The following is a 144,179-nucleotide window of genomic DNA, read 5'->3' on the forward strand; positions in this document are numbered from 1 at the left end:
TGAATTTAAAAGTCCAAATTTAAACCTCGTGCGCCCACTCAGGCCCCCGGCTCGAGGGTATTAGCCCGGATTAACGGGTCCTGAGACAAACACGCCGCAAGGCCGCTTTGGGTCTTTGAAGGGATTAAGTTTTAACGTTTAAACTCTCGAGTGAAGGTCGCTGTTCTTTTGCGCCGCAATGGAAAACAAGCGACGGACATTTAACTTTGGAAACAGTTTTAACTTTAACAGCAAACTCACCTTTGAACCCGAGAGACTGGACCACCACACAAAAGACGGCCCACAGGACCCTGACTACTGTTGCGAGGAGCAGTTCAGCAATGTCACCAATAATGGAACTTTTTAGGGAGTTTAAAAGCAGACATCAGCTGTAGCCTAATCTATATATACTGTATAGTTTAATGGCTTAGGTCTATGCAGGACCTATGGACGTTTTGTCCATTTTGCCATCTGTCAATTTGGAGTCATCAATTTACTGACAGAAATGTCCTTTCATAGGCTATATACACAATAAGGAGATTGGATTCATTCAAATTCAGTAATGAAAACTTTGGTCTTTATTAAAATTTAGGCTAAAGGCTCATAATCATTAATGTCACTAGATATGGGGTTGAAGCACGAGCGCACCCACTTGGCAGCTAACATGCCTTTAATTTTTTTTTTAAATGTAACCTTTACTTAACTAGGCAAGTCAGTTAATTAAGAACAAATAATTATTTACAATGAAGGCCTACCTGGGCCAAACCCGGACGACGCTGGGCCAATTGTGCACCTCCCTATGGGACTCCCAATCACGACCTGGATGTGATACAGCCTTTACTCAGAGGGACAAATGATGTAAAGCAATGCATCACACTGTAAAACCAAGTGTTTAGGATCTGAACACATGGAATTTAAATTAAAACTAGTCTTAGTGTTTAGATTGTCAAAACCAGAACATGTCTATTCACTGGAACACTTTTTAAACACATGAACATGTTTATTCAGCATAAGGTGTTTAGGTTTTAAACACAACACTGAGGGAGTTGTTTTAACACTGTAGGTTGAAAAAAACATTTCCATATTTCCCAGCATGGCTTTCGAGTGAATGAGAGAGATACCCACCCATGACTGTGTTTGTTAGTGACAGAGACATGTTTGTTGCATTCAATAATTAATTTTCTTGAAGCGTTCTGAAAGTGACTGCCAAAGGGAATGTATTTAAATTAAAAGTCAACCCGTTATAACCACATATTAGACATGTCACAAGGCCTTTAGTTATGGCCTAGTTATCCTCAACGTTGTCATCTGAAAATCCTGGCTCATGGGCCACATCAGACCTGCATGTCACAATATGCTGGTTTGTGAAGTGATTAGTAATTCCCATCGGAATCCAATCAGATTGATGATATCCAAGAATTCAAATAAAAACTACAATCTGTGTCCTGAATTAGCCTGGTGTGCATATGCACCCAGCTATATCTGGTCCCAAGCTTGTTTTCCCTGGTTTTCCATGAACTAGCTGGCTAACTGAACTATGTTAGTTTTGAAGTTGAGGGTGCAGTATTTATGAAGTTTGGCAATGGGGAAGAAAACTCCTTTGCTACTTATACAATCTAAGGAAACTAAGGAATTCACTGGAAAGAAACTTGAAAATGATTTATTGTTTTGTTCAAAAGTCATGACTGGTTTGAGCTATCTGTCGCGTCGTAAGACAACAGTGGCAAAAGATATCATAGCGGATCCAAGTTCAGTTTTGAGATCCACCGGCGTCATTGGCATAGGGTTAGCTGGACGTTTCTGACTGGTCTTAGAACTGTGATAACGGGCAGCCTCTCCCCGTTAGGCTCAATGGGATATGCAGTGGTTTTGCCAAAACAGCCAGAAATGTACTCAGTCTTGTACCCTTAACCTTTTTTAAACTGACTATACTATTTGTTGATTAAATCTGACTTTATTGGAATAATGAGTAATCCAGGAATGTCATAAGTTAATTGACACGAGAAAACTTGTGAACATAGCAACTACAGAGCACCAATGGCTACAATGAATGGCTAAATGACTTCCGGACACAAAGGGTTCACTGAGCTCCTATCCTCCTCACCACTCTGAGGTGAAGGACTTAAGAAACAACAACTAAAACAACAGTTGCCATAAGACCAAACCCATACAGATTGGATTAGTTGAGAAAAATTTACGTTATTTATCTTTGTATAGTATAAGATCAATTCATCAATCAATGTGCATGGGGCAACATATATATTAAAACAAACTATTCTAAAAAATCAATCTGCAACAAAGCATGCTGGGAAATATGATAATGAGGCCCCTCCCACAGAAAGGAACTCAACACTGTTCAGTTGTGCTGAAATGTAGGTCAGGTAGCAGACATTCCTAGTACTGATCTGAAGAAAAGGCATAGAAAGTCACACATTTCTAATGTCTAAATGCACTCTAAACAGGACAATGGGTAAATTAACACTAGTGTTTAGAATCGGAACACTTAGGAGATATAGGTGTTCTCCTGGTTGGAAACTGACTGACTATCATGTTGAATATTGTATTCTAAATGCCTGAGTTTAATAAGATGAGAACACTTATTGGTAAAAATCACTGTGGAAGTCAAGCCCCCCCCAAAAAGCCATATTACATCAAATGTGTTGTAATAATTGCGTTGTTTTCTCTATAACCTGTTAATTCATATGCCTTGCGACCGTGATATATAGGCCTAAAGGCCGAGACAATAAGAGGAGACAATTCAACCACACCCAGTGAAGTCCACAAAGCATATTGCATGTACAGTAACAGACAGTTAGTGACCTACAACATGGTCAAGTAAGTTAATGTTTCCAATATTTTCAGACCACTAAATAACTATTGATTTAGAAGCACAGAGAGTAACAGCAAGTCTCAAAGAAAACAGGTGCTGCCTCCACTATTCCAGCATCATTTCAACTTCAACATTTCATTATCATCAACATAACCTCTGTCTAGACTAATACAGTGACAACTAAAATATACCAGAAACTATTTAGTCCCATCAATATAAACTAAATATGACATGGCTGTCCATGGTTCTGATTTGTGTGTGTGTTCGTGCAAGTAGAAAAACATGTTGACTCACCCTACTTGTAGAGAAACGCCATCCTCCTTTCTTTCACGTTGACAAAATGGTCACACTGTCATAGAGAACATGTGTTCATTTTTTGTTGTCCTAGGCTACCCGGCTAAAATGCTTGCTCGATAGCCAAACTCCCATTCATGGGCAACGTTAGCTAGTTAACATGAGCCTTCTACATCTAGCTACATATTGTACTTCCATCCTCACTGGCCAGGGGCACAACAATGTATGAATTAATAGTTGGATCAGAATTGCCCTTATTATCATTGGCTAGTAAAGAGAATGAAGTAAAACCACAAGTCCAAATACCTATTTCCATCCATGGCTAATTTAGGAAAGGGGCAAGATGCAACAATTCAAGTTTTTCTGTCAATAATGTATGCTCTCAATGGGGTTTGATTGGAGTGACGCCAAAATCCAAGCTGGGTTGAGCTCGCTCAGTTTACCTCAACGTTGATTGGCTAATTTTATATACTTTTTTTTATCAAGGGAGGCCAAATGCTCCCTGGCTTCCCTTGCATTCAATGCTACGGGCGGCAACAATGCTCATTTGCTCGGATGCTTTCTCCCGTGAGATACTTTTGGTCACGTAGTGTATGTGGACACCTACTCGTCGAACATCTCATTCCAAAATAATGGGCATTAATATGGAGTTGGTCCCCACTTTGCTGCTATAACAGCATTCACTCTTCTGGGAATGCTTTCCACCAGATTTTAGAACATTGCTGGGGGAACTTGCTTCCATTCAGCCACAAGAGCATTGGTGAGTGTACTGGCACTGATGTTGGGATCATAGGCCTGGCTTGCACTCGGCATTCCAATTCATCCCAAAGGTGTTCGACGGGGTTGAGGTCAGGGCTCTGTGCAGGCCAGTCAAGTTTTCCACACTGATCTCAACAAACCATTTCTGTATGGACCTTGCTTTTTGCACAGGGGAATTGTTATGCTGAAACAGGAAAGGGCCTCCCCCAAATTGTCTAGAATGTAATTGTATGCTGTAGTGTTAAGATTTCTCTTCACTGGAACTAAGGGTCCAAGCCCGAACCATGAAAAACAGCACCAGACTGGGGGCAGCATTTTCCTGGCATCCGCCAAACCCAGAATCGTCCAGCCGACGCTTGACATTGAGCATGGAGATCTGAGACTTGTGTGCGGCTGCTCGGCCATGTAAACCCATAACATGAAGCTCCAGGAGGAACAGGTAGTGAGTGTTGCGACCGAGAACAGATTACTTTTACGCGTTTCAGGAACCCGGCTGTCCCATTCTGTGGGCTTGTGTGGTCTACCACTTCAAAGCTGAGACATTGCTGCTCTTAGATGTTTCCACTTCACAATAACAGCACTTACAGTTGACCGGCAGCTCAAGCAGGGCAGAAGCTTTATGAACTGAAGTGTTTGAAAGGAGGCGTCCTATGAAGGTGCCATGTTGAAGGTCACTGAGCTCTTCAGTAAGGCCATTATACTGCCAATGTCTATGGAGATTGCATGGCGGTGTGCTCGATTTTATACACCTGTCAGCAAGGGGTGTGGCTGACATAGCCAAATTTACTGATTTGAAGGTGTGTCCACATACATTGTAACTTTTTTGGGGAAGCCTGGCTTTCCTTGGCATCCGTGAATACATACCACTGGACAGTGCATGTGCTCCATGAAATAGTAGGCCTAGGCTTACATTATTTTCATTTAATTATTTATGCTATTCACGTCTAGCCTATCCAACTACCGCAATGGACTAAATTAGCCCAATGGACCCATCTGAAAAATGCTTTTTAGGATAAAAACCAGACCAGCGGTCCCAAGAGAAAACACACACACACACACACACACACACACACACACACACACACACACACACACACACACACACACACACACACACACACACACACACACACACACACACACACACACACACACACACACACACACACACACACACACACAGCTGGAGGAGCTGCGATGGCCGCGCGCAGGAGAGCTTCTCAAAACACGCTAATTAGATCTCGAGCTCTGGCCCCGCGCTCTGAAAGCAGGCCGGCGGCGGGGCGCGCGGAGCTGTGGAAAGTTAATTGAATTAAATCCCCTCTAAACTAATTAGACTGCAATCTGCCACGCGAGCTGTCCCTGAGCAAGGTTCGAATTAGGGAGAATGGATTTGTTCCTTTCTTTAGGAGAAGGGGGCAGACTGGCTGTGTTTTGGGGTTATTTTATTCCTTTTTATGATAATTCTCCCGTTGGGACCGGGGAGAGCGTGCTTAACCGTATGGGGTTTGCCAGCTTGCATCTGGAGATGCTCTGGTCCGCGTCTCGAGCCAACCCTCGCGCCCTGCTTACTGTCACCAAGTCAGGAAGAAGACTGTACCCCCGAGTGTACACCTGATGAGGAGAGGGTAGCCTCTCTATTGTCAATATCAGAATATCAACCATTTCTCTCCCATAGGTTCGTTATGTGAAGTAATTGCCCTAAATGAACGTCTTCCACACCTGCTGCGTTGACTTCCATGCCCCTGAGGTTATATTCATTTAGGCAGATCTCGATGTCTCTCGTATTGAGCCTCTTTCTCCCTCGGTCTGCATGGGATGGAATGAGGATGAGCTAAACGCGGAGTAATGGCGGATCGATCCATGCCTGCTTTCTGAGAGACCTCGGGGGAGAAAAAAAGAGAAAGGAGAGAGATGAGAGGAGAGGAGAGGAGAGGGGGAGACGGGCAGGGGAGGAGAACATGGATGAAAATGCCCCGTTAAGAGCGTGGCCAGATATGATAATGGTGCGCGAGGCTATCAGAGCTCTGAGTGATGCGCGCGGGCCGCGCTGAGTGCTCACGAGACAGTCATCATCACCCACCTCCTTGCGCTGTTGCATCGCGAGGCAGGACCCAAAGACATAAGTATAAAATGGATATTAAATCAAATAAATTATAGTTATACACTTAGAAAAAAATGTGCTATCTAGAACCTACATGGGTTCTTCGGCTGCCCCCATAGATAACCCTTTGAAGAACCCGTTTTTGGTTCCAGGTACACTTTTTGGTTTTATGAAGACCCCTTTCCACAGAGGGTTCTTGTTAGAACCCAAACGTGTTCTACCTGTAACCAAAAAGGGTTCTCCTATGGGAACAGCTGAGGAAACCTTTTGGAACCCTTTTCTACTAAGAGTGTAATGGAAAGATAAAACATCAAGTAGAGTTTGCATAATGCAATAATGGGGTTAGCAACAGGTGACATAGGCTACATGTGTGTGGTTGTGTTTATGTGTGGTTGTTTTTATGTGTGGTTGTGTTTGTGTGTGTTGTGTGTGAGTGGAGATGGTAAAGTATAATTAAATAGGAATGTGTATGTATGAAGAAAGCAGTGCGTGTGTGCGTGTGTGCGTGCGTGCGTGGGCACGTTCTGTGAGGCACGTGTTGAGAGTTGTAGTGGGAAGGTGAATCCTCAGTAGCCTAAACATTCAGTCTCTCTACTCCAACCCATAAGATGTCCTCTCCTTCGCTCTCTCACCCACTCTCGATTTTCCACTTTCTCCCCAAAGTTCATATATGTTCCCCTCCATCTTTATCCTCTTTCTCTCCTTCCTGTCCTCCACATCCACTTCTCTTTAATTCTCTCTTCGGTAGCTGCTCTGTCTCCTAGGGCGTAGGAGGAGGGTGGAGGGGAATGAGATAGGGAAACAGAGAGGTTGGGTTTCCGTTTCCCTATAATCTAATCAGAGAAATGGCAGCAGGCAGAAATAGCCTGATGGACAGACTAAGAGACTCTCTTCTTCATCATCCTCTTCTTCCTCAGGACAGGGAAACACACAAGCACACACACAACTCTTTGGAAGTGATTGTGTGCATATTTGTGAGTGTATGTATGTATCTACAGATGTAGGATTTTAATTTGACCAGTATTGTCGTAGGAAAATGAACCTGCAGAAACAGGATTTGGACATTTAGTCCATAATGTTGCTTAATCGGTGGTTAGGCTATTAGCTGTACAAAATAACGCTACATGAAAAGTGCAATACTGTTAATATAGGATATGGGTTTTCAGTGAATTTATGTAAATCCCGAAGCTCATCTGCATTTCCTATATATATATATATATATATATATATATATATATATATATATATATAGTTGAAGTCGGAAGTTTACATACACCTTAGCCAAATACATATAAACTCAGTTTTTCACAATTCCTGACATTTAATCCGAGTAAATATTCCCTGTTTTAGGTCAGTTAGGATCACCACTTTATTTTATGAATGTGAAATGTCAAAATAATAGTAGAGATAATTATTTATTTCAGCTTTTATTTCTTTCATCACATTCCCAGTGGGTCAGAAGTTTACATACACTCAATTTGTATTCTGTAGCATTGCATAACTTGGGTCAAACGTTTTAGGTAGCCTTCCACAAGCATCCCACAATAAGTTTGGGGTCAGGGCTGTGTGATGGCCACTCCAATACCTTGACTTTGTTGTCCTTAAGCCATTTTGAAGCAACTTTGGAAGTATGCTTGGGGTCATCGTCCATTTGGAAGACTCATTTGCGACCAAGCATTAACGTCTTGACTGATGTCTTGAGATGTTGCATCAATATATCCACATAATTTTCCTTCCTCATGATGCCATCTATTTTGTGAAGTGCACCAGACCCTCCTGCAGCAAAGCACCCCCACAACATGATGCTGCCACCCCTGTGCTTCACGGTCGGGATGGTGTTCTTCGGCTTGCAAGCCTCCCCCTTTTTCCTCCAAACATAACGATGGTCATTATGGCCAAACAGTTCTATTTTTGTTTCATCAGACTAGAGGACATTTCTCCAAAAAGTACCATCTTTGTCCCCATGTGCAGTTGCAAACCGTAGTCTGGCTTTTTTATGGCGGTTTTGGAGCAGTGGCTTCTTCCTTGCTGAGTGGCCTTTCAGGTTATGGCGATATAGGACTCGTTTTACTGTGGATATAGATACTTTTGTACTTGTTTCCTCCAGCATCTTCACAAGGGCCTTTGCTGTTGTTCTGGGATTGATTTGCACTTCTCACATCAAAGTACGTTCATCTCTAGGAGACAGAATGCGTCTCCTTCTTGAGCAGTATGACGGCTGCGTGGTCCCATATTGTTTATACTTATGGAGGTCTACAATTGTTTTTCTGAGGTCTTGGCTGATTTCTTTTGATTTTCCCATGATGTCAAGCAAAGAGGCACTTTGAAGGTAGGCCTTGAAATACATCCACAGGTTCACCTCCAATTGACTCAAATGGTGTAAATTAGCCCATCAGAAGCTTCTAAAGCCGTAACATCATTTTCTGTAATTTTCCAAGCTGTTTAAAGGCACAGTCAACTTAGTGTATGTAAACTTCTGACACACTGGAATTGTGATACAGTGAAATAATCTGTCTGTAAACAATTGTTGGAAAAAATTACTTGTCATGCACAAAGTAGATGTCCTAACCGACTTGCCAAAACTATAGTTTGTTAACAAGAAATGTGTAGAGTGGTTGAAAAACAAGTTTTAATGACTCCAACCTAAGTGTATGTAAACTTCTGACTTCAACTGTACATACACTACCGTTGAAAAGATTGGGTTCACTTTGAAATGTTTTTGTTTTTGAAAGAAAACACATTTTTTTGTCCATTAAAATAACATCAAATTTATTATAAATACAGTGTAGACATTGTTAATGTTGTAAATGACTATTGAAACGGCAGATTTTTTATGGAATATCTACATAGGTGTACAGAGGCCCATTATCAGCAACCATCACTCATGTGTTCCAATGGCACGTCGTGTTAGCTAATCCAAGTTAATCCATTTAAAAGGCTAATTGATCATTAGAAAACCTTTTTGCAATTATGTTAGCACACCTGGAAACTGTGTTGATTAAAGAAGCTGTCAGGTGTGCTCTCTCTCCAGCCTCTCGGTCACCAGGCAGCTCGTTATGACGCACACTTGTCACCAGCGTTATGCGCATAATGACACTCGCCTGGACTCCATCACTCTCCTTATTGACCAAATAGCCCTTACACAGCCTGCAGGTGTGTTTTTGGTCATTGTCTTGTTGAAAAACAAATAGTCCCACTCAGCGCAAACCTGATGGGATGGCGTATCAAGTGTGCCTTGAATTCTAAATAAATCACTGACTGTGTCACCATCACACCTCCTCCATGCTTCACGGTGGGAACCACACATGCAGAGATCATCCGTACACCCACTCCGTGTCTCATGAAGACATGGCGGTTGGAACCAAAAATCTCAAATTTGGACTCATCAGACCAAAGGACAGATTTTCCCCATTCTAATGTCCATTGCTGGTGTTTCTTGGCCCAAGCAAATCCCTTCTTATTGGTGTCCTTTTGTAGTGGATTGTTTGCAGCAATTCGACCATGAAGGCCTGATTCATGCAGTCTCCTCTGAATAGTTGATGTTGAGATGTGTCTGTTACTTGAACTCTGCGAGGTATAATCTGAGGCGCAGTTAATTGCCGATTTCTGAGGCTGGGTACTCTAATGAACTTATCCTCTGCAGCAGAAGTAACTCTGGGTCTTCCTTTCCTGTGGTGGTCCTCATGAGTGACAGGTAACTCTGGGTCTTCCTTTCCTGTGGTGGTCCTCATGAGAGACAGGTAACTCTGGGTCTTCCTTTCCTGTGGTGGTCCTCATGAGTGACAGGTAACTCTGGGTCTTCCTTTCCTGTGGTGGTCCTCATGAGTGACAGGTAACTCTGGGTCTTCCTTTCCTGTGGTGGTCCTCATGAGAGACAGGTAACTCTGGGTCTTCCTTTCCTGTGGTGGTCCTCATGAGAGACAGTTAACTCTAATGAACGTATCCTCTGCAGCAGAAGTAACTCTGAGTCTTCCTTTCCTGTGGTGGTCCTCATGAGAGACAGTTTCATCACAGTTTCATCAAAGTTCTTGATATTTTCCTGATTAACAGACCTTATTGTCTTAAAGTAATGATGGACTGTTGTTTCTCTATCCTTATTTGAGCTGTTCTTGCCGTAATATGGACTTTGTCTTTTACCAAATAGGGCTATCTTCTGTATATCACCCCTACCTTGACACAACACAACTGATTGGGTTAAATGTATTGAGAAGGAATGAAATTCCACAAAGGAACTTTTAACAAGGCACCTCATGAAGCTGGTTGAGAGAATGCCAAGCATGAGCAAAGCTGTCATCAAGGCCACTACATGATTCCATGTGTTATTTCATAGTTTTGATATCTTCACTATTATTTTACAATGTAGAAAATGGTTTTAAAAATAAAGAAAAACCCTTGAATGAGTAGGTATGTCCAGACATTTGACTGGTACTGTATATCTACAGTATGCTACAGTATCTACAGTATCTACAGTATGCTACAGTATCTACAGTATGCTACAGTATCTACAGTATGCACGCACCACTTTTCGCTTTTTATTTTTTCACATTTTTTGAAACAAGTTTTGTTTTGTTCAATACACCTGACCAATTTGGACTCTTTTATTTATGTCCATTACATCAAATCCCCCAAAAAATCCATTTAGATTACAGGTTGTAATTCAAGAAAAAAGGAAAAACACCAAGTGGATTAATACTTTTGCAAGGCACTGTTTGTGGGGTACAGAGATGAGGTAGTCAGAATGTTAAACACTATTATTGCACAGAGTGAGTCCATGCACTCAAGGGCGCAGACAGATTTTTGCACCTAGTCGGCTCTGGGATTCAAACGAGCAACCTTTCGGTTACTGGCCCAGCGGTCTTAACCACTAGGCTACCTGAGAAGTAACTTAGCATATTGAACTTATTTAGGCTTGCCATAACAAAGGGGTTGAATACCTATTGACTCAAGACATTCCAGCTTTTCATTTTTTATTAATTTGTAAACATTTCTAAAAACATTATTCCACGTTGACATTATGGGGTGTAGGCTAGTGACACCAAAGGTTATCCATTTCAAATTCAGGCTGTAACCCAACGAAATGTAGACAAGTCAAGGGGTGTGAATACTTTCTGATGGCACTGTAAACACACAGAGTACAAAACATTAAGAACACCTGCTCTTGACAGACTGACCAGGTGAATCCAGGTGAAAGCTATAATTATATATATATTTTTAAAATGTATTTAACCTTTATTTAACTAGGCAAGTCAGTTAGAAACAAAATGTTATTTACAATGACGGCCGATATTTGATGTCACTTGTTCAATCAGTGTAGATGAAGGAGAGGAGACGGGTTAAAGAAGGATCTTTATGCCTTGAGACAATTGAGACATGGATTGTGTATGTGTACCATTCAGAGGGTGAATGGACCAGACATACGATTTAAGTGCCTTTGAACAGGGTATGATAGTAGGTGCCAGGAGCACCGGTTGTGTCAAGAACTGCAAAGCTGCTGGGTTTTTCACACTCAACAGTTTCCCGTGTGTATTAAGAATGGTCCACCACCCACAGGACATCTAGCCAACTTGACACAACTATGGGAATCAATTGGAGTCAACATGGGCCAGCATCCCTGTGGAACGCTTTCAACACATTGCCTGTGTGCATCTGGGAATGGCAGGCAGCAAGGCACTGTGTGTGTGAGTGGGGGGTCCAGCCTCTTCCCAATCAGGGCGAATGTGACTTTTCTCCATGCTAATTCCCTCCCTGCAGGGAAGAAGAGGCTCTACATCTCTATGGAACCCTGGCAGAGAGGGACACAGAGGAATGGCCCTCCCACATTCTCTCCTCACCTTCTGCAACACCAGCTCCACCATCACACACACACGCACGCACACACACACACACACACACACACACACACACACACACACACACACACACACACACACACACACACACACACACACACACACGCACACACGCACACACGCACACACGCACACACACACAATGCAAAATGCTCTCCTACTTTCTCACACATACACAATTCTCACAGTATGCACACACACGCATGCATGCCCACTGCATTCCCAATAAATTCCTGAATCATGTTGTCACCAGAACGACAACTGTTGTTGTTCTAGAATTCCCACCCTCACTCCGTGACACAACAGACATGTTAGAGTGACAGCGGAACACCAACACCAAGACAAAGACAGGAATCTCCATTGATCACAGCAGCTTTATTTATAACATGATGGGTGTTCATATAAAACAATGAAAAAATGTGTCGCTTCTTTAGCTCGACTCCTTGTAAACGTGAAGGATATATTAAAGTGTCTAAATAATATTCATATCTTTACAACGTCAGATTGATTCCCACCGAACACCACTAAACATTTTTGTGACAAAGGCCGCAATGCATCCAACTACTGAAACATTTCACAGGGCAGTTTATTGATATCCATTATTTATAATCCATAAACTTGAGTTACTTTCTAATGTCACAGTTTACATGACTCAGATGACTCAGATATCTTGGTCTATAAAGCTAACTATATCTGTTTTCACACCTTGGCTTAACGTTTCAATGTCTTTAAACAAGCAAAAACAACACTAAGCTGTAGCTTTGGCTTAACGTTTCAATGTCTTTAAACAAGCAAAAACAACACAAAGCTGTAGCTTTGGCTTAACGTTTCAATGTCTTTAAACAAGCAAAAACAACACTAAGCTGTAGCTTTGGCTTAACGTTTCAATGTCTTTAAACAAGCAAAAACAACACTAAGCTGTAGCTTTGGCTTAACGTTTCAATGTCTTTAAACAAGCAAAAACAACACTAAGCTGTAGCTTTGGCTTAACATTTCAATGTCTTTAAACAAGCAAAAACAACACTAAGCTGTAGCTTTGGCTTAACGTTTCAATGTCTTTAAACAAGCAAAAACAACACAAAGCTGTAGCTTTGGCTTAACGTTTCAATGTCTTTAAACAAGCAAAAACAACACTAAGCTGTAGCTTTGGCTTAACGTTTCAATGTCTTTAAACAAGCAAAAACAACACTAAGCTGTAGCTTTGGCTTAACGTTTCAATGTCTTTAAACAAGCAAAAACAACACTAAGCTGTAGCTTTGGCTTAACGTTTCAATGTCTTTAAACAAGCAAAAACAACACTAAGCTGTAGCTTTGGCTTAACGTTTCAATGTCTTTAAACAAGCAAAAACAACACTAAGCTGTAGCTTTGGCTTAACGTTTCAATGTCTTTAAACAAGCAAAAACAAGACTATACTTATATATTTCTCTTCATATACTTGTTTATCCATATACATCTATAAACATTCCTCCAGCTTCCTCATCGATGGCTGCTCTCCAATGGTGAGGTGGAATGACCCAGTTAATACCTCTATGCTTAAGGATGCTAGATAAATAGTGTGATATATCCAATGGGTGATTTAACCCCTCAGGCTACACTGAGGAGGATGCGGGCTGTAGTCTCTGAAGCTGACTGGTGTGTGTGAACTGTGGGATACAGTATGAAGAGTAACAGACAGCCAGTGCGAGACACAGGGAGAGAGACCATGATGTGTTTCTTCTGAGAGGTTTTATTTAAACAATAAGGCCCAAGGGGGTGTGGTATATAGCTAATATACCACGGCTAAAGGCTGTTCTTATGCACGACTGGATACAGCCCTTAGCCGTGGTATATTGGTCATATTCCACAAACCCCCGACATCACACAAATCACAGCTGTCAGCCAATCAACATTCATGGCTTGCACCACCCAGTTTATAATTCCTATTATAAACCAGATAGATTGGGTCCTGTCCTCAAACAATATACCACGGGTATAACACAAAATGGCTTGTTTACTGTTCTAATTACATTGGTAACCAACCAGTTTATAATAGCAATAACGCTCCTCTGGGGTTTGTGGTATATGGTCAATATACCACAGCTAAGGGCTGTATCCAGCCACTCCATGTTGCGTCGTGCATAAGAACAGCCCTTAGCCGTGGTATATTGGCCATATACCACACCCCCTTGGCCTTATTGACAAATTAGTTCCATGAAAACCAACTCATGGCTACGAGGTGATACGTTACTACGAGGTGATACGTTACTATGAGGTGATAAGTTACTACGAGGTGATACGTTACTATGAGGTGATACGTTACTACGAGGTGATACGTTACTACGAGGTGATACGTTACTACGAGGTGATACGTTACTACGAGGTGATACGTTACTATGAGGTGATATGTTACTACGAGGTGATACGTTACTACGAGGTGATACGTTACTATGAGGTGATACGTTACTACGAGGTGATACTACGAGGTGATACGTTACTATGAGGTGATACGTTACTACGAGGTGATACGTTACTACGAGGTGATACGTTACTATGAGGTGATACGTTACTATGAGGTGATACGTTACTATGAGGTGATACGTTACTACGAGGTGATACGTTACTATGAGGTGATACGTTACTACGAGGTGATACGTTACTATGAGGTGATACGTTACTATGAGGTGATACGTTACTACGAGGTGATACGTTACTATGAGGTGATACGTTACTATGAGGTGATACGTTACTACGAGGTGATACGTTACTATGAGGTGATACGTTACTACGAGGTGATACGTTACTACGAGGTGATACGTTACTATGAGGTGATATGTTACTACGAGGTGATACTATGAGGTGATACGTTACTACGAGGTGATACGTTACTACGAGGTGATACGTTACTATGAGGTGATACGTTACTACGAGGTGATACGTTACTACGAGGTGATACGTTACTATGAGGTGATACGTTACTACGAGGTGATACGTTACTACGAGGTGATACGTTACTACGAGGTGATACGTTACTATGAGGTGATACGTTACTATGAGGTGATACGTTACTATGAGGTGATACGTTACTATGAGGTGATACGTTACTACGAGGTGATACGTTACTACGAGGTGATACGTTACTATGAGGTGATACGTTACTATGAGGTGATACGTTACTATGAGGTGATACGTTACTACCAGGTGATACGTTACTATGAGGTGATAGGTTACTACGAGGTGATACGTTACTATGAGGTGATACGTTACTACGAGGTGATACGTTACTACGAGGTGATACGTTACTACGAGGTGATACGTTACTACGAGGTGATACGTTACTACGAGGTGATACGTTACTATGAGGTGATACGTTACTACGAGGTGATACGTTACTATGAGGTGATACGTTACTATGAGGTGATACGTTACTATGAGGTGATACGTTACTATGAGGTGATACATTACTACGAGGTGAAACGTTACTATGAGGTGATACGTTACTACGAGGTGATACGTTACTACGAGGTGATACGTTACTATGAGGTGATACGTTACCACGAGGTGATACGTTACTACGAGGTGATATGTTACTATGAGGTGATACGTTACTACGAGGTGATACGTTACTACGAGGTGATACGTTACTACGAGGTGATACGTTACTATGAGGTGATACGTTACTACGAGGTGATACGTTACTATGAGGTGATACGTTACTATGAGGTGATACGTTACTACGAGGTGATACGTTACTACGAGGTGATACGTTACTACGAGGTGATACGTTACTATGAGGTGATACGTTACTATGAGGTGATACGTTACTATGAGGTGATACGTTACTATGAGGTGATACGTTACTATGAGGTGATACGTTACTATGAGGTGATACGTTACTATGAGGTGATACGTTACTACGAGGTGATACGTTACTATGAGGTGATACGTTACTACGAGGTGATACGTTACTATGAGGTGATACGTTACTATGAGGTGATACGTTACTATGAGGTGATACGTTACTATGAGGTGATACGTTACTATGAGGTGATACGTTACTATGAGGTGATACGTTACTATGAGGTGATACGTTACTATGAGGTGATACGTTACTATGAGGTGATACGTTACTGCGAGGTGATACTACGAGGTGATACGTTACTATGAGGTGATACGTTACTATGAGGTGATACGTTACTATGAGGTGATACGTTACGACGAGGTAATACTACGAGGTGATACGTTACTACGAGGTGATACGTTACTATGAGGTGATACGTTACTATGAGGTGACACGTTACTATGAGGTGATACGTTACTACGAGGTGATACGTTACTATGAGGTGATACGTTACAATGAGGTGATACGTTACTATGAGGTGATACGTTACTATGAGGTGATACGTTACTACGAGGTGATACGTTACTACGAGGTGATACTACGAGGTGATACGTTACTATGAGGTGATACGTTACAATGAGGTGATACGTTACTACGAGGTGATACTACGAGGTGATACGTTACTACGAGGTGATACGTTACTACGAGGTGATACGTTACTACGAGGTGATATGTTACTATGAGGTGATACGTTACTATGAGGTGATACGTTACTATGAGGTGATACGTTACTATGAGGTGATACGTTACTATGAGGTGATACGTTACTATGAGGTGATACGTTACTATGAGGTGATAAGTTACTATGAGGTGATACGTTACTACGAGGTGATACATTACTACGAGGTGAAACGTTACTATGAGGTGATACGTTACTACGAGGTGATACGTTACTATGAGGTGATACGTTACTATGAGGTGATACGTTACTACGAGGTGATACGTTACTATGAGGTGATACGTTACTACGAGGTGATATGTTACTATGAGGTGATACGTTACTACGAGGTGATATGTTACTATGAGGTGATACGTTACTACGAGGTGATACGTTACTATGAGGTGATACGTTACTATGAGGTGATACGTTACTATGAGGTGATACGTTACTACGAGGTGATATGTTACTATGAGGTGATACGTTACTACGAGGTGATACTATGAGGTGATACGTTACTATGAGGTGATACGTTACTATGAGGTGATGTGTTACTATGAGGTGATACGTTACTATGAGGTGATACGTTACTATGAGGTGATACGTTACTATGAGGTGATATGTTACTATGAGGTGATACGTTACTATGAGGTGATACGTTACTACGAGGTGATACGTTACTATGAGGTGATATGTTACTATGAGGTGATACGTTACTATGAGGTGATACGTTACTATGAGGTGATACGTTACTATAAGGTGATACGTTACTATGAGGTGATACGTTACTACGAGGTGATACGTTACTATGAGGTGATACGTTACTACGAGGTGATACGTTACTACGAGGTGATGTGTTAGTGATCGGGGCTGAGAGGAGGGCGTATATCCAGTATCCGTGCTGTGTGTTTGTGATCGGGGCTGAGAGGAGGGCATATATATCCAGTATCCGTGCAGTGTGTTAGTGATCGGGGCTGAGAGGAGGGCGTATATCCAGTATCCGTGCTGTGTGTTAGTGATCGGGGCTGAGAGGAGGGCGTATATCCGGTATCCGTGCTGTGTGTTTGTGATCGGGGCTGAGAGGAGGGCATATATATCCAGTATCCGTGCAGTGTGTTAGTGATCGGGGCTGAGAGGAGGCGTATATCCAGTATCCGTGCAGTGTGTTAGTGATCGGGGCTGAGAGGAGGGCATATATATCCAGTATCCGTGCTGTGTGTTAGTGATCGGGGCTGAGAGGAGGGCGTATATCCAGTATCCGTGCTGTGTGTTAGTGATCGGGCTGAGAGGAGGGCATATATCCAGTATCCGTGCTGTGTGTTAGTGATGGGGGCTGAGAGGAGGGCGTATATCCGGTATCCGTGCTGTGTGTTTGTGATCGGGGCTGAGAGGAGGGCATATATATCCAGTATCCGTGCAGTGTGTTAGTGATCGGGGCTGAGAGGAGAGCATATATATCCAGTATCCGTGCTGTGTGTTAGTGATCGGGGCTGAGAGGAGGGCGTATATCCGGTATCCGTGCTGTGTGTTTGTGATCGGGGCTGAGAGGAGGGCATATATATCCAGTATCCGTGCTGTGTGTTAGTGATCGGGGCTGAGAGGAGGGCATATATCCAGTATCCGTGCAGTGTGTTAGTGATCGGGGCTGAGAGGAGGACGTATATCCAGTATCCGTGCTGTGTGTTAGTGATCGGGGCTGAGAGGAGTGCGTATATCCGGTATCCGTGCAGTGTGTTAGTGATCGGGGCTGAGAGGAGGGCATATATATCCGGTATCCGTGCTGTGTGTTAGTGATCGGGCTGAGAGGAGGGCATATATATCCGGTATCCGTGCTGTGTGTTAGTGATCGGGCTGAGAGGAGGACGTATATCCGGTATCCGTGCTGTGTGTTAGTGATCGGGGCTGAGAGGAGGGCGTATATTCAGTATCCGTGCTGTGTGTTAGTGATCGGGGCTGAGAGGAGGGCGTATATCCAGTATCCGTGCTGTGTGTTAGTGATCGGGGCTGAGAGGAGGGCGTATATCCGGTATCCGTGCTGTGTGTTAGTGATCGGGGCTGAGAGGAGGGCCTATATCCAGTATCCGTGCGGTGTGTTAGTGATCGGGGCTGAGAGGAGGGCGTATATCCGGTATCCGTGCAGTGTGTTAGTGATCGGGCTGAGAGGAGGGCGTATATCCGGTATCCGTGCAGTGTGTTAGTGATAGGGCTGAGAGGAGGACGTATATCCGGTATCCGTGCAGTGTGTTAGTGATCGGGGCTGAGAGGAGGGCGTATATCCGGTATCCGTGCTGTGTGTTAGTGATCGGGGCTGAGAGGAGGACGTATATCCGGTATCCGTGCTGTGTGTTAGTGATCGGGGCTGAGAGGAAGGCGTATATCCGGTATCCGTGCTGTGTGTTAGTGATCGGGGCTGAGAGGAGGACGTATATCCGGTATCCGTGCTGTGTGTTAGTGATCGGGGCTGAGAGGAGGGCGTATATCCGGTATCCGTGCTGTGTGTTAGTGATCGGGCTGAGAGGAGGACGTATATAATAATATATCCGGTATCCGTGCTGTGTGTTAGTGATCGGGGCTGAGAGGAGGCGTATATCCGGTATCCGTGCAGTGTGTTAGTAATCGGGGCTGAGAGGAGGACGTATATCCGGTATCCGTGCTGTGTGTTAGTGATCGGGCTGAGAGGAGGAGGTATATCCGGTATCCGTGCTGTGTGTTAGTGATCGGGCTGAGAGGAGGACGTATATCCGGTATCCGTGCTGTGTGTTTGTGATCGGGGCTGAGAGGAGGGCGTATATCCAGTATCCGTGCAGTGTGTTAGTGATTGGGGCTGAGAGGAGGGCGTATATCCGGTATCCGTGCTGTGTGTTAGTGATCGGGCTGAGAGGAGGGCGTATATCCGGTATCCGTGCAGTGTGTTAGTGATCGGGGCTGAGAGGAGGGCGTATATCCAGTATCCGTGCAGTGTGTTAGTGATCGGGCTGAGAGGAGGACGTATATCCGGTATCCGTGCTGTGTGTTAGTGATCGGGGCTGAGAGGAGGGCATATATATCCAGTATCCGTGCTGTGTGTTAGTGATCGGGCTGAGAGGAGGGCGTATATCCAGTATCCGTGCAGTGTGTTAGTGATCAGGGCTGAGAGGAGGGCGTATATCCGGTATCCGTGCAGTGTGTTAGTGATCGGGCTGAGAGGAGGGCGTATATCCAGTATCCGTGCAGTGTGTTAGTGATCGGGCTGAGAGGAGGACGTATATCCGGTATCCGTGCTGTGTGTTAGTGATCGGGGCTGAGAGGAGGGCATATATATCCAGTATCCGTGCTGTGTGTTAGTGATCGGGGCTGAGAGGAGGCGTATATCCAGTATCCGTGCTGTGTGTTAGTGATCGGGCTGAGAGGAGGACGTATATCCGGTATCCGTGCAGTGTGTTAGTGATCGGGGCTGAGAGGAGGACGTATATCCGGTATCCGTGCAGTGTGTTAGTGATCGGGGCTGAGAGGAGGGCGTATATCCAGTATCCGTGCTGTGTGTTAGTGATCGGGGCTGAGAGGAGGGCGTATATCCGGTATCCGTGCAGTGTGTTAGTGATCGGGCTGAGAGGAGGACGTATATCCGGTATCCGTGCTGTGTGTTAGTGATCGGGGCTGAGAGGAGGGCGTATATTCAGTATCCGTGCTGTGTGTTAGTGATCGGGGCTGAGAGGAGGGCCTATATCCGGTATCAGTGCAGTGTGTTAGTGATCGGGGCTGAGAGGAGGGCGTATATCCAGTATCCGTGCTGTGTGTTAGTAATCGGGGCTGAGAGGAGGGCGTATATCCGGTATCCGTGCTGTGTGTTAGTGATCGGGGCTGAGAGGAGGGCGTATATCCAGTATCCGTGCTGTGTGTTAGTGATCGGGGCTGAGAGGAGGGCGTATATCCGGTATCCGTGCTGTGTGTTAGTGATCGGGGCTGAGAGGAGGGCATATATCCAGTATCCGTGCTGTGTGTTAGTGATCGGGGCTGAGAGGAGGGCGTATATCCAGTATCCGTGCAGTGTGTTAGTGATCGGGGCTGAGAGGAGGGCGTATATCCGGTATCCGTGCTGTGTGTTAGTGATCGGGGCTGAGAGGAGGGCGTATATCCGGTATCCGTGCTGTGTGTTAGTGATCGGGCTGAGAGGAGGACGTATATCCGGTATCCGTGCTGTGTGTTAGTGATCGGGCTGAGAGGAGGGCGTATATCCGGTATCCGTGCTGTGTGTTAGTGATCGGGGCTGAGAGGAGGGCGTATATCCGGTATCCGTGCTGTGTGTTAGTGATCGGGGCTGAGAGGAGGGCGTATATCCGGTATCCGTGCTGTGTGTTTGTGATCGGGGCTGAGAGGAGGGCGTATATCCAGTATCCGTGCTGTGTGTTAGTGATCGGGGCTGAGAGGAGGGCATATATATCCAGTATCCGTGCTGTGTGTTAGTGATCGGGGCTGAGAGGAGGGCATATATATCCAGTATCCGTGCTGTGTGTTAGTGATCGGGGCTGAGAGGAGGGCGTATATTCAGTATCCGTGCTGTGTGTTAGTGATCGGGCTGAGAGGAGGGCATATATATCCAGTATCCGTGCAGTGTGTTAGTGATCGGGCTGAGAGGAGGGCATATATATCCGGTATCCGTGCTGTGTGTTTGTGATCGGGCTGAGAGGAGGGCGTACATCCGGTATCCGTGCTGTGTGTTAGTGATCGGGCTGAGAGGAGGACTTATATCCGGTATCCGTGCAGTGTGTTAGTGATCGGGGCTGAGAGGAGGGCGTATATCCAGTATCCGTGCTGTGTGTTAGTGATCGGGGGCTGAGAGGAGGGCGTATATCCAGTATCCGTGCTGTGTGTTAGTGATCGGGCTGAGAGGAGGACGTATATCCGGTATCCGTGCTGTGTGTTAGTGATCGGGCTGAGAGGAGGGCGTATATCCGGTATCCGTGCAGTGTGTTAGTGATCGGGGCTGAGAGGAGGGCGTATATCCGGTATCCGTGCTGTGTGTTAGTGATCGGGGCTGAGAGGAGGGCATATATCCAGTATCCGTGCTGTGTGTTAGTGATCGGGGCTGAGAGGAGGACGTATATATCCAGTATCCGTGCTGTGTGTTAGTGATCGGGGCTGAGAGGAGGACGTATATCCGGTATCCGTGCTGTGTGTTTGTGATCGGGGCTGAGAGGAGGACGTATATCCAGTATCCGTGCAGTGTGTTAGTGATCGGGGCTGAGAGGAGGGCATATATATCCAGTATCCGTGCTGTGTGTTAGTGATCGGGGCTGAGAGGAGGGCATATATCCAGTATCCGTGCAGTGTGTTAGTGATCAGGGCTGAGAGGTGGGCGTATATCCAGTATCCGTGCAGTGTGTTAGTGATCGGGGCTGAGAGGAGGGCATATATATCCAGTATCCGTGCTGTGTGTTAGTGATCGGGGCTGAGAGGAGGGCGTATATCCAGTATCCGTGCAGTGTGTTAGTGATCGGGGCTGAGAGGAGGGCGTATATCCAGTATCCGTGCTGTGTGTTAGTGATCGGGGCTGAGAGGAGGACGTATATCCAGTATCCGTGCAGTGTGTTAGTGATCGGGGCTGAGAGGAGGGCGTATATCCAGTATCCGTGCAGTGTGTTAGTGATCGGGGCTGAGAGGAGGGCATATATCCAGTATCCGTGCAGTGTGTTAGTGATCGGGGCTGAGAGGAGGGCGTATATCCGGTATCCGTGCTGTGTGTTAGTGATCGGGGCTGAGAGGAGGGCGTATATCCGGTATCCGTGCTGTGTGTTAGTGATCGGGGCTGAGAGGAGGGCGTATATCCGGTATCCGTGCAGTGTGTTAGTGATCGGGGCTGAGAGGAGGGCGTATATCCGGTATCCGTGCAGTGTGTTAGTGATCGGGGCTGAGAGGAGGACGTATATCCGGTATCCGTGCTGTGTGTTAGTGATCGGGGCTGAGAGGAGGACGTATATATCCAGTATCCGTGCTGTGTGTTAGTGATCGGGGCTGAGAGGAGGGCGTATATTCAGTATCCGTGCTGTGTGTTAGTGATCGGGGCTGAGAGGAGGGCGTATATTCAGTATCCGTGCTGTGTGTTAGTGATCGGGGCTGAGAGGAGGGCGTATATCCGGTATCCGTGCAGTGTGTTAGTGATCGGGCTGAGAGGAGGGCGTATATCCGGTATCCGTGCAGTGTGTTAGTGATCGGGGCTGAGAGGAGGGCGTATATCCAGTATCCGTGCTGTGTGTTAGTGATCGGGGCTGAGAGGAGGCGTATATCCGGTATCCGTGCAGTGTGTTAGTGATCGGGCTGAGAGGAGGGCGTATATCCAGTATCCGTGCTGTGTGTTAGTGATCGGGCTGAGAGGAGGGCGTATATCCGGTATCCGTGCAGTGTGTTAGTGATCGGGGCTGAGAGGAGGGCGTATATTCAGTATCCGTGCGGTGTGTTAGTGATCGGGCTGAGAGGAGGACGTATATCCGGTATCCGTGCTGTGTGTTAGTGATCGGGGCTGAGAGGAGGACGTATATCCAGTATCCGTGCTGTGTGTTAGTGATCGGGCTGAGAGGAGGACGTATATCCGGTATCCGTGCTGTGTGTTAGTGATCGGGCTGAGAGAGGAGGCGTATATCCGGTATCCGTGCTGTGTGTTAGTGATCGGGCTGAGAGGAGGACGTATATCCGGTATCCGTGCTGTGTGTTAGTGATCGGGCTGAGAGGAGGACGTATATCCAGTATCCGTGCTGTGTGTTAGTGATCGGGGCTGAGAGGAGGGCGTATATTCAGTATCCGTGCGGTGTGTTAGTGATCGGGCTGAGAGGAGGGCGTATATCCGGTATCCGTGCTGTGTGTTAGCGATCGGGGCTGAGAGGAGGGCGTATATCCGGTATCCGTGCAGTGTGTTAGTGATCGGGGCTGAGAGGAGGACGTATATCCGGTATCCATGCAGTGTGTTAGTGATCGGGGCTGAGAGGAGGGCGTATATCCGGTATCCGTGCAGTGTGTTAGTGATCGGGCTGAGAGGAGGACGTATATCCGGTATCCATGCAGTGTGTTAGTGATCGGGCTGAGAGGAGGCGTATATCCAGTATCCGTGCTGTGTGTTAGTGATCGGGCTGAGAGGAGGACGTATATCCGGTATCCGTGCAGTGTGTTAGTGATCGGGGGCTGAGAGGAGGGCGTATATCCGGTATCCATGCAGTGTGTTAGTGATCGGGGCTGAGAGGAGGGCGTATATCCGGTATCCGTGCTGTGTGTTAGTGATCGGGCTGAGAGGAGGACGTATATCCAGTATCCGTGCTGTGTGTTAGTGATCGGGCTGAGAGGAGGGCGTATATCCGGTATCCGTGCAGTGTGTTAGTGATCGGGCTGAGAGGAGGACGTATATCCGGTATCCGTGCAGTGTGTTAGTGATCGGGCTGAGAGGAGGCGTATATCCGGTATCCGTGCTGTGTGTTAGTGATCGGCGCTGAGAGGAGGGCGTATATCCGGTATCCGTGCAGTGTGTTAGTGATCGGGCTGAGAGGAAGGCGTATATCCGGTATCCGTGCAGTGTGTTAGTGATCGGGGCTGAGAGGAGGCGTATATATCCGGTATCCGTGCTGTGTGTTAGTGATCGGGGGGCTGAGAGGAGGGCATATATATCCAGTATCCGTGCTGTGTGTTAGTGATCGGGGCTGAGAGGAGGGCGTATATCCAGTATCCGTGCTGTGTGTTAGTGATCGGGGCTGAGAGGAGGGCGTATATCCAGTATCCGTGCTGTGTGTTAGTGATCGGGGCTGAGAGGAGGGCATATATATCCAGTATCCGTGCTGTGTGTTAGTGATCGGGGCTGAGAGGAGGGCGTATATTCAGTATCCGTGCTGTGTGTTAGTGATCGGGGCTGAGAGGAGGGCGTATATCCGGTATCCGTGCTGTGTGTTAGTGATCGGGCTGAGAGGAGGGCGTATATCCAGTATCCGTGCTGTGTGTTAGTGATCGGGGCTGAGAGGAGGGCATATATATCCAGTATCCGTGCTGTGTGTTAGTGATCGGGGCTGAGAGGAGGGCGTATATCCAGTATCCGTGCTGTGTGTTAGTGATCGGGGCTGAGAGGAGGGCGTATATTCAGTATCCGTGCTGTGTGTTAGTGATCGGGGCTGAGAGGAGGGCGTATATCCAGTATCCGTGCTGTGTGTTAGTGATCGGGGCTGAGAGGAGGGCATATATATCCAGTATCCGTGCTGTGTGTTAGTGATCGGGGCTGAGAGGAGGGCGTATATTCAGTATCCGTGCTGTGTGTTAGTGATCGGGGCTGAGAGGAGGACGTATATCCAGTATCCGTGCTGTGTGTTAGTGATCGGGGCTGAGAGGAGGGCATATATATCCAGTATCCGTGCTGTGTGTTAGTGATCGGCGCTGAGAGGAGGGCGTATATCCAGTATCCGTGCAGTGTGTTAGTGATCGGGGCTGAGAGGAGGGCGTATATTCAGTATCCGTGCTGTGTGTTAGTGATCGGGGCTGAGAGGAGGGCGTATATCCAGTATCCGTGCTGTGTGTTAGTGATCGGGGCTGAGAGGAGGGCATATATATCCAGTATCCGTGCTGTGTGTTAGTGATCGGGCTGAGAGGAGGCGTATATCCAGTATCCGTGCTGTGTGTTAGTGATCGGGGCTGAGAGGAGGGCGTATATCCAGTATCCGTGCTGTGTGTTAGTGATCGGGGCTGAGAGGAGGGCATATATATCCAGTATCCGTGCTGTGTGTTAGTGATCGGGGCTGAGAGGAGGGCATATATATCCAGTATCCGTGCTGTGTGTTAGTGATCGGGGCTGAGAGGAGGGCGTATATCCGGTATCCGTGCTGTGTGTTAGTGATCGGGGCTGAGAGGAGGGCATATATATCCAGTATCCGTGCTGTGTGTTAGTGATCGGGGCTGAGAGGAGGGCGTATATCCAGTATCCGTGCAGTGTGTTAGTGATCGGGGCTGAGAGGAGGGCGTATATCCAGTATCCGTGCTGTGTGTTAGTGATCGGGGCTGAGAGGAGGGCATATATATCCAGTATCCGTGCTGTGTGTTAGTGATCGGGGCTGAGAGGAGGGCGTATATCCGGTATCCGTGCTGTGTGTTAGTGATCGGGGCTGAGAGGAGGGCATATATATCCAGTATCCGTGCTGTGTGTTAGTGATCGGGGCTGAGAGGAGGGCGTATATCCGGTATCCGTGCTGTGTGTTAGTGATCGGGGCTGAGAGGAGGGCGTATATTCAGTATCCGTGCTGTGTGTTAGTGATCGGGCTGAGAGGAGGGCATATATATCCAGTATCCGTGCTGTGTGTTAGTGATCGGGCTGAGAGGAGGGCGTATATCCAGTATCCGTGCTGTGTGTTAGTGATCGGGGCTGAGAGGAGGTCGTATATCCAGTATCCGTGCTGTGTGTTAGTGATCGGGCTGAGAGGAGGGCGTATATCCAGTATCCGTGCTGTGTGTTAGTGATCGGGGCTGAGAGGAGGGCATATATCCGGTATCCGTGCTGTGTGTTAGTGATCGGGCTGAGAGGAGGCGTATATCCAGTATCCGTGCAGTGTGTTAGTGATCGGGCTGAGAGGAGGGCGTATATCCAGTATCCGTGCAGTGTGTTAGTGATCGGGCTGAGAGGAGGGCGTATATCCGGTATCCGTGCTGTGTGTTAGTGATCGATATCCGGTATCCGTGCAGTGTGTTAGTGATCGGGGCTGAGAGGAGGGCGTATATCCGGTATCCGTGCTGTGTGTTAGTGATCGGGGCTGAGAGGAGGGCGTATATCCAGTATCCGTGCTGTGTGTTAGTGATCGGGGCTGAGAGGAGGGCATATATCCAGTATCCGTGCTGTGTGTTAGTGATCGGGGCTGAGAGGAGGGCGTATATCCAGTGTCGGTGCTGTGCTGTCCTTCCCAACTACCTTCAGACGCAGACTGATAATGCCCTGCCCCTCCCCTTCCTGCCCCCCGGCCCCGCCCCTGTCCTCTGTGTGGAGAGACAGACGGAGGGTGCAGCCTTTAGAGAGGAGCTCCTGCTCGTAGGCCGCTGTCAGTTGGATGACCACCTCCCACTCCACCTGGTAACACAGCAAACCAGACCAGTCAGGCCTAATACTGACACACGGCTCAACTCAAAACCAGTGCGACCTGTGTTTGGAATTGATTAACCAACTGATGAACCAGATGACATAATATACAAGTCTACGATTTCTTCAGAAAATCTGAGTATTTCTGACAGTTTGACCCTAATTGTTATCTGTTGAAGGTCTAATGCAGCTGTTTTTATCTCAAATCATTTCTGGGTAACAATTAAGCACCTTATTGTGATTGTTTTCAATTCAAATGGTAAAAAAGAAACCAACATATCTTCTTAGCAAAGAGCAACTTCTCATGCAGGAATTTTGCGATGACTGTCTGGGAGTGGTCTGAGTGAGGGGCCTAATTGGAGGAGCTTAGTGGGAGGGATATGCAACCTGAAAACGAGCTGTTATTGACAGAGGTTTGAAACTCTTTGTTATTGGTCTATTAACTTATACCGCCTGGTGACGTCACCAAGGAGGGCAAAAATCTATCCAACCAAAACAGGTTTTGTCAAACAGCTCTTACACTAATAGGACGTTATTATCATTGTCAATATTTCACAGAATTATTCCAACCTCAGTGGATATATAAATATATATATATATACACACACAACACAGAAAAATCATGTCTGACTGCACTGGGCCTTTAACTCTCCTTATGTAGTCAATAATGAAACAGAGGGGGAGAAGTGGGAGAGCTCTGCATGGGCCCTTATTGTTAGTTGAAGCAGACAAACACTAGTATGCTTTGAAAACGACTGTGTGTACCATCATTCAGTGTGTGTACCTCATGTTTGATGGAGAGGGCTCCGCTGTGTGTGTGTGTGTGTGTGTGTGTGTGTCCCTCATGTTTGAAGGAGAGGGATCCGCAGTGTGTGTGTGTGTACCTTGAAGGAGAGGGATCCGCAGTGTGTGTATGTATGTGTACCTCATGCTTGATGAAGAGGGCTCCGCAGTGTGTGTGTGTGTGTGTGTGTGTGTGTGTGTGTGTGTGTGTGTGTGTGTGTGTGTGTGTGTGTGTGTGTGTGTGTGTGTACCTCATATTTGAAGGAGTGGGCTCCATAGTGCAGGTTGTACCCTCCAGCCAGCAGGTCCAGAACGGGGCGGTCCCACAGCAGAGTGATGTCATGCCTCTGCTTTGCCTAACGAGGGGAGAGAGACATGTAGGTCGGGGTGATGGTGAGACATGTAAGTTGGGGTGATGGTGAGACATGTAGGTCTGGGTGATGGTGAGACATGTAGGTCGGGGTGATGGTGAGACATGTAGGTCTGGGTGATGGTGAGACATGTAGGTCAGGGTGATGGTGAGACATGTAGGTTGGGGTGATGGTGAGACATGTAGGTTGGGGTGATGGTGAGACATGTAGGTCGGGGTGATGGTGAGACATGTAGGTCGGGGTGATGGTGAGACATGTAGGTCTGGGTGATGGTGAGACATGTAGGTTGGGGTGATGGTGAGACATGTAGGTTGGGGTGATGGTGAGACATGTAGGTCGGGGTGATGGTGAGACATGTAAGTTGGGGTGATGGTGAGACATGTAGGTTGGGGTGATGGTGAGACATGTAGGTTGGGGTGATGGTGAGACATGTAGGTCGGGGTGATGGTGAGACATGTAGGTCGGGGTGATGGTGAGACATGTAGGTTGGGGTGATGGTGAGACATGTAGGTCTGGGTGATGGTGAGACATGTAGGTTGGGGTGATGGTGAGACATGTAGGTTGGGGTGATGGTGGAACATGTAAGTTGGGGTGATGGTGAGACATGTAGGTTGGGGTGATGGTGAGACATGTAGGTTGGGGTGATGGTGAGACATGTAGGTTGGGGTGATGGTGAGACATGTAAGTTGGGGTGATGGTGAGACATGTAGGTTGGGGTGATGGTGAGACATGTAAGTTGGGGTGATGGTGGAACATGTAGGTTGGGGTGATGGTGAGACATGTAGGTTGGGGTGATGGTGAGACATGTAAGTTGGGGTGATGGTGAGACATGTAGGTTGGGGTGATGGTGAGACATGTAAGTTGGGGTGATGGTGGAACATGTAAGTTGGGGTGATGGTGAGACATGTAGGTTGGGGTGATGGTGAGACATGTAAGTTGGGGTGATGGTGAGACATGTAGGTTGGGGTGATGGTGGGACATGTAGGTTGGGGTGATGGTGAGACATGTAAGTTGGGGTGATGGTGGAACATGTAGGTTGGGGTGATGGTGGAACATGTAAGTTGGGGTGATGGTGGAACATGTAGGTTGGGGTGATGGTGAGACATGTAAGTTGGGGTGATGGTGGAACATGTAGGTTGGAGTGATGGTGAGACATGTAAGTTGGGGTGATGGTGAGACATGTAGGTTGGGGTGATGGTGAGACATGTAAGTTGGGGTGATGGTGGAACATGTAGGTTGGGGTGATGGTGAGACATGTAGGTTGGGGTGATGGTGAGACATGTAGGTTGGGGTGATGGTGGAACATGTAGGTTGGGGTGATGGTGAGACATGTAAGTTGGGGTGATGGTGGGACATGTAAGTTGGGGTGATGGTGGAACATGTAGGTTGGGGTGATGGTGAGACATGTAGGTTGGGGTGATGGTGAGACATGTAGGTTGGGGTGATGGTGAGACATGTAGGTTGGGGTGATGGTGAGACATGTAGGTTGGGGTGATGGTGGAACATGTAGGTTGGGGTGATGGTGAGACATGTAAGTTGGGGTGATGGTGGGACATGTAAGTTGGGGTGATGGTGGAACATGTAGGTTGGGGTGATGGTGAGACATGTAGGTCTGGGTGATGGTGAGACATGTAGGTCGGGGTGATGGTGAGACATGTAGGTCGGGGTGATGGTGAGACATGTAGGTTGGGGTGATGGTGAGACATGTAGGTCGGGGTGATGGTGAGACATGTAGGTTGGGGTGATGGTGAGACATGTAGGTTGGGGTGATGGTGAGACATGTAGGTCGGGGTGATGGTGAGACATGTAGGTTGGGGTGATGGTGAGACATGTAAGTTGGGGTGATGGTGAGACATGTAGGTTGGGGTGATGGTGAGACATGTAGGTTGGGGTGATGGTGAGACATGTAGGTTGGGGTGATGGTGAGACATGTAGGTTGGGGTGATGGTGGAACATGTAGGTTGGGGTGATGGTGAGACATGTAGGTTGGGGTGATGGTGGAACATGTAGGTTGGGGTGATGGTGAGACATGTAAGTTGGGGTGATGGTGAGACATGTAGGTTGGGGTGATGGTGAGACATGTAGGTTGGAGTGATGGTGAGACATGTAGGTTGGGGTGATGGTGGAACATGTAAGTTGGGGTGATGGTGAGACATGTAGGTTGGGGTGATGGTGAGACATGTAGGTTGGGGTGATGGTGAGACATGTAGGTTGGGGTGATGGTGGAACATGTAAGTTGGGGTGATGGTGGAACATGTAGGTTGGGGTGATGGTGAGACATGTAGGTTGGGGTGATGGTGAGACATGTAGGTTGGGGTGATGGTGAGACATGTAGGTTGGGGTGATGGTGAGACATGTAGGTTGGGGTGATGGTGAGACATGTAGGTTGGGGTGATGGTGAGACATGTAGGTTGGGGGTGATGGTGGAACATGTAGGTTGGGGTGATGGTGAGACATGTAGGTTGGAGTGATGGTGAGACATGTAGGTTGGGGTGATGGTGGAACATGTAGGTTGGGGTGATGGTGGAACATGTAGGTTGGGGTGATGGTGAGACATGTAGGTTGGGGTGATGGTGGAACATGTAGGTTGGGGTGATGGTGAGACATGTAGGTTGGGGTGATGGTGAGACATGTAGGTTGGGGTGATGGTGGAACATGTAGGTTGGGGTGATGGTGGAACATGTAGGTTGGGGTGATGGTGGAACATGTAGGTTGGGGTGATGGTGAGACATGTAGGTTGGGGTGATGGTGGAACATGTAGGTTGGGGTGATGGTGGAACATGTAGGTTGGGGTGATGGTGGAACATGTAGGTTGGGGTGATGGTGGGACATGTAGGTTGGGGTGATGGTGAGACATGTAGGTTGGGGTGATGGTGGAACATGTAGGTTGGGGTGATGGTGGAACATGTAGGTTGGGGTGATGGTGGAACATGTAAGTTGGGGTGATGGTGAGACATGTAGGTTGGGGTGATGGTGGGACATGTAGGTTGGGGTGATGGTGGAACATGTAGGTTGGGGTGATGGTGAGACATGTAGGTTGGGGTGATGGTGAGACATGTAGGTTGGGGTGATGGTGAGACATGTAGGTTGGGGTGATGGTGAGACATGTAGGTTGGGGTGATGGTGGAACATGTAAGTTGGGGTGATGGTGAGACATGTAGGTTGGGGTGATGGTGGAACATGTAGGTTGGGGTGATGGTGGAACATGTAAGTTGGGGTGATGGTGAGACATGTAGGTTGGGGTGATGGTGGAACATGTAAGTTGGGGTGATGGTGAGACATGTAAGTTGGGGTGATGGTGGAACATGTAAGTTGGGGTGATGGTGAGACATGTAGGTTGGGGTGATGGTGGAACATGTAGGTTGGGGTGATGGTGAGACATGTAGGTTGGGGTGATGGTGGAACATGTAGGTTGGGGTGATGGTGGAACATGTAGGTTGGGGTGATGGTGGGACATGTAGGTTGGGGTGATGGTGAGACATGTAGGTTGGGGTGATGGTGGAACATGTAGTTTGGGGTGATGGTGGAACATGTAAGTTGGGGTGATGGTGGGACATGTAGGTTGGGGTGATGGTGGGACATGTAGGTTGGGGTGATGGTGGGACATGTAGGTTGGGGTGATGGTGAGACATGTAGGTTGGGGTGATGGTGGAACATGTAAGTTGGGGTGATGGTGGAACATGTAGGTTGGGGTGATGGTGAGACATGTAGGTTGGGGTGATGGTGAGACATGTAGGTTGGGGTGATGGTGAGACATGTAAGTTGGGGTGATGGTGAGACATGTAGGTTGGGGTGATGGTGAGACATGTAGGTTGGGGTGATGGTGAGACATGTAGGTTGGGGTGATGGTGAGACATGTAGGTTGGAGTGATGGTGAGACATGTAGGTTGGGGTGATGGTGAGACATGTAGGTTGGGGTGATGGTGAGACATGTAGGTTGGGGTGATGGTGAGACATGTAGGTTGGGGTGATGGTGGAACATGTAGGTTGGGGTGATGGTGAGACATGTAAGTTGGGGTGATGGTGGGACATGTAGGTTGGGGTGATGGTGAGACATGTAGGTTGGAGTGATGGTGAGACATGTAAGTTGGGGTGATGGTGAGACATGTAAGTTGGGGTGATGGTGGGACATGTAGGTTGGGGTGATGGTGAGACATGTAAGTTGGGGTGATGGTGGAACATGTAAGTTGGGGTGATGGTGAGACATGTAAGTTGGGGTGATGGTGGGACATGTAGGTTGGGGTGATGGTGAGACATGTAAGTTGGGGTGATGGTGGGACATGTAGGTTGGGGTGATGGTGAGACATGTAAGTTGGGGTGATGGTGAGACATGTAAGTTGGGGTGATGGTGGGACATGTAGGTTGGGGTGATGGTGGGACATGTAGGTTGGGGTGATGGTGAGACATGTAAGTTGGGGTGATGGTGGAACATGTAGGTTGGGGTGATGGTGAGACATGTAAGTTGGGGTGATGGTGAGACATGTAGGTCTGGGTGATGGTGAGACATGTAAGTTGGGGTGATGGTGAGACATGTAGGTTGGGGTGATGGTGGAACATGTAAGTTGGGGTGATGGTGAGACATGTAAGTTGGGGTGATGGTGGGACATGTAGGTTGGGGTGATGGTGAGACATGTAAGTTGGGGTGATGGTGGAACATGTAGGTTGGGGTGATGGTGAGACATGTAAGTTGGGGTGATGGTGGAACATGTAGGTTGGGGTGATGGTGAGACATGTAAGTTGGGGTGATGGTGAGACATGTAGGTCTGGGTGATGGTGAGACATGTAAGTTGGGGTGATGGTGAGACATGTAGGTTGGGGTGATGGTGGAACATGTAAGTTGGGGTGATGGTGAGACATGTAGGTTGGGGTGATGGTGAGACATGTAGGTTGGGGTGATGGTGAGACATGTAGGTTGGGGTGATGGTGAGACATGTAGGTTGGGGTGATGGTGAGACATGTAGGTTGGGGTGATGGTGAGACATGTAGGTTGGGGTGATGGTGAGACATGTAAGTTGGGGTGATGGTGAGACATGTAGGTTGGGGTGATGGTGAGACATGTAAGTTGGGGTGATGGTGAGACATGTAAGTTGGGGTGATGGTGAGACATGTAAGTTGGGGTGATGGTGAGACATGTAGGTTGGGGTGATGGTGAGACATGTAAGTTGGGGTGATGGTGAGACATGTAGGTTGGGGTGATGGTGAGACATGTAGGTTGGGGTGATGGTGAGACATGTAGGTTGGGGTGATGGTGAGACATGTAAGTTGGGGTGATGGTGAGACATGTAAGTTGGGGTGATGGTGAGACATGTAGGTTGGGGTGATGGTGAGACATGTAGGTTGGGGTGATGGTGAGACATGTAGGTTGGGGTGATGGTGAGACATGTAGGTTGGGGTGATGGTGGAACATGTAGGTTGGAGTGATGGTGAGACGTGTAGGTCTGGGTGATGGTGAGACGTGTAGGTCGGGGTGATGGTGAGACATGTAGGTTGGGGTGATGGTGAGACGTGTAGGTCTGGGTGATGGTGAGACGTGTAGGTTGGGGTGATGGTGAGACATGTAAGTTGGGGTGATGGTGGAACATGTAAGTTGGGGTGATGGTGAGACATGTAAGTTGGGGTGATGGTGAGACATGTAAGTTGGGGTGATGGTGAGACATGTAGGTTGGGGTGATGGTGAGACATGTAAGTTGGGGTGATGGTGAGACATGTAGGTTGGGGTGATGGTGAGACATGTAGGTTGGGGTGATGGTGAGACATGTAGGTTGGGGTGATGGTGAGACATGTAAGTTGGGGTGATGGTGAGACATGTAGGTTGGGGTGATGGTGAGACATGTAGGTTGGGGTGATGGTGAGACATGTAGGTTGGGGTGATGGTGAGACATGTAGGTTGGGGTGATGGTGGAACATGTAGGTTGGGGTGATGGTGAGACATGTAGGTTGGGGTGATGGTGAGACATGTAGGTCGGGGTGATGGTGAGACATGTAGGTTGGGGTGATGGTGAGACATGTAGGTCTGGGTGATGGTGAGACATGTAGGTCGGGGTGATGGTGAGACATGTAGGTCTGGGTGATGGTGAGACATGTAGGTCGGGGTGATGGTGAGACATGTAGGTCGGGGTGATGGTGAGACATGTAGGTCGGGGTGATGGTGAGACATGTAGGTCTGGGTGATGGTGAGACATGTAGGTTGGGGTGATGGTGAGACATGTAGGTCGGGGTGATGGTGAGACATGTAGGTTGGGGTGATGGTGAGACGTGTAGGTTGGGGTGATGGTGAGACATGTAGGTCTGGGTGATGGTGAGACATGTAGGTCTGGGTGATGGTGAGACATGTAGGTCGGGGTGATGGTGAGACGTGTAGGTCAGGGTGATGGTGAGACACGTAGGTCAGGGTGATGGTGAGACATAGAGACATATAGGTTGGGGTGATTGTGAGATGTGTAAGTCGGGGGATGGTGAGGCGTATAGGTCGGGTGGGAGACTCCCCAAACATATGGAAGAAGGTACTCTGGTCAGATGAGACTAAATTTGAGCTTTTTGGACATCATAGAAAACTCTATGTCCCGATGCAAACCCAACACCTCTCATCACCTCGAGAACACCACCCCCACAGTGAAGCATGGTGGGGGCAGCATCATGCTGTGGGGATGTTTTTCATTGGAAGGGACTGGGAAACTGGTCAGAATTGAAGGAATGATGGGTGGTGCTAAATACAGGGAAATTGTTGAGGGAAACCTGTTTCAGTCTTCCAGAGATTTGAGACTGGGACAGAGATTCACCTTCCAGCAGGACAATGTCCCTAAGCATACTGCTAAAGCAACACTCGAGTGGTTTAAGGGGAAACATTTAAATGTCTTGGAATGGCCTAGTCAAAGCCCAGACCTCAATCCAATTGAGAATCTGTGATACGACTTAAAGTTTGCTGTACACCAGCGGAACCCATCCAACTTGAAGGAGCTGGAGCAGTTTTGCTTTGAAGAATGGGCAAAAATCTCAGTGCTTATAGATACATACCCCAAGAGACTTGCAGCTGTAATTGCTGCAAAATGTGGCTCTACAAAGTATTGACTTTGGGGGGTGAATAGTTATGCACTCTCAAGTTTTCTCTTTTTGTCTTATTTATTGTTTGTTTCACAATAAAAAATATTTGTCATCTTCAAAGTGGTAGGGATGTTGTGTAAATCAAATGATACAAACCTCACAAAAATCCATTTTAATTCCAGGTTGTAAGGCAACAAAATGGAAAAAGTGTCAAGGGGGGTGAATACTTTCTCAAGCCACTGTAGGTCGGAGGTTGGTGAGATGTGTAGGTCGGAGGATGGTGAGATGTGTAGGTCGGAGGATGGTGAGATGTGTAGGTCGGAGGATGGTGAGATGTGTAGGTCGGGAGATGGTGAGACGTGTAGGTTGGGAGATGGTGAGACGTGTAGGTCAGAGGATGGTGAGATGTGTAGGTCGGAGGATGGTGAGATGTGTAGGTCGGAGGATGGTGAGATGTGTAGGTCAGAGGATGGTGAGATGTGTAGGTCGGAGGATGGTGAGATGTGTAGGTCGGAGGATGGTGAGATGTGTAGGTTGGGAGATGGTGAGACGTGTAGGTTGGGAGATGGTGAGACGTGTAGGTCAGAGGATGGTGAGATGTGTAGGTCGGAGGATGGTGAGATGTGTAGGTCGGAGGATGGTGAGATGTGTAGGTCGGAGGATGGTGAGATGTGTAGGTCGGAGGATGGTGAGATGTGTAGGTCGGGAGATGGTGAGACGTGTAGGTTGGGAGATGGTGAGACGTGTAGGTCAGAGGATGGTGAGACGTGTAGGTCAGAGGATGGTGAGATGTGTAGGTCGGGAGATGGTGAGACGTGTAGGTCGGAGGATGGTGAGACGTGTAGGTCAGAGGATGGTGAGACGTGTAGGTCGGGAGATGGTGAGACGTGTAGGTCAGAGGATGGTGAGACGTGTAGGTCGGAGGATGGTGAGACGTGTAGATCGGGAGATGGTGAGACGTGTAGGTCAGAGGATGGTGAGATGTGTAGGTCGGAGGATGGTGAGATGTGTAGGTCAGAGGATGGTGAGATGTGTAGGTCGGGAGATGGTGAGACGTGTAGGTCGGGAGATGGTGAGATGTGTAGGTCGGAGGATGGTGAGATGTGTAGGTCGGAGGATGGTGAGATGTGTAGGTCGGAGGATGGTGAGATGTGTAGGTCGGAGGATGGTGAGATGTGTAGGTCGGAGGATGGTGAGACGTGTAGGTCGGGAGATGGTGAGACGTGTAGGTCGGAGGATGGTGAGATGTGTAGGTCGGAGGATGGTGAGATGTGTAGGTCGGAGGATGGTGAGATGTGTAGGTCGGAGGATGGTGAGACGTGTAGGTCAGAGGATGGTGAGATGTGTAGGTCAGAAGATGGTGAGATGTGTAGGTCGGAGGATGGTGAGATGTGTAGGTCAGAAGATGGTGAGATGTGTAGGTCGGAGGATGGTGAGATGTGTAGGTCGGAGGATGGTGAGATGTGTAGGTCAGAAGATGGTGAGATGTGTAGGTTGGAGGATGGTGAGATGTGTAGGTCAGAAGATGGTGAGATGTGTAGGTCGGAGGATGGTGAGATGTGTAGGTCGGGGGATGGTGAGATGTGTAGGTCGGGAGATGGTGAGACGTGTAGGTCGGGAGATGGTGAGACGTGTAGGTCAGAAGATGGTGAGATGTGTAGGTCGGAGGATGGTGAGATGTGTAGGTCGGAGGATGGTGAGATGTGTAGGTCGGAGGATGGTGAGACGTGTAGGTCGGGAGATGGTGAGACGTGTAGGTCAGAGGATGGTGAGATGTGTAGGTCAGAAGATGGTGAGATGTGTAGGTCGGAGGATGGTGAGATGTGTAGGTCAGAAGATGGTGAGATGTGTAGGTCGGGAGATGGTGAGACGTGTAGGTCGGGAGATGGTGAGATGTGTAGGTCGGAGGATGGTGAGATGTGTAGGTCGGAGGATGGTGAGATGTGTAGGTCGGAGGATGGTGAGATGTGTAGGTCGGAGGATGGTGAGATGTGTAGGTCGGAGGATGGTGAGACGTGTAGGTCGGGAGATGGTGAGACGTGTAGGTCGGAGGATGGTGAGATGTGTAGGTCGGAGGATGGTGAGATGTGTAGGTCGGAGGATGGTGAGATGTGTAGGTCGGAGGATGGTGAGATGTGTAGGTCAGAGGATGGTGAGATGTGTAGGTCAGAAGATGGTGAGATGTGTAGGTCGGAGGATGGTGAGATGTGTAGGTCAGAAGATGGTGAGATGTGTAGGTCGGAGGATGGTGAGATGTGTAGGTCGGAGGATGGTGAGATGTGTAGGTCAGAAGATGGTGAGATGTGTAGGTCGGAGGATGGTGAGATGTGTAGGTCAGAAGATGGTGAGATGTGTAGGTCGGAGGATGGTGAGATGTGTAGGTCGGGGGATGGTGAGATGTGTAGGTCGGGAGATGGTGAGACGTGTAGGTCGGGAGATGGTGAGACGTGTAGGTCAGAAGATGGTGAGATGTGTAGGTCGGAGGATGGTGAGATGTGTAGGTCGGAGGATGGTGAGATGTGTAGGTCGGAGGATGGTGAGATGTGTAGGTCGGAGGATGGTGAGATGTGTAGGTCAGAAGATGGTGAGATGTGTAGGTCGGAGGATGGTGAGATGTGTAGGTCAGAAGATGGTGAGATGTGTAGGTCGGAGGATGGTGAGATGTGTAGGTCGGAGGATGGTGAGATGTGTAGGTCGGAGGATGGTGAGATGTGTAGGTCGGGAGATGGTGAGACGTGTAGGTCGGAGGATGGTGAGATGTGTAGGTCGGGGGATGGTGAGATGTGTAGGTCGGGAGATGGTGAGACGTGTAGGTCGGGAGATGGTGAGACGTGTAGGTCAGAGGATGGTGAGATGTGTAGGTCGGAGGATGGTGAGATGTGTAGGTCGGAGGATGGTGAGATGTGTAGGTCGGAGGATGGTGAGATGTGTAGGTCGGAGGATGGTGAGATGTGTAGGTCGGGAAATGGTGAGACGTGTAGGTTGGGAGATGGTGAGACGTGTAGGTCAGAGGATGGTGAGATGTGTAGGGCGGAGGATGGTGAGATGTGTAGGTCGGAGGATGGTGAGATGTGTAGGTCGGAGGATGGTGAGATGTGTAGGTCGGAGGATGGTGAGATGTGTAGGTCGGAGGATGGTGAGATGTGTAGGTCGGGAGATGGTGAGACGTGTAGGTTGGGAGATGGTGAGACGTGTAGGTCAGAGGATGGTGAGATGTGTAGGTCGGAGGATGGTGAGATGTGTAGGTCGGAGGATGGTGAGATGTGTAGGTCGGAGGATGGTGAGATGTGTAGGTCGGAGGATGGTGAGATGTGTAGGTCGGAGGATGGTGAGATGTGTAGGTTGGGAGATGGTGAGACGTGTAGGTTGGGAGATGGTGAGACGTGTAGGTCAGAGGATGGTGAGACGTGTAGGTCAGAGGATGGTGAGATGTGTAGGTCGGGAGATGGTGAGACGTGTAGGTCGGAGGATGGTGAGACGTGTAGGTCAGAGGATGGTGAGACGTGTAGGTCGGGAGATGGTGAGACGTGTAGGTCGGAGGATGGTGAGACGTGTAGGTCGGAGGATGGTGAGACGTGTAGGTCAGAGGATGGTGAGATGTGTAGGTCGGAGGATGGTGAGATGTGTAGGTCGGGAGATGGTGAGATGTGTAGGTCGGAGGATGGTGAGATGTGTAGGTCAGAGGATGGTGAGATGTGTAGGTCGGGAGATGGTGAGACGTGTAGGTCGGGAGATGGTGAGATGTGTAGGTCGGAGGATGGTGAGATGTGTAGGTCGGAGGATGGTGAGATGTGTAGGTCGGAGGATGGTGAGATGTGTAGGTCGGAGGATGGTGAGATGTGTAGCTCGGAGGATGGTGAGACGTGTAGGTCGGGAGATGGTGAGACGTGTAGGTTGGAGGATGGTGAGATGTGTAGGTCGGAGGATGGTGAGATGTGTAGGTCGGAGGATGGTGAGATGTGTAGGTCGGAGGATGGTGAGACGTGTAGGTCGGGAGATGGTGAGACGTGTAGGTCAGAGGATGGTGAGATGTGTAGGTCAGAAGATGGTGAGATGTGTAGGTCGGAGGATGGTGAGATGTGTAGGTCAGAAGATGGTGAGATGTGTAGGTCGGAGGATGGTGAGATGTGTAGGTCGGAGGATGGTGAGATGTGTAGGTCGGAGGATGGTGAGATGTGTAGGTCGGAGGATGGTGAGATGTGTAGGTCGGGAGATGGTGAGATGTGTAGGTCGGAGGATGGTGAGATGTGTAGGTCGGAGGATGGTGAGATGTGTAGGTCGGAGGATGGTGAGACGTGTAGGTCGGAGGATGGTGAGGTGTGTAGGTCGGGAGATGGTGAGACGTGTAGGTCAGAGGATGGTGAGATGTGTAGGTCGGGAGATGGTGAGATGTGTAGGTCGGGAGATGGTGAGATGTGTAGGTCGGGAGATGGTGAGACGTGTAGGTCGGAGGATGGTGAGAAGTGTAGGTCGGAGGATGGTGAGACGTGTAGGTCAGAAGATGGTGAGATGTGTAGGTCAGAGGATGGTGAGATGTGTAGGTCGGAGGATGGTGAGACGTGTAGGTCGGGAGATGGTGAGACGTGTAGGTCAGAGGATGGTGAGACGTGTAGGTCGGAGGATGGTGAGACGTGTAGGTCAGAGGATGGTGAGATGTGTAGGTCGGAGGATGGTGAGATGTGTAGGTCGGAGGATGGTGAGATGTGTAGGTCGGGAGATGGTGAGACGTGTAGGTCGGGAGATGGTGAGGCGTGTAGGTCGGGAGATGGTGAGGCGTGTAGGTCGGGAGATGGTGAGACGTGTAGGTCAGAGGATGGTGAGACGTGTAGGTCAGAGGATGGTGAGATGTGTAGGTCGGAGGATGGTGAGATGTGTAGGTCGGAGGATGGTGAGATGTGTAGGTCGGAGGATGGTGAGATGTGTAGGTCGGAGGATGGTGAGACGTGTAGGTCAGAGGATGGTGAGATGTGTAGGTCGGAGGATGGTGTAGGTCGGAGGATGGTGAGACGTGTAGGTCAGAGGATGGTGAGACGTGTAGGTCGGGAGATGGTGAGATGTGTAGGTCGGAGGATGGTGAGATGTGTAGGTCGGGAGATGGTGAGACGTGTAGGTCGGGAGATGGTGAGACGTGTCCACTACTGTTCAAAAGTTTGGGGCCACATAGAAATGTCCTTGTTTTTGAAAGAAAAGCACATTTTTTGTCCATTAAAACAACATCAAATTGATCAGAAATACAGTGTCGACATTGTTAATGTTGTAAATCACTGTTGTAGCTGGAAATGGCTGATTATTTAATGGAATATATAGGCGTTCAGAGGCCCATTATCAGCAACCATCACTCCTGTGTTCCAATGGCACGTTGTGTTCGCTAATCCAAGTTTATAATTTTAAAAGGCCAATTGATCATTTTAAAATCCTTTTGCAATTATGTTAGCACAGCTGAAAGCTGTTGTTCTGATTAAAGAGGCAATAAAACTGGCCTTCTTTAGACTAGTTTAATATCTGGAGCATCTGGGTTTGATTACAGGCTCCAAATCTTTCTTCTGAAACTCGTCAGTCTATTCTTGTTCTGAGAAATGAAGGCTATTCCATGTGAGAAATTGTCAAGAAACTGAAGATCTCGTACAATGCTGTGTACTACTCCCTTCACAGAACAGTGCAAACTGGCTCTAACCAGAATAGAGTGGGAGGCCCCGGTGCACAACTGAGCAAGAGTACAAGTACATTAGAGTGTCTAGTTTGAGAAACAGACACCTCACAACTGGCAGCTTCATTAAATAGTACCTGCAAAACACCAGTCTCAACATCAACAATGAAGAGGCGACTCTGGGATGCTGGCCTTCTAGGCAGAGTTGCAATGAAATGCCATATCAATTCAATTCAATTCAATTCAAGGGCTTTATTGGCATGGGAAACATGTGTTAACATTGCCAAAGCAAGTGAGGTAGACAACATACAAAGTGAATATATAAAGTGAAAAACAACAAAAATTAACAGTAAACATTACACATACAGAAGTTTCAAAACAGTAAAGACATTACAAATGTCATATTATATATATATATATATATATATATATATATATATATATATATATATATATATATATATATATATATATATATATACAGTGTTTTAACTATGTACAGATGGTTAAAGGACACAAGATAAAATAAATAAGCATAAATATGGGTTGTATTTACAATGGTGTTTGTTCTTCACTGGTTGCCCTTTTCTCGTGGCAACAGGTCACAAATCTTGCTGCTGTGACATCACACTGTGGTATTTCACCCAGTAGATAGGAAGTGCAGCTCAGTTTCCACCTCATTTTGTGGGCAGTGAGCACATAGCCTGTCTTCTCTTGAGAGCCATGTCTGCCTACGGCGGCCTTTCTCAATAGCAAGGCTATGCTCACTGAGTCTGTACATAGTCAAAGCTTTCCTTAATTTTGGGTCAGTCACAGTGGTCAGGTATTCTGCCACTGTGTACTCTCTGTGTAGGGCCAAATAGCATTCTAGTTTGCTCTGATTTTTTGTTAATTCTTTCCAATGTGTCAAGTAATTATCTTTTTGTTTTCTCATGATTTGGTTGGGTCTAATTGTGCTGTTGTCCTGGGGCTCTGTAGGGTGTGTTTGTGTTTGTGAACAGAGCCCCAGGACCAGCTTGCTTAGGGGACTCTTCTCCAGGTTCATCTCTCTGTAGGTGATGGCTTTGTTATGGAAGGTTTGTGAATCGCTTCCTTTTAGGTGGTTGTAGAATTATCTCCGACTGGCCAATAAAAACAAAAGACTAAGATGGGCAAAAGAACATAGACACTGGACAGAGGAACTCTGCCTAGAAGGCCAGCATCCTGGAGTCGCCTCTTCACTTTTGATGTTGAGACTGGTGTTTTGTGGGTACTATTTAATGAAGCTGCCAGTTGAGGACTGGGGATAGGGGGATAGGGTGTCAGACAACATTTCTCCCTGTGTTAAAGAACAAGAATAAGAATCCTGTGCTAATGCGCTTAGCCTGGATTCAGAAATGTTAGTTCTAGATTTGTCATTCTCATTGAAAGCAAGTCTAAGAAGTCTCTATTTCTATGCTTCCCGTTTTGGGGGTCTTTTACTTTCGGTTTTCTACACCAGCTTCAAACAGCTGAAAGAAAATACAACATTTTTGTTTATGGAAAATATATTTCACAGCGGTTTAAATGGTACAATGATTTTCTACACTCTACTTGCTTGTTTTGTCACATAAACTGAAATTAGTCGAACTATTCTAATTTTAGCATCCAGGAAATAGCGAAGCGATTTCTGCATAGTGCACCTTTAACATGGCAAGCCTCTCCTAACTACCATATGAAACATCTCTGATCACTCCTATTGATCACAGATCCCAATCTTTATTAGAAATATATTTTAACCCCCTTTTCGTGATATCCAATTGGTAGTTACATACAGCCTGTCTCATCGCTGCACCTCCTGTATGACCTCGGGAGAAATGAAGGTCGAGAGCCGTGCCTCCTCCAAATTACAACCCAACCAAGCCGCACTGCTTCTTGACCCAACACCCGCTTAACCCGGAAACCAGCAGCACCAATGTGGCAGAGGAAACACCACTAATGCGCGATGGGACAAGAACATCCCTGCCGGCCAATCCCTCCCCTAACCCGGGTGACGCTGGGACAATTGTGCGCCTTCCCATGGGTCTCCCAGTTGCGGCCGGCTGCGACACAGCCTGGACTCGAACCCAGAATCTCTAGTGGCACAGCTAGCACTGTGATGCAGTGTCTTAGACCACTGCGCCACTCGGGAGGCTCTCAGATCCGGTTCATCTAGCTCCAACAGATTAGGATGAATTAGTTACCACTGATCTGAGGTCAACTTGGTGTTTTTCTCTGGATGGTTGAGGTTAGGATTTAGGAAGGCTGAGCAGATCATAGGTCTGTGCCTAAGGGCAACTTCTACCCGGGGTGCCATAGCTAGCTAGATCCCTCCAGAGTTACTTTGATAAGAACGGCTATTATCACCATTCATCAGACACACACTGATGAGTCATGTGCCTATCAGTTTTCTGAGGCGGAGTTGGCTGACGGAAACAGAGTGATATTGATATTTAAATATTTATGTGATGTTAAACACTACAATCAGATCAGAGCAGAGCAGCTTTTATTGATCTGAGTGGGTCTCTATAGTCAACACACACGCCAATGAAAAACACCCATATGGAGAGTACAAACCACACACAGTCCGTACATATCCCCACACACACCATCGGTCACCTTCTCAGAAGTTGAGCTCTTTGCCGACAAGCTGCTGCAGATCAGAGGGGCAGAACGGCAGGAAGTAGACAATCTCATTGATCCGCCCCAGAAACTCGTCTCTCCGGAAATGGGCCTGGGAAGCGAAACAATGAATTCATCAATTCGAGATTTTCAAAACAGCGGCTCAACTAATCCATCTCACTGCAGAGATGCTGTGATTGGGTATAGGACAAGGGGGTGAGGAGTTACCTTCAGTATGGGGCGAATCACAGCACCCTTAAACTGCCTGGAGATGGTGACATCACTCTTCTGAACCTCATCTGGAGAGAAGGAGCAATTAACAACTGTTTAGTGTGTGTGTGTGTGTGTGTCACCCAGGTTGTCGGCCAGTTTCCTGCGGCTGAGCTCCTGGGCCTCCATGCTGGGCGATGTCGTCACTGGCCACGCTCAAGGTTATGATGAAGATGGTGTCCTTACACTAAATGGTCTTCCCCTTCCCATCTGTAAGACGGCCCTGAGAGAGAGAGAGAGAGTGAGAGAGGTGAAAAGGAGGAGATTGAGAACGAATTATGATAACAGGTAAAACTGAGGTAGATGGGGATATTGATATGAAGATGATGTCAGATAACTACTTCCTCTGATACAACAAAAAAATGTTTTGGGGCCTTTTGGGAACAGTGAGAGGTTTCTTCCTTCAGATGCTGCATGTGTCTGTGTTTCTGTGAGAACCTGGACACATCTCCTTGAATTGAATTGTGGGAGATGAGAAGTAGGCTCAGTCAATACAGGGTTAAACGGTTTATGACAGCGACTGGGAAGCTGACCCAAACGATGACAGTAGAAAATCAAGACAAGCCCTCACCTACAGTAGATAGATAATGTATCCCAGCCCAATGACCTTCCTGATTTTGGGAATATGAAGTCTCTTCCTGGTTGTGGGAATATGAAGTCTCTTCCTGGTTGTGGGAATATGAAGTCTCTTCCTGGTTGTGGGAATATGAAGTCTCTTCCTGGTTGTGGGAATATGAAGTCTCTTCCTGGTTGTGGGAATATGAAGTCTCTTCCTGGTTGTGGGAATATGAAGTCTCCTCCTGGTTGTGGGAATATGAAGTCTCTTCCTGGTTGTGGGAATATGAAGTCTCCTCCTGGTTGTGGGAATATGAAGTCTCTTCCTGGTTGTGGGAATATGAAGTCTCTTCCTGGTTGTGGGAATATGAAGTCTCTTCCTGGTTGTGGGAATATGAAGTCTCTTCCTGGTTTTGGGAAAGTGGTGTTGATGATATCATACCTCGTGCTTCTCCTGGAATTCGGACATGTCCATACAGATGAATCCCTGAGAACAGAAGGCGATCACTAATGATCACTATTGCTGATACCATGTGATTTTAGCTGTGTTGATGAGTGAACGTGTGTGACTGTAACACAGACCTTTTTCAGGTCGTTGTCCATATAACGAGCCACCTGTTTGTCCAGCTCAGTCTTACCTGTGGGAAGAGGAGAGCAGTGACCAATCAGAGTGCAGTATGGACAGAGCGTTGAACATCAATGATTTGACGAAAATCCACTTTCAACCAAGCCTCTGAACATTCTTAAGATGATCTCACATGATTCTAAATGGAATATCTGAACATTCTAAAGATGATCTCACATGATTCTAAATGGAACCTCTGAACATGCTAAAGATGATTTCACATGAACATTGTAATGATGATCTGGGTAGAATCTCAGGTAGATCTCTGAGCTGATGATAGGCTATGAGGGGTTGGCCCTGCTATCTGATTGGTGGATCAATAACCATTTTTCCTATATCAGAAGGCACAGATGAGTCACAGGGGGTTTGGTTGATAATAGTTTTGGCAGAACCTTCAATCATCTTTCTTTCTCTCTTTCTATCTCATCATTTCTCCCTGTATTTCTCTGTCTGTCAGGGATAATGGTTGGCAGTAAAATATTCCTCTTCTAAATGTTCATCTCCATATGGATGCTGTGTGCATTATATTCATATGGATGCTGTGTGCATTATATTCATATGGATGGTGTGAGCGTAATATCTCCAGACAGAGAGATGGGGACTTGCTGTGTTAAATATTCATGTCTCCTGGCCACTGTCGCTGGAGGCAGAGAGAATATGAACACTGTCTCCCTCCATCTATCTCCCAGCCCTGTCATATCTCTCTCACACACACACACACACACACACACACACACACACACACACACACACACACACACACACACACACACACACACACACACACACACACACACACACACACACACACACACACACACATCCCTCAACCCTGTCATATCTCTCTCTCTCTCTCACACACACACACACACACACACACACACACACACACACACACACACACACACACACACACACACACACACACACACACACACACACACACACACACACACACACACACACACACACACACACACACACACACACACACACCTATCCCTCAACCCTGTCATATCTCTCTCTCTCTCTCTCTCACACACACACACACACACACACACACACACACACACACACACACACACACACACACACACACACACACACACACACACACACACACACACACACACACACACACACACACACACACACCTATCCCTCATCCCTGTCATATCTCTCTCTCTCACACACACACACACGCACGCACGCACGCACACCTATCACTCAACCCTGTCATATCTTACCCAAAACAACTGCTGCTGACTCTCTCTCTCTCTGTGTGCTTGTGTTTTTCCCCAGTGGGGTGTGTGTGTGAGTGTGTGTGTGTGTGTGTGTGTGTGTGTGTGTGTGTGTGTGTGTGTGTGTGTGTGTGTGTGTGTGTGTGTGTGTGTGTGTGTGTGTGTGTGTGTGTGTGTGTGTGTGTGTGTGTGTGTGTGTGTGTGTGTTGGAATGAGTGTAGTTCTATAGGGCTGTGGTTGAGTCAGAGTGGTCAGTAGAGGTCAGCTGTGGAGTCATAGCATGGTTGCCAGATCTGTTTGTACACGGCATGACAACCAACGGCAGAGGAATAGGCTAAAACACAAACAGATCTGGCAACAAGGCTATTGTAAATAACATTTTGTAGGCTACTTATGATGTAACTGTTGGCTACATACGATGATCCTTGATAACCATTCATGCTTTTGTATATACTGTTGATATATGTAAATTGACCAATGACATCATGCCACAGCTGGTCATGATTACAATCACCTGCGTGTGTCCAATAGAACCCTAATGAAACCTATATATATATATATATATATATATATATATATATATATATATATATATATATATATATATATATATATATATATATATACTAGTGATCGGCAGTATTTGACATGAAACCTACAGTGGGGCAAAAAAGTATTTAGTCAGCCACCAATTGTGCAACTTCTCCCACTTAAAAATATGAGAGAGGGCTGTAATTTTCATCATAGGTACACTTCAACTATGACAGACAAAATGAGAAAAAAAATCTAGAAAATCACATTGTAGTATTTTTAATGAATTTATTTGCAAATTATGGTGGAAAATAAGTATTTGGTCACCTACAAACAAGCAAGATTTCTGGCTCTCACAGACCTGTCACTTCTTCTTTAAGAGGCTCCTCTGTCCTCCACTCGTTACCTGTATTAATGGCACCTGTTTGAACTTGTTATCAGTATAAAAGACACCTGTCCACAACCTCAAACAGTCATACTCCAAACTCCACTATGGCCAAGACCAAAGAGCTGTCAAAGGACACCAGAAACAAAATTGTAGATCTGCACCAGGCTGGGAAGACTGAATCTGCAGCTTGGTTTGAAGAAATAAACTGAGGGAGCAAGTATTAGGAAACGGAAGACATACAAGACCACTGATAATCTCCCTCGATCTGGGGCTCCACGCAAGATCTCACCCTGTGGGGTCAAAATGATCACAAGAACGGTGAACAAAAAGCCCAGAACCACACGGGGGGACCTAGTGAATGACCTGCAGAGAGCTGGGACCAAAGTAACAAAGCCTACCATCAGTAACACACTACGCCGCCAGGGACTCAAATCCTGCAGTGCCAGACGTGTCCCCCTGCTTAAGCCAGTACATGTCCAGGCCCGTCTGAAGTTTGCTAGAGAGCATTTGGATGATCCAGAAGAAGATTGGGAGAATGTCATATGGTCAGCTGAAACCAAAATATAACTTTTTGGTAAAACTCAACTCGTCGTGTTTGGAGGACAAAGAATGCTGTGTTGCATCCAAAGCACACCATACCTACTGTGAAGCATGGGGGTGGAAACATCATGCTTTGGGGCTGTTTTTCTGCAAAGGGACCAGGACGACTGAGCCGTGTAAAGGAAAGAATGAATGGGGCCATGAATCGTGAGATTTTGAGTGAAAACCTCCTTCCATCAGCAAGGGCATTGAAGATGAAACGTGGCTGGGTCTTTCAGCATGACCATGATCCCAAACACACCGCCCGGGCAACGACGGAGTGGCTTCGTAAGAAGCATTTCAAGGTCCTGGCGTGGCCTAGCCAGTCTCCAGATCTCAACCCCATAGAAAATCTTTGGAGGGAGTTGAAAGTCTGTGTTGCCCAGCAACAGCCCCAAAACATCACTGCTTTAGAGGAGATCTGCATGGAGGAATGGGCCAAAATACCAGCAACAGTGTGAAAACCTTGTGAAGACTTCCAGAAAACATTTGACCTCTGTCATTGCCAACAAAGGGTATATAACAAAGTATTGAGATAAACTTTTGTTATTGACCAAATACTTATTTTCCACCATAATTTGCAAATAAATTCATAAAGAAACATTTTGTCTGTCATAGTTGAAGTGTACCTATGATAAATTACAGGCCTCTCATCTTTTTAAGTGGGAGAACTTGCACAATTGGTGGCTGACTAAATACTTTTTTGCCCCACTGTATATATCGTGTATACTGGTGACATGCAGTGTTTGGCATTATATACATACAGTTGATGTAGGAAGTTTACATACACCTTCTCGGGGTCCTTCTGTAGCTCAGTTGGTAGAGCATGGCGCTTGTAACGCCAGGGTAGTGGGTTCGATCCCCGGGACCACCCATACGTAGAATGTATGCACACATGACTGTAAGTCGCTTTGGATAAAAGCGTCTGCTAAATGGCATATATTATTATATTATAAATACATTTAAACTCAGTTTTTCACAATTCCTGACATTTAATCCTAGTAAATATTCCCTGTTTTAGGTCAGTTAGGATCACCACTTTATTTTAAGAATGTGAAATGTCAAAATAATAGTAGAAAGAAGGATTTATTTCAGCTTTTATTTATTTCATCACATTCCCAGTGGGTCAGGAGTTTACATACACTCAATTAGTATTTGGTAGCATTGCCTTTACATTGTTTAACTTGGGTCAAACAAGCTCAAGACATCAGTCAGGAAGTTAAAGCTTGGTTGCATATGGGTCTTCCAAATGGACAATGACCCCAAGCATACTTCCAAAGTTTCTTCAAAATGGCTTAAGGACAACAAAGTCAAGGTATTGGAATGGCCATCACAAAGCCCTGACCTCAATCCTATAGAATATTTGTGGGCAGAACTGAAAAAGTGTGAGAGCAAGGAGGCCTACAAACCTGACTCGGTTACACCAGCTCTGTCAGGAGGAATGGGCCAAAATTCACCCAACTTATTGTGGGAAGCTTGTGGATGGCTACCTGAAATGTTTGACCGAATTTAAACCATTTAAAGGCAATGCTACTAAATACTAATTGAATATATGTAAACTTCTGACCCACTGGGAATGTGATGAAAGAAATAAAAGCTGATATTAATCATTTTTTAAATAAAGTGGTGATCCAAACTGACCTAAGACAGGGAATTTTTGAAAAACTGAGTTGAAATGTACTTGGCTAAGGTGTATGTAAACTTCTGACTTCAACTGTATACACTGGTGACCTGCAGTGTTTAATAGGAAACCCTGATGAACAGAGCTTGCTGTGTAAACGTTGGTGAATAAATGATTGTATTGGAGCTACTAAAGTGTGGCTTCTCCTGATCTTTTAACCAGGATACTGCTATAGAGAGGCTCCATGACATCACAGCTGAGTGGTACAAATGAGTGGAACGAAGGATGAAGAGAGAGGGATGAAAAGAGGAGTTACCGATTCCAGAGGAGCCTAGGAAGAGGATGACAAGGGGATGTTCTTCATCATTCCATCCATTCTCCTACCTCCTGATCGCTGTAGACAGAGAGAGAGAGAGGGAGAGGGAGAGAGAGGGAGAGAGAGAGGGAGAGGGAGAGGGAGAGAGAGGAAGAGAGAGAGAGAGGGAGAGGGAGAGAGAAGAGAGAGAGAGAGAGAGAGGAAGAGAGAGAGAGAGAGAGAGAGAGAGAGAGAGAGAGGGAGAGGAGAGGGAGAGAGAGGGAGAGAGAGAGAGAGGAGAGAGAGAGAGAGAGAGAGAGAGAGAGAGAGAGAGAGAGAGAGCGAGAGAGAGAGGAGATATAGATGCTAGAGAGAGAAATAGAGGGACAAAGGGAGGGGTTGCAGAGGAAGTATGATAAAGGAGGTAGTGTGAGGGAAGAGAGCAGGATCAGGAGCACTTGGTGGAAAGAGAGAGCAGAGCAGAGAAAGAGGGAGAGCGAGAGAGCAGAACAGAGACCTCTAAAGTTGTATCCATCAATGCCTGGGGAGGGAGGGGGATAATTATTGAAGGCTATCCTCCCCACTCCCTCTCCTCCCCCTCTCTCAGTCAGTAGGGCCATTAGCCAGAGGTAATCATGTTAGCCTCCCCGGCGCGGCCAAAGCTAAATCAGGTTAGCATGGATCTGAGCCTCTCTCTCTCTAACACACACCTCGCCCACGGAGGAGAGCCTTGCCTACCTTACTCCACCATTACCCCAGCAACCAAACACACACTCACACACCGACTCACCCCCTGGGCGGAAGGGAGGAAGGAGGCACGATGGGTGAGGGAGGGGGCAGGAGTGAGTGAGAGAGGAGAAAGAGAAGAGAAATAACAGACAGGGAAGTTGGGTACCAGCTGCCGGAAACCCACCGAGACGTTACAATACATGTCTTCATATCTCAGAGGAGGCTGCAGTGTCTCAACAACCACCGAATGAGTTGTGTGTGTGTGTCCACTCTGTGACAGAGAAACCCATTGATCCATCTCCTGCTGTCGTAACAGCACACTCCACCCGTCAAAGTACCAGCAACATGACATGATTCTCACTAGTACACAGATAGAGGGACTGAACGATAGATGAAGAGATAGAAAGAGAGGAAGAGACGGAGAGATGAGTGGAGAGATTAAGGAGGTTGAGTTAGCGTTCATGGAGGTATAGTTAGAAGGGGAGATGGGAGTTGAGGAAAATAAGAGACAGAAGGAGAGAAGGAGAGTTGGTAGAGAAATGGAGAGATGGATTGAGAGAGTGAGAGATGAGAGGTGGTAGAGAGATGGAGAGATGGAGAGATGGATTGAGAGAGTGAGAGATGAGAGGTGATGGAGAGATGGATTGAGAGAGTGAGAGATGGTGATGGAGAGATGGATTGAGAGATGAGAGGTGGTAGAGAGATGGCGAGATGGATTGAGAGAATGAGAGATGAGAGGTGGTAGAGAGATGGATTGAGAGAATGAGAGATGAGAGATGGAGAGATGGATTGAGAGAATGAGAGATGAGAGGTGTTAGAGAAGGATTGAAACAATGAGAGATGAGAGATGGAGAGATGGATTGAGAGAATGAGAGATGAGAGGTGGTAGAGAGATGGAGAGATGGATTGAGAGAATGAGAGATGAGAGGTGGTAGAGATGGATTGAGAGAATGAGAGATGGAATGGGGAGAGATGGATTGATTGAGAGAATGAGAGATGAGAGTTGGTAGAGAGATGGAGAGATGGATTGAGAGATGGATTGAGAGAATGAGAGATGGAATTGGTAGAGATGGATTGAGAGATTGAGAGATGAGAGGTGGTAGAGAGATGGATTGAGAGAATGAGAGATGAGAGATGGAGAGATGGATTAGAGAATGAGAGATGAGAGATGGAGAGATGGATTGAGAGAAACAGAGATGAGGTGGTAGAGATGGAGAGATGGATTGAGAGAATGAGAGATGAGAGATGGAGAGTTGGATTGAGAGAATGAGAGATGAGAGTTGGTAGAGAGATGGCGAGATGGATTGAGAGATGGATTGAGAGAATGAGAGATGAGAGGTGGTAGAGATGGATTGAGAGAATGAGAGATGAGAGGTGGTAGAGAGATAAATTAAGAGAAGGAGAGAGTTAATTGTCATGAAGATGTATACGGACGCCCACAGGCTGTACTTTGGAGAGCCAGTCTGACTTACTACTGTGTGTGTTAAACAGACAATGCCATTGTAACCTCCAGGAGAGAGTGTCTGTGTTAGCTAACTGAGACTGACTCTGGCAGAAAAACACACTGACATCCCTCAAAGGACATGGTCCAGAACAAGGACAATACGCACCCACAGACGACACAAAGAAGAAGACACACACACACACAGAACACAGGCCCGAGGTACTCAGGTCTGCTAGGGTAGATGACTATAGTGTGATAAGAAGAGGATCATCCTCCACATTCACTTCTAGACTGAGAGCTGAACAAGGATCAATTTACTCCTTCCTGTGTGTGTGTGTGTGTGTGTGTGTGTGTGTGTGTGTGTGTGTGTGTGTGTGTGTGTGTGTGTGTGTGTGTGTGTGTGTGTGTGTGTGTGTGTGTGTGTGTGTGTGTGTGTGTGTGTGTGTGTGTGTGTGTGTGTGTGTGTGTGAGAGAGAGAGAGCGAGAGATACCGAGTAAAGCCCAATAGTTCCTTGCCCCTCTCCAAACAGAGATGGGGTTGTAGCCCTCTCCAAACAGAGATGGGGTTGTAGCCCTCTCCAAACAGTGATAGGGTTGTAGCCCTCTCCAAACAGAGATAGGGTTGAAGCCCTCTCCAAACAGAGATAGGGTTGAAGCCCTCTCCAAACAGAGATAGGGTTGTAGTCCTCTCCAAACAGAGATAGGGTTGAAGCCCTCTCCAAACAGAGATAGTGTTGTAGCCCTCTCCAAACAGAGATAGTGTTGTAGCCCTCTCCAAACAGAGATAGTGTTGTAGCCCTCTCCAAACAGAGATAGTGTTGTAGCCCTCTCCAAACAGAGATAGTGTTGTATCCCTCTCCAAACAGTGATAGGGTTGTAGCCCTCTCCAGACAGAGATAGTGTTGTAGCCCTCTCCAAACAGAGATAGTGTTGTATCCCTCTCCAAACAGTGATAGGGTTGTAGCCCTCTCCAGACAGAGATAGTGTTGTAGCCCTCTCCAAACAGAGATAGTGTTGTAGCCCTCTCCAAACAGAGATAGGGTTGTAGCCCTCTCCAAACAGAGATAGTGTTGTAGCCCTCTCCAAACAGAGATAGTGTTGTAGCCCTCTCCAAACAGAGATAGTGTTGTAGCCCTCTCCAAACAGAGATAGGGTTGTAGCCCTCTCCAAACAGAGATAGTGTTGTAGCCCTCTCCAAACAGAGATAGTGTTGTAGCCCTCTCCAAACAGAGATAGGGTTGTAGCCCTCTCCAAACAGAGATAGTGTTGTAGCCCTCTCCAAACAGTGATAGGGTTGTAGCCCTCTCCAAACAGAGATAGGGTTGTAGCCCTCTCCAAACAGAGATAGTGTTGTAGCCCTCTCCAAACAGTGATAGGGTTGTAGCCCTCTCCAAACAGTGATAGGGTTGTAGCCCTCTCCAAACAGAGATAGTGTTGTAGCCCTCTCCAAACAGAGATAGTGTTGTAGCCCTCTCCAAACAGAGATAGTGTTTTAGCTCTCTCCAAAACAGAGATAGTGTTGTAGCCCTCTCCAAACAGAGATAGTGTTGTAGCCCTCTCCAAACAGAGATAGTGTTTTAGCCCTCTCCAAACAGAGATAGTGTTGTAGCCCTCTCCAAACAGAGATAGTGTTTTAGCCCTCTCCAAACAGAGATAGGGTTGTAGTCCTCTCCAAACAGAGATAGTGTTGTAGCCCTCTCCAAACAGAGATAGTGTTGTAGCCCTCTCCAAACAGAGATAGTGTTTTAGCTCTCTCCAAACAGAGATAGTGTTGTAGCCCTCTCCAAACAGAGATAGTGTTGTAGCCCTCTCCAAACAGAGATAGTGTTTTAGCCCTCTCCAAACAGAGATAGTGTTGTAGCCCTCTCCAAACAGAGATAGTGTTTTAGCCCTCTCCAAACAGAGATAGTGTTGTAGCCCTCTCCAAACAGAGATAGTGTTGCAGCCGTCTCCAAACAGAGATAGTGTTGTAGCCCTCTCCAAACAGAGATAGTGTTGTATCCCTCTCCAAACAGTGATAGGGTTGTAGCCCTCTCCAAACAGAGATAGTGTTGTAGCCCTCTCCAAACAGAGATAGTGTTGTAGCCCTCTCCAAACAGAGATAGTGTTGTATCCCTCTCCAAACAGAGATAGTGTTGTAGCCCTCTCCAAACAGAGATAGTGTTGTATCCCTCTCCAAACAGAGATAGTGTTGTAGCCCTCTCCAAACAGAGATAGTGCTGTAGCCAGAGGCCAGTCATGAGTCATCTAGGGGGAACGTGCCTGGAAACAACAGGGTCAAAGGTCAAAAACCTTTGTCCCTCCTGTCTCTGTGTGTCTCTCATCTCCTTCTCTCTCTCTCATCTTCTTCGCTCTCTCTCTGTGTCTCTCATCTGTCTCTCTCAATTCAATTCAAGGGCTTTATTGGCATGAGAAACATGTGTTAACATTGCCAAAGCAAGTGAGGTAGATAATATATAAAGTGAATATATAAAGTGAAATAAACAATCAAAATTAACAGTAAACATTGCAAGTTTCAAAACAATAAAGACATTACAAATGTCATATTATATATATACAGTGTTTTAACAATGTACAAATAGTAAAGGACACAAGATAAAATAAATAAGCATAAATATGGGTTGTATTTACAATGGTGTGTTCTTCACTGGTGGCCCTTTTCTTGTGGCAACAAGTCACAAATCTTGCTGCTGTGATGGCACACTGTGGTATTTCACCCAGTAGATAGGAAGTGCAGCTCAGTTTCCACCTCATTTTGTGGGCAGTGAGCACATAGCCTGTCTTCTCTTGAGAGCCATGTCTGCCTACGGCGACCTTTCTCAATAGCAAGGCTATGCTCACTGAGTCTGTACATAGTCAAAGCTTTCCTTAATTTTGGGTCAGTCACAGTGGTCAGGTATTCTTCCGCTGTGTACTCTGTGTAGGGCCAAATAGCATTCTAGTTTGTTCTGTTTTTTTGATAATTCTTTCCAATGTGTCAAGTAATTATCTTTTTGTTTTCTCATGATTTGGTTGAGTCTAATTGTGCTGCTGTCCTGGGGCTCTGTAGGGTGTGTTTGTGTTTGTGAACAGAGCCCCAGGACCAGCTTGCTTAGGGGACTCCTCTCCAGGTTCATCTCTCTGTAGGTGATGGCTTTGTTATTGACGGTTTGGGAATCGCTTCCTTTTAGGTGGTTGTAGAATTTAACGGCTCTTTTCTGGATTTTGATAATTAGTGGGTATTGGCCTAATTCTGCTCTGCATGCATTATTTGGTGTTCTACGTTGTACACGGAGGATATTTTTGCAGAATTCTGCGTGCAGAGTCTAAATTTGGTGTTTTCCCATTTTGTGAAGTCTTGGTTGGTGAGCGGACCCCAGACCTCACCACCATAAAGGGCAATGGGCTCTATGACTGATTCAAGTATTTTTAGCCAAATCCTAATTGTTATGTTGAAATTTATGTTCCTTTTGATGGCATAGAATGCCCTTCTTGCCTTGTCTCTCAGATCGTTCACAGCTTTGTGGAAGTTACCTGTGGCGCTGATGTTTAGGCCAAGGTATGTATAGCTTTTTCTGTGCTCTAGGGCAACAGTGTCTAGATGGAATTTGTATTTGTGGTCCTGGTGACTGGACCTTTTTTGGAACACCATTATTTTGGTCTTACTGAGATTTACTGTCAGGGCCCAGGTCTGACAGAATTTGTGCATAAGATCTAGGTACTGCTGTAGGCCCTCCTTGGTTGTGGACAGAAGCACCAGATCATCAGCAAACAGTAGACATTTGACTTCAGATTCTAGTAGGGTGTGTCCGGGACTTTTCTAGTGCCCGCGCCAATTCGTTGATATACATGTTGAAGAGGGTGGGGCTTAAGATGCATCCCTGTCTCACCCCACGACCATGTGTGAAGAAAGGTGTGTGTTTTTTGCCATGTTTAACCACACACTTGTTGTTTGTGTACATGGATTTTATAATGTCGTATGTTTTTCCCCCAACACCACTTTCCATCAGTTTGTATATTAGACCCTCATGCCAAATTGAGTCAGTCTTTTTTTAAATCAACAAAGCATGAGAAGACGTCTCTTTCTCTGTCTCTCATCTCCTTCTCTCTCTCTGTCTCATCTCCTCTCTCTCTGTGTCTCTCATCTCCTTCTCTCTCTCTCTGTGTGTTTCTCATCTCCTTCTCTCTCTCTCTCTCTCTCTCTCTCTCTGTGTGTGTCTCTCATCTCTGTCTCTCATCTCCCTCTCTCTCTCTCTGTCTCTCTCTCTCTCTCTCTCTCTCTCATCTCTTCTCTCTCTCTCTCTGTGTCTCTCATCTCTCTCTCTCTGTCTCTCATCTCCTCTCTCTCTCTCTCTCTCTCTCTCTCTCTCTCTCTCTCTCTCTCTCTCTCTCTCTCTCTCTCTCTCTCTCTCTCTCTCTCTCTCTCTCTCTCTCTCTCTCTCTCTCTCTCTCTCTCTGTCTCTCATCTCTTTCTCTCTTTCTCCCCCCTCTTCCTTTCTGTCACTCTCATATCCCTCCAGGTCATTGGGTGCTTGTAAAAAGCATGAGCTTGAGTTGTCATTGTGTGTGTATGTGTGTGTATGTGTGCCCTCACCAACCCCCCTCTCTCTTTGTGTTGTTGCTGATCATCACCATCATCCCTCAGTCTGCTAGCTGATATTTCCCCCCGTGTGTGTGTGATATTCTGTGTGTGTGATCATGTGTCGGTGTGTGATCGTGTGTGTGATATATTCACTGTATTACTTCACAGGGATCAATAAGCTCTTCCTTTATCGCCGTGGTGATGTGTCTCAGATTGCTTTCAGGACAATTTGCCACGGCAACAACCACCATTCATCACATCAGCCACAGAGAGACCTCGACTAGTGCACTGCCTGGACTACAGCTCCCAGCATGCAATGTGCTCTGCTTTCTGCCAGACTACACATCCTAGAATTCCCACGGATAATGGTGGTGTTCTAGGTTGTTGTGCTTGTAGTCACACAGCCAGTGGACCCTGCTGCTGTTCCTTGTGACAAGACAAACACATTCACATAGTGGACCAGAACATCACCAGACATTCTAAACAGAACACATTCACATAGTGGACCAGAACATCACCAGACATTCTAAACAGAACACATTCACATAGTGGACCAGAACATCACCAGACATTCTAAACAGAACACATTCACATAGTGGACCAGAACATCACCAGACATTCTAAACAGAACACATTCACATAGTGGACCAGAACATCACCAGACATTCTAAACAGAACACATTCACATAGTGGACCAGGACATCACCAGACATTCTAAACAGAACACATTCACATAGTGGACCAGAACATCACCAGACATTCTAAACAGAACACATTCACATAGTGGACCAGAACATCACCAGACATTCTAAACAGAACACATTCACATAGTGGACCAGGACATCACCAGACATTCTAAACAGAACACATTCACATAGTGGACCAGGACATCACCAGACATTCTAAACAGAACACATTCACATAGTGGACCAGGACATCACCAGACATTCTAAACAGAACACATTCACATAGTGGACCAGGACATCACCAGACATTCTAAACAGAAGAACACATTCTAAACAGAACACATAGTGGACCAGAACATCACCAGACATTCTAAACAGAACACATACACATAGTGCCACATGTCTTTCCACTGTTGTGTTGCAGTAGGGTCGTTATTGCCATTAGACAACTACTGTGCAGCTCTGGAGTGGTACAAGGTACCTAGCAACCGCAGACACAGAAGCCTCACTAAACACAATCTCTATCTGTGGCCCAGCGATCGATACAAAGCATCCATGGAGTCACAATTTAATATCAGCTATTTACTGGCCTCTACCTTGTTGTACTCAAAGTCAACTCTCCTCCTCCTCTCTCTCCATGTCTCCTCCTCCTCTCTCTCCATGTCTCCTCCTCCTCTCTCTCCATGTCTCCTCCTCCTCTCTCTCCATCTCTCCTCCTCCTCTCTCTCCATCTCTCCTCCTCCTCTCTCTCCATCTCCTCCTCCCTCTCTCTCCATCTCTCCTCTCTCTCTCTCCATCTCTCCTCCTCTCCCTCTCCATCTCTCCTCTCTCTCTCTCCATCTCTCCATCTCTCCTCTTCTCTCTCCATCTCTCCTCCTCCTCTCTCTCCATCTCTCCTCTCTCTCTCTCCATCTCTCCTCCTCTCCCTCTCCATCTCTCCTCTTCTCTCTCCATATCTCCTCCTCTCTCTCTCCATCTCTCCTCCTCTCCCTCTCCACTCTCCTCCTCCTCTCTCTCCATATCTCCTCCTCTCTCTCCATATCTCCTTCTCCCTCTCTCTTCCATCTCTCCTCCTCTCACTCTCCACCTCTCCTCCGCCTCTCTCTCCATCTCTCCTCCACCTCTCTCTCCATCTCTCCTCCTCTCCCTCTCCACCTCTCCTCCTCCTCTCTCTCCATATCTCCTCCTCTCTCTCTCCATCTCTCCTCCTCTCCCTCTCCATCTCTCCTCCTCTCCTCTCCATCTCTCCTCCTCTCTCTCCATCTCTCCTCCTCTCTCTCCATCTCTCCATGTCTCCCCCCTCCCTCCCTCCTCCTCTCTCCCCATCTCTCCATGTCTCTCTCTCTCTCTCTCTCTCTCTCTCTCTCTCTCTCTCTCTCTCTCTCTCTCTCTCTCTCTCTCTCTCTCTCTCTCTCTCTCTCTCTCTCTCTCTCTCTCTCTCTCTCTCTCTCTCTCTCTCTGTCTCTCATCTCTTTCTCTCTTTCTCCCCCTCTTCCTTTCTGTCACTCTCATATCCCTCCAGGTCATTGGGTGCTTGTAAAAAGCATGAGCTTGAGTTGTCATTGTGTGTGTATGTGTGTGTATGTGTGCCCTCACCAACCCCCCTCTCTCTTTGTGTTGTTGCTGATCATCACCATCATCCCTCAGTCTGCTAGCTGATATTTCCCCCCGTGTGTGTGTGATATTCTGTGTGTGTGATCATGTGTCGGTGTGTGATCGTGTGTGTGATATATTCACTGTATTACTTCACAGGGATCAATAAGCTCTTCCTTTATCGCCGTGGTGATGTGTCTCAGATTGCTTTCAGGACAATTTGCCACGGCAACAACCACCATTCATCACATCAGCCACAGAGAGACCTCGACTAGTGCACTGCCTGGACTACAGCTCCCAGCATGCAATGTGCTCTGCTTTCTGCCAGACTACACATCCTAGAATTCCCACGGATAATGGTGGTGTTCTAGGTTGTTGTGCTTGTAGTCACACAGCCAGTGGACCCTGCTGCTGTTCCTTGTGACAAGACAAACACATTCACATAGTGGACCAGAACATCACCAGACATTCTAAACAGAACACATTCACATAGTGGACCAGAACATCACCAGACATTCTAAACAGAACACATTCACATAGTGGACCAGAACATCACCAGACATTCTAAACAGAACACATTCACATAGTGGACCAGAACATCACCAGACATTCTAAACAGAACACATTCACATAGTGGACCAGAACATCACCAGACATTCTAAACAGAACACATTCACATAGTGGACCAGAACATCACCAGACATTCTAAACAGAACACATTCACATAGTGGACCAGAACATCACCAGACATTCTAAACAGAACACATTCACATAGTGGACCAGAACATCACCAGACATTCTAAACAGAACACATTCACATAGTGGACCAGGACATCACCAGACATTCTAAACAGAACACATTCACATAGTGGACCAGGACATCACCAGACATTCTAAACAGAACACATTCACATAGTGGACCAGGACATCACCAGACATTCTAAACAGAACACATTCACATAGTGGACCAGGACATCACCAGACATTCTAAACAGAACACATTCACATAGTGGACCAGAACATCACCAGACATTCTAAACAGAACACATTCACATAGTGGACCAGAACATCACCAGACATTCTAAACAGAACACATACACATAGTGCCACATGTCTTTCCACTGTTGTGTTGCAGTAGGGTCGTTATTGCCATTAGACAACTACTGTGCAGCTCTGGAGTGGTACAAGGTACCTAGCAACCGCAGACACAGAAGCCTCACTAAACACAATCTCTATCTGTGGCCCAGCGATCGATACAAAGCATCCATGGAGTCACAATTTAATATCAGCTATTTACTGGCCTCTACCTTGTTGTACTCAAAGTCAACTCTCCTCCTCCTCTCTCTCCATGTCTCCTCCTCCTCTCTCTCCATGTCTCCTCCTCCTCTCTCTCCATGTCTCCTCCTCCTCTCTCTCCATGTCTCCTCCTCCTCTCTCTCCATCTCTCCTCCTCCTCTCTCTCCATCTCTCCTCCTCCTCTCTCTCCATCTCTCTCTCTCTCCTCCATCTCTCCTCCTCTCCCTCTCCATCTCTCCTCTCTCTCTCCATCTCTCCATCTCTCCCTCTTCTCTCATCTCTCCTCCTCCTCTCTCTCCATCTCTCCTCTCTCTCTCTCCATCTCTCCTCCTCTCCCTCTCCATCTCTCCTCTTCTCTCTCCATCTCCTCCTCTCTCTCTCCATCTCTCCTCCTCTCCCTCTCCACTCTCCTCCTCCTCTCTCTCCATCCATATCTCCTTCTCCCTCTCTCTTCCATCTCTCCTCCTCTCTCTCCATCTCCATCTCTCTTCTCTCTCCATCTCTCCTCCTCTCCCTCTCCACCTCTCCTCCTCCTCTCTCTCCATCTCCTCCTCTCTCTCTCCATCTCTCCTCCTCTCCCTCTCCATCTCTCCTCCTCTCTCTCCCCATCTCTCCTCCTCTCTCCATCTCCCCATCTCTCCATGTCTCCCCCTCTCTCTCCATATCTCCTCCTCTCTCTCTCCTCTCTCTCTCTCCTCTCCTCTCTCTCTCTCTCTCTCTCTCTCTCTCTCTCTCTCTCTCTCTCTCTCTCTCTCTCTCTCTCTCTCTCTCTCTCTCTCTCTCTCTCTCTCTCTCTCCTCCTCTTCTCTCTCCATCTCTCCATCTCTCCTCCTCCTCCATCTCCCATCCTCTCTCTCCATCTCTCCTCCTTATCTCTCTTTCTCCCTCCTCTTTTTCCATCTCTCCGTCTCTCCTCCTCCTCTCTCTCCATCACTCCTCCATCTCTCTCATTTCTCCTCCTTATCTCTATCTCTCTCTCCCTCCTCTCTTTTTTCATCTCTCCATATCTCCTCTTCCTCTCTCTCCTCCATCCAGCTCTCCTCCTTTCTCTCCATCTCTTCTCTTCTCCATCTCTCCTCCATCTCTCCTCCACCTCTCTCTCCATCTCTCCTCCTTCTCTCTCCTCCTTCTCTCTCCTCCTCCTCTTCTCTCTCATATCTCCTCCTATCTCGCTCCATATCTCCTCCTCTCTCTCTCATCTCCCCTCCTCTCTCTCTCCATCTCTCCTCCTCCTCTCACTCCATCTCTCCTCCTCTCTTTCCATCTCTCCCTCTCTCCTCCTCCTCCTCTCCCTCTCAGTCTACTCTCTATCTCCCCATCGCTCCTCTCTCCCCATCTCCCCTCCCCTCTCTCTCCTCCTCCTCTCTCCACCCCTCCTCCTCTCTCATCTCTCATCCTCTCTCTCTCCATCTCTCCATCCCTCCTCCTCCTCTCTCCCATCTCTCTACCTCTCTTTCATCTCTCCTCCTCTCTTTCATCTCTCCTCCTCTCTCCATCTCTCCTCCTCTCTGTCCATCTCTCCTCCTCACTCTCTCCATCTCTCATCCTCTCTCCAGCTCTCCATCTCTCCTTTCTCTCTCCCTTCATCCATCTCTCCACCTCTCTATCCATCTCTCTCAATCTCTCTCTCCCTCCTCTCTCTTTCCATCTCTCCATCTCTCCTCCTCCTCTCTCTCAATCTCTCCATCGCTTCTCCTCTCTCTCAATCTCTCCTCCTCTCTCTCTCTATCTCTCCTCCTCTCCCTCCATCTCTCCTTCTTCTCTCTCTCCATATCTCCTCCTTATCTCTCTCTCTTTCATCTCACTTCCTTATCTCTCTCTCACTTCTCCTCCTTCCTCTCTCCATCTCTTCTCCTCCTTTCTCTCTAAATCTCGCCTCCATCTCGCCTCCTCCATCTCTCCTCCATCTCTCCTCCATCTCTCCTCCATCTCTCCTCACCCATCCCTCCTCCTCTCTCCAGCTCTCTCCTCTCTCCAGTGTGTTTTTCAGCTCTCCCATATTTCCTCCTTCTTTCTCTCTCTCTCTCTCTCTCTCTCTCTCTCTCTCTCTCTCTCTCTCTCTCTCTCTCTCTCTCTCTCTCTCTCTCTCTCTCTCTCTCTCTCTCTCTCTCTCTCTCATCTCTCCTCCTCATCTCTCTCCATCTCTCCTCCTCTCTCTCCCTCCATCCATCTCTCCTCCTCCCTCTCTCCATCTCTTCTCCTCTCCTCCTTCTCCTCCTCTCTCTAAATCTCTCCTCCATCTCTCCATCTCTCCTCCTCTCTCCATCTCTCCTCCATCTCTCCTTCTCCTCGCTCCCATCTCTCCCCCTCTCTCCATCTCTCCTCCATCTCTCCTTCTCCTCGCTCCCATCTCTCCTCCTCTCTCCAGCTCTCTGTGTCTCCTTCTCTCTCTCCCTCCATCCATCTCTCCTCCTCTCTCTATCATCTCTACTCCTCCTCTCTCCCATCTCTACTCCTCCTCTCTCCAGCTCTCCTCCATCTCTCCATCTCTCCTCCTCCCCTCTCCCATCTCTCCTCCTCATCTCTCCTCCTCCTCTCTCCCCATTGCTCCTCCTCCTCTCTTTTTCCATCTCTCCTACTCCTCCTCTCTCTCCATCTCTCCTGCTCCCCTCTCCCATCTCTCCTCCTCCTTTCTCCCCATCTCTCCTCCTCTTCTCTCTCCCCATCTCTCCTCCTCCTCCTCTCTCTCCCCATCTCTCATCCTCCTCTCTCTCCATCTCTCCTCATCTCTCCATCTGTCCTCCATCTCTCCTCCTCCTCTCTCCCATCTCTCCTCCTCTCCACAGCTCTCCATGTCTCCTCCTCTCTCTCCCTCCATCCATCTCTCCTCCATCTCTCCTCCTCTCTCCCTCCATCCATCTCTCCTCCTCTCTTCCATCTCTCCTCCTCTCTCTCTCCATCTCTCCTCCTCTCTCTCTCCTCCTCTCTTCCCCCTCTCTCTCCAGCTCTCCACCATCTCTCTCCATCTCTCCTCCTCTCTCTCCATCATCTCAGACAGAGTAAAGACACCTTCCCAGATAACATCACTTCCTAGTTCATTTCCTTCAATAGGTCATAGACACAGGAAAGAACAGGAGGAGGACTGGTCGAGAAGAAGGGAGGGAAGGAGAAAATGAACAGAAAGGCGGAGAGAGGAGGAGGGCGGGAATTGGAGATGGAGAGAAAGATGGAGAGACGGAAGGGGGGAGGGAGAGATTGAGAGAGGTCTGGAGTATGTCTCTCTGTAATCGTGTTAGCTGGCAGCTCAAGGCCTGGCCTCTCCAGCTGTTCAACACAAACACATGCACGCACACACGCGTACACCACCTGTGTCTGCCTGATGGACAGCTCATTCATCACAATTAACCAATTACAGCCTCTGCCTGCATGACTGAGCCCGCCCCCCACCAGAAAGAGAGAGAGGATTAGAAATAGAGGTGGCCTGTAGGGGAAGCAAATGTTCTTTAAAGGAGAAAGGATTGGGGTGTGTGTGTGTGCGCGCGTGTGTGTATCTGAAGTGTTGATGGCCCCTTCCTGGCTGATGACGCTCCATCAGTTGTTTCTCCAGAGAGAAACGTCTCCTGTCTTTTACCTCTCTCTTAGCTTCAGTTTCCTGGAACTGCACACACACACACACACACACACACACACACACACACACACACACACACACACACACACACACACACACACACACACACACACACACACACACACACACACACACACACACACACACACACACACACACACACACACACACACACACACACACACAGGGAGGCAGGGGGAGAGGAAAAGGTCAGTAGATGGATTCAATGTTGTGAATCATCAGAACAGTCCACAACAGAAAGAGACAGAAAGAGGCAGAAAGAGGCAGAAGGAGAGAGAGAGACAGAAGGAGAGAGGGATAGAGAGAGCGAGACAGAAAGAGAGAAAGAGAGAGGAATAGCGAGAGAGAGACAGAGAGAGGGATAGAGAGAGAGAGAGAGAAAGAGAGAGGGATAGAGAGAGAGAGGGGGATAGAGAGAGAGAGACAGAAAGAGAGAAAGAGAGAGGAATAGAGAGAGAGACAGAAAGAAAGAAAGAGAGAGGAATAGAGAGAGAGATAGACAGAGAGAGGGATAGAGAGAGAGAGAGAGAGAGAGAGAGGGATAGAGAGAGAGAGGGGGATAGAGAGAGAGAGACAGAAAGAGAGAAAGAGAGAGGAATAGAGAGAGACAGAAAGAGAGAAAGAGAGAGGAATAGCGAGAGAGATAGACAGAGAGAGGGATAGAGAGAGAGAGAGAGAGAAAGAGAGAGGGATAGAGAGAGAGAGGGGGATAGAGAGAGAGAGACAGAAAGAGAGAAAGAGAGAGGAATAGAGAGAGAGACAGAAAGAGAGAAAGAGAGAGGAATAGAGAGAGCGATAGACAGAGAGAGGGATAGAGAGAGAGAGAGAGAGAGAGAGAGAGAGAGAGAGAGAGAGAGAGAGAGAGGGATAGAGAGAGAGAAAGAGAGAGGGATAGAGAGAGAGAGGGGGATAGAGAGAGAGAGACAGAAAGAGAGAAAGAGAGAGAGACAGAAAGAGAGAAAGAGAGAGGAATAGAGAGAGAGATAGAGAGAGAGGGATAGAGAGAGAGAGAGAGAGAGGAGAGAGAGAGAGAGAGAGAGAGAGAGAGAGAGAGAGAGAGAGAGAGAGAGAGAGAGAGAGGGATAGAGAGAGAGAGAGGGATAGAGAGAGAGAGACAGAAAGAGAGAAAGAGAGAGGAATAGAGAGAGAGACAGAAAGAGAGAGAGAGAAGTGATCACTTCTGTTCCCCTCCATCCCCTGTGACAGGGTTAAAGAGAGGAGAGAACAGGAGGGGAAAAGAGAGAGAGAGGGATAGAGAGAGAGAGAAGAAGGGAAATGTAGAAAAATTGATGAAATAAACTCAAATCATCTCTCTGGTTCCCCTCAAGTCACCATTAGCTGCCTGTCTGCCTGTCTGCCTGTCTGGCTATCTAAATGCCCCCCCCCCCCCACGCTATAGGAGGCACTGTGGCTGGGAAGAGCGAGCACACCCTCCTTTCTGTCTGTCAGTGTGGCTACATGGCTCTGTCTGTCTGTGTGGCTACCTGACTGTGTCTGTCTGTCTGTCTGTCTGTCTGTCTGTCTGTCTGTCTGTCTGTCTGTCTGTCTGTCTGTCTGTCTGTCTGTCTGTCTGTCTGTCTGTCTGTCTGTGTGACTACCCGACTGTGTCTGTCTGTCTGACTACTTAACTATGTGTGTGTGTGTGTGTGTGTGTTACAGTGCTGAGAACACAGATAGGGTGATTAAGAAATTCACCTGGCTCTTTACACTCGTACCCGTATGAGGGTTGAGAATGAAGACGTTTATGATGGCTATGTTTGATGTACAGTTAGCCTGCAAGATGATCTCCTGTCATACCCTGGGTTGTTCTGAGCAGAACTGATGGTTTATTGTGGAGAGAACTGGCCATTGAACGCCTGAATGCACTCGTCATTTCTATAAGACCAAAACCCTCATCCATTTCTCTGAATTGTGTAATGAAAGCATAATACTGTAAGATACTATTTTAGAACTTAGCTAGTCATGCTGGCAATAGAACAAGCTTTCAAATGATGCCCACCTGACCCAGATTGTGATTTATAATGGACCATTTTGGGATTGCGTAAACAACAACAGTAATTGTGTGATGGCAGGGATGCAGGGTTGTGTTCCAAACAAAACAACTACAAGTGTGCTTGCTTTCGTTCCTCCATGGTACAGGTAGGAGAGCTAAAACAAATAGTTGAAGACTTCTTTGAGTCATAAAAGTGCATTGAAATGACTTAGGAACTGTGCCCACTTTGGAGAGGTGTGTGTCCACTTGGAGAGGTGTGTGTCCACTTGGAGAGGTGTGTGTCCACTTTGGAGAGGTGTGTGTCCACTTGGAGAGGTGTATGTCCACTTTGGAGAGGTGTTCGCCCACTTGGAGAGGTGTGTGTACACTTGGAGAGGTGTGTGTCCACTTGGAGAGGTATGTGTCCACTTGGAGAGGTGTGTGTCCACTTTGGAGAGGTGTGTGTCCACTTTGGAGAGGTATGTGTCCACTTGGAGAGGTGTGTGTCCACTTGGAGAGGTGTGTGTCCACTTGGAGAGGTGTGTGTCCACTTGGAGAGGTGTGTGCACACTTTTGAGAGGTGTGTGTCCACTTGGAGAGGTGTGTGCACACTTTGGAGAGGTGTGTGTCCACTTTGGAGAGGTGTGTGTCCACTTGGAGAGGTGTGTGCACACTTTGGAGAGGTGTGTGTCCACTTTGGAGAGGTGTGTGTCCACTTGGAGAGGTGTGTGTCCACTTGGAGAGGTGTGTGTCCACTTGGAGAGGTGTGTGTCCACTTGGAGAGGTATGTGTCCACTTGGAGAGGTGTGTGCACACTTTGGAGAGGTGTATGTCCACTTTGGAGAGGTGTGTGTCCACTTGGAGAGGTGTGTGTCCACTTGGAGAGGTGTGTGTCCACTTGGAGAGGTGTGTGTCCACTTGGAGAGGTGTGTGTCCACTTGGAGAGGTGTGTGTCCACTTTGGAGAGGTGTGTGTCCACTTTGGAGAGGTGTGTGTCCACTTGGAGAGGTGTGTGTCCACTTGGAGAGGTGTGTGTCCACTTGGAGAGGTGTGTGTCCACTTTGGAGAGGTGTGTGTCCACTTGGAGAGGTGTATGTCCACTTGGATAGGTGTGTGTCCACTTGGAGAGGTGTGTGCACACTTTGGAGAGGTGTGTGTCCACTTTGGAGAGGTGTGTGCACACTTTGGAGAGGTGTGTGTCCACTTTGGAGAGGTGTGTGCACACTTTGGAGAGATGTGTGTGTCCACTTGGGGAGGGGTGTGTCCACTTGGAGAGGTGTGTGTCCACTTGGAGAGGTGTGTGCACACTTTGGAGAGGTGTGTGTCCACTTGGAGAGGTGTTCGCCCACTTGGAGAGGTGTGTGTCCACTTGGAGAGGTGTGTGTCCACTTGGAGAGGTGTGTGTCCACTTGGAGAGGTATGTGTCCACTTGGAGAGGTGTGTGTCCACTTTGGAGAGGTGTGTGTCCACTTTGGAGAGGTATGTGTCCACTTGGAGAGGTGTGTGTCCACTTGGAGAGGTGTGTGTCCACTTGGAGAGGTGTGTGTCCACTTGGAGAGGTGTGTGTCCACTTGGAGAGGTGTGTGTCCACTTGGAGAGGTGTGTGTCCACTTGGAGAGGTGTGTGTCCACTTTGGAGAGGTGTGTGTCCACTTGGAGAGGTGTGTGTCCACTTTGGAGAGGTGTGTGTCCACTTGGAGAGGTGTGTGTCCACTTGGAGAGGTGTGTGTCCACTTGGAGAGGTGTGTGTCCACTTTGGAGAGGTGTGTGGCCACTTGGAGAGGTGTGTGTCCACTTTGGAGAGGTGTTCGCCCACTTGGAGAGGTGTGTGTACACTTGGAGAGGTGTGTGTCCACTTGGAGAGGTATGTGTCCACTTGGAGAGGTGTGTGTCCACTTTGGAGAGGTGTGTGTCCACTTTGGAGAGGTATGTGTCCACTTGGAGAGGTGTGTGTCCACTTTGGAGAGGTGTGTGTCCACTTGGAGAGGTGTGTGTCCACTTGGAGAGGTGTGTGCACACTTTTGAGAGATGTGTGTCCACTTGGAGAGGTGTGTGCACACTTTGGAGAGGTGTGTGTCCACTTTGGAGAGGTGTGTGTCCACTTGGAGAGGTGTGTGCCCACTTTGGAGAGGTGTGTGTCCACTTTGGGGAGGTGTGTGTCCACTTGGAGAGGTGTGTGTCCACTTGGAGAGGTGTGTGTCCACTTTGGGAGGTGTGTGTCCACTTGGAGAGGTGTGTGTCCACTTGGAGAGGTATGTGTCCACTTGGAGAGGTGTGTACACACTTTGGAGAGGTGTGTGTCCACTTTGGAGAGGTGTGTGTCCACTTGGAGAGGTGTGTGTCCACTTGGAGAGGTGTGTGTCCACTTGGAGAGGTGTGTGTCCACTTGGAGAGGTGTGTGTCCACTTGGAGAGGTGTGTGTCCACTTTGAGAGGTGTGTGTCCACTTGGAGAGGTGTGTGTCCACTTTGGAGAGGTGTGTGTCCACTTGGAGAGGTGTGTGTCCACTTGGAGAGGTGTGTGTCCACTTTGGAGAGGTGTGTGTCCACTTGGAGATGTGTGTGTCCACTTGGAGAGGTGTGTGTCCACTTGGAGAGGTGTGTGTCCACTTGGAGAGGTGTGTGTCCACTTGGAGAGGTGTATGTCCACTTGGATAGGTGTGTGTCCACTTGGAGAGGTGTGTGCACACTTTGGAGAGGTGTGTGTCCACTTTGGAGAGGTGTGTGTCCACTTTGGAGAGGTGTGTGTCCACTTTGGAGAGGTGTGTGCACACTTTGGAGAGGTGTGTGTCCACTTTGGAGAGGTGTGTGTCCACTTTGGAGATGTGTGTGTCCACTTGGGGAGGGGTGTGTCCACTTGGAGAGGTGTGTGTCCACTTGGAGAGGTGTGTGTCCACTTTGGAGAGGTGTGTGCACACTTTGGAGAGGTGTGTGTCCACTTGGAGAGGTGTTCGCCCACTTGGAGAGGTGTGTGTCCACTTGGAGAGGTGTGTGTCCACTTGGAGAGGTGTGTGTCCACTTGGAGAGGTATGTGTCCACTTGGAGAGGTGTGTGTCCACTTTGGAGAGGTGTGTGTCCACTTTGGAGAGGTATGTGTCCACTTTGGAGAGGTGTGTGTCCACTTGGAGAGGTGTGTGTCCACTTGGAGAGGTATGTGTCCACTTGGAGAGGTGTGTGTCCACTTGGAGAGGTGTGTGTCCACTTTGGAGAGGTGTGTGTCCACTTGGAGAGGTGTATGTCCACTTGGATAGGTGTGTGTCCACTTGGAGAGGTGTGTGCACACTTTGGAGAGGTGTGTGTCCACTTTGGAGAGGTGTGTGCACACTTTGGAGAGGTGTGTGTCCACTTTGGAGAGGTGTGTGCACACTTTGGAGAGGTGTGTGTCCACTTTGGAGAGGTGTGTGCACACTTTGGAGAGGTGTGTGTCCACTTGGGGAGGGGTGTGTCCACTTGGAGAGGTGTGTGTCCACTTGAGAGGTGTGTGTCACACTTTGGAGAGGTGTGTGTCCACTTGGAGAGGTGTGTGTCCACTTGGAGAGGTGTGTGTCCACTTGGAGAGGTGTGTGTCCACTTGGAGAGGTGTGTGTCCACTTGGAGAGGTATGTGTCCACTTGGAGAGGTGTGTGTCCACTTTGGAGAGGTGTGTGTCCACTTTGGAGAGGTGTGTCCACTTGGAGAGGTGTGTGTCCACTTGGAGAGGTGTGTGTCCACTTGGAGAGGTATGTGTCCACTTGGAGAGGTGTGTGTCCACTTTGGAGAGGTGTGTGTCCACTTGGAGAGGTGTGTGTCCACTTGGAGAGGTGTGTGTCCACTTTGGAGAGGTGTGTGTCCACTTGGAGAGGTGTGTGTCCACTTTGGAGAGGTGTGTGTCCACTTGGAGAGGTGTGTGTCCACTTGGAGAGGTGTGTGTCCACTTTGGAGAGGTGTGTGTCCACTTTGGAGAGGTGTGTGTCCACTTGGAGAGGTGTGTGTCCACTTTGGAGAGGTGTGTGTCCACTTGGAGAGGTGTGTGTCCACTTGGAGAGGTGTGTGTCCACTTTGGAGAGGTGTGTGTCCACTTGGAGAGGTGTGTGTCCACTTGGAGAGGTATGTGTCCACTTGGAGAGGTGTGTGTCCACTTGGAGAGGTGTGTGTCCACTTTGGAGAGGTATGTGTCCACTTGGAGAGGTGTGTGTCCACTTTGGAGAGGTGTGTGTCCACTTGGAGAGGTGTGTGTCCACTTGGAGAGGTGTGTGTCCACTTTGGAGAGGTGTGTGTCCACTTGGAGAGGTTGTGTCCACTTGGAGAGGTGTGTGTCCACTTTGAGAGTGTGTGTCCACTTGGAGAGGTGTGTGTCCACTTGGAGAGGTGTGTGTCCACTTGGAGAGGTGTGTGTCCACTTGGAGAGGTGTGTGCACACTTTGGAGAGGTGTGTGTCCACTTTGGAGAGGTGTGTGCACACTTTGGAGAGGTGTGTGTCCACTTGGAGAGGTGTGTGTCCACTTTGGAGAGGTGTGTGTCCACTTTGGAGAGATGTGTGTCCACTTGGAGAGTTGTGTGTCCACTTGGAGAGGTGTGTGTCCACTTGGAGAGGTGTGTGTCCACTTTGGAGAGGTGTGTGTCCACTTTGGAGAGGTGTGTGTCCACTTTGGAGAGGTGTGTGTCCACTTTGGAGAGGTGTGTGTCCACTTTGGAGAGGTGTGTGTCCACTTTGGAGAGGTGTGTGTCCACTTTGGAGAGGTGTGTGCACACTTTGGAGAGATGTGTGTCCACTTTGGAGAGGTGTGTGTCCACTTTGGAGAGGTGTGTGCACACTTTGGAGAGGTGTGTGTCCACTTTGGAGAGGTGTGTGTCCACTTTGGAGAGGTGTGTGCACACTTTGGAGAGGTGTGTGTCCACTTTGGAGAGGTGTGTGCACACTTTGGAGAGATGTGTGTGTCCACTTGGGGAGGGGTGTGTCCACTTGGAGAGATGTGTGTCCACTTGGAGAGGTGTGTGCACACTTTGGGGAGGTGTGTGTTCACTTGGAGAGGTGTGTGTCCACTTGGAGAGGTGTGTGTCCACTTGGAGAGGTGTGTGTCTACTTTGGAGAGATGTGTGTGTCCACTTTGGAGAGGTGTGTGTCCACTTGGAGAGGTGTGTGTCCACTTTGGAGAGGTGTGTGTCCACTTGGAGAGGTGTGTGTCCACTTGGAGAGGTGTGTGTCTACTTTGGAGAGATGTGTGTGTCCACTTTGGAGAGGTGTGTGTCCACTTTGGAGAGGTGTGTGTCCACTTGGAGAGGTGTGTGTCCACTTGGAGAGGTGTGTGTCCACTTTGGAGAGGTGTGTGTCCACTTGGAGAGGTGTGTGTCCACTTGGAGAGGTGTGTGTCCACTTGGAGAGGTGTGTGTCCACTTTGGAGAGGTGTGTGTCCACTTTGGAGAGGTGTGTGTCCACTTGGAGAGGTGTGTGTCCACTTGGAGAGGTGTGTGTCCACTTGGAGAGGTTGGAGAGGTGTGTGTCCACTTGGAGAGGTGTGTGTCCACTTTGGAGAGGTGTGTGTCCACTTTGGAGAGGTGTGTGTCCACTTGGAGAGGTGTGTGTCCACTTGGAGAGGTGTGTGTCCACTTGGAGAGGTGTGTGTCCACTTGGAGAGGTGTGTGTCCACTTTGGAGAGGTGTGTGTCCACTTGGAGAGGTGTGTGTCCACTTGGAGAGGTGTGTGTCCACTTGGAGAGGTGTGTGTCCACTTGGAGAGGTGTGTGTCCACTTGGAGAGGTGTGTGTCCACTTTGGAGAGGTGTGTGTCCACTTGGAGAGGTGTGTGTCCACTTGGAGAGGTGTGTGTCCACTTGGAGAGGTGTGTGTCCACTTGGAGAGGTGTGTGTCCACTTTGGAGAGGTGTGTGTCCACTTTGGAGAGGTGTGTGTCCACTTTGGAGAGTGTGTGTCCACTTTGGAGAGGTGTGTGTCACACTTTGGAGAGATGTGTGTGTCCACTTGGGGAGGGTGTGTGTCCACTTGGAGAGGTGTGTGTCCACTTGGAGAGGTGTGTGTCCACTTTGGGGAGGTGTGTGTCCACTTTGGAGAGGTGTGTGTCCACTTTGGAGAGGTGTGTGTCCACTTGGAGAGGTGTGTGTCCACTTTGGAGAGGTGTGTGTCCACTTGGAGAGGTGTGTGTCCACTTGGAGAGGTGTGTGTCCACTTTGGAGAGGTGTGTGTCCACTTGGAGAGGTGTGTGTCCACTTGGAGAGGTGTGTGTCCACTTGGAGAGGTGTGTGTCCACTTGGAGAGGTGTGTGTCCACTTGGAGAGGTGTGTGTCCACTTGGAGACTCCAGTTAGTCCTCTCACTCAAACCCTTGTCATTGTCTTGTCTCATGTTGCACCTTCCCCACATTTCCCAAGAATATTCTGATCGTGTTACTGAACGTATCCAGAGTATTTTCACATTTCGTTATCAACAAATGCGGTGAAAAGTCCAGTAAATGTAAAAGGCCCATCAAATCTGTTGTCCTCACCTTTGGTCGAATCATTCTCCCATTGTTTCTAAACAGTTCCCTTTCAATATCCTCGTTATGCTTTTCATATTTCTACTGTAAGAAACATTTCATTTAGCCCTATCCATATAGGTCAATTCTCAAGAGTGTAAAGGATTAACCTTCTCTGAAGAGCCAGGTATCAGTTTAACCACTAAAGACAATCCCTTTAACATGCTGACACAACCGTATCCCTTTAAGACAATACCACTACGGCTCAGTGTGAAACAGAGTATTACATATGGTGATAGCTATCCTAGCCCTTTTCTTGGCTAGGTGGAAGTTCCCCATTGTAGAGATAAATCTATCAAATAATATTGAGATTGATAAGATGTGCCTAGGGGCTAGGGGAAGTGCCTATGGACTAAGGAGTTTGATTTGTGATTGTGCATACCACTGTCTCATCCTTAAACACATCAACCAACACTAGTTCTGCTGAACCCCTTTTAACCTCCACTAGCCTGGAACAGCCTTTACACCCCTCAGAGATAATAGCACCGGTCACTCCCCTGTCACTCCCCTGTCACTCCCCTGTCACTCCCCTGTCACTCCCCGGTCACTCCCCGGTCCCTCCCCTGTCACTCCCCTGTCACTCCCCTGTCACTCCCCGGTCACTCCACAGTCACTCCCCTGTCACTCCCCTGTCACTCCCCTGTCACTCCCCTGTCACTCCCCGGTCACTCCCGGTCACTCCACGGTCACTCCCCAGTCACTCCCCTGTCACTCCCCTGTCACTCCCCGGTCCCTCCCCTGTCACTCCCCTGTCACTCCCCGGTTACTCCCCTGTCACTCCCCGGTCACTCCCCTGTCACTCCCCGGTCACTCCCCTGTCACTCCCTGGTCACTCCCCGGTTACTCCCCTGTCACTCCTTGGTCACTCCCCGGTCACTCCCCGGTCACTCCCCGTCACTCCCCGGTCACTCCCCGTCACTCCCCGGTCACTCCCCGGTCACTCCCCTGTCACTCCCCTGTCACTCCCGGTTACTCCCCTGTCACTCCCCGGTCACTCCCTGTCACTCCCCGGTCACTCCCCTGTCACTCCCCTGTCACTCCCCGGTTACTCCCCTGTCACTCCCCGGTCACTCCCCTGTCACTCTCCGGTCACTCCTCTGTCACTCCCCGGTCACTCCCCGGTCCCTCCCCTGTCACTCCCCTGTCACTCCCCGGTTACTCCCCTGTCACTCACCGGTCACTCCCCTGTCACTCTCCGGTCACTCCTCTGTCACTCCCTGGTCACTCTCCGGTCACTCCTCTGTCACTCCCTGGTCACTCCTCTGTCACTCCTCTGTCACTCCTCTGTCACTCCTCTGTTACTCCCCTATCACTTCCCTGTCACTCCCCGGTTACTCCCCTGTCACTCCCCGGTCACTCCCCTGTCACTCTCCGGTCACTCCCCTGTCACTCCCCTGTCACTCCCCGGTTACTCCCCTGTCACTCACCGGTCACTCCCCTGTCACCACTCCTCTGTCACTCCCTGGTCACTCTCCGGTCACTCCTCTGTCACTCCCTGGTCACTCCTCTGTCACTCCTCTGTCACTCCTCTGTCACTCCTCTGTCACTCCCCGGTCACTCCCCGGTCCCTCCCCTGTCACTCCCCTGTCACTCCCCGGTTACTCCCCTGTCACTCTCCGGTCACTCCTCTGTCACTCCCTGGTCACTCTCCGGTCACTCCTCTGTCACTCTCTGGTCACTCCTCTGTCACTCCTCTGTCACTCCCCTATCACTTCCCACTGGGGTGTCTACATCTGTGTGTGCTTGTGTTTTTCCCCAGTGGGGTGTGCGTGTGTGTGTGTGTGTGTATGTGTGTGTGTGTGGTGTGTGGTGGGGTGTGTGTGTGTGTGTGTGTGTATATATGTGTGTGGTGGGGTCTTTATGTGTGGATGGGGTGTGTATGTGTGTGGTGTGTGGTGGGATGTGTATGTGTGTGGTGTGCGGTGGGGTGTGTGTGTGTATGTGTGGGGTGTGTGTGTGTGGTGTGTGGTGTGTGTGTGTATGTGTGTGGTGTGTGGTGGGGTGTGTATGTGTGGGGTGTATGTGTGTGGTGTGTGATCGGGTGTGTGGTGTGTGTGTCTCCCAGTGGGGGGGGTGCAAATGTTTCCAGGGTGGAAGTGCTGACTCGTGCCGAGGAGGCTGGTTGTAGCTTCCCACTCCTGCAGTAGTGTGTGTAACTCTCCCTCCTTGGCGTAGGCGCTGGCTGTGTGTCCTAAGGCATTGGTCTGCAGGGGGTTGGCACCTGCACAGAGAGAAAGAGAGAGGTTAGGGGTCAAAGGTTAGGGGTCAGACTGCAGCATTTGGACTGCCCCACAGGGGAGAAAGATGGGTCATATGCCAAAGCAGCAGGAGGGTACAGTATATCAGTCACAGATCAACACACCGATCAACACACAGATCAACACACAGATCAACACACAGATCAACACACCGATCAACACACAGATCAACACACCGATCAACACACAGATCAACACACCGATCAACACACAGATCAACACACAGATCAACACACAGATCAACACACAGATCAACACACAGATCAACACACAGATCAACACACCGATCAACACACAGATCAACACACCGATCAACACACAGATCAACACACAGATCAACACACAGATCAACACACAGATCAACACACAGATCAACACACCGATCAACACACCGATCAACACACAGATCAACACACAGATCAACACACAGATCAACACACAGATCAACACACAGATCAACACACCGATCAACACACAGATCAACACACAGATCAACACACCGATCAACACACAGATCAACACACAGATCAACATACCGATCAACACACAGATCAACACACAGATCAACACACCGATCAACACACAGATCAACACACAGATCAACATACCGATCAACACACAGATCAACACACAGATCAACATACCGATCAACACACAGATCAACACACAGATCCACACACAGATCCACACACAGATCCACTGGCCCTTCAAGGAGAAAGAGACACATGCCGGAACACACAGCAGGACGTTATTACACACTCTAAAGGACTGAGCTGACCTCAGGAGAGATGGCACGGGTTACAGTATATATGTGTATCAGTGATTGAGAGTGTGTGTATCAGTGATTGAGAGTGTGTGTATCAGTGATTGAGAGTGTGTGTATCAGTGATTGAGAGTGTGTGTATCAGTGATTGAGAGTGTGTTACAGTATATATGTGTATCAGTGATTGAGAGTGTGTTACAGTATATATGTGTATCAGTGATTGAGAGAGTGTGTATCAGTGATTGAGAGTGTGTGTATCAGTGATTGAGAGAGTGTGTATCAGTGATTGATAGTGTGTGTATCAGTGATTGAGGGAGTGTGTATCAGTGATTGAGAGTGTGTTACAGTATATATGTGTATCAGTGATTGAGAGTGTGTTACAGTATATATGTGTATCAGTGATTGAGAGAGTGTGTATCAGTGATTGATAGTGTGTGTATCAGTGATTGAGAGAGTGTGTATCAGTGATTGAGAGTGTGTTACAGTATATATGTGTATCAGTGATTGAGAGTGTGTGTATCAGTGATTGAGGGAGTGTGTGTCAGTGATTGAGAGTGTGTGTATCAGTGATTGAGAGTGTGTGTATCAGTGATTGAGGGAGTGTGTGTCAGTGATTGAGAGTGTGTGTATCAGGGATTGAGAGTGTGTGTATCAGTGATTGAGAGAGTGTGTATCAGTGATTGAGAGTGTGTGTATCAGTGATTGAGAGCGTGTGTATCAGTGATTGAGAGTGTGTGTATCAGGGATTGAGAGTGTGTGTATCAGGGATTGAGAGTGTGTGTATCAGGGATTGAGAGTGTGTGTATCAGGGATTGAGAGAGTGTGTATCAGGGATTGAGAGTGTGTGTATCAGGGATTGAGAGAGTGTGTATCAGGGATTGAGAGTGTGTGTATCAGGGATTGAGAGTGTGTGTATCAGGGATTGAGAGAGTGTGTATCAGGGATTGAGAGTGTGTGTATCAGGGATTGAGAGTGTGTGTATCAGGGATTGAGAGAGTGTGTATCAGGGATTGAGAGTGTGTGTATCAGGGATTGAGAGTGTGTGTATCAGGGATTGAGAGAGTGTGTATCAGGGATTGAGAGTGTGTGTATCAGGGATTGAGAGAGTGTGTATCAGGGATTGAGAGTGTGTGTATCAGGGATTGAGAGTGTGTGTATCAGGGATTGAGAGTGTGTTACAGTATATATGTGTATCAGTGATTGAGAGTGTGTCAGTGATTGAGAGTGTGTCAGTGATTGGGAGTGTGTGTGTGTGAGAGTGTGTGTCAGTGATTGAGAGTGTGTGTATCAGTGATTGAGAGTGTGTTACAGTATATATGTGTATCAGTGATTGAGAGTGTGTTACAGTATATATGTGTATAAGTGATTGAGAGAGTGTCAGTGATTGAGAGTGTGTGTATCAGTGATTGAGAGTGTGTTACATTATATATGTGTATCAGTGATTGAGAGAGTGTGTATCAGTGATTGATAGTGTGTTACAGTATATATGTGTATCAGTGATTGAGAGTGTGTTACAGTATATATGTGTATCAGTGATTGAGAGTGTGTGTATCAGTGATTGAGAGTGTGTATATCAGTGATTGAGGGAGTGTGTATCAGTGATTGAGAGTGTGTTACAGTATATATGTGTATCAGTGATTGATAGTGTGTTACAGTATATATGTGTATCAGTGATTGAGAGTGTGTTACAGTATATATGTGTATCAGTGATTGAGAGTGTGTCAGTGATCAGTGAGAGAGTGTATCAGTGATTGATAGTGTGTTACAGTATATATGTGTATCAGTGATTGAGAGTGTGTTACAGTATATATGTGTATCAGTGATTGAGAGTGTGTGTATCAGTGATTGAGAGTGTGTATATCAGTGATTGAGGGAGTGTTATAGTATATATGTGTATCAGTGATTGAGAGTGTGTTATAGTATATATGTGTATCAGTGATTGAGAGTGTGTTACATATATATGTGTATCAGTGATTGAGAGTGTGTGTATCAGTGATTGAGAGAGTGTTATAGTATATATGTGTATCAGTGATTGAGAGTGTGTTACAGTATATATGTGTATCAGTGATTGAGAGAGTGTTACAGTATATATGTGTATCAGTGATTGAGAGTGTGTTACAGTGATTGATGTGTATCAGTGATTGAGAGTGTGTTACAGTGATATATGTGTATCAGTGATTGAGAGTGTGTGTATCAGTGATTGAGAGAGTGTGTATCAGTGATTGAGAGAGTGTGTATCAGTGATTGAGAGTGTGTTACATTATATAGTGTGTATCAGTGATTGAGAGTGTGTGTATCAGTGATTGAGAGTGTGTATATCAGTGATTGAGGGAGTGTGTATCAGTGATTGAGAGTGTGTTATCAGTGATTATATGTGTATCAGTGATTGAGAGAGTGTTACATTATATATGTGTATCAGTGATTGAGAGAGTGTGTATCAGTGATTGAGAGTGTGTTACAGTGATTATATGTGTATCAGTGATTGAGAGAGTGTTATCAGTGATATATGTGTATCAGTGATTGAGAGAGTGTTATCAGTGATTGATATATGTGTGTCAGTGATTGAGAGAGTGTGTATCAGTGATTGAGAGAGTGTGTATCAGTGATTGAGAGTGTGTGTATCAGTGATTGAGAGTGTGTGTATCAGTGATTGAGAGTGTGTGTATCAGTGATTGAGTGTGTGTGTATCAGTGATTGAGAGTGTGTGTATCAGTGATTGAGAGTGTGTGTATCAGTGATTGATAGTGTGTGTATCAGTGATTGAGAGAGTGTGTATCAGTGATTGAGAGTGTGTGTATCAGTGATTGAGAGTGTGTATATCAGTGATTGAGAGAGTGTGTATCAGTGATTGATAGTGTGTGTGTCAGTGATTGAGAGTGTGTGTATCAGTGATTGAGGGAGTGTGTATCAGTGATTGATAGTGTGTGTATCAGTGATTGAGAGTGTGTGTATCAGTGATTGAGGGTGTGTGTATCAGTGATTGAGGTGTGTGTATCAGTGATTGATAGTGATTGTATCAGTGATTGAGGGAGTGTGTATCAGTGATTGAGAGTGTGTGTATCAGTGATTGAGAGTGTGTGTATCAGTGATTGAGAGTGTGTGTATCAGTGATTGAGAGAGTGTGTATCAGTGATTGAGTGTGTGTGTGTCAGTGATTGAGAGTGTGTGTATCAGTGATTGAGAGTGTGTATATCAGTGATTGAGGGAGTGTGTATCAGTGATTGAGAGTGTGTTACAGTATATATGTGTATCAGTGATTGATAGTGTGTTACATTATATATGTGTGTCAGTGATTGAGAGTGTGTTACAGTATATATGTGTATCAGTGATTGAGAGAGTGTGTATCAGTGATTGAGAGTGTGTGTATCAGTGATTGATAGTGTGTTACAGTATATATGTGTATCAGTGATTGAGAGTGTGTTACAGTATATATGTGTATCAGTGATTGAGAGAGTGTGTATCAGTGATTGATAGTGTGTTACAGTATATATGTGTATCAGTGATTGAGAGTGTGTTACAGTATATATGTGTATCAGTGATTGAGAGAGTGTTACAGTATATATGTGTATCAGTGATTGAGAGAGTGTTACAGTATATATGTGTATCAGTGATTGATAGTGTGTTACAGTATATATGTGTATCAGTGATTGAGAGAGTGTCAGTGATTGAGAGAGTGTGTATCAGTGATTGAGAGTGTGTGTATCAGTGATTGAGAGTGTGTGTATCAGTGATTGAGAGTGTGTGTATCAGTGATTGATAGTGTGTTACAGTATATATGTGTATCAGTGATTGATAGTGTGTTACAGTATATATGTGTATCAGTGATTGATAGTGTGTTACAGTATATATGTGTATCAGTGATTGATAGTGTGTTACAGTATATATGTGTATCAGTGATTGATAGTGTGTTACAGTATATATGTGTATCAGTGATTGAGAGTGTGTGTATCAGTGATTGATAGTGTGTTACATTATATATGTATATCAGTGATTGAGGGAGTGTTATAGATTATATATGTGTATCAGTGATTGAGAGTGTGTTATAGTATATATGTGTATCAGTGATTGAGAGTGTGTTACAGGATTGATATGTGTATCAGTGATTGAGAGTGTGTATCAGGATTATCAGTGATTGAGGGAGTGTGTATCAGTGATTGAGAGTGTGTTACAGTATATATGTGTATCAGTGATTGAGAGAGTGTTACAGTATATATGTGTATCAGTGATTGAGAGTGTGTTACAGTATATATGTGTATCAGTGATTGAGAGTGTGTTACAGTATATATGTGTATCAGTGATTGAGAGTGTGTGTATCAGTGATTGAGAGAGTGTGTATCAGTGATTGAGAGAGTGTGTATCAGTGATTGAGAGTGTGTTACATTATATATGTGTATCAGTGATTGAGAGTGTGTGTATCAGTGATTGAGAGTGTGTATATCAGTGATTGAGGGAGTGTGTATCAGTGATTGAGAGTGTGTTACAGTATATATGTGTATCAGTGATTGAGAGAGTGTTACAGTGTATATGTGTATCAGTGATTGAGAGAGTGTTACATTATATATGTGTGTCAGTGATTGAGAGAGTGTGTATCAGTGATTGAGAGAGTGTGTATCAGTGATTGAGAGTGTGTGTATCAGTGATTGAGGGAGTGTGTATCAGTGATTGAGAGTGTGTGTATCAGTGATTGAGAGTGTGTGTATCAGTGATTGAGAGTGTGTGTATCAGTGATTGAGAGTGTGTGTATCAGTGATTGATAGTGTGTGTATCAGTGATTGAGAGAGTGTGTATCAGTGATTGAGAGTGTGTGTATCAGTGATTGAGAGTGTGTATATCAGTGATTGAGAGAGTGTGTATCAGTGATTGATAGTGTGTGTGTCAGTGATTGAGAGTGTGTGTATCAGTGATTGAGGGAGTGTGTATCAGTGATTGATAGTGTGTGTATCAGTGATTGAGAGTGTGTGTATCAGTGATTGAGGGAGTGTGTATCAGTGATTGAGGGAGTGTGTATCAGTGATTGATAGTGTGTGTATCAGTGATTGAGGGAGTGTGTATCAGTGATTGAGAGTGTGTGTATCAGTGATTGAGAGTGTGTGTATCAGTGATTGAGTGTGTGTGTGTCAGTGATTGAGAGTGTGTGTATCAGTGATTGAGAGTGTGTGTATCAGTGATTGAGAGAGTGTGTATCAGTGATTGAGAGAGTGTGTATCAGTGATTGAGAGTGTGTGTATCAGTGATTGAGAGTGTGTGTATCAGTGATTGAGAGTGTGTGTATCAGTGATTGATAGAGTGTGTATCAGTGATTGAGAGAGTGTGTATCAGTGATTGAGAGTGTGTGTATCAGTGATTGAGAGAGTGTCAGTGATTGAGAGTGTGTGTCAGTGATTGAGAGTGTGTGTATCAGTGATTGAGAGAGTGTGTATCAGTGATTGAGAGAGTGTGTATCAGTGATTGAGAGAGTGTGTATCAGGGATTGAGAGTGTGTGTATCAGTGATTGAGAGTGTGTTACAGTATATATGTGTATCAGTGATTGAAAGTGTGTCAGTGATTGGGAGTGTGTGTGTGTAAGAGTGTGTGTCAGTGATTGAGAGTGTGTGTCAGTGATTGAGAGTGTGTTACATTATATATGTGTATCAGTGATTGAGAGAGTGTGTATCAGTGATTGAGAGTGTGTTACAGTATATATGTGTATCAGTGATTGAGAGAGTGTGTATCAGTGATTGAGAGAGTGTGTATCAGTGATTGATAGTGTGTGTATCAGTGATTGAGGGAGTGTGTATCAGTGATTGAGAGTGTGTTACAGTATATATGTGTATCAGTGATTGATAGTGTGTTATAGTATATATGTGTATCAGTGATTGAGAGTGTGTTATAGTATATATGTGTATCAGTGATTGATAGTGTGTTACATTATATATGTGTATCAGTGATTGAGAGTGTGTTACAGTATATATGTGTATCAGTGATTGAGAGTGTGTGTATCAGTGATTGAGAGTGTGTTACAGTATATATGTGTATCAGTGATTGAGAGTGTGTGTATCAGTGATTGAGAGTGTGTTATAGTATATATGTGTATCAGTGATTGAGAGTGTGTTACAGTATATATGTGTATCAGTGATTGAGAGTGTGTGTATCAGTGATTGAGAGTGTGTTATAGTATATATGTGTATCAGTGATTGAGAGTGTGTTACATTATATATGTGTGTCAGTGATTGAGAGTGTGTTACATTATATATGTGTATCAGTGATTGAGAGTGTGTGTATCAGTGATTGAGAGTGTGTGTATCAGTGATTGATAGTGTGTTACAGTATATATGTGTATCAGTGATTGAGAGTGTTACAGTATATAGAGTGTGTATCAGTGATTGAGGGAGTGTGTATCAGTGATTGAGAGTGTGTGTATCAGTGATTGAGAGTGTGTGTATCAGTGATTGATAGTGTGTTACATTATATATGTGTATCAGTGATTGAGAGTGTGTGTATCAGTGATTGATAGTGTGTTATAGTATATATGTGTATCAGTGATTGAGAGTGTGTTACATTATATATGTGTGTCAGTGATTGAGAGTGTGTTACATTATATATGTGTATCAGTGATTGAGAGAGTGTGTATCAGTGATTGATAGTGTGTTACAGTATATATGTGTATCAGTGATTGAGAGTGTGTTACAGTATATATGTGTATCAGTGATTGAGAGTGTGTGTATCAGTGATTGAGAGTGTGTGTATCAGTGATTGATAGTGTGTTACAGTATATATGTGTATCAGTGATTGATAGTGTGTTACAGTATATATGTGTATCAGTGATTGATAGTGTGTTACAGTATATATGTGTATCAGTGATTGATAGTGTGTTACAGTATATATGTGTATCAGTGATTGAGAGAGTGTTACAGTATATATGTGTATCAGTGATTGATAGTGTGTTACAGTATATATGTGTATCAGTGATTGAGAGTGTGTTACAGTATATATGTGTATCAGTGATTGAGAGAGTGTCAGTGATTGAGAGAGTGTGTATCAGTGATTGAGAGTGTGTGTATCAGTGATTGAGAGTGTGTTACAGTATATATGTGTATCAGTGATTGAGAGTGTGTTACATTATATATGTGTATCAGTGATTGAGAGTGTGTTACATTATATATGTGTATCAGTGATTGAGAGTGTGTCAGTGATTGAGAGTGTGTTCAGTATATATGTGTATCAGTGATTGAGAGTGTGTGTATCAGTGATTGAGAGTGTGTGTATCAGTGATTGAGAGTGTGTTACAGTGATTATATGTGTATCAGTGATTGAGAGTGTGTGTATCAGTGATTGAGGGAGTGTGTATCAGTGATTGAGAGTGTGTTACAGTGATATATGTGTATCAGTGATTGAGAGTGTGTGTATCAGTGATTGAGAGTGTGTGTATCAGTGATTGAGAGAGTGTGTATCAGTGATTGAGAGTGTGTATCAGTGATTGAGAGTGTGTGTATCAGTGATTGAGAGTGTGTGTATCAGTGATTGAGAGTGTGTGTATCAGTGATTGAGAGTGTGTGTATCAGTGATTGAGAGAGTGTGTATCAGTGATTGAGAGAGTGTGTATCAGTGATTGAGAGTGTGTGTATCAGTGATTGAGAGTGTGTGTATCAGTGATTGAGAGTGTGTGTATCAGTGATTGAGAGAGTGTGTATCAGTGATTGAGAGAGTGTGTATCAGTGATTGAGAGTGTGTGTATCAGTGATTGAGTGATTGAGAGTGTGTGTATCAGTGATTGAGAGTGTGTTACAGTATATATGTGTATCAGTGATTGAGAGAGTGTGTATCAGTGATTGAGAGTGTGTGTATCAGTGATTGAGAGTGTGTGTATCAGTGATTGAGAGAGTGTGTATCAGTGATTGAGAGTGTGTGTATCAGTGATTGAGAGTGTGTTACAGTATATATGTGTATCAGTGATTGAAAGTGTGTCAGTGATTGAAAGTGTGTATCAGTGATTGATAGTGTGTTACAGTATATATGTGTGTCAGTGATTGAGAGTGTGTTACAGTATATATGTGTATCAGTGATTGAAAGTGTGTCAGTGATTGAAAGTGTGTATCAGTGATTGATAGTGTGTTACAGTATATATGTGTATCAGTGATTGAGAGTGTGTTACAGTATATATGTGTATCAGTGATTGAGAGTGTGTTACAGTATATATGTGTATCAGTGATTGAGAGTGTGTTACAGTATATAGTGTGTATCAGTGATTGAGAGTGTGTTACAGTATATATGTGTATCAGTGATTGAGAGAGTGTGTATCAGTGATTGAGAGAGTGTGTATCAGTGATTGAGAGTGTGTTACAGTATATATGTGTATCAGTGATTGAGAGTGTGTGTATCAGTGATTGATAGTGTGTGTATCAGTGATTGAGGGAGTGTGTATCAGTGATTGAGAGTGTGTTACAGTATATATGTGTATCAGTGATTGAGAGAGTGTGTATCAGTGATTGAGAGAGTGTGTATCAGTGATTGAGAGTGTGTGTATCAGTGATTGAGAGTGTGTGTATCAGTGATTGAGAGTGTGTGTATCAGTGATTGAGTGAGTGTGTGTCAGTGATTGAGAGTGTGTGTGTCAGTGATTGAGCGTGTGTGTATCAGTGATTGAGAGAGTGTGTATCAGTGATTGAGAGAGTGTGTATCAGGGATTGAGAGTGTGTGTATCAGTGATTGAGAGTGTGTTACAGTATATATGTGTATCAGTGATTGAGAGTGTGTCAGTGATTGGGAGTGTGTGTGTGTGAGAGTGTGTGTCAGTGATTGAGAGTGTGTGTCAGTGATTGAGAGTGTGTGTGTCAGTGATTGAGAGTGTGTGTGTCAGTGATTGAGAGTGTGTGTCAGTGATTGAGTGTGTGTGTCAGTGATTGAGAGTGTGTCAGTGATTGAGAGTGTGTGTGAGAGAGTGTGTGTCAGTGATTGAGAGTGTGTGTCAGTGATTGAGAGTGTGTGTGTCAGTGATTGAGAGTGTGTGTGTCAGTGATTGAGAGCGTGTGTGTCAGTGATTGAGAGTGTGTGTGTCAGTGATTGAGAGTGTGTGTGTGAGAGAGTGTGTGTCAGTGATTGAGAGTGTGTGTCAGTGATTGAGAGTGTGTGTCAGTGATTGAGAGTGTGTGTGTCAGTGATTGAGAGTGTGTGTGTCAGTGATTGAGAGTGTGTGTGTCAGTGATTGAGAGTGTGTGTGTCAGTGATTGAGAGTGTGTGTGTCAGTGTTTGAGAGTGTGTGGCAGTGAGGGATGCTGGTTGTGTTGTCAGTAAGGGTGGTTATCTGTGTGTGTGTTTATCTGTTATGTGTGTGTGTATGTTTACCTGGTGTGTGTGTGTGTGTGTGTGTGTGTGTGTGTGTGTGTGTGTGTGTGTGTGTGTGTGTGTGTGTGTGTGTGTGTGTGTGTGTGTGTCTGTGTATAATCGATGCCGTACATGGTCGTAGTGTCGGTGTTAGCGAAGACCAGCGAGATTAATCGCCATGGTGATTATAGATAAAAACCTAAATGCCGTCCTGCTCTCAATCCAATCGATCGCAATGATAAAAAACATAAAGGAAAAAAGCAATATAACAGCTGACACACACACCCTCACAGCTCCCCTCACCTACCTCACACACTCTGCTCCCCTCACCTACCTCACACACTCTGCTCCCCTCTGTTTCCAACATAATAAATAGCATCATTTAGGCCTTTAATATCAGCCCAACCCTCTGGGCCAAGGATCAACCCTAACGACCACTAACCCTCAGAGAGAAAAAGAGAGCGAGAGAGATAGATAGAGATAGAGAGAAAAAGAGAGAGAGAAATAGAAATAGAAAGAGAGAGAGAGAGAGAGAGAGAGAGAGAGAGAGAGAGAGAGAGAGAGAGAGGAATAGAGAGAGAGGAATAGAGAGAGAGGAATAGAGAGAGAGAGAGAGAGAGAGAGAGAGAGAGAGAGAGAGAGAGAGAGAGAGAGAGAGGAATAGAGGAATAGAGAGAGAGAGAGAGAGAGGAATAGAGAGAGAGGAATAGAGAGAGAGAGAGAGAGAGAGGAAGAGAGAGAGAGAGAGAGAGAGGAGAGAGAGAGAGAGAGAGAGAGAGAGAGAGAGAGAGAGAGAGAGAGAGAGAGAGAGAGACAAACAAAACAATAACTATATTGAAACAGATGCAACACAACTAAAGCAGTACATCCATGTTCCAAAACCCCATTTATTAGGTCCTGCTTCATTAGTAATGCCTATTAGGAGTTCTCTACCTCCCTCCCCTCTCCCTCTGTTCTTCCGTTCCTCTCCCTCTCTATTTCCAGTGCAGCTGGTTAGACAGGGGTCCTGCTGCTCTGTGTGTTTTTGTGTGTGCCCCTGAGTGTCTAACCCCTCTGGTCAGGGCCATGCTCCGCTCCATTACTCTCTGCCAGGCCTGTGGGGCTCTGTGTGGAGCCTGGGGGCTGGGTAGAGAGCTTCCCCAGGCAGGTTGAAGGCTGCTGGGGCAGGGGCCGGCTTGAGGTGGGCCTACAGACGGTGATGGATGGAGGCCTGAGACTAAGGGCCAACTGATGCTAAGAGAGCAAGCCAACGCACAAGGATCACACACACAGGGGAAATAAACACACACACACATCTACCAATACGCAGGCGCATACACACACACACACACACACACACACACACACACACGAGCAAGATTTCATCACTGACAGCTGTTATTCATCATGTATGTTTTATTACAGCTCTACTATAAGAGGGTGGATGGGAGGAGAGGAGGAGAGGGGGATGAGAGGAGAGGGGGAGGAGAGAGGGATGAGAGGAGAGGGGTATGAGAGGAGAGGGGGAGGAGAGGAGGAGAGGGGGATGAGAGTGTGGAGAGGAGGAGAGGGGGAGGAGAGCAGAGGAGAAGAGGAAAGGGGGATGAGAGTAGAGGAGAGGAGGAGAGGGGGATGAGATTAGAGGAGAGGAGGAGAGGGGGATGAGAGGAGAGGGGGAGGAGAGGAGGAGAGGAGGAGAGGGGGTGAGAGGAGAGGAGAGGGAGATGAGAGTAGAGGAGAGGGGGATGAGAGGAGAGGGGGAGGAGAGTGGGATGAGAGGAGAGGGGAGGAGAGGAGGAGAGGGGGATGAGAGGAGAGGAGAGGAGGAGAGGGGGATGAGAGGAGAGGAGAGGAGGAGAGGGGGATGAGAGGAGAGGGGGAGGAGAGGAGGAGAGGAGGAGAGGGGGATGAGAGTGTGTGGAGAGGAGGAGAGGGGGAGGAGAGCAGAGGAGAAGAGGAAAGGGGGAGGAGAGGAGGAGAGGGGGAGGAGAGCAGAGGAGAGAAGGAAAGCGGGAGGAGAGGAGGAGAGGAGGAGAGGGGGAGGAGAGCAGAGGAGAGGAGGAGAGGGGGAGGAAAGGAGGAAAAAGGGACGAGAGCAGAGGAGCGGAGGAGAGGGGGGGAGAGGAGGAGAGGGGGAAAAGAGCAGAGGAGAGGAGGAAATGTAGTGAAGAGCAGAGGAGAGGAGGAAATGTAGTGAAGAGCAGAGGATAGGAGGAAAGGTAGTGAAGAGCAGAAGAGAGGAGGAAAGGTAGTGAAGAGCAGAGGAGAGGAGGAAAGGTAGTGAAGAGCAGAGGAGAGGAGGAAAGGTAGTGAAGAGCAGAGGAGAGGAGGAAAGGTAGTGAAGAGCAGAGGAGAGGAGGAAAGGTAGTGAAGAGCAGAGGAGAGGAGGAAAGGTAGTGAAGAGCAGAGGAGAGGAGGAAAGGTAGTGAAGAGCAGAGGAGAGGAGGAAAGGTAGTGAAGAGCAAAGGAGAGGATGAAAGGTAGTGAAGAGCAGAGGAGAGAAGGAAAGGTAGTGAAGAGCAGAGGAGAGGAGGAAAGGTAGTGAAGAGCAGAGGAGAGGAGGAAAGGTAGTGAAGAGCAGAGGAGAGGAGGAAAGGTAGTGAAGAGCAGAGGAGAGGAGGAAAGGTAGTGAAGAGCAGAGGAGAGGAGGAAAGGTAGTGAAGAGCAGAGGAGAGGAGGAAAGGTAGTGAAGAGCAGAGGAGAGGAGGAAAGGTAGTGAAGAGCAGAGCAGAGGAGGAAAGGTAGTGAAGAGCAGAGGAGAGGAGGAAAGGTAGTGAAGAGCAGAGCAGAGGAGGAAAGGTAGTGAAGAGCAGAGCAGAGGAGAGGAGGAAAGGTAGTGAAGAGCAGAGGAGAGAAGGAAAGGGGGAGGAGAGGAGGAGAGGAGAGAGGGGCCAATAGAAATGGAATCGCGAAAACAGCTTGGGAAGAAAAGAGACAAGAAACAGCATCTCCTGTGTGTGTGTGTGTGTGTGTGTGTGTGTGTGTGTGTGTGTGTGTGTGTGTGTGTGTGTGTGTGTGTGTGTGTGTGTGTGTGTGTGTGTGTGTGTGTGTGTGTGTGTGTGTGTGTGTGTGTGTGTGTGTGTGTGTGTGTGTGTGTGTGTGTAAGCAAAAGAGAGGAAGGTCACAGATGGATTCTGATTGCCTGCGATAGCGGTGCCGGTCAGGCGTGGTCAGGTCGTCTGGGTAACAACATCTTTAATGTGATTGGGTAAGAATGAATGTTTTTGTTTTGAGAAATGTATCCATTTTATTAGTACATTTAAAAATGTATCAGAGTCAGAAGAGGGGTGGGGGGGTGCTATTCCATTAGGTGAGTAGAATTTGTTTAAGCACTTAGATTACTGATTCCCCCTATCCTCAGTTAGAGGAAGAGAGGGAGAAAGATTAAGGGAGATGTGTAATCCATCATAAACATAACATTATTCCTGCAACTCAATCATGACAGTGTTTGTGTGTGTGTCTGCATGCGTGCACATCTTACCTAAGACAGTGGTTTAAAATGGTGGGGTTTATCTGGACATTCTTGGGATTTGCAACAACTTTACACATAGCAGTTATTATTTTTGATCCATTAATAAAGTGCAGTTTAGCGACTTCCTCATACCAAATGGAAACAATATTTTTTTTATAAACAATCGCTCTTCAGTTCAATCTACTTCTAAATTAGTCATCATCTTTATCCAGACTTCACATTCAATATATATACTTAACCCCTCCCCCCAATACTACTAAAATACTCATATAAATCACATCACACACACAGTCTCTCTATTTTCCTGTGGTGTTGCCCCAGGCCAGGCTCTGTAAGAGGGTCAGAGTTCAATTAGGGCTGGAGGGCGGAGGGGCTTACTTGTTTAAGACCCACTGGTGTGTAGAGGGAGAGTAGGAGGGAGGGACGTTCTGCCCTGGGGGAGTGTGTGTTTGGTAGAGGAGCTGAGTCAATGACAGGTGCGAGCACAGAAAGACAATCAGTCACTTCCTGACCATATCAAGGACATGATGCACACTATGCATGTTTGTGTGTGTGTGTGTGTGTGTGTGTGTGTGTACGTGTGCGTGTGCGTGTGCGTGCGTGTGTGTGTGTGTGTGTGTGTGTGTGTGTGTGTGTGTGTGTGTGTGTGTGTGTGTGTGTGTGTGTGTGTGTGTCAGTGTGTGTGTATGTGCGTGACTCACCATTCTCCAGCAGCATGCATACAGCGAGTGGATCAGTGGAGAGCGTGGCGTAGCGTAGGGCTGTGCAACCACGGAAACCAGCCCTGCTACTTAGCCTGCTACTAAATTCATCCTCCCTGGATACCAACACTCACACAGAGAGAGAGAGAGAGAGAGAGAGAGAAGAGAGAGAGAGAGGGAGAGAGTGTGTTCAACAACACTGGGTCAGGAGGGGAAAGAGAGATAGGGGACTGGGAGAGGGAGGTTCAACAACACTGAAACAAAACATTAACTCCTGATAGGAGAGAGAGACTGGAGAGAGAGAGAGAGAGAGAGAGAGAGACCCTGAGAGAGAGAGAGAGAGAGAGAAAAGAGACCCTGAGTGTGTTCAAGAGAGGGACCCTGATAGAGTGTTCAACAACACTGGGGGAAGGAGGGAGAGAGATATAGATAAATAAATAAAAGTAAGGAAAGAAAGAGAGCAGAATAAGTCAATTGTAAATGTCTCTGTTTCTGCAGAATTATGAGAATCAAACTAATTCCTGCATCAGAGAGAATCCGTGACGTTTCTACTTTAAAAATAAAAGCATCAACCCTGATAGCATGTTCAACAACACTGGGTCAAAACATTAACCCTGATAGCGTGTTCAACAGCACTGGGTCAAAACATTAACCCTGATAGCGTGTTCAACAACACTGGGTCAAAACATCAACCCTGATAGTATGTTCAACAACACTGAAACAAAACATTAACCCTGATAGTGTGTTCAACAACACTGAAACAAAACATTAACCCTGATAGTGTGTTCAACAGCACTGGGTCAAAACATTAACCCTGATAGCGTGTTCAACAGCACTGGGTCAAAACATTAACCCTGATAGTGTGTTCAACACAAAACACTGGGTCAAAACATTAACCCTGATAGCGTGTTCAACAGCACTGGGTCAAAACATTAACCCTGATAGTGTGTTCAACAACACTGGGTCAAAACATTAACCCTGATAGCGTGTTCAACAGCACTGGGTCAAAACATTAACCCTGATAGCGTGTTCAACAACACTGAAACAAAACATTAACCCTGATAGTGTGTTCAAGAACACTGGGTCAAAACATTAACCCTGATAGTGTGTTCAACAGCACTGGGTCAAAACATTAACCCTGATAGCGTGTTCAACAGCACTGGGTCAAAACATTAACCCTGATAGCGTGTTCAACAACACTGGGTCAAAACATCAACCCTGATAGTATGTTCAACAACACTGAAACAAAACATTAACCCTGATAGTGTGTTCAACAACACTGAAACAAAACATTAACCCTGATAGTGTGTTCAACAACACTGGGTCAAAACATTAACCCTGATAGTATGTTCAACAACACTGGGTCAAAACATTAACCCTGATAGCATGTTCAACAACACTGAAACAAAACATTAACCCTGATAGCGTGTTCAAAAACACTGGGTCAAAACATTAACCCTGATAGCGTGTTCAACAACACTGGGTCAAAACATTAACCCTGATAGTGTGTTCAACAACACTGAAACAAAACATCAACCCTGATAGCGTGTTCAACAACACTGAAACAAAACATCAACCCTGATAGCGTGTTCAACAACACTGAAACAAAACATCAACCCTGATAGCGTGTTCAACAACACTGAAACAAAACATTAACCCTGATAGTGTGTTCAACAACACTGGGTCAAAACATTAACCCTGATAGCATGTTCAACAACACTGAAACAAAACATTAACCCTGATAGTGTGTTCAAGAACACTGGGTCAAAACATTAACCCTGATAGTGTGTTCAACAACACTGAAACAAAACATTAACCCTGATAGTGTGTTCAACAACACTGAAACAAAACATTAACCCTGATAGTGTGTTCAACAACACTGAAACAAAACATTAACCCTGATAGCGTGTTCAACAACACTGAAACAAAACATTAACCCTGATAGTGTGTTCAACAACACTGGGTCAAAACATTAACCCTGATAGCGTGTTCAACAACACTGGGTCAAAACATTAACCCTGATAGTGTGTTCAACAACACTGAAACAAAACATTAACCCTGATAGCGTGTTCAAAAACACTGGGTCAAAACATTAACCCTGATAGTGTGTTCAACAACACTGAAACAAAACATTAACTCTGATAGCGTGTTCAAAAACACTGGGTCAAAACATTAACCCTGATAGTATGTTCAACAACACTGAAACAAAACATTAACCCTGATAGCGTGTTCAACAACACTGAAACAAAACATTAACCCTGATAGCGTGTTCAACAACACTGGGTCAAAACATTAACCCTGATAGCATGTTCAACAACACTGAAACAAAACATTAACCCTGATAGCGTGTTCAACAACACTGGGTCAAAACATTAACCCTGATAGCGTGTTCAACAACACTGAAACAAAACATTAACCCTGATAGCGTGTTCAACAACACTGGGTCAAAACATTAACCCTGATAGCATGTTCAACAACACTGAAACAAAACATTAACCCTGATAGCATGTTCAACAACACTGAAACAAAACATTAACCCTGATAGCATGTTCAACAACACTGAAACAAAACATTAACCCTGATAGCATGTTCAACAACACTGAAACAAAACATTAACCCTGATAGTGTGTTCAACAACACTGGGTCAAAACATTAACCCTGATAGCATGTTCAACAACACTGGGTCAAAACATTAACCCTGATAGCATGTTCAACAACACTGAAACAAAACATTAACTCTGATAGCATGTTCAACAACACTGGGTCAAAACATTAACCCTGATAGTGTGTTCAACAACACTGGGTCAAAACATTAACCCTGATAGCGTGTTCAACAGCACTGGGTCAAAACATTAACCCTGATAGCGTGTTCAACAACACTGAAACAAAACATCAACCCTGATAGCGTGTTCAAAAACACTGGGTCAAAACATTAACCCTGATAGCGTGTTCAACAACACTGAAACAAAACATTAACCCTGATAGTGTGTTCAACAACACTGGGTCAAAACATTAACCCTGATAGCGTGTTCAACAACACTGAAACAAAACATTAACCCTGATAGCGTGTTCAACAACACTGGGTCAAAACATTAACCCTGATAGCGTGTTCAACAACACTGAAACAAAACATTAACCCTGATAGCGTGTTCAACAACACTGGGTCAAAACATTAACCCTGATAGTATGTTCAACAACACTGAAACAAAACATTAACCCTGATAGCATGTTCAACAACACTGGGTCAAAACATTAACCCTGATAGCATGTTCAACAACACTAGATCATGTGTCGTAATGATACTCTCTCTTCTAGTTTTCTTCATTAGACACACAGCCCTTCCTTCTCTCCCTCTTTCTACCATCACTTTGTTTTCCCCTTCCAACCACCACTCGTCATCCTCCCTGCCTCTCTTTCCTCCTACACCCTCTCCCTGCCTCTCTTTTCTCCTACACCCTCTCCATGTCTCTCATCGTCTCCCTGCCTCTCTTTTCTGCTACATGGAGAGGGTGTAGGAGAAAAGAGAGGCAGGGAGAGGGTGTAGGAGGAAAGAGAGGCAGGGAGAGGGTGTAGGAGGAAAGAGAGGCAGGGAGAGGATGCCTCTCTTTTCTCCTACATAACCTCCCTACCTAACCTCCCTCTCTCCCTAACCTCCCTCCCTCCCTAACCTCCCTCCCTAACCTCCCTCCCTCCCTAACCTCTCTCCCTGACCTCCCTCCCTCCATAACCTACCTCCCTCCCTCCCTAACCTCCCTAACCTCCCTCCCTCCATAACCTACCTCCCTAACCTCCCTCCATAACCTCCCTCCCTAACCTCCCTCTCTCCCTAACCTCCCTCCCTAACCTCCCTCCCTCCATAACCTACCTACCTACCTCCCTCCGTAACCTACCTCCCTCCCTCCCTCCCTCCCTAACCTCCCTCCCTACATAACCTACTTCCCTCCCTCCCCATCACCTAATCCCCCCCACTTTCTTCCTATCCCTCCCTCCATCACCTAACCCCCCTCTCCCTCTCTCCCTCCCTCCCTCCATAACCACTCCCTCCCTCCCTCCATAACCTACCTCTCTCCCTCCCTAACCTCCCTCCCTCCATAACCTACCTCCCTCCCTCCCTCCTTAACCTCCCTCCCTCCATAACCTACCTCCCACCCTCCCTCCTCTCTAAACCTCCCTCCCTCCATAACCTACCTCCCTCCCTCCCTCCCTAACCTCCCTCCCTCCATAACCTACCTCCCACCCTCCCTCCCTCTCTAACCTCCCTCCCTCCATAACCTACCTCCCTCCCTCCCTACCCTCCCTCCCTCCATCACCTAACCCCCCCCTCTCCCTCTCTCCCTCTCTCTCTCTGACAGGCTGGCTGGTGTGTATATGGATGTCTGAGAGGGATAATCACAGCAAACTCAATAAAGCGTTGCGCAGGCCCGGCTTGCCCATCTATCAGCGCGCGTCAGGGAAATGCTTCCCCGCGCAACGCCACCCCTCGTGGACCCAAACCTGACAGCTATATAAATGTGTGCAATATACATATCACATATAAATATGTCTGCAGAGCCAGCAGAGGCTGAGGGTCTGGGTGTGTGTGTGTGTGTGTGTGTGTGTGTGTGTGTGTGTGTGTGTGTGTGTGTGTGTGTGTGTGTGTGTGTGTGTGTGTGTGTGTGTGTGTGTGTGTGTGTGTGTGTGTGTGTGTGTGTGTGTTTCCACAGGAAACAAATAAAACACAATGCCACCACCAGAAAATAAATAAATAAAATAATAAATAAATAAATAAATAAATAAAATTATGGACCGAATGAAACGCTTACATATATGCAAATATGGGAGGGGCTCATAATGTCTGTGTCTACAGTTAGAATTCATCTATGTAATAACAAACTAATGACCAGGGCCCAGTGTGGGTGTGTGATATCTATCTATCTATCTATCTATCTATCTATCTATCTATCTATCTATCTATCTATCTATCTATCTATCTATCTATCTATCTATCTATCTGTCTATCTGTCTGTCTGTCTGTCTGTCTGTCTGTCTGTCTGTCTGTCTGTCTGTCTGTCTGTCTGTCTGTCTGCATCATCATCAAGTGTGTAAGATACACTCCATCTTGTCTCTGAGTTGGGGGTTTAGGAGGATGCTCCATCTTGTCTCTGAGTTGGGGGTTTAGAGTTGGGGGTTTAGAGTTGGGGGTTTAGGAGGATGCTCTAGCTTGTCTCTGAGTTGGGGGTTTAGGAGGATGCTCCAGCTTGTCTCTGAGTTGGGGGTTTGGGAGGATGCTCCAGCTTGTCTCTGAGTTGGGGATTTAGGAGGATGCTCCAGCTTGTCTCTGAGTTGGGGATTTAGGAGGATGCTCCAGCTTGTCTCTGAGTTGGGGATTTAGGAGGATGCTCCAGCTTGTCTCTGAGTTGGGGGTTTAGGAGGATGCTCCAGCTTGTCTCTGAGTTGGGGGTTTGGGAGGATGCTCCAGCTTGTCTCTGAGTTGGGGGTTTAGGAGGATGCTCCAGCTTGTCTCTGAGTTGGGGGTTTAGGAGGATGCTCCAGCTTGTCTCTGAGTTGGGGGTTTAGGAGGATGCTCCAGCTTGTCTCTGAGTTGGGGATTTAGGAGGATGCTCCAGTTTGTCTCTGAGTTGGGTGTATAGGAGGATGCTCCAGCTTGTCTCTGAGTTGGGGGTTTAGGAGGATGCTCCAGCTTGTCTCTGAGTTGGGGATTTAGGAGGATGCTCCAGTTTGTCTCTGAGTTGGGTGTATAGGAGGATGCTCCAGCTTGTCTCTGAGTTGGGGGTTTAGGAGGATGCTCCAGCTTGTCTCTGAGTTGGGGGTTTAGGAGGATGCTCCAGTTTGTCTCTGAGTTGGGTTTTTAGGAGGATGCTCCAGCTTGTCTCTGAGTTGGGGGTTTAGGAGGATGCTCCAGCTTGTCTCTGAGTTGGGGGTTTAGGAGGATGCTCCAGCTTGTCTCTGAGTTGGGGATTTAGGAGGATGCTCCAGTTTGTCTCTGAGTTGGGTGTATAGGAGGATGCTCCAGCTTGTCTCTGAGTTGGGGGTTTAGGAGGATGCTCCAGCTTGTCTCTGAGTTGGGGGTTTAGGAGGATGCTCCAGTTTGTCTCTGAGTTGGGTTTTAGGAGGATGCTCCAGCTTGTCTCTGAGTTGGGGGTTTAGGAGGATGCTCCAGCTTGTCTCTGAGTTGGGGGTTTAGGAGGATGCTCCAGCTTGTCTCTGAGTTGGGGGTTTAGGAGGATGCTCCAGTTTGTCTCTGAGTTGGGGATTTAGGAGGATGCTCCAGTTTGTCTCTGAGTTGGGGGTTTAGGAGGATGCTCCAGCTTGTCTCTGAGTTGGGGATTTAGGAGGATGCTCCAGTTTGTCTCTGAGTTGGGGGTTTAGGAGGATGCTCCAGCTTGTCTCTGAGTTGGGGGTTTAGGAGGATGCTCCAGCTTGTCTCTGAGTTGGGGGCTTAGGAGGATGCTCCAGCTTGTCTCTGAGTTGGGGGTTTAGGAGGATGCTCCAGTTTGTCTCTGAGTTGGGTGTATAGGAGGATGCTTGGGTAGAAAATGGGTAGCGTAGACTCCAACCCCCTAACCCTCCAGTGTTGAGGGTGCTAGGGGACATTTCTGACCCGGTGGAGTCACCAACGCGTCAAATGACACACTTTTCTCATGGCAACGGAGTTCACCTTGATCTCAGCAACATTCCAGGTACCATCTCTCAGTCTACACCTTCCCTCTACACCCTCCTCCACCCGGGATGCCCGGACACAGGTCTCCCCACTGGCGCACCAGACCCCTCATCCTGCTGCCACCACACACCCCACCATGAACAGTGATTGTGACATTGAGACATCTGGCCCGTGTTGTGGTGTGGTGTACTGCATACTGAGTTTTGCTCACAACTAGCCTGGTCCCAGATCAGTTTGTGCTTTTTAAATTTTTTAATTGTACCTTTATTTAACCAGGCAAGTCAGTTAAGAACACATTCTTATTTTCAATGACGGCCTGGGAACAGTGGGTTAACTGCCTGTTCAGGGGCAGAACGACAGATTTGTACCTTGTCAGCTCGGGGGTTTGAACTCGCAACCTTCCAGTTACTAGTCCAACTCTCTAACCACTAGGCTACACAGCATGACAATAGTAATCAGAGGTGTTAGCTACTGCAAATACAGATCTGGGATCAGGCTAACCTGGTAGCTTTTTTCAGAGGATGATGATCTGGTAGTGTTTGTTTTGTCTGTCTGCACTCTTAGTGAGTGTCCAGGACAAAATGGTGTCTGATACTGGTGGTGATGATACTCAGAGAACCTATGATATCCCTATTTACTAGCCCTGTGGGAGATCCTATGATATCCCTATCCACTAGCCCTGTGGGAGAACCTATGATATCCCTATCCACTAGCCCTGTGGGAGAACCTATGATATCCCTATCCACTAGCCCTGTGGGAGAACCTATGATATCCCTATCCACTAGCCCTGTGGGAGAACCTATGGTATCCCTATCCACTAGCCCTGTGGGAGAACCTATGATATCCCTATCCACTAGCCCTGTGGGAGAACCTATGATATCCCTATCCACTAGCCCTGTGGGAGAACCTATGGTATCCCTATCCACTAGCCCTGTGGGAGAACCTATGGTATCCCTATCCACTAGCCCTGTGGGAGAACCTATGATATCCCTATCCACTAGCCCTGTGGGAGAACCTATGATATCCCTATCCACTAGCCCTGTGGGAGAACCTATGGTATCCCTATCCACTAGCCCTGTGGGAGAACCTATGGTATCCCTATCCACTAGCCCTGTGGGAGAACCTATGGTATCCCTATCCACTAGCCCTGTGGGAGAACCTATGGTATCCCTATCCACTAGCCCTGTGGGAGAACCTATGGTATCCCTATCCACTAGCCCTGTGGGAGAACCTATGGTATCCCTATCCACTAGCCCTGTGGGAGAACCTATGGTATCCCTATTCACTAGCCCTGTGGGAGAGCCTATGATATCCCTATCCACTAGCCCTGTGGGAGAACCTATGATATCCCTATCCACTAGCCCTGTGGGAGAACCTATGGTATCCCTATCCACTAGCCCTGTGGGAGAACCTATGATATCCCTATCCACTAGCCCTGTGGGAGAACCTATGGTATCCCTATCCACTAGCCCTGTGGGAGAACCTATGGTATCCCTATCCACTAGCCCTGTGGGAGAACCTATGGTATCCCTATCCACTAGCCCTGTGGGAGAACCTATGGTATCCCTATCCACTAGCCCTGTGGGAGAACCTATGATATCCCTATCCACTAGCCCTGTGGGAGAACCTATGGTATCCCTATCCACTAGCCCTGTGGGAGAACCTATGGTATCCCTATCCACTAGCCCTGTGGGAGAACCTATGATATCCCTATCCACTAGCCCTGTGGGAGAACCTATGATATCCCTATTTACTAGCCCTGTGGGAGAACCTATGGTATCCCTATCCACTAGCCCTGTGGGAGAACCTATGGTATCCCTATCCACTAGCCCTGTGGGAGAACCTATGGTATCCCTATCCACTAGCCCTGTGGGAGAACCTATGATATCCCTATCCACTAGCTCTGTGGGAGAACCTATGGTATCCCTATCCACTAGCCCTGTGGGAGAACCTATGGTATCCCTATCCACTAGCCCTGTGGGAGAACCTATGATATCCCTATCCACTAGCCCTGTGGGAGAACCTATGATATCCCTATTTACTAGCCCTGTGGGAGAACCTATGATATCCCTATCCACTAGCCCTGTGGGAGAACCTATGGTATCCCTATCCACTAGCCCTGTGGGAGAACCTATGATATCCCTATCCACTAGCCCTGTGGGAGAACCTATGGTATCCCTATCCACTAGCCCTGTGGGAGAACCTATGGTATCCCTATCCACTAGCCCTGTGGGAGAACCTATGGTATCCCTATCCACTAGCCCTGTGGGAGAACCTATGATATCCCTATCCACTAGCCCTGTGGGAGAACCTATGGTATCCCTATCCACTAGCCCTGTGGGAGAACCTATGGTATCCCTATCCACTAGCCCTGTGGGAGAACCTATGGTATCCCTATTCACTAGCCCTGTGGGAGAACCTATGGTATCCCTATCCACTCATCAGTTTATGGTTTTGAGTAATAAAGTGCTGGTAAACTGACTAACATTGTGGGTTGTATGTGACAGAAAAAAAACACTAAATCATGACCAACCTATGACTGCACAGAGTGTGTGTGAATGTGTAAGGTTTAAAGGGAGTGTGTGAGAGTGTGTTAGCCCTTGTGAGAGTGTTTTAGCCTTAGAGAGAGTGTGTTAGCCCTAGTGAGAGTGTGTTAGCCCCAGTGAGAGTGTGTTAGCCCCAGTGAGAGTGTGTTAGCCCGAGTGAGTGTTTTAGCCCGAGTGAGAGTGTGTTAGCCCTTGTGAGAGTGTTTTAGCCTTAGTGAGAGTGTGTTAGCCCTAGTGAGAGTGTGTTAGCCCCAGTGAGAGTGTGTTAGCCCCAATGAGAGTGTTAGCCCAAGTGAGAGTGTGTTAGCCCTAGTGAGAGTGTGTTAGCCCTTGTGAGAGTGTTTTAGCCCGAGTGATAGTGTGTTAGCCCCAGTGAGAGTGTGTTAGCCCTAGTGAGAGTGTGTTAGCCCGAATGAGTGTTTTAGCCCGAGTGAGAGTGTGTTAGCCCCAGTGAGAGTGTGTTAGCCCTAGTGAGAGTGTGTTAGCCCTAGTGAAAGTGTGTTAGCCTTAGTGAGAGTGTGTTAGCCCCAGTGAGAGAGAGTTAGCCCTAGTGAGAGTGTGTTAGACCCAGTGAGAGTGTGTTAGACCCAGTGAGAGTGTTAGCCCCAGTGGGAGTGTGTGAGAGTGTGTTAAGCCTAGTGAGAGGAGAAGGACTAAGTGCCTCAGTTTGCTAACTCATCTCACAATCAGATTGGTCTAGACACAGCCATCATCATATCATACATGTGATGTTTCCACAGTACTATGTTATGGGCTATATGTATCTTGCCTAGTTTAATGATACATGATGTGATGTTTCCTACCTCAGTCTGTGTCCCTCACTCTCTCTCTTTCTGTTTACCTCTTTGATTACCTCTCTATCGTCCTCTCTCTTCCACCTGTTGTGGCTCTACCAAACAGCCTTGGGGAGGAAGGAGACTTCCGTCTCACCTGGCCAGACACACACCTACCTTGACCCCTTTTCCCAGCTGTCCACTTGTCTCACACGGTCTCCCTCTAAAGGCCTCAGGGCTGTGGTGTGGAGGGGTGGGGGTCAGGGTCCTAACAGCCGGGTCTCTGTTTCATACCCCGTTTTGTCAGTGGTTTTAGCCTAAATCCAGGTGTGGGCAATATCTTGGGTCAGAATTAGTGTTCAGATCCATCACACTGTGCTTCTCCTATGAATGAGCCGCTATATTCCCAGGTCTGTCTGTCTGTCCGGCAGTGTGATTTAAGTGTCACTGCCCCATAAACCTGTCCCATTCCCACCCCACACTCCCCCTAAAACTGATCATCCCACTCCAGGCCTCTCGCTCCCTCCCTCTCTCCATCCTACATCCTCTTGAGGAGGAGAGGAAAACTTGTATTCACATTTTTCCCAACGAGTCGCTCGGTTGGAACGGTCAACAGGCGTTCCACTCGGGCGAGCCCTCATTGTGCACGTGAATAAAGGGAGGGGAGGGAGGGATAGGGGGATGGAGAGAAAGAGAGATGAAGAGGGGGATTGTGTGTTAAGAGTGCAAACAGGGGGTACCCAGCCCATCCCTGCTTTCAGACAGATCAAAGCTACTCACACACACACACACACACACACACACACACACACACACACACACACACACACACACACACACACACACACACACACACACACACACACACACACACACACACACACCCTCACCAACACACACACTCTCAACCCCTCACAAACACACCCTCAACCCCAACCCTTCACACACAAAACACACATCCTCACCAACACACACACTCTCAACCCCTCACACCCTCAACCCCAGTCCCTCACACACAACCTCACCAACACACACTCTCAACCCCTCACACACACACACACACACAATCAACCCCTCACACGCACACCCTCAACCCCAGCCCCTCACACACAAAACACACATCCTCACCAACACACACACTCTCAACCCTTTACACCCTCAACCCCAGCCCCTCACACACACCCTCAACCCCACACACACACACACACACACACACACACACACACACACACACACACACACACACACACACACACACACACACACACACACACACACACACACACACACACCACCATCATCAACCCCTCACACACACACACCCTCAACCCCAGCCCCCCCCACCCCCTCCCACACACACAGCATCATTTCAACTTCAACATTTCATTATCATCAACATAACCTCTGCCTAGACTAATACAGTGACAACTAAAAGATACCAAAAACGATTTAGTCCCATCAATATAAACTAAATATGACATGGCTGTCCATGGTTCTGATTTCTGTGTGTGTGTGTGTGTGTGTGTGTGTGTGTGTGTGTGTGTGTGTGTGTGTGTGTGTGTGTGTGTGTGTGTGTGTGTGTGTGTGTGTGTGTGTGTGTGTGTGTGTAGAAAAACATTTTGTCACTTTTATTTTCTGTTGTCCTAGGCTACCTGGCTAAAACCTCAGGCCAGGGGCACAACAATGTATGAATTAATGGGTGGATCAGAATCGCCACTGCAATCATTGGCCAGTACGGAGAATTAAGTAAAACCACAAGTCCAAATCCCTACCTACATCCATAGCTAATTTAGGAAAGGGACAATTTTAGCTAGCTGGCTAGCTAGCCAGCAGAGGACAACAACACAACAAGTTGCAACAATTCAAGTTTTTCTGTCAATGACGTAGGCTCTCAATGGGATTTGATAGGAGCGATGCCAAATCCACGCTGGCTTCCTCTTTTTTTGATGCACCAGGACCGTTCACGGTAGAGCTGACTCCGTTCAGCTCAACTATTCCCAAACTAGAGTACGCGCAATGCCGCCGGGGGTACACCAAATAAAAATGGGATTCACATTTTTTAAAAATTATAATAATAATTCTTCACCTTTTCAAACAGTACATTTATATTTTCCAACGGAGCTATACATTACAGTGAGGGTTTTTTCTCGGCTGAGTAGCCTCGTTTCACTGCAAAAAAATGACATTAAACCATCTAGTGTTCAGCGTAATAAGAACACAATGTCAAATACAGGTAACCTAGTCAAATAATTAACATCCAATAACATTAACCGTTACTCATCCAATCACATTAACCGTTACTCTCTCGCAGGAATTCCACTAACGGTCTGTATGCAGCCAAATGTACAGTAGCTGCTGCTCGTGTTGGTGTCTGTACTGATGGTGCAAAAGCAATGACAGGGAGACATAGTGGAGTGGTAACGCGTGTGCAAGCAGTTTCTCCAGACACCACTTGGGTACACTGCAGCATCCACCTAGAGGCTCTTGCTACCAAGGGAATGCCTGACAGCTTGAAATAAGTTTTGGACACTACAGGGAAAATGGTTAACTTTGTTAAAACAAGGCCCCTGAACTCTCGTGTATTTTCTGCACTATGCAATGATATGGGCAGCAACCAAGTAACGCTTTTACAACATACAGAAGTGCGCTGGTTATCAAGGGGCAAAGTATTGATGCGTTTTTTAAATTGAGAGACGAGCTTAATGTTTTCTTTACTGACCAATGTTCACTTGTCTGACCTCTTGCATGATGATGAGTTTCTCACACGACTGGCCCATCTGGGTGAGGTTCTCTCTCCTGAATGATTTGAATCTAGGATTCCAGGGACTCTATATTCAATGTGTGGGACAAAACCGAGGCTCTGATTAAGAAGTTGGAGCTCTTCTCTGTCTGCATTAACAAGGACAACACACAGGTCTTTCTATCATTGTATGATTGTTTCTGTGCAAATGAACTCAAGCTTACGGACAATGTCAAATGTGATATAGCAAAGCATCAGAGTAACTTTGGTGCGCAATTACGCAGGTACCTTCCCGAAACGAATGACACAAACAACTGGATTCGTTATCCCTTTCATGCCTTGCCTCCAGTCCACTTACCGATATCTGAACAAGAGAGCCTCATCAAAATTGCAACAAGCGGTTTCGTGAAAATTTTATTTAATCAGAAGCTACTGCCAGATTTCTGGATTGGGCTGCGCTCAGAGTATCCTGCCTTGGCAAATCGCGCTGTTAAGACACTGATGCCCTTTGAGACCACATACCTATGTGTGTCACAGTCGTCCTCCTCTTCATCTGAAGAGAGGCGAGAAGGATCGGAGGACCAAAATGCATCGTGGTATGTGTTCATGATGAATATTTAATAAAAGAAAGCACTGAACACTGAATACAAACTATACAAAAACAATAAACAAATAACGACTGTGAAGCTATAAATGAGACTTGTGCTGACACAAGCAACTAACATAGACAATAACCCACAAACGAACAGTGAAACCCAGGCTACCTAAGTATGATTCTCAATCAGAGACAACTAATGACACCTGCCTCTGATTGAGAACCATACTAGGCCGAAACATACAAATCCCCAAATCATAGAAAAACAAACATAGACTGCCCACCCCAACTCACGCACTGACCATACTAAATAAATACAAAAACAAAGGAAATAAAGGTCAGAACGTGACAATGTGAGAGTGGATTCTCGGCCCTCACTAGCATGAATACTAAATACAGGCACAGACTGTGTGTGGAAAATGATTTAAGACTGGGACTCTCTCCAATATAACCCAACATTGCAGAGTTATGTGTTATGTGCACAAACCACTGCATAGTATGTGGGTAATATGCAGACCCACAGTGGTCAGTCACTATCTAGTGGCTGTGAGTGAGAATTCTACATCTATAGTTCTGTGTATCGAGACAGTGGTCTCCGTGCTAAAGTCTGAAACATTTTCAAAAGTTCTGTAGTGTGTGTTTTCTCTGTCTTCAATGCAGCAGCGAGAGCTCACTGCGGGTTTAGAGGACAGAAATAAACAGACGAGTGTCACCAACACACTGAAATATAGCACTCATAACACACACTCATACAGTGTACCACACACACATTACACACACAACAAAGAGTACAGTGTGTCACAGTGCTAGTGTGCACAAGACAAGAACACATACATCAACATGGAACACAATGCGTTCCTCAGCACAAACATCCACACTTCATAAGTCAACACACCAGGCTACAGAACGCCGGCATTAAACGGACAGAAAGCATGGAGGGGAAGGGAGGGTTAAAGTGTGATATAAATGGCATGGAGTTACTTATTGCAGCTGTAATACTGTGTGTGTGTGTATGTGTGTGTATGTGTATGTGTATGTGTATGTGTATGTGTATGTGTATGTGTGTGTGTATGTGTGTGTGTATGTGTGTGTGTATGTGTGTGTGTGTGTGTGTGTGTGTGTGTGTGTGTGTGTGTGTGTGTGTGTGTGTGTGTGTGTGTGTGTGTTCAGAGACTGGGGGTCGGGGGGTTCAGTGAACTGGTGTCTGTAACTGCTGAGGAGGACCCATCGTCTCACAGGGACATGGCCCATTGGCCAACCATGCCCATATTAGATTCACCCCGCCTTAACCCTCCACCCCCTGAGCCTCTACCCCTCTCTGTGTATACAGGGATACAGAGGGGCTAATTGAATTTACAGGGTGCAGGCCAGGGGTGCAGGCCAGGGGGAGGGAGGGTTGAGGGGGCATTAGTGGCCGTCTGGTGTGACAGGAGCATTCTTCACTTCTACTGTGGCAATATGTCTGTATGGGACAGGGTTAACACAGGAAGAGCATGACACGGACAGGGACACACACACTGCTGTCTTTCTGACCTGTGCTGGCAGTTCACAGCTGCCACCATGAGAGAGGTCCAGCCCAGACCATGCTGGTGGTTAGGCTCCACCCCCTCGCCCTGGAACAAGAAGAGGTTAAGACAGCTGTTCTGTTGCTAGGGTTACTATGGGTTTAACTACAGCCCTCATAGGTGCTACCAACAGACCCCGACAGGACCAACGTAAGATGCGTGCGTGCGCGTGTGTGTGCGTGCGTGTGTGTGTGTGTAGGTTGAGTTCTGTGCCTGGGGGGACGACATCGGGCTGTGTTATCTGAGAGGGAGCGGTGTGTTAGTGTGTGTGTCGGGGTAACCCGTCTGTGTTCCGCTGGGGGACGGTGTATGTGTTGACTGTAAACACACTGTGCCTCACTCTAACCTGCCCCCCCCCACACACACTTCCCTGTATACCCCTGATCTCTAACTAAAACACTTAACACATCTGTGCAGTTTCAACTAGCCTACACCATCTGCTGCACCCCTGCAGAACAGAGTGTCAGGTAATCAAAACTCATGCACATATATATAGACGCAGGTATCCACACACACACACACACACACACACACACACACACACACACACGCACGCACGCACGCACGCACGCACGCACACACGATTAAACCTACACACACTTACGTGCGTAATGTGAGATAAGAGGACAGACGACATATTACTGCTACAATAACATGGCTGGTGCCCTTTTCAAATTTCTAACGAAAAAATGATATTTACACCATCATTTCATGGACTTTCACATACTTTATTTCTAGGACAGATGGAGATGCCCTCCTCCTGTGTCCTGTGTCGCCCCCCTCTGCACCCTGTGGCCCTCCTGCACTTGGTTCTGGGTGACTGGGTTTGGGGGCGCTGGGAAACCAGAGGTGGGTGTTTTTTTTTGTTTCTGCTTATCCTGAGCCAGTGTAGATGACACATAAATTGTAGAGAGTGAGAAAGAGACAGACAGACAGACAGACAGACAGACAGACAGACAGAGACAGAAAGAGAGAGAAAGAGAAAAAAAGATAGAAGGAATTAAATGGACAGAGAAAGATTGAAAGGGCGTGTGCACGAAAGAGGGTTATGCCTGTGAGTAGGCCTATATCTATTTGCTTCCTGTAGCACTAATTCCAAAAAGTTTAGGGACACTGTAAAGTCCATGGAGAATAAGAGCACCTCCTCCCAGCTGCTCACTGCACTGAGGATAGGAAACACTGTTACGATAACTAGGAGTGGTGGGTAGAATCAGGCATCACGCAGAGAGCAGGGTTCAGTCGTTTGTCAAATTTATTCACCAGCGCAACAAAAACGGTCACGCCAACACACAGGGCGTATACAAGTTGCCAGTCCAAACAACAGGACAGAAATAGTCTGGAGAATAAAGACACTAACACCATCCAACACAGAGTAACAAGAAACAAGCCCGCACAAATACCCAGCGGGCCTAGTGCCCTTAAATAACCTACAAACAAACCCTAATACAAAACAGGCTAACTCAAAACAGGTGTACCCAATTACCCAATAACCAAAAACAAACGGAAATGGCAGCTAATAGGCCGGCGACGACGACCACCGAGCACCGACCCGAACAGGAAGAGGCACCATCTTCAGCGAGGTTCGTGACAAACACTGTCACCACCGATACATCTACAATAATCAACAATTTCAACAAGCATTTTTCCACGGCTGGCCATGCTTTCCACCTGGCTACCCCTACCCCGGCCAACATCTCAGCACCCCCTGCAGCAACTTGCCCAAACCCTCCCCCGCTTCTCCTTCACCCAAACCCAGACAGCTGATGTTCTGAAAGAACTGCAAAATCTGGATCCCTAAAAATCAGCCGGGCTTTAATTTTTTTTTACCCCTTTGTCTCCCCAATTTCGTGGTATCCAATTGTTAGGAGCTACTATCTTGTCTCATCACTACAACTCCCGTACGGGCTCGGGAGAGACAAAGGTTGAAAGTCATGCGTCCGCCGATACACAACCCAACCAAGCCGCACTGCTTCTTAACACAGGGCGCATCCAACCCGGAAGCCAGCCGCACTAATGTGTCGGAGGAAACACTGTGCACCTGGCAACCTTGGTTAGCGCGCACTGCACCCACCCGCCACAGGAGTCGCTGGTGCACGATGAGACAAGGATATCGCTACCGGCCAAACCCTCCCTAACCCAGACGACACTAGGCCGATTGTGCGTCGCCCCACGGACCTCCCGGTCGCGGCCGGTTACGACAGAGCCTGGGCGCGAACCCTGGCTCTTTGGTGGCACAGCTGGCGCTGCAGTACAGCGCCCTTAACCACTGTGCCACCCGGGAGGCCGCGCAATCTGGACCCTTTCTTTCTAAAAAATAATCTGCCGAAATTTTTGCAACCCCTATTTACTAGCCTATTCAACCTCTTTTTTTGTGTCGTCTGAGATCCCCAAAGTTTGGAAAGCGGCCGCGGTCATCCCTCTCTTCAAAGATCCATATCCATCCTGCCCTGCGTTTCAAAAATCTTCGAATGCCAAGATAATAAACAGATCACCGACCATTTAGAATCCCACTGTACCTTCTCCACTATGCAATCTGGTTTCCGAGCTGGTCATGGGTGCACCTCAGCCACGCTCAAGGTCCTAAACGATATCATAACTGCCATCGATAAAAGACAGTACTGTGCAGGCGTCTTCATCAACCTGGCCAAGGCTTTCGACTCTGTCAATCACTGCATTCTTATCGGCAGACTCAATAGCCCTGGTTTCTCAAATGGCTGCCTCGCCTGGTTCACAAACTACTTCTCAGATGGAGTTCAGTGTGTCATATCGGAGGGCCTGTTGTCCGGACCTCTGGCAGTCTCTATGGGGGTGCCACAGGGTTCAATTCTCAGGCCGACTCTCTTCTCTGTATATATCTATGATGTCACTCTTGCTGCTGGTGATTCTCTGATCCACCTCTACGCAGACAACACCATTCTGTATACTTCTGGCCCTTCTTTGGCCACTGTGCTAACAAACCTCCAAACAAGCTTCATCGCCATACAACACTACCTCCGTGGCCTCCAACTGCTTTTAAATGCTAGTGAAACTAAGTGCATGCTCTTCAACCGATTGCTGCCTGCACCCTCCCGCCTGACTAGCATCACTACTCTGGATGGTTCTGACCTAGAATATGTGGACAACTACAAATACCTAGGTGTCTGGATGGACTGTAAACTCTCCTTCCAGACCCACATTAAGTATCTCCAATCCAAAATTAAACCTAGAATATGCTTCCTATTTCGCAACAAAGCATCCTTCACTCATGCTGCCAAACATACCCTCGTAAAACTGACTGTCCTACTGATCCTTGACTTTGGCGATGTCATTTACAAAATAGCCCCCAACACTCTACTCAGCAAACTGGATGTAGTCTATCACAGTGCCATCTGTTTTTATCACCAAAGCCCCATATACTACCCAATGCTGCGACCTGTTTGCTCTCGTTGGCTGGCCCTCACTACATATCCGTTGCCAAACCCACTGGCTCCAGGTCATCTATAAGTCTTTGCTAGGTAAAGCCCCGCCTTATCTCAGCTCACTGGTCACCACAGCAACACCCACCCATAGCACGTGCTCCAGCAGGAGCTAGGTATATATCACTGGTCATCCCCAAAGCAAACACTTCCTTTGGCTGCCTTTCCTTCCAGTTCTCTACTGCCAATGACTGGAACGAACTGCAAAAATCTCTGAAGCTGGAGTCTTATATCTCCCTCTCTAACTTAAAGCATCAGCTGTCAAAGCAGCCTTCCGATCACTGTACCTGTACACAGCCAAACTGTAAATAGCACACTCGACTACCTCATCCCCATATTATTACTTACCCTCTTGCTCTTTTTCACCCCAGTATCTCTACTTGCACATCATCATCTGCACATCTACCACTCCAGTATTAATGCTACATTTGAATTATTTATCCTCTATGGCCTATTTATTGCCTACCTCCCTACTCTTCTACATTTACACACAGCGTACATGGATTTTATCATAGATTCTTCTATTTATTTTTATTTTGTTATTTTCAGTTATTGACTTTGACATGTTTGTTTATGTGTAACTCGGTGTTGTTGTTTTTGTCGCACTGCTTTACTTTACATTGGCCAGGTCACAGTTGTAAATGAGAACTTCTCAACTGGCCAACCTGGTTAAATAAAGGTTCAATAGAATAGAAAGAATCTCTGTGATGCAGTCTGACTGACCTCTGACCTCTACCACTCTTCTGCTGCCGGCCACATTGAACCCTTTAAACGTAAAAAAAATATGATAAAAATATAATATTACAGTTGAAGTTGGAAGTTTACATACACCTTAGCCAAATACACTTAAACTCAGTTTTTCACAATTCCTAACATTTAATCCTAGTAAAAATTCTCTGTCTTAGGTCAGTTAGGATCACCACTTTATTTTAAGAATGTGAAATGTCAAAATAATAGTAGAGAGAATGATTTATTTCAGTATTTCTTTCTTTCATCACATTCCCAGTGGGTCAGAAGTGTACATGCACTCAATTAGTATTTGGTATCATTGCCTTTAAATTGTTTAACTTGGGTCAAATGTTTCGGGTAGCCTTCCACAAGCTTCCCAGAATAAGTTGGGTGAATTTTGGCCCATTCATCCTGACAGAGCTGGTGTCACTGAGTCAGGTTTGTAGGCCTCCTGACAGAGCTGGTGTAACTGGGTCAGGTTTGTAGGCCTCCTTGCTTGCACACGCTTTTTTAGTTCTGCCCACAAATTGTCTCTAAGATTGATGTCAGGGCTTTGTGATTGCTACTCCAGTACCTTGACTTTGTTGTCCTGTGCAGTTGCAAACTGTAGTCTGGCTTTTTTATGGTGGTTTTGGAGCAGTGGTTTCTTCCTTGCTGAGCGGTATAGGACTCATTTTACTGTGGATATAGATACTTTGTACCTGTTTCCTCCAGCATCTTCACAAGGTCCTTTGCTGCTGTCCTGGGATTGATTTGCACTTTTTGCACCAAAGTATGTTCATCTCTAGGAGACAAAACGCATCTCCTTCCTGAGCGGTATGACTGCTGCGTGGTCCCATGGCGTTTATACTTGCACACTATTGTTTGTACAGATGAACGTGGTACTTCCAGGCATTTGGAAATTGCTCCGAAGAATGAACCAGACTTGTGGAGGTCTGCAATTATTTTTCTGAGGGTCTTGGCTGATTTCTTTAGATTTTCCCATGATGTCAAGCAAAGAGGCACTGAGTAGGCATTGAAATACATCCACAGGTACACCTCCAATTGACTCAAATTATGTCAATTAGCCTATCAGACGCCTCTAAAAACTATAGTTTGTTAACAAAAATGTGTGGAGTGGTTGAAAAACAAGTTTTAATGACTCCGACCTAAATGTTTGTAAACTTCCGACTTCACACACACACACACACACACACACACACACACACACACACACACACACACACACACACACACACACACACACACACACACACACACACACACACACACACACACACACACACACACACACACACTGTGCCTTCGGAAAGTATTCAGACACCTTAAATTGTTCCACAGTTTCTTAAAACCTCTTTGGGATAGGGGGCAGTATTTTCACTTCCTGATGAAAATCGTGCCCAAAGTAAACTGCCTGCTACTCAGGCCCAGAAGCTAGGATATGCATTTAAGTAGATAGTAGATATGGATAGAAAATACTCTAAGGTTTCTAAAACTGTTAAAATGATTTTTGTGAGTATAACATTATTTATTTGGCAGGCGAAACCAGGAGGGCAAACCATCCAGGAAATTATTTTTTGAGGTGACTGTGTTTTCTATTGGTTTCCATGGGAATTTAGATTTATGAGGCACCTGGTTGCCAATCTTATGGCTTCCACTAGATGTCAACAGGCTTTAGAAATTGGTTCATGTTTTTCCTTTGAGAAATGAAGAAGTACTGTTCAGAACTGTTCAGAATGAGTGTCAAGCCATGTGTACTCTTCTTTTTGGTGCGCACTCCAGGTCACGCGCTCCACGTTGATTTTATCTGCTAGTGAACACAGTATATTCCGTCTTAAAGTTTATTTGTTATTTACGTTTTAGGATATCTAAAGTTGGATTAGGAAAGTTGGTTGAAATATTTGGACCAAGTGTACAAGTAACTAATTAGATACTTTGTAGTCATGTTGGGCGAGTTGGAACCGGTGTTTTTCTGAATCAAACGCGCCAGATAAATGGACACTTTGGGGATATAAAAAAGGAGTTTATCAAATAAAAGGACCATTTGTGATGTTTCTGGGACATATTGGAGTACCAACAGAAGATATTCAAAGGTAAGACATGAATTATATAATTATTATTATTCGTGTCGCACCTGCTTGGTTGAAATATAATTTTCATGTGTTTGAATGGCGGGGTCCTCAGATAACCGCGTGGTTTGCTTTCGCCGTAAAGCCTTATTGAAATCTGACAAGGTGGCTGCATTAACAAGAAGAGAAGCTTTATTTTGGTGTATTGCACTTGTGATTTTATGAAAGTTAAATATTTATAAAAAATGTATTTCAATTTCGCGCTCTGCAATTTCTCCGGATGTTGTCGAAACGTTCCGTGGAACCGCTAGCCGTAACATTAAGTTACAGCCTTATTCTAAAGTTGATTAAATATGGTTTTCCCCTCATCAATCTACACACAATACCCCATAATGACAATGCGAAAAAATCATTTTTTTTTAAAGGTTTTCAAATGTATTACAAATATAAAAAGCATCGCCTATTTACATATGTTTTCAGACCCTTTGCTATGAGACTCAAAATTGAGCTCGGGTGCATCCTGTTTCAATTGATCATACTTAAGATGTTTCTACAACTTGATTGGAGTCCACTTCTGGTATATTCATTTGATTGGACTTGATTTGGAAGAGCACACACCTGTCTACATAAGGTCCCACAGTTGACAGTGCATGTCAGAGCAAAAACCAATCCATGAGGTGGAAGGAATTGTCCGTAGAGCTCTGAGTCAGGATTGTGTCGAGGCACAGATCTGGGGAAGGGTACCAAAACATTTCTGCAGCATTGAAGGTCCCTAAGAACACAGTGGCCTCCATCATTCTTAAATGGAAGAAGTTTGGAACCACCAAGACTCACACTAGAGCTGGCTGCCCAGCCAAACTGAGCAATCGGGGGAGAAGTGCCTTGGTCAGGGAGGTGACCAAGAACCCGATGGTCACTCTGACAGAGCTCCGGGGTTCCTCTACTTTATGGTAGAGTGACCAGATGGAAGCCACTCCTCAGTAAAAGGCACATGACATCTCGCTTGGCGTTTGCCAAAAGGCACTTAAAGAACTCCCAGAGAGAAACAAGATTCTCTGGTCTGATGAAACCAAGATTGAAGTCTTTGGCCTGAATGCCAAGCGTCACATCTGAAAGAAACCTGGCACCACCCCTACAGTGAAGCATAGTGGTGGCAGCATCATGCTGTGGGGATGTTTTTCAGTGCCAGGGACTGGGATACTAGTCAGGTTTGAGGGAAAGCTGAAGGAGCAAAGTACAGAGAGATCATTGATGAAAACCAGCTCCAGAGCACTCAGGACCATAGACTGGGGTGAAGGTTCACCTTACAAAAGGACAACGACCCTAAGCACACAACCAAGATAACACAGGAGTGGCTTCGGGACAAGTCTCTGAATGCCATTGAGTGGCCCAGCAGGAGCCAGAACTTGAACCCGATCAAACATCTCTGAAGAGACCTGAAAAGAGGAGAAAATAGCTTTGCAGCAACGCTCCCCATCCAACCTAACAGAGCTTGAGAAGATATGTAGAGAAGAATGTGAGAAACTCCCCAAGTACGGTGTGCCAAGCTTGTAGCATCATACCCAAGATAACTCGAAGCTGTAATCACTGCCAAAGGTGCTTCAACAAAGTACTAAGTAAAGGGTCTGACTACTTATGTAAATCTGATCAGTTGTCTATATATATATAAACTGTTTTTGCTTTGTCATCATGGGGTATTGATGAGGGGGAAAAAAAAACATTTATTCCATTTTAGAATAAAGGCTGTAATGCAAAACAAAATGTGGAAAAAGTCAAGGGGTATGAATATTTTCCAAATGCACTGTACATACTGAGCAAAATGTTTTAATGTTTCATAAACTGAAAAAAGTTCTGAGAAATGTTGCATACGCAGAAAAAGCTTATTGCTCTCAAATTCTGTTCAGAAATGTGTTTACATCCCTGTTAGTGAGCATTTCTCAATTGCCAAGATAACCCATCCACCTGACAGGTATGGCCGATCAAGAAGCTGATTAAGCAGCATAATCATTACACAGGTGCACCTTGTGCTTGGGACAATAAAAGGCCACTTTAAAGATGTGCAGTTGTCACACAACACAATGCCACAGATCTCTCAAGTTTTGAGAGAGCGTGTAATCGGCATGCTACACTGCAGGGATGTGCACTAGAGCTGTTGTCAGAGAATGTAATGTAAGCCACCTCCAACGTCGTTTTAGAGAATTTGACAGTACGTCCAACCAGTGTCACATCCGCAGACCACGCCAGCCCAGGACCTCCACATCCAGAAACACGCCAGCCCAGGACCTCCACATCCAGAAACACGCCAGCCCAGGACCTCCACATCCAGAAACACGCCAGCCCAGGACCTCCACATCCAGAAACACGCCAGCCCAGGACCTCCACATCCAGAAACACGCCAGCCCAGGACCTCCACATCCGGCTTCTTCACCTGCAGGATTGTCTGAGACCAGCCACCAGAGCAGCTGATTAAACCGAGGAAAATTTCTATCTGTAATAATGCCCTTTTGTGGGGAAAACTCATTCTGATTGGCTGTCCTGGCTCCCAAGTGGGTGGTCCTATGCCCTCCCAGGCCCACCCATGGCTGCACCCCTGTTCAGTTCATGTAAAATCCATAGATTAGGGCCTCATTAATTTATTTATTAATTTATTTAAATTGACTGATTTTGTTATCTTAACTGTAATTGTTGCATGTTGAGTTTACATTTTTGTTCAGTATAATATATAAATATTTTTGTATTTAATTGAATGTCCTTGCCTATAACTGTTCTGTACATTGTCATGTATTTGTACGTTTATGTGGACCCCAGAAAGAGGAGCTGCTGCATGTGAAGTAGCTAATGGGAAACCAAATAAACTATACAGACATGGACCTCTATCTCCCTCTAGTGGAGACAACTGTCAATACAAAGAATGGTGTGTTGTGGTTTAACTGGACCCTTCCACAACTACTGTAAAGGATGAGACTCCAGATAATGATTTGGACCTCACAGACTGTTGTCTTTTTCATTTCCTACAGCAGCATAGTAGAGTAGAGCAGTACATCAACAATTAAAAGGCGTGATTGAATCTATTCCAGGAGACGAGCAGTAATTACACTTATCACAAATCATCATCACTTTTGACAACTTCAGAGACAGATCATAACTCGATGTAATGTTTGGTGCCTGTATTTCTACTGGGTACTTACTGTAGCCTATCAGAGGAGAGAACACAACGGCATGACAGTTCAGAGGCTCTGGACATCTCTGTCACGTAGAAGCCTTTTGCCTAAATGTAAATGTTTTTCTCCTGTGTTTGTGTACAGACAGTCAGTATGTGTATTTGTATTTGTATTTATTATGAATCCCCATTAGCTGCTGCCAAGGCGTAACAATGTAACAAACTCACAACACACCGAGTGTGTGCCCTCAGGCCCATACACCACTACCACATATCTACAACACAAAATCCATGTGTACGTGTGTGTATAGTGTGTATGTTATCATGTGTGTGTATGCATGTGTCTGTGCCTGTGTTTGTGTTACTTCACAGTCCCTGCTGTTCTATAAGGTGTATTTTTACCTTGTTTTTTAAATTGGATTCTACTGCTGCATCAGTTACCTGATGTGGAGTATAGTTCCATGTAGTCATGGCTCTATGTAGTACTGGGCGCCTCCCATAGTCTGTTCTGGACTTGTGGATTGAGAAGAGACCTCTGGTGGTATGTCTTGTGGGGAATGCATGGGTGTCAGAGCTGTGTGCTAAACAGACAGCTTGGTGCTTTCAACATGTCAATACCTCTCACAGATACAAGTAGTGATGAAGTCAATCTCTCCTCTACTTTGAGATTGACATCCATCTTATTGTTTGCTCTCTGTGTACGTCCAAGGGCCATCCGTGCTGCCCTGTTCTGAGCCAATTGCAATTTTCCTAAGTCCTCTTTGTGGCACCTGACCACAAGATTGAACAGTAGTCCAGGTGCGACTAAACCAGGGCCTGTAGGACCTGCCTTGTTGATAGTGCTGTTAAGAAGGTAGAAACTAGGGCCTGTAGGACCTGCCTTGTTGATAGTGCTGTTAAGAAGGTAGAAACTAGGGCCTGTAGGACCTGCCTTGTTGATAGTGCTGTTAAGAAGGTAGAAACTAGGGCCTGTAGGACCTGCCTTGTTGATAGTGTTGTTAAGAAGGTAGAAACTAGGGCCTGTAGGACCTGCCTTGTTGATAGTGTTGTTAAGAAGGTAGAAACTAGAGCCTGTAGGACCTGCCTTGTTGATAGTGCTGTTAAGAAGGTAGAAACTAGAGCCTGTAGGACCTGTCCTGTTGACAGTGCTGTTAAGAAGGTAGAAACTAGAGCCTGTAGGACCTGCCTTGTTGATAGTGCTGTTAAGAAGGTAGAAACTAGAGCCTGTAGGACCTGCCTTGTTGATAGTGTTGTTAAGAAGGTAGAAACTAGAGCCTGTAGGACCTGTCCTGTTGACAGTGCTGTTAAGAAGGTAGAAACTAGAGCCTGTAGGACCTGCCTTGTTGATAGTGTTGTTAAGAAGGTAGAAACTAGAGCCTGTAGGACCTGTCCTGTTGACAGTGCTGTTAAGAAGGTAGAAACTAGGGCCTGTAGGACCTGCCTTGTTGATAGTGCTGTTAAGAAGGTAGAAACTAGGCCTGTAGGACCTGCCTTGTTGATAGTGTTGTTAAGAAGGTAGAAACTAGACCTGTAGGACCTGCCTTGTTGATAGTGTTGTTAAGAAGGTAGAAACTAGGGCCTGTAGGACCTGCCTTGTTGATAGTGCTGTTAAGAAGGTAGAAACTAGAGCCTGTAGGACCTGTCCTTGTTGACAGTGCTGTTAAGAAGGTAGAAACTAGTGACCTGTAGGACCTGCCTTGTTGATAGTGTAGTTAAGACTGTTATATCAATATAGGTTTTCCTGTTGACAGCTTTACAAAGGTAGAAACTCAAGAGCCTTTAGGACCTGCCTTGTTGATAGTGTTGTTAAGAATTTAGAGCATTATGTTGTTGACAAGATTTAGTTGAGCCTTTAGGACCTGCCTTGTTGATAGTTTGTCCAAAATAGAAATGCATTTAGGTTTTGACAGTGCTGTTAAGAATGTAGAAACTTATTTCTTAGGACCACCTTGTTGATAGTCTTTGTTAAGAAGTGTTGAAACTAGAGCTGATAGGACCTGTCCTGTTGACATTTAAGAATGTAGAAACTTAGAGCCTGTAGGACCAAATGCCTTGTTGATAGTTTTGCTGTTAAGAAGGTAGAAACTAGAGCCTGTAGGACCTGTCCTGACATTGACAGTGCTGTTAAGAATGTAGTCTTAGGTCAATTAGGACCTGTCCTGTTGACAGTGCTGTTAAGAAGGTAGAGCAGTGCTTTATTATGGACAGACTTCTCCCATCTTAGCTACTGCTGTATCAATATGTTTTGACCATGACAGTTTACAATCCAGGGTTACTCAAAGCAGTTTAGTCTCCTCAACTTGCTCAATTTACACATTATTTATTACAAGATTTAGTTGAGGTTTAGGATTTAGTAAATGATTTGTCCAAAATATAATGCATTTAGTTTTCGAAATACTTAGGTGTAACTTATTCCTTGCCACCCATTCTGAAACTAACTACAGGTCTTTGTAAAGTGTTGCAGTCATTTCACTCGCTGTAGTAGCTGATGTGTATAGTGCTAAGTCATCCGCATACATTTGAAGTCGGAAGTTTACATACACTTCGTTATGACCTTAGTTATCTTTGTTTCCTTTATTATTTTTGGTTAGGTCAGGGTTTGACAAGGGTGGTTGGTTTAGTTTTTGTATTGTCTTGGTGTTTTTGTCCTGTCTTGGGTTTTAGTATATCTATGGGGTTTTAGTATGTCTAGGTTATGTAGGTCTATGGTGGCCTGAATTGGTTCCCAATCAGAGACAGCTGTTTATCGAGATGTAACTTCCTGACTGATGTCTTGAGATGTTGCTTCAATATATCCACAATTTTCCCGCCTCATGATGCCATCTATTTTGTGAAGTGCACCAGTCTCTCCTGCAGCAAAGCATCCCCACAACATGATGCTGCCACCACTGTGCTTCACGGTTGGAATGGTGGTCTTCAGCTTGCAAGCCTCCCCCTTTTTCCTCCAAACATAACGATGGTCATTATGGCCAAACAGTTATATTTTTGTTCCATCAGACCAGAGGACTTTTCTCCAAAAGTACGAACTTTGTCCCCATGTGCATTTGAAAACCGTAGTCTGGCTATTTTATGGCTGTTTTGTAGCAGTGGTTTCTTCCTTGCTGAGCGGCCTTTCAGGTTATATCGATACAGGATTTGTTTTACTGTGGATATAGATACTTTTGTACCTGTTTTCTCCAGCATCTTCACAAGGTCCATTGCTGTTCTGGGATTGATTTGCACTTTTCGCACCAAAGTACGATCATCTGTAGGAGACAGAACGTGTCTCCTTCCTGAGCGGTATGACGGATGCGTGGTCCCATGGTGTTTATACTTGCGTACTATTGCTTGTACAGATGGACTTGGTACCTTCAGGCATTTGGATTTAAAAAAAAAAATTACATTATTTTTTTACCTTTATTTAACTAGGTCAGTTAAGAACAAATTCTTATTTTCAATGACGGCCTGGGTTAACTGCCTGTTCAGGGGCAGAACGACAGATTTGTACCTTGTCAGCTCAGGGGTTTGAACTCGCAACCTTCTGGTTACTAGTCCAACGCTCTAACCACTAGGCTACCCTGCCGCCCCAAATTGCTTCCAACAAGACTTGTGGAGGTCTACAATTTTTTTGATGTCTTGGCTGATTTCTTTAGATTTTCATATGATGTCAAGCAAAGAGGCACTGAGTTTGAAGGTAGGCCTTGAAATACATCCACAGGTACACCTCCAATTGATTCAAATTATGTCAATTATCAGAATAATCTAAAGCCATGACATCATTTTTTAGAATTTTCCAAGCTGTTTAAAAGCAAAGTCAACTTAGTGTATGTAATTTTCTGACCCACTGGAATTGTGATACAGTGAAATAATCTGTCTGTAAACAATTGTTGGAAAAATGACTTGTGTCATGCACAAAGTAGATGTCCTAACCGAATTGCCAAAACTATAGTTTGTTCAAAAAGACATTTGTGGAGTGATTGAAAAACGAGTTTTAATGACACCAACCTAAGTGTATGTAAACATCCCCGAATTCAACTGTATGCTGAACTTCTGACCCACTGGAATGGGTGCAAGAAATGAAAGCTGAAATAAATCATTCTCTCTACTATTATTCTGAGATTTCACATTCTTAAAATAAAGTGGGGATCCAATCTGACCTGAGACAGGGATTTTTACCAGGATTAAATGTCAGGAATTATGAAAAACAAGTTTAAATGTATTTTGTAAGTGGTTTCTTCCTTGCTGTCGGATGAGGAATAATCGGACCAAAGCGCAGCGTGGTAACTGTTCATGCTTTTTATTTAAACTGAACACTATAACAAAGAGTGCAGACACAAAACAGAAAACAACTACCCACAAAAACCACGTGGGAAAAGGTCTCCTTCCTAAGTATGACGGGTTCCCAATCAGAGACAACGATAGACAGCTGTCCCTGATTGAGAAACATATTTTTTAAAACAAATAAATAGAAAAAGGAACACAGAATGCCCATTTTCAAATCACACCCTGACCAAACCAAAAAAGAGACATAAAAGCTCTCTAATGTCAGGGGCAGGACAATTTGGCTAAGGTGTATATAAACTTCCGACTTCAACTGGACATAGACACACTGGCTTTACACACTGTCGTTAGTAAAGATTGAAAAAAGGGGCCTAGACAGCTGCCCAACAAGACTTCCTGAGGAACTCAGGAGCGTGTGTGTTTGTTTATAATGCATCTTGCCACATATTGGGAGTTGTTGGTCCTTGCAGCCTCCAGAAATGCATCGCCTGGAGGGAAAAACACATCCTTTTAGTATCTTTAGCAGGTAGAGCGCACACACACACACACCTTTAATATCAGAGTCTTTCTTGAGGCAAACGGCCACGGCTGCAATCGCATCTCTGCATGTCTGGCAGACATATCAGTGTGGATGACGGATCACCACCTCAAGCTGAACCTCGGCAAGACTATAGTTTGCTCATTCCTTCCGGGGAAGGACTGAGTTTTCCATGATCTCGCCATCACGGTTGACAACTCCATTGTGTCCTCCTCCCAGAGCGCTAAGAAATGGCGTGATCCTGACAACACCCTGTTTCTCAACTAACATCAAGGCGGATGGCCCATTCCTTAAAGGTTCATGCTCTACAACATCCACAGAGTACGACCCTGCCTCACACAGGAATGAAAAACAGGTCCTAATCCAGGCACTTGTCATCTCCCATCTGGATTACTGCAACTCGCTGTTGGCTGGGCTCCTTGCCTGTGCCATTAAACCCCTACAACTCATCCAGAACGCCGCAGCCTGTCTGGTGTTCAACCTTCCCAAAAACAACTCACGTCACAAAAACCCGCTCCTCCGCTCTCTCCACTGGCTTCCAGTTGAAGTCGCATCCGCTACAAGACCATGGTGCTTGCCAAAACAGCTGTGAGGGGAACGGCACCTCAGTACCTCCAGGCTCTGATCAGGCCCTACACCCAAACAAGGGCACTGCGTTCATCCACCTCTGGCCTGCTCGCCTCCCTACCACTGAGGAATACAGTTCCGCTTCAGCCCAGTCAAAACTTTTCGCTGCTCTGGCTCCCCAATGGTGGAACAAACTCCCTCACGACGCCAGGACAGCGGAGTCAATTCCTGAGGAACCTTCCGGAGACACCTGAAACCCCACCTCTTTAAGGAATACCTAGGATAGGATAAAGTAATCCTTCTCAGCCCCCTTAAAAGATTTAGATGCACTATTGTAAAGTGGCTGTTCCACTGGATGTCATAAGGTGAATGCACCAATTTGTAAGTCGTCTTTCTGCTAAATGACTTAAATGTAAATGTAAATGTGACAGCAGAAGCCAGTCCATAGGGGTGGCTGCCTCTCACTCTCCCCCGGTCCTTCTGCAGCTCTGCTCCCAGTACTGGTTGTTGGTGCGCCCCCTGGAAGCCAGAGAAGCCCAGGAACTCCTGCGACCCTGGAGGTCAGAGAAGCCCAGGAACTCCTTCGACCCTGGAGGTCAGAGATCCACCTGGGGACCATGTAGTAGTACTCTGGGGTTTTGCTTCCTTGCTCAGAATTCCTCTACGGGAGACACGAGAGGTGGAAACAATGGGGTTCCGGTTGGTGTCCGCTTTCTCGAGGATGGTGTGTTTCCTCACTTGTCCTTTGTGCTTGTCTGGAACACATCATGGGAAAAGGCTGCTCGACCTTCGCATGAAGTTCTGCGGCGGGAACCGACAACAATATGGAGGGAAAACACGTGAACCATGAAACGTTGAGCCTGATAATAGTCCTTTAATTGAAGTCTACTGCTGCTATTCCTCCTACAGACCGTTATTTACCCTGTGATGGTTGACTGCAGTGACAGGACAAAAACAACAGCAGCATGGATGTCAATGGAACATGAACTGCATCATGGGAATAGTAGTTTTTTCCTACAGAAACTAACTGGCTCTGCTTCCTGGTATCACAGAATGCTACTCCAGCACATCTTATGATGGTTTACTCAGGATTTATTCATAGTCTTAAAATGTTCCACATACAAGTTCATCTAAAGCAACTTCCACATTATTTAAAAAAAAAAATGTTATTCTACTTTATAGCAAACAAAACAACTTTCTCCTTGACCATGATTCACCACCAGATGGCGTCCAGATTGTGTGGCATTGCGGAGGCTGGATAAAGTAACAAACAGGAGTTGTGTTGCTGCAGTCAGCAGTCAGCAGTCACTACACACCACTCACTAGGCCTAATACATGCACCGTCCAATTCCCTACAGAGGCTGGTTCTGGTCACCAGTTCCACACGATGTGGAAGCAGAGGAAATGTACCATGTACATTCAATAGGAAAACAACATGTTTGCTATTCTGTACTGTAGGCAAGGAGGAAAAGTGGAGACATCTATAACCTAGAGACAACATTTTGATCACATTTGATCATATATCACATTCAAATGTAACTTTACAGGCCGGCTTTCATATTGGCTACATATCACAAGACCCTTCACAGTTGATCACCCTGTAAAATATATTTTCTTTGCTTTTGGTATTTTGCAGAACAGCTACTCTATAAACCTACTTGACCACATGACCTCACCTTACAGTAAAAAAAGAAAAAGTATTGCTGTGAAACCAAAATTCCAAAGAAGCTGCTGTTTTGTAGTAAAAACATACCATTTGAATGTAAGGGCGGCCCAATAGCCTAATCCTCAAAGGAGAAATCATATGCAGAATGTAACGTTCATTTGCTGGTCCCTTGAGAAAGTATTGACGAAGACTATGGGGCTGTTCTGGTCAATGTTTGAAAAATAATCATTTTAACAGTTTGCTCTGTGTTTGCTTCTGGATAAATACCTGAGTGAGTCACTACCAGATGAGAGAACATGGCTTTTCCAAGAGAGGGAAATGGTTTTCCTTTTTCAGAGTTTAAAAAGTTTAGATATTTTCTCCACCTGCGCAGAAAAAGCACCGGTGTCATTCATCCAGACCCAGAGCCCCCACAGCAATAGCTCAAAGCCAAGAGGAAACGTGTCACTATTGCTTTATTGCGTCTCCACATTGAACTGTGTTCTGTTCCCAGACTAATAAATATACAGTCATTAAAACTGCACCCAGGCCTGATTTATCAGATACCAGAATAAGGGACTTATTCAGGCATACAGTATTAGAGACAGGTGGGGTATCATCCAAATATATTTTATATTTATATATTTATATATTGTCAGGGATTGACATTAAAGTCTTAAAGGCACTTGCCCATCACTTGCCTGCAAATCCCAGTCCCCCCCCCCCCCTTGTCACGCTCTGACCTAAACACCATAGAGAACCGAGGGCTCTATGGTCAGGGCGTGACAGCAATAATAGCTCTATATAATACTGTACGGTTTCTTGCATTTGTTCTGGATTTGGGGAATGTGAAAAGACCCCTGGTGGCCTGTCTGGTGGGATAAGTGTATGTGTCAGAGCTGTGTGTAGTTGACTATGCAAACAATTTGGGATTTTCAACACATGAATGTTTCTTATAAAAAGAAGAAGTGATGCAGTCAGTCTCTCCCCAACTCCTAGCCAAGAGAGACTGTATTTATATCAGCCCTCTGATTACAAAGAAGAGCAAGACGTGCTTCTCTGTTCTGGGCCAGCTGCAGCTTAACTAGGTCCTTCCGAAATCTAAATCAAATCAAATATTACTGGTCACATACACACATACGCTGATGTTATTGCGGGTGTAGCGAAATGCTTGTAAATGCTCGAATTCCTTGCAACACTCCACGTGAATGGACAATAATCAAGACAAGACTAAACTAAACTAGAGCCTGCAGGACGTGCTTTTGGGAGTATTGTGTCAAGAAAACAGAGCATATCTTTATTACGCACAGACCTCTCCCCATCTTTACAACCATTGAATCTATATGTTTTGACCATGACCATTTACAATTTAATTAAGGTACCGCCAAGTAATTTAGTCTCTTCAACTTGTTCCACAGCCACACCATTCATTTCCAGATTCAGCTGAGGTCTAGAATTTAGGGAATGATTGTACCAAATACAATGCTCTTAGTTTTAGAGATGTTCAGGACCAGTTTATTCCCTGTTTATTCTCTGTCTTTGGTCAGTTAGGATCACCACTTTATTTTATGAATGTGAAATGTCAGAATAATAGTGGAGTTTTTTTTATTTCATCACATTCCCAGTGGGTCAGAAGTTTACATACACTCAATTTGTATTTGGTAGCATTGCCTTTACATTGTTTAACTTGGGTCAAACATTTTGGGTATCCTTCCACAAGAGTCAGGTTTGTAGGCCTCCTTTCTCGCACACGCTTTTCAGTTCTGCCCACACATTTTCTACAGGATTGAGGTCAGGGCTTTGTGATAGCCACTCCAATACCTTCACTTTGTTGTCCTTAAGCCATTTTTCCACATCTTTGGAAGTATGCTTGGGGTCATCGTCCATTTGGAAGACCCATTTGCGACCAAGCTTTAAGGGAGCACCCCCCCACTGATGTCTTGAGATGTTGCTTCAATATAGCCACATAATTTTCCATCGTCATGATGCCATCCAATACTGTGGATATAGATACTTTTGTACCTGTTTCCTCCAGCATATTCACAAGTTCCTTTGCTGTTGTTCTGGGATTGTTTTGCACTTTTCACACTTTTCTCTAGGAGACAAAACACGTCTCCTTCCTGAGCGTTACGATGGCTGCGTGGTCCCATGGTGTTTTTACTTGCGTACTATTGTTTGTACAGATGAACATGGTACCTTCAGGCATTTGGACATTGCTCCCAAGGATGAACCAGACTTGTGGAGGTCTACCATTTTTGTCTGAGGTCTTGGCTGATTTATTTTTATTTTCCCATGATGTCAAGCAAAGAGGCACCGAGTTTGAAGGCAGACCTTGAAATACAACCACAGGTACACCTCCAATTGACTCAAATGATGTAAAGCAGCCTATGGAAGAATTTGAACATTTTCAGCCTCCTGGTATTGTGTACAGATCCTTGCGACATGGGGCCATGCATTATCATTATCCCAGTCTGCTGTTCCCACATGCTTCATGAGGGCCACCATTGCTCCTGTTCCCAAGAAAGCTAAGGTAACTGAGCTAAACGACTACCGCCCCGTAGCACTCACTTCCGTCATCATGAAGTGCTTTGAGAGACTAGTCAAGGACCATATCATCTCCACCCTACCTGACACCCTTGACCCACTCCAATTTGCTTACCGCCCCAATAGGTCCACAGACGACGCAATCGCAACCACACTGCACACTGCCCTAAGCCATCTGGACAAGAGGAATACCTACGTGAGAATGCTGTTCATCGACTACAGCTCAGCATTTAACACCATAGTACCCTCCAAACTCATCATCAAGCTCGACCCAAACCCCGCCCTGTGCAACTGGGTACTGGACTTCCTGACGGGCCACCCCCGGGTGGTGAGGGTAGGTAACAACATCTCCACCCCGCTGATCCTGAACACTGGGGCTCCACAAGGGTGCGTTCTCAGCCCTCTCCTGTACTCCCTGTTCACCCACGACTGCGTGGCCATGCCTCCAACTCAATCATCAACTTTGCGGACGACACTACAGTAGTAGTCTTGATTACCAACAACGACGAGACGGACTACAGCGAGGAGGTGAGGGCCCTCGGAGTGTGGTGTCAGGAAAATAACCTCACACTCAATGTCAACAAAACAAAGGAGATGATAGTGGACTTCAGGAAACAGCAGAGGGAGCACCCCCCTATCCACATCGACGGGACAGTAGTGGAGAGGGTAGTAAGTTTTAAGTTCCTCGGCGTACATATTACGGACAAACTGAATTGGTCCACCCACACAGACAGTGTTGTGAAGAAGGCGCAGCAGCGCCTCTTCAATCTCAGGAGGCTGAAGAAATTCGGCTTGTCACCAAAAGCACTCACAAGCTTCTACAGATGCACAATCGAGAGCATCCTGTCGAGCTGTATCACCGCCTGGTACGGCAACTGCTCCGCCCACAACCGTAAGGCTCTCTAGAGGGGAGTGAGGTCTGCACAATGCATCACCGGGGGCAAACTACCTGCCCTCCAGGACACCTACACCACCCGATGTCGCAGAAAGGCCATAAAGATGATCAAGGACAACAACCACCCGAGCCACTGCCTGTTCACCCCGCTATCATCCAGAAGGCGAGGTCCGTACAGGTGCTTCAAAGAAGGGACCGAGAGACTGAAAAACAGTTTCTATCTCAAGGCCATCAGACTGTTAAACAGCCACTACTAACATTGAGTGGCTGCTGCCAACATACTGACTCAACTCCAGCCACTTTAATAATGGAAATTGGTGTAAAAATGTATCACTAGCCATTTTAAACAATGCCACTTAATATAATATTTACATACCCTACATTACTCATCTCATATGTATATGTATATACTGTACTCTATATCATCTACTGCATCTTTATGTAATACATGTATCACTAGCCACTTTAAACTATGCCACTTTGTTTACATACCCTACATTACTCATCTCATATGTATATATTGTACTCGATACCATCTACTGTATCTTGCCTATGCTGTTCTGTACCATCACTCATTCATATATCCTTATGTACATATTCTTTATCCCCTTACACTGTGTATAAGACAGTAGTTTTGTCATTGTTAGTTAGATTACTCGTTGGTTATTACTGAATTGTCGAAACTAGAAGCACAAGCATTTCGCTACACTCGCATTAGCATCTGCTAACCATGTGTATGTGACCATTAACATCTGCTAACCATGTGTATGTGACCATTAACATCTGCTAACCATGTGTATGTGACCATTAACATCTGCTAACCATGTGTATGTGACCATTAACATCTGCTAACCATGTGTATGTGACCATTAACATCTGCTAACCATGTGTATGTGACCATTAACATCTGCTAACCATGTGTATGTGACAAATAACATCTGCTAACCATGTGTATGTGACCATTAACATCTGCTAACCATGTGTATGTGACCATTAACATCTGCTAACCATGTGTATGTGACCATTAACATCTGCTAACCATGTGTATGTGACCAATAACATCTGCTAACCATGTGTATGTGACCGTTAACATCTGCTAACCATGTGTATGTGACCATTAACATCTGCTAACCATGTGTATGTGACCATTGACATCTGCTAACCATGTGTATGTGACCATTAACATCTGCTAACCATGTGTATGTGACCATTAACATCTGCTAACCATGTGTATGTGACAAATAACATCTGCTAACCATGTGTATGTGACCATTAACATCTGCTAACCATGTGTATGTGACCATTAACATCTGCTAACCATGTGTATGTGACCATTAACATCTGCTAACCATGTGTATGTGACAAATAACATCTGCTAACCATGTGTATGTGACCATTAACATCTGCTAACCATGTGTATGTGACCATTAACATCTGCTAACCATGTGTATGTGACATTAAATAACCATCTGACCATTAACATCTCACCATGTGTATGTGACCATTAACATCTGCTAACCATGTGTATGTGACCATGTGACATCTGCTAACCATGTGTATGTGACCATTAACATCTGCTAACCATGTGTATGTGACCATTAACATCTGCTAACCATGTGTATGTGACCATTAACATCTGCTAACCATGTGTATGTGACCATTAACATCTGCTAACCATGTGTATGTGACCATTAACATCTGCTAACCATGTGTATGTGACCATTAACATCTGCTAACCATGTGTATGTGACCATTAACATCTGCTAACTATGTGTATGTGACAAATAACATCTGCTAACCATGTGTATGTGACCATTAACATCTGCTAACCATGTGTATGTGACAAATAACATCTGCTCACCATGTGTATGTGACCATTAACATCTGCTAACCATGTGTATGTGACCATTGACATCTGCTAACCATGTGTATGTGACCATTAACATCTGCTAACCATGTGTATGTGACCATTAACATCTGCTAACCATGTGTATGTGACCATTGACATCTGCTAACCATGTGTATGTGACCATTAACATCTGCTAACCATGTGTATGTGACAAATAACATCTGCTAACCATGTGTATGTGACCATTAACATCTGCTAACCATGTGTATGTGACAAATAACATCTGCTCACCATGTGTATGTGACCATTAACATCTGCTAACCATGTGTATGTGACCATTGACATCTGCTAACCATGTGTATGTGACCATTAACATCTGCTAACCATGTGTATGTGACCATTAACATCTGCTAACCATGTGTATGTGACCATTAACATCTGCTAACCATGTGTATGTGACCATTAACATCTGCTAACCATGTGTATGTGACCATTAACATCTGCTAACCATGTGTATGTGACCATTAACATCTGCTAACCATGTGTATGTGACCATTAACATCTGCTAACCATGTGTATGTGACCATTAACATCTGCTAACCATGTGTATGTGACCATTAACATCTGCTAACCATGTGTATGTGACCATTAACATCTGCTAACCATGTGTATGTGACCATTAACATCTGCTAACCATGTGTATGTGACCATTAACATCTGCTAACCATGTGTATGTGACAAATAACATCTGATTTTGAAACATGAAGTGAATGGCACAACAATGGGCCTCAGAATCTTGTCACAACATCTCTGTGCATTCAAATTGCTATTGATAAAATACAATTGTGTTCGTTGTCCGTAGTTTATGCTTGTCCATACCATAACCCCACCGCCACCATGGGCCTCACAGTGTCTGCCATCTGCCCGGTACAGTTGAAACCAGGATTCATCTGTGAAGTGGCCAAAGAAGGTGAGCATTTGCCCACTGAAGTCGGTTATGACGCCAAACTTCAGTCAGGTCGAGACCCTGGTGAGCACGACGAGCACGCAGATGACCTTCCCTGAGATGGTTTCTGACAGTTTCATCAGCTGTCTGGGTGGCTGGACTTAGACGACCACACAAGTGAAGGAGCCTGATGTGGAGGTCCTGGGCTGGAGTGGTTACACGTGGTCGGCGGTCGGTCTCTCACTATTCTAATCTCTCAAAGTGCACCAAATGCATTTAGCTGCTGAAATTCATTTTTTACCCCAGGGGAGAATGCCCCCAGACCACCTACCAGCTTTGGGCTAAGCCTCCAATTGTCTTCAAATCCTAGAAACGTCACTTCCTAAAGGCATTTTCCCAAAGCCATCTCCCGCAGTAATGGTCCTGTTGTTGAAATAGACAGACAAATAGTTCGAAAATAAACAACAACGGGAAAAAGGGATGGAGGAAGCGAGGAGAGCACCCGCCAGTTTATAGGACCAGGCGCGCAGCTGATTTCTGGTCCCTTATAGAAGGATGTGTGTGCACGTAGCCGAGTGGGCGGTTTCACTTCGATTGTCAATCTTTTATCGCTTCTCTGTGTGTCACCAACGCTGTACCCTTTTCTCCACACTGCACCATCAACGACGTCGAGGGACCATAGGGGAGCACACAGCGACGCAGGGGAACTGAAATGTAAACGGGAAACGATTGATCATAACCCTCGGACTTGTCAGCCTTTCATTTCCAGCGGTGTCGCCGTGAGACAGCAGAAACATATGGCTCCCTGAAATAGCTGCTGCGGACCATATTGAACTGCAATTGATTCACGCCAGAGGGTCAATAGTGTTATAAGATAAAAGCCGGAAAGCTTTCACTCGTGACTATAGTTTCTATGAAATATATGTTATTTTTATACCGGTGTTTTTGTACGCTTTCGGTGATCCAGCGCAGCTCCCCAGTCTAACACCCATAATAACAAGACTCGGTTTAGCGGGTTGCTTGCTCGGCGATAAATTAAATTAGATGAATAATTCACTCAGAGGATAGAGGAGTGCGTCGTTTAGCCCAGTCACTCTTCATCGGCGCCCGTTCGTCCCAGTTTGCCTCGGGATTGGGTCTCTTCGCCACCGGGAGTTCCCCTACCTCGGCTCGGTCTCGTCGTTGTTCTTCCCGGTGACCTGCAGAAGAGCGAGCTCGCGCTCCTCGCTAACAGATCATGTCGGCGGAGTCTGTGTTGATCCCGGACGACCGGGCATTCAGCAACTTCAAGGAGGAGTGCGGGAGCGAGGAGGGCTGGAGTCTGACCTACAACAAAACTGGCATGACGGTGTGGACCCAGACTATAGGAGGAGACGAGGAGAAGTCACTCCACAAGATTAAGGTGAGAACAGGGTAGGCCGGTAAACAGCTGAATATAATGTGTGTAAAGCAGAGGGAACCATACCGGCTACCTTGGTCACACAGTCCCATAGTAGGAAGTATAAAATTGCCTAAATTCAAACCCTTGCGTAATATTACTCAAAGGAGGGCAAGGAAGTGTTATTTACAGGAAGAAAGGACAGAATTAGATCAGGGCCGAGGTCAGGTGTGTGTTGTAGGTGCCAGCGTGTGTGTATCCGGGTCTGTGGCAGGATAGCCGGCAAACAGGTGTTCACATAGAGTTGTTTGATGAAGGGAGGAGGGGGAGAGGGAAACAGAAGGTCAAACAGGATGTGTGTGGACTATATACGTGTTTATTCATCTCTGACATCACACTCGAGGAGCAGGCTACTGTGAACTCAAACAGGTGTGTGTGTGTGTGTGTGTGTGTGTGTGTGTGTGTGTCTCGGTGTGTCTCGGTGTGTGTGGTGTGTCTGTGTGATGTAAGAAGCTGCAGGTAGTCTGTTCTGCTACCTGTGTGTGTGTGTGTGTGTGTGTGTGTGTGTGTGTGTGTGTGTGTGATGTAAGAAGCTGCAGGTAGTCTGTTCTGCTACCTGTGAGTGTGGGCTACTGAATGGCAGGTACCTTAACTGACACACACATTTTTGCCAGACATGACGGTCAGAGAAGGGATCCTATGATGGGTCTGGTAGGTAGGCAGTAAGCCTGTTATATGAGCTGTCATCTATCTGTCTCTGAAGTGTCCGTTGGCCTGATTTGCGTAATGCCACGGAGTGTTTAATGTGTGCTTAAGGAGAGGCCTTCTCTCTCTGCACTCATGCCTGTGTGTGTGTGGTGCTCCGTTTGTGTGCAGAGGTAATCTCTCTGTGTATTCATACAGGACGGCTGGACCTTCTCATAATAGCTCCACACACATACAGAGGGAGGACAGCAGTCTGCTTACCACACATAGCAGGATGCACACACTGATTGGGAGTCTCCCTCAAACCGTTACATCCTTGTGTGTCTCTCTCTAAACTCATATGTAAATGTGTGTGTTGTGTGTGTGTCTCTCTCAACTCGTATGTAAATGTGTGTATTGTGTGTGTCTCTCTCTCAACTCGTATGTAAATGTGTGTGTTGTGTGTGTGTCTCTCTCAACTCGTATGTAAATGTGTGTGTTGTGTGTGTCCGTGCTCAGGAGGCATTGATGGAGGCTCTTCTATTTATAGACTGAAATAAAAGCATGGATGCTCTCCCAGCTGATGAACATAGAAAGTGTGTGAGAGAAAGAGAGATCCAGGCTGTTGTAGTGTTCTCCTCTGAGTGCCCACAGTAGTGAAGAACAGGGGCATGTAAAGTGCAGAGGCATTGAAACCCCAAGACGGAGGGGGAGGTTGGGGGAGAGGTCTTTGTCTTCATCATCATTAGCAGAATAATTATCATCATCATTATCATCAACAATATATCAGCCTGTAACCATTAGTCAGCAATATCATCAGCATCTCTATTAAACTCCCATCATCATTATACTGACACACAAAGGCAGGCTGAGCTTCTGTATGTACAGTGCATTCGGTAAGTATTCAGACCCCTTGACTTTGTTGTTTTTCCCACTCACCAATCTCTACACACTACCTCATAATAACAAAGCCAAAACATTTAAACTTTTTTTTTGCGAAGGTATATAAAATACATTTAAAAAAATATAATAATGTCACGTTTACATACAGTAAGTATTCAGACTCTTTACTCAGTACTTTGTTGAAGCACCTTTGGCATTGATTACAGCCTCAAGTATTCTTGGGTATGAAGTTACAAGCTGGGCACACCTGTATTTGGGTAGTTTCTTCCATTCTTCTCTGCAGATCCTCTCAAGCTCTGTCAGGTTGGATGAGGAGTGTTTGCTGCTCTGGCTCTGGCCAGACTTGTCCCGAAGCCACTCCTGTGTTGTCCTGGCTGTGTGCTTCGGGTTGTTGTCCTGTTGCAAGGTGAACCTTCACCCCAGTCTGAGATCCTGAGTGCTTTGGAGCAGGTTTTCATCAAGGATCTCTCTTTACTTTGCTCCGTTCAGCTTTCCCTCAATCCTGACTAGTAATCCAGTCCCTGGCACTGAAAAACATCCCCACAGCATGATGCTGCCACCACCATGCTTCACCGTAGGGGTGGTGCCAGGTTTCCTCCAGACGAGACGCTTGACATTCAGGACAAAGAGTTCAATCTTGGTTTCATCAGACCAGAGAATCTTGTTTCTCATGGTCTGAGAGTCCTTTAGGTGCTTTTTGGGAAACTCCAAGCGAGCTGTCATGTGCCTTTTACTGAGGAGTGGCTTCCATTTGGTCACTCTACCATAAAGTAGAGGAACCTCGGAGCTCTGTCAGCGGGACCATCGGGTTCTTGGTCTCCTCCCTGACCAAGGCCCTTCTCCCCCGATTACTCAGTTTGTCCAGGCGGCCAGCTCTAGGAGGAGTCTTGGTGGTTCTTGGTCTCCTCCCTGACCAAGGCCCTTCTCCCCCGATTACTCAGTTTGTCCAGGCGGCCAGCTCTAGGAGGAGTCTTGGTGGTTCTTGGTCTCCTCCCTGACCAAGGCCCTTCTCCCCGATTACTCAGTTTGTCCAGGCGGCCAGCTCTAGGATGAGTCTTGGTGGTTCTTGGTCTCCTGCCTGACCAAGGCCCTTCTCCCCCGATTACTCAGTTTGTCCAGGCGGCCAGCTCTAGGGGGAGTCTTGGTGGTTCTTGGTCTCCTCCCTGACCAAGGCCCTAATCCCCAGATTACTCAGTTTGTCCAGGCGGCCAGCTCTAGGAGGAGTCTTGGTGGTTCTTGGTCTCCTCCCTGACCAAGGCCCTTCTCCCCGATTACTCAGTTTGTCCAGGCGGCCAGCTCTAGGAGGAGTCTTGGTGGTTCTTGGTCTCCTCCCTGATCAAGGCCCTTCTCCCCCGATTACTCAGTTTGTCCAGGCGGCCAGCTCTAGGAGGAGTCTTGGTGGTTCTTGGTCTCCTCCCTGACCAAGGCCCTTCTCCCCGATTACTCAGTTTGTCCAGGCGGCCAGCTCTAGGAGGAGTCTTGGTGGTTCTTGGTCTCCTCCTGACCAAGGCCCTTCTCCCCCGATTACTCAGTTTGTCCAGGCGGCCAGCTCTAGGAGGAGTCTTGGTGGTTCTTGGTCTCCTCCCTGACCAAGGCCCTCTCCCCCGATTACTCAGTTTGTCCAGGCGGCCAGCTCTAGGAGGAGTCTTGGTGGTTCTTGGTCTCCTCCCTGACCAAGGCCCTTCTCCCCGATTACTCAGTTTGTCCAGGCGGCCAGCTCTAGGAGGAGTCTTGGTGGTTCTTGGTCTCCTCCCTGACCAAGGCCCTTCTCCCCCGATTACTCAGTTTGTCCAGGCGGCCAGCTCTAGGAGGAGTCTTGGTGGTTCTTGGTCTCCTCCCTGACCAAGGCCCTTCTCCCCCGATTACTCAGTTTGTCCAGGCGGCCAGCTCTAGGGGAGTCTTGGTGGTTCTTGGTCTCCTCCCTGACCAAGGCCCTAATCCCCAGATTACTCAGTTTGTCCAGGCGGCCAGCTCTAGGAGGAGTCTTGGTGGTTCTTGGTCTCCTCCCTGACCAAGGCCCTTCTCCCCGATTACTCAGTTTGTCCAGGCGGCCAGCTCTAGGGGAGTCTTGGTGGTTCTTGGTCTCCTCCCTGACCAAGGCCCTAATCCCCAGATTACTCAGTTTGTCCAGGCGGCTAGCTCTAGGAGGAGTCTTGGTGGTTCTTGGTCTCCTCCCTGACCAAGGCCCTTCTCCCCCGATTACTCAGTTTGTCCAGGCGGCCAGCTCTAGGAGGAGTCTTGGTGGTTCTTGGTCTCCTCCTGACCAAGGCCCTTCTCCCCGATTACTCAGTTTGTCCAGGCGGCCAGCTCTAGGAGGAGTCTTGGTGGTTCTTGGTCTCCTCCCTGACCAAGGCCCTTCTCCCCCGATTACTCAGTTTGTCCAGGCGGCCAGCTCTAGGAGGAGTCTTGGTGGTTCTTGGTCTCCTCCCTGACCAAGGCCCTTCTCCCCCGATTACTCAGTTTGTCCAGGCGGCCAGCTCTAGGAGGAGTCTTGGTGGTTCTTGGTCTCCTCCCTGACCAAGGCCCTTCTCCCCCGATTACTCAGTTTGTCCAGGCGGCCAGCTCTAGGAGGAGTCTTGGTGGTTCTTGGTCTCCTCCTGACCAAGGCCCTTCTCCCCGATTACTCAGTTTGTCCAGGCGGCCAGCTCTAGGAGGAGTCTTGGTGGTTCTTGGTCTCCTCCCTGACCAAGGCCCTTCTCCCCGATTACTCAGTTTGTCCAGGCGGCCAGCTCTAGGAGGAGTCTTGGTGGTTCTTGGTCTCCTCCTGACCAAGGCCCTTCTCCCCCGATTACTCAGTTTGTCCAGGCGGCCAGCTCTAGGAGGAGTCTTGGTGGTTCTTGGTCTCCTCCCTGACCAAGGCCCTTCTCCCCCGATTACTCAGTTTGTCCAGGCGGCCAGCTCTAGGAGGAGTCTTGGTGGTTCTTGGTCTCCTCCCTGACCAAGGCCCTTCTCCCCGATTACTCAGTTTGTCCAGGCGGCCAGCTCTAGGAGGAGTCTTGGTGGTTCTTGGTCTCCTCCCTGACCAAGGCCCTTCTCCCCCGATTACTCAGTTTGTCCAGGCGGCCAGCTCTAGGAGGAGTCTTGGTGGTTCTTGGTCTCCTCCCTGACCAAGGCCCTTCTCCCCCGATTACTCAGTTTGTCCAGGCGGCCAGCTCTAGGAGGAGTCTTGGTGGTTCTTGGTCTCCTCCCTGACCAAGGCCCTTCTCCCCGATTACTCAGTTTGTCCAGGCGGCCAGCCAGGCGGCCAGCTCTAGGAGGAGTCTTGGTGGTTCTTGGTCTCCTCCCTGACCAAGGCCCTTCTCCCCCGATTACTCAGTTTGTCCAGGCGGCCAGCTCTAGGAGGAGTCTTGGTGGTTCTTGGTCTCCTCCCTGACCAAGGCCCTTCTCCCCAGATTACTCAGTTTGTCCAGGCGGCCAGCTCTAGGAGGAGTCTTGGTGGTTCTTGGTCTCCTCCCTGACCAAGGCCCTTCTCCCCCGATTACTCAGTTTGTCCAGGCGGCCAGCTCTAGGAGGAGTCTTGGTGGTTCTTGGTCTCCTCCCTGACCAAGGCCCTTCTCCCCGATTACTCAGTTTGTCCAGGCGGCCAGCTCTAGGAGGAGTCTTGGTGGTTCTTGGTCTCCTCCCTGACCAAGGCCCTTCTCCCCGATTACTCAGTTTGTCCAGGCGGCCAGCTCTAGGAGGAGTCTTGGTGGTTCTTGGTCTCCTCCCTGACCAAGGCCCTTCTCCCCCGATTACTCAGTTTGTCCAGGCGGCCAGCTCTAGGAGGAGTCTTGGTGGTTCTTGGTCTCCTCCCTGACCAAGGCCCTTCTCCCCCGATTACTCAGTTTGTCCAGGCGGCCAGCTCTAGGAGGAGTCTTGGTGGTTCTTGGTCTCCTCCCTGACCAAGGCCCTTCTCCCCCGATTACTCAGTTTGTCCAGGCGGCCAGCTCTAGGAGGAGTCTTGGTGGTTCTTGGTCTCCTCCCTGACCAAGGCCCTTCTCCCCCGATTACTCAGTTTGTCCAGGCGGCCAGCTCTAGGAGGAGTCTTGGTGGTTCTTGGTCTCCTCCCTGACCAAGGCCCTTCTCCCCCGATTACTCAGTTTGTCCAGGCGGCCAGCTCTAGGAGGAGTCTTGGTGGTTCTTGGTCTCCTCCCTGACCAAGGCCCTTCTCCCCGATTACTCAGTTTGTCCAGGCGGCCAGCTCTAGGAGGAGTCTTGGTGGTTCTTGGTCTCCTCCCTGACCAAGGCCCTTCTCCCCCGATTACTCAGTTTGTCCAGGCGGCCAGCTCTAGGAGGAGTCTTGGTGGTTCTTGGTCACCTCCCTGACCAAGGCCCTTCTCCCCGATTACTCAGTTTGTCCAGGCGGCCAGCTCTAGGAGGAGTCTTGGTGGTTCTTGGTCACCTCCCTGACCAAGGCCCTTCTCCCCGATTACTCAGTTTGTCCAGGCGGCCAGCTCTAGGGGGAGTCTTGGTGGTTCTTGGTCTCCTCCCTGACCAAGGCCCTTCTCCCCCGATTACTCAGTTTGTCCAGGCGGCCAGCTCTAGGAGGAGTCTTGGTGGTTCTTGGTCTCCTCCCTGACCAAGGCCCTTCTCCCCCGATTACTCAGTTTGTCCAGGCGGCCAGCTCTAGGAAAAGTCTTGGCGGTTCCAAACTTCTTCCGTTTAAGAATGATGGAGGCAACTGTGTTCTTGGACCTTCTATCTGTGTCTCTACACAATCCTGTCTCGGAGCTCTATGAACAACTCCTTCCACCTCTCGGTTTGGTTTCTGCTCTGTCAACTGTGGGGCCTTATTTTAATAAAGGTGTGTGCTTTTCCAATTCATGTCCAATCAACAAGGTATTTCTGTTTTTTATTTTAATAAATGAGTAAATCTTCTAAAAACCTGTTTTCACTTTGTCGTTATGGGGGATTGTGTGTAGATTGATGAGGACAGGTTTTTTATGTAAATCCATTTTAGAATGAGGCTGTAACGTAACAAAATGTGGTAAAATTCAATGGTTCTGAATACTTTCTGAAATGCCCTGTATGTGGCTGGTTTAACAAGCTGTCAGACTGACTGTTTGGACCTTCTCCAGCCCACACACACTCTGACATGCCCTGTATGTGGCTGGTTTAACAAGCTGTCAGACTGCCGGGGACTGTCTGGACCTTCTCCAGCCCACACACACCCTGAGGACTGAGGGGAAACCCTGTTCACTGATGGTATACAGATACACACTCATCCCCTCTCATCCTTCTCTTCCACATTCGTCTACCCATGTCCAGCAGAACACATGAGCTTTGACAGGCCTGGGAGAGGGGAGGGGGAGAGTAGAGTGGGGGAGCAAGGGAGAAGGAGGGATGTTTGATTAAACACAGCAGCGGACTGTAGTGCAGTCTGATGCAGGGGGAAGGGTGTGTGTATAATGTTTGAGGTTAGAGGTTGTGTATCATGTGACTGTGAGCATCTACTGTCTGGTCCACAGGACCACATGCATACATACATACATACATACATACATACATACATACATACATACACACGTATACTGCCAACATTGACCACTCGCACATGCGATTTCAGTTTTACGTTTCAAACACACGCACCACAGTTTAGTCTCCGTCTCGTCTTTGCTCTCTCCTGCCCTCATCAGCAGAGGATTGTACTGAATTACTTTAATATAATTGCATTGATAGTCTTCCCCCTCCTGTTTCAGTCTGCCCTGTGGACACAATCACTTCATTATTCTCTCAACTCCATTGTGACTTAAGTCCTTAGTCCAACACACACACACACACACACACACACACACACACACACACACACACACACACAGAGTTGGGTTACTGAATCACCAGTGAAATTGCAGTAGTAACTGATAACAGGTCCTCATGACCATAGATAGTAAGCTGGATAGACTAGAGTGTAGATTTGGAGTGTAGATTTGGCTGTTGAAAGATGGGGTTCCTCATATAGTGTTCAGGGTTATCCCCATGTGGCTGTGATTGAAAGTAGTGCACTCCTCCTAGAGGTCGACCGATTATGATTTTTCACCGCCGATACCGATTATTGGAGGACCAAAAAAAGCTGATACCGATTAATCGGCCGTTTTTAAAATTTATTTATTTATTTCAATATATTTGTAATAATGACAATTACAACAATACTGAATGAACACTTTTTTATTTTAACTTAATATAATACATAAATAAAAATCTTTCGTCTCAAATAAATAATGAAACTTGTTCAATTCGATTTAAATAATGCAAAAACAAAGTGTTGGAGAAGAAAGTAAAAGTGCAATATGTGCCATGTAAAAAAGCTAACATTTTAAGTTCCTTGCTCAGAACATGAGAACATATGAAATCTGGTGGTTCCTTTTAACATGGGTTTCAATATTCCCAGGTAAGAAGTTTTAGGTTGTAGTTATTATAGGACTATTTCTCTCTATACCATTTGTATTTCATATACCTTTGACTATTAGATGTTCTAATAGGTACTTTAGTATTGCCAGCCTAATCTCGGGAGTTGATAGGCTTGAAGTCATAAAAAGCGCTGTGCTTCAAGCATTGTGAAGAGCTGCTGGTAAACGCAGGAAAGTGCTGTTTGAATGAATGCTTACGAGCCTGCTGGTGCCTACCACCGCTCAGTCAGACTGCTATATCAAATATCAAATCATAGACTTAATTATAAGATAATAAACACACAGAAATATGAGCCTTAGGTCATTAATATGGTCAAATCCGGAAACGATCATTCCGAAAACCAAACGTTTATTCTTTCAGTGAAATACGGAACCGTTCCGTATTTTATCAAACGGGTGTCAACCCTAAGTCTAAATATTGCTGTTACATTGCACAACCTTCAATGTTATGTCATAATTATGTACAATTCTGGCAAATTAATTAGTCTTTGTTAGGAAGAAATGGTCTTCACACAGTTCGCAACGAGCCAGGCGGCCCAAACTGCTGCATATACCCAGACTCTACTTGCACTGAACGCAAGAGAAGTGACACAACTTCCCTAGTTAATATTGCCTGCTAACATTAATTTCTTTTAACTAAATATGTAGGTTAAAAATATATACTTGTGTATTGATTTTAAGAAAGGCATTGATGTTTATGGTTAGGTACATTGATGTTTATGGTTAGGTACATTGGTGCAACGACAGTGCTTTTTTTCGCGAATGCGCTTCATCACCAGTTTGGCGAAGTAGGCTGTGTTTCTGTGATAAATTAACAGGCACTGCATTCATTATTTGCAACAGAGGACAAGCTAGTTAAACTAGTAATATTATCAACCACGTGTATTTAACTAGTGATTGTTAAGATTTAATGTTTTTTTTACAAGATAAGTTTAATGCTAGCTAACAACTTACCTTCGCTCCTTGCTGCACTCGTATAACAGGTGGTCAGCCTGCCACGCAGTTTCCTCGTGGAGTGAAATTGGCCCTAATTACCGATTGTTATGAACTTGAAATCGGCCCTAATTAATCGCCCATGCTTATTTAATCGGTCGACCTCTAGGTTCTCCCCTCCCCCATCTTCTGTCTGTTGTTGTGGTGTGGAGTCTTCCCTTGGCTGAGGTAACCATGGAGATGGCGTTACTGTAGGGCAGTTTTGCAGAACTCTGTTGTGTGTGGGCGCGCGCACGTTCTCATTTTTTAAGAGCCTGACATTGGCATAATTCTGTGCCAACGGTTTTACTATTAAACATTCACCCCCACACACAAACAAGCTCTCTCCTCTCCCTTCTCTCTACTCTCTCCTCTCCCTTCTCTCTACTTACTCTCTCCTCTCCCTTCTCTCTACTTACTCTCTCCTCTCCCTTCTCTCTACTTACTCTCTCCTCTCCCTTCTCTCTACTTACTCTCTCCTCTCCCTTCTCTCTACTTACTCTCTCCTCTCCCTTCTCTCTACTTACTCTCTCCTCTCCCTTCTCTCTACTTACTCTCTCCTCTCCCTTCTCTCTACTTACTCTCTCCTCTCCCTTCTCTCTACTCTCTCCTCTCCCTTCTCTCTACTTACTCTCTCCTCTCCCTTCTCTCTACTTACTCTCTCCTCTCCCTTCTCTCTACTTACTCTCTCCTCTCCCTTCTCTCTACTTACTCTCTCCTCTCCCTTCTCTCTACTTACTCTCTCCTCTCCCTTCTCTCTACTTACTCTCTCCTCTCCCTTCTCTCTACTTACTCTCTTCTCCCTTCTCTCTACTTACTCTCTCTTCTCCCCTTCTCTCTACTTACTCTCTCTTCTCCCCTTCTCTCTACTTACTCTCTCTTCTCCCCTTCTCTCTACTTACTCTCTCTTCTCCCCTTCTCTCTACTTACTCTCTCTTCTCCCCCTCCCTCTACTTACTCTCTCTTCTCCCTCCCTTCCTTCTCTCCTCTCCTCTCTGTCTCCTCTCCATTTTGATATTTGAAAATTCTTATGACCCCAACCATTTTGTAATTAACAGCCAATGTTTACTCTCTTAATTGGGGCTATTGCAGTCAATTGAAAAACATTCTAACAGTATTTCTGATTGTTTTCTCAACTCAACTGCCTTGCTCAGGAGCAGAACGACAGATTTTTACCTTGTCGGCTCTGGGATTTGATCCAGAAACATTTTGGTTATGAGCCCAACGCTCTAACCACGAGGCTACATGCCGCCCCAGGTGTGAGTTTCTGTGCCTCTGCCTCCCCACATATTGTTTTCACTATATCAATTGTGGCCGGTAATATCAAAGTCTCGTCAATAGTGTGGTTTCATAGCGTAAAGGGCTTAGCCATTCTCCGTGGGAATGATTCAAGTGCAACGGTCACGTGCGGCTTTTTCCCACCATCTAAGGGCTCTCTCTAGTTGAATTTTAACTTTTAGATTTATATGATTTTCACTTAGATTTTTAAGGTTAACCACATTTACAAGGATTTTGAAATACAAAGGCAATATTATAATCAATTAGTGTGTGTGTGTATGTATGTATGTATGTGTGTATATATATATATATATATATATATATATATATATATATATATATACTGAACAAAAATATAAATGCAACAATTTCAACAATGTTACTGAGTTACAGTTCATATAAGGAAATCAGTCAATTGAAATAAATTCATTAGGCCCTAATCTATGGATTTCACATGACTAGGCAGGGGCGCAGCCATGGGTGGGCCTGGGAGGGCATAGGACCACCCACTGGGGAGCCAGGCCCATCCACTGGGGAGCCAGGCCCATCCACTGGGGAGCCAGGCCCATCCACTGGGGAGCCAGGCCCATCCACTGGGGAGCCAGGACCACCCACTGGGGAGCCAGGCCCACCCACTGGGGAGCCAGGACCACCCACTGGGGAGCCAGGCCCACCCACTGGGGAGCCAGGCCCACCCACTGGGGAGCCAGGCCCATCCACTGGGGAGCCAGGCCCATCCACTGGGGAGCCAGGCCCATCCACTGGGGAGCCAGGCCCATCCACTGGGGAGCCAGGCCCACCCACTGGGGAGCCAGGCCCACCCACTGGGGAGCCAGGACAGTCAATCAGAATGAGGATTTTCCCCACAAAAGGGCTTTATTACAGACAAATACTCCTCGGTTTCATCGTCTGCCTGGGTGGCTGGTCTCAAACGGTCCCGCAGATGAAGAAGCCGGATGTGGAGGTCCTGGGCTGATGTGGTTATCCGTGGCCGGTTGTGAGGCCGGTTGGACAGACTGCCAAATTCTCTAAAATGACATTGGAGGCAGCTTATGGTAGGGAAATGAACATTAAATTCTCTAGCAAAATCTCTGATGGTCTTTCCTGCAGTCAGTATGCCAATTGCACTCTCCCTCAACTTGAGACACCTGTGGCATTGTGTTGTGTGACAAAACTGCACATTTTAAGCTGGCCCTTTATTGCCACCAGCACAAGAAGCGTTTTGTGCGTGTGGAACATTTCTGCAATCTTTTATTTCCTCTCATTTTACATGAGACCAACACTCACATATTGCTTTTATATTTGTATATTTTTTTATATATTTTTTTAAATTCAGGATTTTGGAAATTCTACCACGACCCCATTTTGATAACACATGGGGTCGCAACCCCTAGTTTGGGAACCGCTGCTCTACCCTCTCTTCTCTCTGCCCTCCCAAGCCACATGCTTAAGGAAGGTTCTAACACTGTCCCTCATGTAGCTGTGTGTTAGTCCTCTGTAAAATGTTAGTTATTTACAGTTTAGGTGCTGTAGGCTAGAGACACATCTGTATCTACTGGCCACATCTGTATCTACTGACCACATCTGTATCTACTGACCACATCTGTATCTACTGGCCACATCTGTATCTACTGGCCACATCTGTATCTACTGGCCACATCTGTATCTACTGGCCACAACTGTATCTACTGGCCACATCTGTATCTACTGGCCACATCTGTATCTACTGGCCACATCTGTATCTACTGGCCACATCTGTATCTACTGGCCACATCTGTATCTACTGGCCACATCTGTATCTACTGGCCACATCTGTATCTACTGGCCACATCTGTATCTACTGGCCACATCTGTATCTACTGGTCACAACTGGCCACATCTGTATCTACTGGTCACAACTGGCCACATCTGTATCTACTGGTCACATCTGTATCTACTGGCCACATCTGTATCTACTGGCTACATCTGTATCTACTGGCCCATCTCTTCATGTAAAAACACACACAGTAGTGGAGGGGATTTGTCATCCGGGTGGTGTCAGCTGTGTATTAAGGAGAGCAGGAGTTAGGTAGTGTATTTAGTGTATGCACAGTATTTTATTTTAGTGTCTGTTTGGTCGACTAATGGTTGTGTGTTTCTCCTGCAGTGTCGGATGGCGTGTAAAGACGTGCCGGCTGAGACCATGTATGATGTCCTTCATGACATCGAGTACCGGAGGAAATGGGACGCAAACGTCATCGAAACCTTCGATATCGGAAAACTCACTGTTAACGCAGACGTGGGCTACTACTCCTGTACGACACATCCATACACACACACACACGCACACACACACACCCACGTTCTTGGCGCTGTGTGTGTCTGTATGTTAATGAGGCTCCTCCTCGTCTGTGTCTAGGGAAGTGTCCCAAGCCGCTGAGGAACCGTGACGTCATCACGCTGCGCTCCTGGCTGCCCATGGGCAGTGATTACATCATCATCAACTACTCTGTCAAACATGCCGTAAGTATAAACATGTACAGGGATAGAATCCTGGTCCAGAACCCTGTAGTATACCACCTGGCCCATGGCTCTCCAACCCTGTTCCTGTACTCTACCACCTGGCCCATGGCTCTCCAACCCTGTTCCTGTACTCTACCACCTGGCCCATGGCTCTCCAACCCTGTTCCTGTACTCTACCACCTGGCCCATGGCTCTCCAACCCTGTTCCTGTACTCTACCACCTGGCCCATGGCTCTCCAACCCTGTTCCTGTACTCTACCACCTGGCCCATGGCTCTCCAACCCTGTTCCTGTACTCTACCACCTGGCCCATGGCTCACCAACCCTTTTCCTGTAGAACTACCCCTCTATAGGTTCACTCCAACCCCAGTTGCAACCAACCTGATTCAGCTTATCAAGCAGCTAATTATTAGAATCAGTTGCCCTAGACGATGTCTCCAGGAACCAGACCAGGAGTCTGGGATAGGCTCAGTGGATAACCAGCTGGTTGTTCAACGCTCTGTAGGTAGAAACAGAAGGGAGAGAACAGACCTGCAGAATAGTTTCCCTTGACCTCAGTGGGAAACAAATGCTTCGGTAGGACTGTCCACTCTATTTAAATGAACATGTTGTAAATGGACATGTCTTGGGGTATCTATAGTAGGTGTGTGTGCGTGTGTGTGTACATAAGTACAGTTTGATAAAGGTGGGTCATGTGTGTTTACAGTAAGTGGAGTATTTACTCACTTCAGTAAGACTGTGGGTGTATTAGTTGACTTAATCCTCTGGCATTTCAATAAAGCTTTATCGGTCCGTGCCACTGCTAACGCTGGATAAAGCCTGTGTGTTGGATAGGGCAGTGGTAGCTCAGGGTTACCTCACTGCTAACGCTGGATAAAGCCTGTGTGTTGGATAGGGCAGTGGTAGCTCAGGGTTACCTCACTGCTAACGCTGGATAAAGCCTGTGTGTTGGATAGGGCAGTGGAAGCTCAGGGTTAGCTCACTGCTAATGCTGGATAAAGCCTGTGTGTTGGATAGGGCAGTGGAAGCTCAGGGTTAGCTCACTGCTAACGCTGGATAAAGCCTGTGTGTTGGATAGGGCAGTGGAAGCTCAGGGTTAGCTCACTGCTAACGCTGGATAAAGCCTGTGTGTTGGATAGGGCAGTGGTAGCTCAGGGTTACCTCACTGCTAACGCTGGATAAAGCCTGTGTGTTGGATAGGGCAGTGGTAGCTCAAGGTTAGCTCACTGCTAACGCTGGATAAAGCCTGTGTGTTGGATAGGGCAGTGGTAGCTCAGGGTTAGCTCACTGCTAACGCTGGATAAAGCCTGTGTGTTGGATAGGGCAGTGGAAGCTCAGGGTTAGCTCACTGCTAACGCTGGATAAAGCCTGTGTGTTGGATAGGGCAGTGGTAGCTCAGGGTTAGCTCACTGCTAACGCTGGATAAAGCCTGTGTGTTGGATAGGGCAGTGGTAGCTCAGGGTTAGCTCACTGCTAACGCTGGATAAAGCCTTTGTGTTGGATAGGGCAGTGGTAGCTCAGGGTTAGCTCACTGCTAACGCTGGATAAAGCCTTTGTGTTGGATAGGGCAGTGGTAGCTCAGGGTTAGCTCACTGCTAACGCTGGATAAAGCCTTTGTGTTGGATAGGGCAGTGGTAGCTCAGGGTTAGCTCACTCAACACTCACAGTACAGTGGCTCTGCCCTGGGAGGAAGGAGATAAGGGCTTGGTTTGGAATCAGACCTCTCTTCTTATTTCTCTCTCTCTGAGTGATCAATGTTAAGTTGATCTCTCCGCTGACTAGTGCTGTTGTAAGCGTCTGCTTTCCACACTCAAACACTCAGACAAACACACACAAACACTCAGACAAACACACACAAACACTCAGACAAACACACACAAACACTCAGACAAACACACACAAACTCTCAGACAAACACACACACACACTCAGACAAACACACACACACACTCAGACAAACACACACACACACACTCAGACAAACACACACACACACACTCAGACACAAACACACACACACACACTCAGACAAACACACACACACACACACTCAGACAAACACACACACACACACTCAGACAAACACACACAAACACTCAGACAAACACACACAAACACTCAGACAAACACACACAAACACTCAGACAAACACACACAAACACTCAGACAAACACACACTCAGACAAACACACACACTCAGACAAACACACACACTCAGACAAACACACACTCAAACACTCAGACAAACACACACACACACTCAGACAAACACACACAAACACTCAGACAAACACACACTCAAACACTCAGACAAACACACTCAAACACTCAGACAAACACACACAAACATTCAGACAAACACACACTCAAACACTCAGACAAAAACACTCAGACAAACACACTCAAACACTCAGACAAACACACACACACACTCAGACAAACACACACACAGACACTCAGACAACACACACACACACTCAGACAAACACACTCAAACACTCAGACAAACACACACACACACACACTCAGACAAACACACACACACACACACACTCAGACACAAACACACACACACTCAGACAAACACACACACTCAGACAAACCTGCATCCAGACAGACAAACCTAGATCCAGAAAGACAAACACTCTGACAAACCTACACTCAGACAAACCTACACTCAGACAAACCTACACCCAGACAAACCTACACCCAGACAAACCTACACCCAGACAAACCTACACCCAGACAAACCTACACCCAGACAAACCTACACCCAGACAAACCTACACCCAGACAAACCTACACTCAGACAAACCTACACCCAGACAAACCTACACCCAGACAAACCTACACCCAGACAAACCTACACCCAGACAAACCTACACCCAGACAAACCTACACCCAGACAAACCTACACCCAGACAAACCTACACCCAGACAAACCTACACCCAGACAAACCTACACCCAGACAAACCTGCACCCAGACAAACCTACACCCAGACAAACCTGCAAGACAAACCTACACCCAGACAAACCTGTAAGACAAACCTGCACCCAGACAAACCTGCACCCAGACAAACCTACACCCAGACAAACCTACACCCAGACAAACCTACACTCAGACAAACCTACACTCAGACAAACCTACACCCAGACAAACCTACACTCAGACAAACCTACACTCAGACAAACCTACACCCAGACAAACCTACACCCAGACAAACCTACACCCAGACAAACCTACACCCAGACAAACCTACACCCAGACAAACCTACACCCAGACAAACCTACACTCAGACAAACCTACACTCAGACAAACCTACACTCAGACAAACCTACACCCAGACAAGCCTACACCCAGACAAGCCTACACCCAGACAAGCCTACACCCAGACAAGCCTACACCCAGACAAGCCTACACCCAGACAAGCCTACACCCAGACAAGCCTACACCCAGACAAGCCTACACCCAGACAAGCCTACACCCAGACAAGCCTACACTCAGACAAACCTACAAGACAAACAAACACATTGAGTTTAGTGAGAGGAGTGTGTAAGTTAATGGGCCAGTACCCATGGTCAGCGTCAGGAACTGACAGATCCAGAGCGGAACTAGGATAGTTAACTGAGTGAGAATCCATACTGTCACGTTACCCCTCCACAATATTGCTTTGGCCAGTAAACTCCTGATAAGTGACTGTCATGTTTTCAATTGAAACTCTGTTTAAGTGCAGGGCAGTTCATCATTTTATTTAAATACATGTTGGTTGAATGTTCTGGCTGTGTACTGCACCTCATGCAGAACAAATCCAGATGACTGGATTCAACAGTACAGCAGTTGAACTGTCTGGCTGAGACCATTTCCTCAGATGGAGGGTTCTGTGCTAACTAGGGCTGTTCCACTGTGTATTCCTGTAGAAATACCCCCCTAAGAAGGACATGGTACGAGCGGTGTCCATCCAGACTGGCTACCTGATCCAGAGCCATGGACCGGACCACTGCACTCTTACCTACCTGGCACATGTGGATCCAAAGGGTAATACACACACACATATACAGTGGGGCAAAAAAGTATTTAGTCAGCCACCAATTGTGCAAGTTCTCCCGCTTAAAAATATGAGAGAGGCCTATAATTTTCATCAAAGGTACACTACAACTATGGCAGACAAAATGAGAAAAAAAATCCAGAAAATCACATTGTAGGATTTTCTTTATGAATTTATTTGCAAATTATGGTGGAAAATAAGTATTTGGTCACCTACAAACAAGCAAGATTTCTGGCTCTCACAGACCTGTAACTTCTTCTTTAAGAGGCTCCTCTGTCCTCCATTCGTTACCTGTATTAATGGCACCTTTTTGAACTTGTTATCAGTATAAATGACACCTGTCCACGACCTCAAACAGTCACACTCCAAACTCCACTATGGCCAAGACCAAAAAGCTGTCAAAGGACACCAGAAACAAAATTGTAGACCTGCACCAGGCTGGGAAGACTGAATCTGCAATAGGTAAGCAGCTTGGTTTGAAGAAATCAATTGTGGGAGCAATTATTAGGAAATGGAAGACATACAAGACCACTGATAATCTCCCTCGATCTGGGGCTCCACGCAAGATATCACCCCGTGGGGTCAAAATGATCACAAGAACGGTGAGCAAAAATCCCAGAACCACACGGGGGGACCTAGTGAATGACCTGCAGAGAGCTG

The 144,179-nt window shown here is 46.6% G+C and overlaps 1 protein-coding gene, 1 long non-coding RNA gene and 1 pseudogene across 16 annotated transcripts in view; 1 reads left to right on the forward strand and 2 right to left on the reverse strand.

Annotated features, from left to right (window-relative positions):
• Positions 1 to 26,192: 26,192 nt before the first annotated feature.
• LOC118377491 (caseinolytic peptidase B protein homolog) lies at positions 26,193 to 87,965 on the reverse strand (annotated as a pseudogene).
• A 37,942-nt stretch (positions 87,966 to 125,907) lies between these two features.
• Positions 125,908 to 144,179, forward strand: part of LOC127908784 (START domain-containing protein 10-like) — a 30,553-nt gene continuing 12,281 nt past the window's right edge. The window contains exons 1-4 of the mRNA XM_052468151.1: positions 125,908 to 126,771; positions 139,117 to 139,264; positions 139,369 to 139,472; positions 143,392 to 143,509. Coding sequence (XP_052324111.1) covers positions 126,607 to 126,771; positions 139,117 to 139,264; positions 139,369 to 139,472; positions 143,392 to 143,509 — 535 coding nt within the window. The 5' untranslated portion in view covers positions 125,908 to 126,606. The remainder of the gene's footprint in view (positions 126,772 to 139,116; positions 139,265 to 139,368; positions 139,473 to 143,391; positions 143,510 to 144,179) is intronic.
• On the reverse strand, positions 141,963 to 142,899 carry LOC127908786 (uncharacterized). 15 transcript variants are annotated; one of them, XR_008068420.1, is made up of 5 exons: positions 142,761 to 142,899; positions 142,617 to 142,664; positions 142,463 to 142,552; positions 142,287 to 142,430; positions 141,963 to 142,254 (listed from the first exon to the last, which is right to left on the reverse strand). It is a non-coding gene; the product is annotated as an uncharacterized LOC127908786 (long non-coding RNA). The 15 variants fall into 15 exon arrangements; XR_008068422.1 differs by having other exon boundaries at positions 142,463 to 142,584; XR_008068423.1 differs by having other exon boundaries at positions 142,287 to 142,414; positions 142,463 to 142,568; positions 142,601 to 142,664.

The sequence above is a fragment of the Oncorhynchus keta genome, chromosome 18 (genome assembly GCF_023373465.1).
Source record: "Oncorhynchus keta strain PuntledgeMale-10-30-2019 chromosome 18, Oket_V2, whole genome shotgun sequence".
Taxonomy (NCBI): Eukaryota; Metazoa; Chordata; class Actinopteri; order Salmoniformes; family Salmonidae; genus Oncorhynchus; species Oncorhynchus keta.